The sequence below is a fragment of the Polypterus senegalus genome, chromosome 2 (assembly GCF_016835505.1).
Source record: "Polypterus senegalus isolate Bchr_013 chromosome 2, ASM1683550v1, whole genome shotgun sequence".
NCBI classification, from domain to species: Eukaryota; Metazoa; Chordata; class Cladistia; order Polypteriformes; family Polypteridae; genus Polypterus; species Polypterus senegalus.
Genome location: NC_053155.1, coordinates 211,562,468 through 211,689,742, shown reverse-complemented (window position 1 = coordinate 211,689,742; position 127,275 = coordinate 211,562,468). Strand labels below are relative to the sequence as shown.

The window sequence follows — 127,275 nt, the reverse complement described above, 5'->3', positions numbered from 1 at the left end:
ATCTCAGAGCTTATAAAACATGTCCACCCATTACACTGAAACTGTAAAGAGAGAGGACAATGGTAATTCAGCAAAGCAAGAAGTCTTCGATTGAGAAAGCACGGAAAAACGGAAGGCACTGTGAGCCCCCACCCTGTACGACGGACACAAAAGACATGCAGATGCAGTTCGCTTCATGCAGAGCTTTGGCGCCAGCCAGGCACTGTGGCCTGCAATGGCAGACATGCCTCTTAACGGCCTCCTTATCACCAGCCGGTGTGCTTTACGTGATTACATTCGCCTGGTAAGTAAACAAAGAAAGTGTGTCTAACAAGGCAGGAAGCTGCATTATCTATTAACGTTAGGCCGTTGATGGCCACAATTTAGGGACTGGAAACTGCTAGGTGCTTATTTGTAATGGCCCACTTAGCGCTTCCGCCAAATTTACTTTTAGATTTGCATCAACCTGCTAATTGAGGCAAAACTGTGACACCGACATGTGGAAACAATAGCCAGCAAAGCCATACGAGGACGACATTTCTATCTCTCATGGGCCAGATGTCTAAAAGCAGTGGTGCATGCCATACATTTTCAGAGTCGTCTGCCCCCTGTAATGCAGCACAGGATGGAGTGTCAAACTTGAACTCCTTCTTGCACAGCTTTGAAAGACAGGTAAATTGGAATCACAAGCAGCGGACCCAGCCACTGAACTAAATGGAAATGTCTATTATGTGAGGAAGACTGCTGGTAACCCCCAAGGTCCTAGTTTCACTCCCTACTGGCACCATTTCAGGCTTGTCAGGTTGGTCAGAGTGAACAACTTCCTGACTGTATCATCACACAGGTACACAGTCCCCAACAAGCAGTAAGGGTAACCATTCATCACAGACAATGGTGGGCCTAAGCTGGATATCTGGTGTCCTGGTACGAAGTCGTACAAGAGCTTCAATACCAACACTCTCTGATGGCTCCATTCACGAACAAACCTGATGCTCACAATGGCTGCTAGAGGGCCTTTCATCCAACTCACCCTTATAAGAACACAACCAGAGAGAAATTAATCAGGGTGACCCCCAGGGTGCTTGTGCTGTCACTATGATGGGTCAAAATTGCCTCAAAGCTACTTGTGCACATAAACCTAATTAGGTATCTTTCTGATTAAAATGACCTGTCATTGAAAGTTGCAATGGCCTGTGCCCACACCCATGGGCACCAGCCCTGTTGTACCATCATGAACTGTGTGAGAACCAGCAGCAAGTGATGAAGCAGACTCCAGTTAAAAGTGCCAGAAGACATGCTAAAAGTTCACACAGTGCTGTATAATTTGTGTTGATTAAATTCATAAATATCCACTTCATCATTCAACAAAATCCAGCCATGGAGAAACCTAAGACAAACACACAAGTTCAAGATATTGTAACCAGCAATAAATGGGGCAGATTGTCTCCACATATCTGGTAAACTCAAATATTTCTTCCTTACCACACAACCTCTGATCTTCTGTCCTTCTCCTGGAATAATTTGGGCAATGACCCCAGTAGCTTCAGTAACCCAGTGGCTCAGCTATCTTTGGACTCTTCCAGCTCTCAGGATTTCCTCTCTCTCTCTTGCAGCCTTCCCTGCTCTCTCTAAAACCCTCACTAGATCCATACAACCCATTACACTAACCCCTGAACACAGACATGGTCACCTCTCTCTTAACAGTCCACCACCCCAGCTTGCTTGGTCACCATTTCTCCAGGTCTGAAAGCAGGACATGTCCTCTCTTCTCTCAAACCCAGTGCTATTGCTCCCATGTTAAAACCCTTCTAATTATGCTCACACTGCACGAATATATACTGTGGGTATTTTAACCCCGTCCATCACTGGTACTCTTTTCTTGCCACAATCGAGCTCCATGCAAGTGTCCACCTCCCCAAAAGTCAGCAATTCCCCTTAGCTACGTGTTACCTGAGCTACGTGAACACTCAAGTTCTCACTCCATTGCCACAACCAGGAGGCTACAAGTACTGTCCCAACCCCACCAAAACACACTTTTCACTTCCCAGCCGAGCTCACGTATGCTAAACCACCACCAAAATAAGGAGTCCTGTCGTTTCCCATTAGTCTCGAGAGCTGGCCTGCCACAAAAGTGGAGAACCTCAAAATTATAATTTACAGGGAAGCAGTGTCCGGTGTACTGCGAGTTTCATCTTCTGACCTGCTTCTTTGTTATGACAATAAAAGGATAGTCAGAGGTGTGCTCAAGTGCAAACGGATACCTGCTGACAAAATCCAAACGAACGTCTAGGCAAATACTATCCAAGCCTCACTGTTCTGCTGGTGGACAAATTATCCTCATCCCTAGCAGAGCAGACACATGGAATTAGAACCTTGTTTCTTAAAAGGAGCCTTTTGAGGAAGTGCCATCATGGTGACTTTACCTCTGAATTGGCAACCACGAATACCCACAAAAACTTTCAAGAACGGTAGGCCAATGATGTCCAGATTTAATGGATGATGAAGACAAAGAGATTCACGCTACAGAGTGGGGGCTCACTAGGTGAAAATGCCTGTAGGGTCTTTCTTGTTACATGTACAGAGGACTTGCACCTGCTAGTCAAACTGCTGCACGTCGCCACTCTGATTGCCATGGTTAGCAAGTAGAAGAGCCTCACCTCGAAATCCCTGCTGTGTGGTCAGAATGGAGAGAGGAGGCCACACAAACAGTGGCAGTAAAACATCTCAGTGAGGTGCATTTGGGCCAAATCACCACAGTTTGTTTTCTGTGCATGGGCACCCATACTGATTTGTGCATCTCTTGTAGTCTTATGGCAAAGAGTGAATACACGTAGTGCAGGCAGTATGGCAGTGTCACCTCAGAATTGATTTCACCGCCACTGTTATATATATATATATATATATATATATATATATATATATATATATATATATATATATATATAAAAGCCAAATACCAATGATGCACTCATCATGAAATATCCCAAATCATGAGGACTTGAAAATTGGAATGTAGGTTACCCTTGGCCCGTAGGTTTCGGTTTTATGAATTTCGTGGTCCAAGCATGTTCTGTCTGTATGTCTGTCCGCTTTTCACGAGAGAATCACTTAACAGATTTAGATCTGGTTGTTTTCTATAATTTGCTTGTACTTTCCGTTTGATTTTACAACTTCTCTCACCACGTACCATAGTTCACTTCTGATACTGATGTGTTTATGCAAATCCATTAGAGTGGCTGTGGGTCGAGAGCAAAGGGGCAGGGCCTTCCTCATTCGATCGCCAGCCTCTGTGCGAGTTGGTCTACGTCTTGCCACGTGTTGGAGTGCACCTTGCCTCCGCTTAACTAGCAATATCTGTTTGTTCAACAGACATTATCATCTACAGATTGTTACCAACATTTACTTATATAGCACATTATCATACAAATAATGTAGCTCAAAGTGCTTTACATGATGAAGAAAGAAAAAAAAGACAAAGCAAGAATTAGAATAAGACAACACTGATTAACATAGAATAAGAGTAAGGTCCGATGGCCAGGGAGGACAGAAAAAACAAAAAAAAATTAAAAATTAAATCTGCAGGGGTTTCTCTAGGCATTCTACCTAATATAAATGGTCAGTTTTTATTGTATTCAGGGTTCTCATGGAAGGACTTGATGATGACGGTCACGTGGACTTCTGGCCTTTAATCCATCAATATAGGGACATCACGGTGCTTTGATCAGGTGGTGGTGGCGCAGGTCACCACCACAGAAAACCGGAAAAAGAACAGAAGAGAGAGTAGGGGTTAGTATGGATTTTGGAGCCACCATGAATAATCATGATAATTAATTGAATATACAGAGCATCAGGATTAAACTAAAATGAAGGTATGGGAAAGCCATGTTAAAGTGTTGTGTTTTCAGCAGTTTTTTTTAAAGTGATCCAATGTATTAGCCTGGTGAATTCCTATTAGCAGGCTATTCCAGATTTTAGGTGCATAACAGCAGAAGGCCGCCTCACCACTTATTTTAAGTTTAGCTCTTAGAATTCTAAGCAGACACTCATTTGAAGATCTAAGGTTACGATTTGGAGTAAAAGGTGTCAGACATTCTGATATATAAGATGGGGCGAGATTATTTAAGGCTTTGTAAACCATAAGCAGCATTTTAACTCTTTCAGAACGGATGTCGACTTTTGTCGAAATCCAGGGGTAGAGGACGGTAATCAGCCGTCGTTTTAGTTCGACTCTCTTTGCTAGAAGGAAAGTTAGCTTCGTTGTTTTACCTGCATATGCGTGAGTAGTGAAGAGCAAACAACCTCTAAAATGGCATCAACATCTGGTAAGAGACCAAAGCGAATGCGCAAAGCAAAATAAGTCAGAATCAGACTCTGACTTGTCGGACTCCAATTTTGACGCAAGTGATCTGAAGATGGAGAATGAAATGAACGCGAGGTACCGACTTCACCTGATCGGTCCCCAGCTGTCCGTGGTGCTGAGCACGCTTGTGTAGCAGATGTACCTACAGCAACGTTCGCCTGGGAGGACAGACACTTACGATGACGAGGTACAAACCAGATTATGTCACACTGCCACAAGACGACAAACCAGGCAGCCTACCCGCCATGCATTCCTACCGGCCATAGAGCTGCCCCTACACAGCCACCAGAGACCCTGAACAGGCATTGACTGCGGTCACAGCAACAAACGTTTTACATTGATTTACATGTGAAACGTTTGCTTTGTATGTTTTTCAGAAAAGTGAGTTGCCTGCAAAAAGTATTCAGCCCTCAAACAGTTAAAAGTCAATTCTAAATGACACAGGTAACCAGTATAGTGACATCAAAACTGGAGAGAGGAGTTCAGATTTTCTTTTCCTAGTTAGGATTCTAGCAGCTGCATTCTGCACTTTGTGCAGTCGATTGATGTCTTTTTGAGTAGTCCTGAGAGGAGTGCGTTACAGTAATCTAGTCGACTGAAAACAAACTAATTTCTCAGCATCTTTCAGTGATATAAGAGGTCTAACTTTTGAAATATTTCTTAAGTGAAAAAATTATGTCTTAGTGATGTGATTAATATGCGATTAAGGAGTAACGTTTGACATTTTTGAGAGAGAGATCAGAACTCCATATGCTTTAGAGGGTAGCTGCCGATTGCCAGAGGTATCACGGCCAACGTTCTCTCGTCAGAGCTGAACACGACCAGATATAGTGCCGTCGTCTATTGATGTTTAAAGTTTGTCCTGTTTTATCACTATGTGGGCGCAGCCACGGGATACAGCTAGTCATGAATAAATGTAAGCTCTTCTGGGTTCCATGTGCCTTGTTCTGCATGTTCGGGGGGGGGAGTATGTCAGTATCCTCCTAGGATTTATATACGCAAGCAGACCCTGGATTATGCCCACAGCCATCAGAAGTCCCAAGGACGTCACATTAGGTAAATGGAGGAATGCAAACAATAAAAATGAGGATACCCGGCATTTTATCAAACCGGTCAGGCATAGCCACTTTGTGAAGAGAAGAGGCCAATACACTTCCAATATCATAAATATTATATATATATATATATATATATATATATATATATATATATATATATATATATATATACATATATATATATATATATATATATATATATATATATATATATATATATATATATATATATATATATACATATACATATATATATATATATACATATATATATATATATACACATATACATATATATATACACATATACATATATACACATATATATACACACATATATATACACACATATACATATATATATATACACACACACACACACACACACACGGTGAGTGGAAAAAAAACACACCAAAATGTTTTTCATCACATCTTCAACAATAGTCGGCCGATTTTGATAAAATTTGGAACATTGTATAAACTTGTGTCAAAGCCTGGTCAAAGCAGTATAAGATCTTACTTATTTATAAATGTGGTTGCCATGGATACGTGCGAATGCAGACAATAAAGTTTGTAAACAAGTTTGACCCTTGCTAAATTTGCAGATAAAAATGGGTTTCAGTACAGAAGACCGAATTTTTATTAAGAATTTGGTTCTGCTAAAAGGTTACAGCAGTCGTCAACTGATAAAAGAGTTCCCACAGAAAGGTTGGAACAAAAACGGCCTCGATGTGCTGCTACGAAACATTCGGTCGACCGGCACTGTGGACCGGCAACCAGGCAGTGGTCGACCACGCTCAGTTAAAATTACTGTTCCACATCTTGTTGATAACTTTGAATGAAAAGGTTATCTCATTTTATTTATGTCAAAACACAAAGACTTAAGTTCAATAAGCAAGTGCAGCGATGTTGTTTGTTTGATGTGAGTAATTAATACAACTGTTGTTGGAAAACATAATACATACACTTTGTATCAAACATTAAGTAAATCAGCCGACTATTGTTGAAGATGTGATGAAAAACATTTTGGTGCGTTTTTTTTTCCCCACACACAGTGGCTCAAATCCACACACACTCACACACACAGACATGGGGGACAGCATAGAATCAAATTTATATATATATAATATATATATATATATTTTTTTTTAAAAAACAGTGTAAAACATGGATGAACTTTCCGGCACCAATAAACACTCTTTGACAAAATCTTTCCTTTTCTATCTGCCACAGGCAGAGTGGGCCTTATCTCTGTGCAGTGGGGGCCATGACTCGACCTTAAACCTCAGTTAAGCGGTGTGGCCATGTCCTGAGATGACCTGCCGCGGAGTACATCGACGTCCTAATGAGCGAGAAAACACTTTCATGGCCATACTGTTCTGTACAGCTGTTATCAGTCCTACACAGACCCTCGACTTTCTCCGCTTGTCTCGGCCCTGCCTTCTCAGATAGGACAGCGTGTGCTGAGGCCTGAGCACTCAAAGGTGGGGTGTAAGGAAAAAGAAAAAGCCCTGGGAAGCGACTCTAATCACGGGAAGCACACACTTGATTGCAGACGCCACTCAGGGACCTGTGTTTCTAGTGCTCAGTGCGTGTCCCACATAAATGAAGACAGAAAGCACTTTAGTTTCTCTCCCTGCTTTAAGCAGCACCTACATGTCAAGACTCCCACGTGGCATTAACAGCTCTTATTAGGCCAGACAGCCTCCATGCCACTTCACACTACTAAAAGATGGATGGAAACCAGCAGTAAGCAACGGGCTGCTCGAAAAGCTGTCAGAGGTGTTCACTGGGCACGGGTTTGTGTCGCCAATATGTTCTGCTTTAATTATTCTTTATTTCAGCACAAACAAAATAAAATAAATTCAACAAAAGCATCCTAAACAGGGCCTATTCTCTGTTGGAAATGCCATCAATGCTATTCAGGAGGATATACTACAAGTAAAAACTGTGGCAAAAAGAAAGTGCAACGGAGCAATAAATTCATAAAATGATAAGAAACTGCAGAAATCTGCTGCAAAAGCAATTTAAAACTGAAGGCACGGTGAAAAAATGGCGGCGTACAACAAGCTTTTAAAAGGTGGATAAAGAAGGAATAAACAGGAATGCTTACAATACAATACAATTTATTGTTGTATAGCCCAAAATCCCACAAGAAGTGCTGTAATGGGCTTTAACAGGCCCTGCCTTGTGACAGCCCCCCAGCCTTGACTCTCTAAGACAACAAAAGAAAAACTCTCCAAAGAAACCCTAATAGGGAAACAAAAATGGAAGAAAGGTTCAGTTCAAAGAGAGACCCCTAAACAGGTAGGTTGGGTGTGCAGTGGGTGTCAAAGAGAAGGGGGTCAATACAATATAATACACAGAACACAAGTAATCCATCCATCCATTTTCCAACCTGCTGAATCCAAACACAGGGTCACAGGGGTCTGCTTGAGCCAATCCCAGCCAACACAGGGCACAAGGCAGGAACCAATCCCGGGCAGGGTGCCAACCCACCGCAGGACACACACAAACACACCCACACACCAAGCACACACTAGGGCCAATTTAGAATTGCCAGTCCACCTAACCTGCATGTCTCTGGAGGAAACCCACGCAGACACGGGGAGAACATGCAAACTCCATGCAGGGAGGACCCGGGAAGCGAACCCGGGTCTTCTAACTGTGAGGCAGCAGCACTACCCACTGCGCCACCGTGCCGCCCCAAGTAATCCTCAATACAATATAATAGAATAAAAATATTACAAGTACAGAGCAGAATTTAACAGTAGATGATACTGCATAATATGATTTGAATGCTTGGTACAGAATAATTAAATAAATAAAAAGACAGCGAGAAAACATGCAGATTCCACACTGATGACAACCAGACTGGAATATCCATCCAGGATTCCCAGTTAGATTGATTTTAAAAAATTGCTTCTGTTCATTTTCATACAATTGTGGGGGCTCTAATGTCAGAATAAAGAAGTCTGAATTAGTGCATGGACTGATTTACTTTATGAGGTAGAAGTACCGTACATAATAAATCAGAAGAGTTGGGTAAAGTATTTGAAATCTGAAAATGTGCGCTTCTAATTAAGTGTTTAAAGTCTAAATATGTGCAACAGTAATAGAAATTTGTCATTAATCACCCTCCCTAGAGGGCTACATTTGAAGTCCGCAGTTTCCATACACTTAGGGTGAATTCTTTAAAACTCTCTATAGCCCTTCCACAGATTTTACACGGACAAACTCTACATTTGGCATACCGTTTAAGAGACCTGCTTTGTGCAGGGCAAAAGTCGGTCAATAAAAAGTGAACATTGTTGGAAAGAATACATCACAATCCCAGCAGGTCACAGGTTTACATATACTTTGTTAATATTTGCTAGCATCGCCTTTAAATTGTTTAATGTGAGCCAAACATTTTGGTTCGCCTTCCACAAGCTTTTTACGGTAAGTTGCTGGAGTTTTGGTCCCGGTCCTCCAGACAGAACGTGTGTAACTTCTAGAGGCTCATAGGCCTCCTTGCCCACACACACTTTTTCAGTTCTACCCGGCAACTTTCAACCAACACCTTCACCTTATTGTCCTTAAGCATGTCCTCCAAACATGATGGTCATTACGGCCAAACAGTTTGATCTTGGATTCATCAGACCAGGGGACATTGCAAAATGCAGTCTGACTTTTTTATGGTGGCTTTGGAGCAGTAGCATCTTCCTTGCTGAGCATCCCTTCAGGTTATGTCAATGAGAGAGAAGAGCAATGCGACTCATTCCAGGGCTACAGGGGATGAATTACGAAAAACGACTAAAGGAGTTAGTTTAAGGAATTAGAGATTAGGAGGTGACATGACTGAAGCGTTTCAAATTATATAGAGAATTAGTAGTTGATCAAGACTGTTACTTTAAAATGAGTTCATAAAGAACACAGGGATATAGTCGGAAACTTGTTAATGGTAAATTTCGCACAAACATTAGGAAGTTTATGCAGAGAACCACAGACACTTGGAATAAGCTACCAAGTAGTGTGGTAGACAGTAAGACTTTAGGGACTTTTAAAACTCAACCGGACGCTAATTTCAAGGAATTAAGTGGACCGGCGAGCTTTGTCGGGCCAAATGGCCTGTTCTCGTCTACGTTATTCTAATGATACAGGCCTCTCTGTACAGTGGATACAGATTCTTGTCTACCTGTTTCCTCCAGTATCTTCACAAGGTCCTTTGCTTCTATTCTGATTTGCGCTTTTCTCGCCCAAGCACGTTCTTCACTAGGAGATGGGATGCGCCTCCTTCCCTAGCAGTAAGATGGCCATGTCATCCCATGGCGCTTATACTTGCATATTATTGTTTGTACAGATGAACGTGGAACTTTCAGCCGTTTGGAATTTGTTCCCAAGGAAGAACCACGTTTGTGGAGGTCCACGATTTTTTTCCTGAGGACTTGGTTGATTTCTTTTGATTTTTGCATCATGTCAAGCAAAGAGGCAGTGAGTTTGATGGTAGGCCTTAACATACAAGTTGACTCCAGTTAGGATATCAGAAGCTAACTGTCTGAATGCTTGACATTATTTTCAGGAATCTTCCAAGCCGTTTAGAAACACAGCTAACAAAGTGTGAGTAAACTTGTGACCCACTGGAATTGTGATATATTCAATAAAAAGTGAAATGGTCAGCAGATTTATTAAACAATATGCCAAATTTAAAGATTGTTTGAATAAAATGCGTGGAGGGGTCATAGAGCAGATCTTAAAGAACCTAAGTGTACGTAAAACGTCTGACTTCAACTTGATATCCCTAGGAAAGGATAAAAAAATTCATAGTTATTTCCTTTGAAATACTCTATCCCACACGCTTATGTTTGAAATGTGCCATTTTTAGCCTCCTGGTTCTGTTAGAGGGCAAGGACCACCTATAAAGAATAAATAACAATATGATATTTGTGATCAGTAACCTTGAAACAGAAATCCCCATTTGTTTTGTTTTTTTTCCCCAACGTTTTCTCAAAAGGAGCAACTTTGACCCCTCATACCAATTAGGGGGTGAACCTCCAGGGTTCTCACACAACTTCAAGTCCTTCTGATCATTTTTTGCTGAAGAGACTGATTTATTCCTTTTCTTAACAGTGTAATTTCCTGCACATAACAGGGTCCAGAAATTGCCTAAAAGCACAAAATAGAAATAATAACTAGGACACCACCTGAAGCTCAACACCTTGCATAACCAGACATCAAGATCCATGAAATGGTGTAATAGTGGCGAGTCAGGAGGCACAAGACAACAGCATTCATACTGTAAGTAAATCTTGTTTTAATAAGCCACAAGGCCTTGCGACTTGAAAAATTGTTTTTCTTCATTATTCCTCTTTCCATTGCTCTAATCACCTTTAAGGTATCTTCTCTTTTGAATTCCACCTACACAAGTGGCACCATCCCTGGCTACTCTGCCAAGCTATTTGGCCCGGTCATGGGATAGCCCAGCGGACAGTGAAAGCCTTGGGTTCGACACTGAAATTATTTAATCTTCATTTTGCCCTGTGTGGGACATGATGCAGACAAAGGTATTGGTACCCTTCCACTATCTAAAAAAGAAGCACAATTTTCTGTGAAGTTGAAACTGAAAGTAATTAACATCCACCATTCTTGATTTAGGACTTAACATATTATTTAAACATATGAAAAAAACAAAATGAAAAATGCACAGACAAAATTACTGTGACCCCTTAGAAGTAAAAACACATAATTGGACTGCAGTGATTCTCAAGCGCACTAATTATGCTAATTAGTGTAACATGTGCCTTCAATCATATAATCAGCCAATTAGAGTGGAGCAAAGTCCGCCCTTAGCTGGGTTCTGTCACTGTGTGCATCAAACTGAACATGAGCAAGAGAAGGCAAAGCAGAGAGTTGTCTGAGGAGGAAAAAAGAAGCATAGTGAAGGTAAAGTATACAAGACAACCACCACCAAAGAGCTTCACACACCAGTGACCACACTAGCTAATATTACCAAGATGTTTAAGGGCACTGGGACTGTAGCCAACCTCCGTACATGTGGCCACAAGAAGAAAGCTGACCCAAGATTGAACAAAAACTGACCCAAGATAGAAGGAAAACGCCAGACAGATTCAGGCTGACCTCCAAGATCAGGTACAACAGTTTCAAGTCGTGCCATCTGCTGCTATCCCAATAAAAGTGCACTCTCACTAATGGTATGGGGCTGCGGTGCTGCCTCTGGCACCGCTTTACCTTGAATCCGTGTGGCTCACAATGAAATCAGAAGACTATCACGCCATTCTGGAGTGAAACAGGCTGCCTGGTAAGAAAGCTTCTGTCTTGAGTCAAAATGTCATGGGTTCTCTATCAGGATGATGACCCAAAACATACATCTACAAGCACCTAGAAAACGCTGGAATCGTCTGATGTGGCATGCTCCAAGTTCTGATCTGAACCTCATTGAACATGGATGGACAAATCTGAAACTTGTAGCTGGGAGAAGAAACCCATCACACCTATGACAGAACTGGAGCAGTTTGCTCAGAAACACTGGTGTACAAGTTAAGTTCAGAGCTACAGAGAAGTGTTTGATTGCAAGTAACTGCCACAAAAAGGGTGTGTTGCAAAATATTAGGCAAGGGTTCCAATTACATCACATTTTCATTTGCTTTATCTCTCTATTAAAAAAAAAAAAACTTGGAAGGAAACGAGACATGATTTTCTCAGAGACACTTTCATGTCCTGCGAGACAAGTCTTTGTGCCAAGAGATTCAACCACGCCCGGGTCCGGAAATAAAAGACAGAGTAGATGATAAAGTAGAACATTGTAAAGAAATAAAAAACGTCGGCACGATACACATGCAGAGCAGGTTAGAGATAATGGAAGTATCTTCGAAAGACTCAAACAAAAAGGATAGTAAAGATTGCATTAGCGCAAACAAACAGAAATTATTACTCGGTGAAATAACGGAACAGCAAAAACAGATCGAATATATTGTTTGGATTTAAACTTTAAGTCAGAGGCTTGTAGATCGTCTAATTCGTGTTACCATCAGGGAAAAAAAAGGTAGTGTTTCTTCCCAGTGAAGATGCGTATCTGTGAGACTTAAAAGATTTGTTGTTTGGTGAAAGTGAAATCCCACGAGAGAAATCATTTTTCATTTGTGAATGCTATTGTCAGACATTTCTTCTAGAGAGAAAGAAACAATAGTCACTCACGGGCAGTTATACCTTGCATTGTCACAATGTAATTCCAAACACAGAATCAAAATTCAACGAGATATTGATGAACAGGTAAAAATCGAAAAGAGATTGAATGTATGGACATACTGTAGGTGATATGACAGAAGTTTGCCACGCATGATGCAGATCATGCAGCACGACAGCAGCAGCAAACCCACAGCTGAGCGAGTAAAGAGGAGGTTTAAAAAAAAAAAACTAAAAAAAAAACTGTGCGTTTCCCATTGTATCACCGTTTAAGAGGGGGTGTCGGAGGTGCGACAGTGTCTCTTTGGGGTGTGTTCAAGCCCCCCAGTGGCAGAGATGCAAAATGGTTGGGGTTGGAGAGCGAAGTGAGCAGGGGGGCAAAACCCCCTAGTTTTCTAAAATAACAAAAGCAAAATGTCTACTCTAGGGAGTCAAGAATGGTGGGCACCGATTTCTTTTATCAGTTTCAGTTTATTTCAGAGAAAACTGTGGATCTTTTTTTTTTTAAATAGTGGAAGGGTACCAATATTTTTGGGCATGTCTGTACTTACTATATTGTAGAATGACCAGGAGGAGGTCATAAAGATAAGGCCTTTGTCCATTATCACTGCCCATGAAACCACAGCAATTTATTTTCTCCAGTAATGTTTTCTTAGTTTTATTACTCTCCTTCACTGACTACTCATCATTTGGAAGTATAAGTTAAGCTCAAACAGTTACTCTGCGGTTCTGACAGGTTGTGTGTCCAATGTATGCATGTGTTGTATGGATTACTAATTCACCACAAACGTGTTGCTTTTGTGGATGTGTACTTGCGCTCTGAGTCCACAGAAAAATCAAATGGAGTCTGTGTGGGTCGATTCCAGTGGAGTCCTTGATGGCCTTCTCTACACAAAGAAAACCATACATGTTTTGTTTGATTTTTAGCTTGCACTCAATAATCCTGTTCACTTATATGACTGGATTGGCTTATTTGGTTCTAATCATCCTTGCTTCTTCTAAGATGGCTCTGATGACCCTCCAGGCTGGCCATGCTGATGTATTGCTGTTCCTATGTGATGTGAATTTGCTGAAAAATAAGGTCTTTCAAATTAAGCCATCCTTTCAGGGCACACACACCAACTGTCATAAAGTAACATGCTCAATCTACTTAATCAAGTTCTAGAATTCTGAACCTAACCTGGCAACATCAGGGGCATGGACAGGGCACCAATCCACCACTGAGCCCGCTCACTGGCACATCACTTTAGATGTGGAAGAAAATCCTTGGAAAAAGACCCACACAAACACATACTGAGAAAGCATGGAAACTCCACAAGGGCAAGGAGTGACCCAGCATTAAAATCTGGACACTGGACCAATCAATAAGTGCCACTAACAGAATCATGAAGTGCTCGCTGAAACTCCTGATTCCAAGTTTTAGTGGTGCAAGGACCACCCTGCCTCCTCACGGTGTTTACACCCTGGCTAAAGTGGCTTCCATTGGGGGGGGCTTGTAGGTTCTGTCCATGTACAGGGCTTGTAAACCTTGCACTGTGACCCTAATTAGGGGAAACTTGATATCTGAGCTTTAATGTACAGAATTAGTAATAGAATGAAAAGTCTATTCAAGTTCTTTTCATGAACTTTATATATACAAAGATAATAAAAACTGGCTTCAATTTCTGGCAATACCATCAGTCCATTTTTTCCCACTAGGCAGAGGGCTAAATTTACACAGACTGGTCACAAAATACACGCCTGTACACAGAAAATCACCACCCCCTGTCAAAATCCTTACCTTTAGTCACATCAAACCCTGGAAAAGGAAACAAATTAGAAAGATAACTAGTTGCAGCTGTATGTAAACATTATGACCTTCAACATCAAAGTGAAATTAACATTTTTTTTTTAAATCCAGAACAATTATTAAAATGTAATTAGTAATCCTGGCTTGGATAACAGATCAGGCCCTTCCAGTTCAATCAAATCACCTTCCAGATCACACCAACAGGCCCCCATCTGACATCACTGGAAGCTTCAGAATAAATCCAACTGTTCCTTGAGGATTCCAGTGCAATGCAAAGAATCCACCATGGCTGGAAAGGTGCTTTCAGAAGGGCATTGGGGTAAAGCTGTGAAAAGGCACAAGGTAGGAGGGAGAAGGAATTAAAATGAACTCTCTTTCTCTGCATACCATGCAGAGCATTGTTTAGAAGTGAAAGGTGAATGGCCCCACCACCACCTTCCAAAGTCTGGATGAGCAAGCCAAGAGGATGTCGATCAGTGAAGCTATCAAGAGGTCAGTGGCAACTTTGAACAACTTAATAATGTTCATGGCTACGAATTGGGCTGTTTGTGCATGTGACAAAAATCCAGAAAGCTTTACACAAAGCTGCATGTGGCAAGAAAGGCGGCTCTTCTGAGCAACTAGCTCACTGTGTCATCCAATCTTTGTCCAAAAAAAAAAAAAAACACTTGGAAGTTTCTGATGCCTTGTGGCAAAAGGTTTTATGATCAGAAGAAACCAAGATGGAACTTCTTGGACTGAACTGCAAGGGCTACATTAGGTGGATACCAAAACACAGTTCACCACCCAAAACACACCATACGTACTCTGTAGCGTGGCAAGATGTTACTATTCAGAAGGCACTGAGTGATTGGTCAGGAAATGATGGTAAAATGGCGGCTGCCAATTGCATCCAAATCCTTGCGGCCGTCTTGTGGTTCAACTACCAGCACGACAGCAAACCCAGACAAGGATAAAAAGGGTTAATGTCCTTGAGTGGCCACATCATAGTCCTGACTTAAATGAGGATGGACTTATAGAGAGAAGTTCCCCACAAAAATGGACTGAACTCGACAGATTCTGCTAGGAGGAATGGGTCAGTGAAGGCGTGCGAAGCTGGTCGAGACTTGGCCGAGGGCGGCCATTAAAGCACAATTGTGAAGTATGACATCAGCGGACTGATCACTTTTCCATCCCAGTTCTACAACAAGGAGAATTAAGTGGCTGATCACTTATCTAATCTACAGGATTTTAATAATTGTTCAGGATTTATTTATAATTTCACTTTGATGTTGTGGTTTATAATGTTTGTAGTTATTTATTTATTTTAATAATTTTTAGAACTGATGCCTTTTTTGTTACTTGAATTTTGTAAGGCAAAGTGTAAATAAAGCAGGAAAAAGCTATTTTTAAAGAGTTTTGATTTCACGCTGTAAGACAAAAGAAGCGACCATTTCAAAAGGGTATGTTGATTTTCTATTGGTAGTGCTCTCATAAAGTGTGTCTAAAAATTGGCATAACTCATGATACAAAAAGATATGAAATGTACAGATAATGGCCAGTTATAGGCATTTACCATAAGCACTACTCGGTGTGGCCGAGACTGCTCTTTATATACAGTATATGTAGCCAAGTCAGACGCTTTGTTTCTTTTTACTAATTCTGGTGAGCACTAGTCTGTTATAATATTTACTGAGCTTCTGTTTAAAAAGAAACAAACTGGTCTACACCCAGATGGACTTAAAGTGGAGAAGGACAAACTTCACTATTGGCGCGAAGACTTATCTTGTACAAACGGAAGAATCTCCTCTTAAGTCAGTGGGTAACTGATGTTACATATTATTTGAACTTGGAAAAAAATCTAATTCTCACTTAGAGGATCTGTGCAGAACTTTAAAACCTAATCAATAACATTTATATTGGGGAAAAGACTCCTTTCTCTCTTTACTGCTCTTAACAGTTTTGCTCCAGTTGTTGGCTTTCTACTCTTTCTCACGGGTGGGGGGTGATTTGATTTTAATTTTGTTAAGTTTGACTTGATTGTATGGAATGTTTTATGCTTTTAATAAATTCAATAAAAAAAATTGAGACAAATAAAGCCCTATCTAAAGATTTTAGAACCATCCCTCCATCTTCTGAACCTTTAATTAGGGTGCAATGGAGGAACGCGCATCAGACAGGGCGTTCATACTGGTCAGTGACTGGTCTGACTTGCATACAACTGGTTGCATCTCTTACGTTTGCTTTTGAAGTAAACCAAATGAACAGTTATGCTTTTTTAATTAAATATAATTATGGCTAAGAAAACCTTTTTATATTAAAATTGTCATCAATCACAAGGCAAAACTGACCTGACAAAACAGACCAACAGTAAATCATTTTGAATTATAAAACAAGTTAAATTTAACAAGATGGACTGTCAGGGTGAAAACAGTGTCATTAACTTACCAGGAAGATGACGCAAGTCCATCTCGTCCCTGCATAAGTACCATGGCAAAGGAGGATCCTCCCGGCAGGTCCAACTGCGACGTTCTGCACATCTGACTCTTGAGGTCACCAAGTCTCTTAATCAATGACCAGACTGTACATCCATGCCAGCAGGCTCTTTGAAAGGAACGTTTTAAGAAAGTCTTCATGAAAGGGTTTGAAGTAGTTTGCTATGCTGGGCCCTCCCTGGACGTGGGTGCCATGGCCAAACAAGACCGAAATTGAACTCTTTGGTCACAAACTAATTTTTCTTTCACCGGAAGAGGAAATCATGGAGCCAATGACATATAGTGGTGGACATGAGCCTGTTAAGCAGGCACTCTTAAGATCACTGGCAGCATGAACTCCACTACCTATGAGGATACTGTGCCCAAAAGTCATGTTGCCAATGCTACAAAAATCTGATTTGATCCAAAGTGGACCAAATCAGATTTGGAAAGCTCCACAGCATGAAAGGTCCTAAGCATGTTTCTCAAAAACGCACAACTAATTCTGCTGGACTAAAAGTACAATCATTATATTCTAATGACCAGCCAGCCATGGCTCAGGCACATAACTAAACCTGCAATCTGAAACAAACCGCGTGGTCCAGAAGAGTCAACCTAACTACATGAGGGACCTGAAAAATTTCATCCAGTGAGTTATGAAAAATTCTTTGCCCTGTTATTTGTGCCAAAAACTGACATCTGTAATTGGGGGGGTTTGGGTAAGAACCATTTCTTTGAACAAATGCTTTCCCATGTTTTGGCTATAAAATAAAGGTGTATGTTATTTATGCTGCTTTTTTTTATTCATAGTACCAATATCCTCAACATTACCTTCCTTGGGGATTTTATTTTTTTACTATATACGATTATACTGTATTTAATTGAGACAATCAGCCATCCAGCAGACATTTTGGTTTTTTTTTAAGAAATAAAAATTAACCCAAAAAATATGCTGGCTTCAAAGAACTGAAGAAAACTGTATAAAGCAAATCTACACAACGTTCTGTTCTCTGGGGTGGCTCACAGAAAATTCAGAAGTGATGTTGTTGAATGTTTGCTGCATGAAGCATTGTGAACACCTGAAGGAGTCCACGCTGAACACATTCATGTAAAAAAAAATTACTTGCCTTGAAAAGCACTGAACTGTAAGGCCAGTTGTGTCTTTCATTCATTTGCCGCTCCACATTTCCTGATGAGGGACACACTGGCAACATACTGGAGCTGTGCAGTGCAGGCCAGGCCAGGCTAATCAGGAGACAGAATCACTTCCGCGTCTCGAGAGCCTGTCCTTTGGCCTTTCTCCCAGTGGGTCTTGCCTGGCAGATTCCAGTACAGGAGGAGGCACCAAGTGGTCTTCCAACAGACACGTCCAAATTGCCTTTGCTGGCTCCTCTCAATCCAAAAAAAAAACCAAAAAGCAGCATTCCTCTTAAAAGATCCTCCTGCACTACAGAGCTCCTTATCTTGTGATAAAATGTGAGCTCAGCACTCTCATTACAGCCACTTCCAATAAGTATCTCATTCTTTTCATTGCCACAAAAGAGGACAAGGGTGATGATCCCACCAGCAAATTCACAGCCAAACCACTCTGAACTTCAACCACTGCACATTATGTGGCATAAATCCTGGCCCAGCCTCTGCCTGCATGAATTTGCACAATCTCCCAGTGTACGTGTGAGTATCTCTCTGGATTGAGTGGCGACTCCAAATCGGCCCTGTGTGAGCAAGCGTGTGTGGGAGTGAGGACGCATCTTGCCCAGAGTTGGTTCCTGCCTTTCACCTGTTTTGTATTAGTGGCTCAGAGATTTCAAACCAACAGAAATTCCAGAAAGAGGACATATTTTCTGATTAGACAATAAACTCTAAGATGTAGCTTCTCTTTAATTAGTCCAGTGATTCTACTATGACATTTTCCAAAGTCATACTGGCAGTATCTGCTGACTGTCGTTTCAAGAATTTTCAAAAGATCACTCAATACCAAAGGCTCTCCCGTCACTAAACAACATGCTGCAAAGCCCCTTTCATACTAGTAACTTTTAGAAGCCAACTGACTATGCATATATGCATTTTGTTTCACATTTCTTGAAAAGAGGAACGGTTTTGGGAACAAAAGCGTCATATCAAAAGGATGCATACGCTGAGTGTGTGTCTGCAGTGAATGGTGGGATGATTCCAAAATGAACTTCAGGAACTGCTGTCCAAGCATTTAACAGAACTGTTACCAATACTTGTCTGATTCACTGGACACTGAACCAGTGTTTTGACTGCACACATCACTAAAAATGCTCCACTCCCTCCCATACTCCTGCTCACGTCACAGCACACCAACTCCTAGGTGTTACTGTCAAGGAGAGTGAAGACAGTCCTCTGACCTGTAAGAGCTCAGAGTAAGCAGGAGAGAAAGGGCTTTTATGTTATATTAATATTTACAAACCTGGTTACATACATACATACATTTAGATATATACATATACACACATATACATATACACATACACACACATACATATAAAAGCTAGGGCTATAAATGCAGATCTGTTAAAGGATAAGCCATCAACAAGTGATAGCAGTGAAACATTTCATGCCAGTAAGGGGTGGTTTCACAATTTTAAAGCGAGAACTGGGATTCATAGCGTAGTTAGGCATAGTAAAGCAGCCAGTGCTGATAAAAAGGCTGCCGAAAATTACATAAAGGACATCCTGAAAAAATGGACAGAGCTACAAACATTTGTAGAGAATACCTACCCAGACAGAAAAAAAAAAAAAAAGCTAATCGTTGTATTAACATGCTTAATGACAATGTCATGTCATACTACAGAACTGTGTTGAAGAAAAGACAGAAAGACAACCTTAGACCAGTTTTTATTTCTGAAAAGGTTGAGACCTAGTGAGCCAGAAACAGGTCCTAGTGGGCTACATCCTCTCTCAAGGAGAGAACAGACACCAGAGAGCCAGAGTCCTGATGTTTTTATGGAAGGGGGCTCTCCGTCAAGACAATAACCACCTTCCATTTCATTCTCCTCCTCCTTCCTTCCTGCAAGCCAAAGATGTCAACTTAAATGGTGAGTACAGTATGAAATTGTTCTTTCTGGTAGGCTAGGCACTTTTTGGTTAGTACATTAGAAAAATGATTGGTGTTTTTGATAAATTATGCACAATATACAGCCCTTTTTTTATTATGAAAAGGTTAAGTAAGTGGGAGGTTCGGAATGCATTATGGGTACTTCCATTATCTCTTACGGGAAAAATAGTCCTGACTTACTCGAGTTACATCCAACTTTTGCGAACAAATTGAGTTCATAAGGCAAGGGTCCACTACATAAACACACACATATATACATACATATATATATATATATATATATATATATACATACATACGTACATACATACATACATATATATATATATACACATACATACATACATACATACACATATCTATATCAGGTGGGCAAATTATACATATTTGCCCACCTGATTCATCAACAAGCTGCCCTCACCAAACCCCATGTTAATCATTTTCAGCTCTCTTCTGATAATCACTGCTTGATGATCCCCTTTTTGCATACAAATATACTTTAAGAAAACCAAAGGAGGATAAAATACCTGTTTTCACATTTGTGGTCACTCTTGATTTCATTCTAAACTATTAAGCCTTCTATGTTAACATTAAAAAGAGATTCCATCACCTAACCTATAACAAAACTATCAAAGTACACCTCAGTTTCAACATATGGACATGCCATACTGTACAGTTTTTATTATTAATCTTCTTTCACTGAATACAAGTTTGCTGTCTAAGTGTTTAAAAAGTCATAGTGCCCAACAGAAACCACTTTATTGCATAATGTACCCTTTGACAGAGCACTATGCTGGTTTCAGGAACAAAGCCCTGAATCCATAAAAACTGCTTACTCTCAATTAGCATTCAAAGAACCCGACAATGCCATGTAATGCAACTAGACTACCAAAACGTCTGCCTGGACCCACTGGTTATTGGAAGCTCTCCAGTCTGAGAAGTTCTTTTAATTCTAGTACTCCAAGACAGACTTCGCTCAACACACTTTGTTTCAATCTGTTGAAAATAAATCTGTGAGCCTTTATTTCCTATCTTCCTGAACAGTTTAATGCATAATATATGGCATTTAATACATCTGTTTTCATACGGCTATGTAACTTGTTTTGTAAAATGCTCTGTCACTATTTGATATTAAAAGAACCACATAGCAAGCCAAACAAATAGAAAAAATCAATTATTAGGGTTCAAATAAAAGCCTTAACACAAACAAAAAAAAACCCTGTAGTCCAGCTATGGAGCAGTCCCAAAAAAAGTTAATGGAATGTCCACCAAAGACTTAACACAATTGACTGGTCATGACTCTTGATAAATTGCAGAAGGTTCTACATAATATTTGGAAAGAAAATGGACATTTCAACTCAAAAAGAATAATTTTATTTTAATCTTTACAAATGCTCTGCGCCACTGATCACTTTTGTTGCTTGCCAGTACCACATAATGACATTTAACCTCACATCGATAATGCAACTGAAAAGCTGTGGGAGCAGCTCAAAAAGTACAAAACTGGGCAAGAACATTCCCCTCTGCTTCAAGTCACAAAAAGCACTGCCCTTTCTTCAAAACAGAGTCCAAGACAGGCATGTGCAGCAGCTTCCTGTTTGGAACTTGTAGAAGGGGGCAGGGTGAAGAAGGGAACCCCCAGTGTGATGTCAGCAGAGGGGCGGGAAGCTGACTGGCCTGTCAAAGTTCACAGCCAGGCCTCAGCGTGAGAGAGTTCACATGAAGCACAGGCAAGCTGGCGCGCATGCCTGTGTGCTCATCTCACATTATATAATATGTGCCTGTATCCCACAAGTAGCAAAGAACAGATGGCAAACACGACAATCCTCTCCGTTTCATTCTCAAGATTAAAATTACAGAAGTCCACGCAAGCAGTTTATTTAACAACATGGAAGTTTTTTATTTTATTGAAAGTTGAGAAGTGCAACAGTCAAGTGCAACTGATTTGTTACAACTTTTCCATGAACATGCACAAGACATAAGCATACAACTATACGTATATGCAAAACCCTACCTCAGAAGTGTGGTTTAATGTCATTAAGAATTATTTCCAATAGCCGGAGTGCTCACAATGGTGTGGTTAATTCTCTTTTGCCTCAAATAGTTTAAAGTGAACAACGGTTTACTGTAGTATATTATGCAGCCAAGAAAACAGAAACACACAGTCACTGCAGTAGTTTTAAGATACTAAACAGTTGCAAAGCTGCATTCCTGATTTTACAGCATAAAAAAAAGACCGTCTAAAACTGGTTTAGAACAGCCAATGAAACAGCTAGATTTCAATCTGTACAACCTAATAGTTACAAGTTTACTATATTACAGAGTACTTACACTACATACACAAATATACATAATGACAATCACCGCCACTGGAATTGAACTAAAATCCCAATGCATTTGGTTCTGCCAATGCGGTTTTTCATTTTACTCCTAACAACTGCTTGAAAAAAAAGCAGGGTAAACATTACAAATTTTTTTTTAATTGTTACTATGAGGATAGTTTATTCAAATTAAACACTGAAAAGGTCTTTACACCACCTGTATTGAGAGGTTTCTCCATATGGGTCCAAATAAAATGTTGTGTTTTCTAAAGTAAGGGAGACAATGGAAACATGTTTGATTGTAAGATGGTGAATCCCTCCTCCTTTCAGAATCGGGATTAGGGTCCCAGTCCCCCACTTCCGATATTCTATGGAAGTTTCTTCACATTGACCATTGAAAAGAAAGTGCTTGCACAACTCACACTGAGGCTTGGGAGCATAATGAGAAGATTTGTGAATCAATGTTCTCCGCTTTATTGCATTCCTCTAAACATCTCACCCATCAGAGTGAAATCTTAGCTTCTTCAGTATGTTTTGATAGATTTGCACTATTGGTGCTTCAAATGAATCCCACGGTCTGAAAAGCGTTCACCTGCTTCACAAAATTCTGGTATTATTCCTCCCCCTCAAATTAAAAAAAAAAAAAAAAAAGATTGTCTAGACAGTGAAAAATGTCAGTAAGGTCAGAAAAATCTATGGTGTTTGATTTTCTCAAGGTTTTCAGAAATAGAAACATGTGCAAATTGAAAGGGGTCTTTAACTCCTAGTGCCCCTACCCCATGCTTGCAAGTCCAAGTCCCAGGCAGGGGTCTGCCGGCCCTATTCACTGCAGTCCTACGCGGAGGGCCCTGAACTCTGTGTAGCTGGCTGGACTGGCTGACTTGCTGTTCCTGGAGGCTGTGAGGAAGAGGGTGGTGAGCCAGTCTGGAGCTGAGCCTGAAACTGTGCCAGTTGCTCTGGACTGGCCAAGTTTTTCAGCAAGTTGTTCTCCTGCTCCAGCTGCGAGTTCCTTTCGATCAGTTCTTTAATTTGCTCCTTTAATACCTCCACCTCCTCCCTCACCGCATACATCAAATGACTCTTCACCAGATCCTAAAAAAGGAGAAAAAATTAGTTAGAAGGCGTGAAACATGAAATGAAAGGAAACATGACATTAAAGTCTTTTTGACTGTAGCTCCTCGGTTTCTTTCCATTCCTCCCTAGCGGGACCAGTTCGCATCGATCTCTCGCATCCACAGCCCCACACGCACGCGCCACACATTCTGCAGAATTCCACTCCCATTTTCCTAACGCGATCAGAGCATTTCGTCACACCACTATGTCCTTCCCACTTACAATCAAGAGCCAATGACAGAATGGTCTATTTATAGATGGGTGTAAGCGCCCAAGAGTTCGCCTAGCAACAAGGAAAACACGGGGGGTGGGTGGGCTTGAGGACGGGACAGCGTCACGTGTTCGACTTAAGGCGCAGGTCCAATAACCACGAACAACTAAATAGGAAATAAAAAAAAAAATCGTCAGAACCCAGCCACCATGACCGAGCCAAGATTAAATGCGTGTTGCATAACGAAAGCTAGTCACACGCAATCCTTTATTTCCCATCTCGGGGAAAACAATCATGCACGGTAGGAATTGCCAACAAGCGCTGCAGGGCTTCGGATTACACAGCATCCACAGCTTGTGCCCATTTCAGTACCTGTGTGCATCAGACGAAGCGCACCGGGGCTTTAGGCTGTGAACCTGCAGCAAACTGGTCTCATATCACAAGACCGCACTGGTTAAAGGAGATTTTTCAACGTGGCACTTCAATCTGCACGGTTACGTTGAAAGTAGCCGCTTTTTAAAGTCGTATTTAGGGGGCACAAATTCAAGCATTTTAACTCAACGTGTTGGATGCAAGACAGGCTGCGATGCACTAATTACGACGGCCCAAAATGCAAAATAAGCGATTTTCCCATTAGAAAGCCTTTGATTTCGCTTTAGTAGGATCGTGGTACGAACTACTTACCATTGCCTGTTCAATCTTGTTGTCTATGGCTACCACACTTGCACCCGAAGAGCTGGGGGGGGGAGAGAAAAAGAGAATGGGTTACACATCAAACAAAAACCGCAAACAAGACAGCAACGCTTTACTCGATTCAGCTGCCAGGTATCTCGAGTCAAAGACCTATTTTCCCTTCCTCTCGGATGGGAAATATACCACAATTGCTCTGCTAACTACCAACTACCCCCGCCCCCCTACATGCGATTTCGACCACTTCAGCATTTTTTTTCTTTTAAGTTGATATAATCACATTGGATTTCCTTATAATAAATAGCATTTCAACTTCATGTTATTATGTCACAGGTGACAGAATTCAACCTGCTTTCAATGCCAATGAATCCTTAAACATCCCTCGACCAAACTATTCAAACACGGGAACCGCTTCAGCAGGTTTTTGTCATTTACCTATTATCAAGTCTCACGGACGAGGTTTCTGTGCCCAGCAAAGATGACAGGAAGGATATTGAAAAATTTCTCAGCTGGCAAACCCCAAGATCCATTGCCGCTGAGTAGTACTGGTCATTCATGCTATTTCGTCCATAAAACGCAAACCTGAAGCTTATCTTGGAAAACGGCAGTGATGGACAATTACATCTTTTTAAAGCAGCAGCGTCCAGCGAATACACCTTAAGTAGAGCTCGAAGAGACAGAGCAAGCACGAGTCTCCTTCTTGTTCGCAGCACAAAGGAATCTCCAAGGTCAGCTCCTCTCCGCTACGCTCAAAATCTGCAGACTCCCTGCATTTGCATAAAATATGCAACTCAGACGTACACGGATGCCACCCATTGGCTTGCTGCATTGCTTGCCCGCCCCTACCTGACGTTAACACCGCCTCAATCGGAGCATCTCAAACTGGGAAAAACCGGCTACAGCCAAGGCCTCTTTCCTCCCTCTGCAAGGAGAATCGGTTTATTTTTATTTACTTTATTTTCTGATTTTAGTTGTAGATGGGTAGAGAACACGACATGAGTATGATCAAACAACGCACAAAAATGTAAATACAACAAATCGACTTAAAATATATTTGTTTGGGGGGGACCTTAAACGAGGCCATAGTATTCTCTTTCTTCTTACCTGAAAGTACTGTTAAGTGTGCGCAGGCTAAACAAGCGGTTTCCCTACCGTTTTCAGGCTTGTTAATAAATAAAAATAGGCTGGCACACATCCTTGTAGTCTTATGAATACAATAAATTACTAACAGCGACAGCATGTATAAAAGTCTTTGTCGCCCTCTAGCGAAACGTATGAAACGCCACAAATGAAATGGTGTTTTGTAGTAAGTAAGCTATGTGAACATCTTCTGATTCAACTAAAGAGTTGAATGAGGACCGGGGTATTGCCACGCATTACATTTAATCAACAAAATGTGAAACAGCAGACCAACTATTAGGTAACTTTGATAACACATACTACAAAATGTGTGACATAAACCATGAGTAGAACCTATCTTTCTAAAATTTGCCAAAATCATTTTAATGTAACACAGACGACAATGGCATATTGCTGACTCAAGGTACTTACACACTAGGTTTTGAAGTTATATGTGTAAAGCTAAACACCTTTCATGGAAAGTGCCATGCTAATCAGAGACCAAAAGATTCTACTGAAATAATCTGAGATATTCAGATTTGTTCTATAGTTGTGTAACATGTTAAAAGATCATACTTGGTATGATATATAGCTGCATTTCCTGAAAATCAATAATAGGTAAACAAATAAAAGTATTATGAAGAATAACCAATCTACAAAAGGCAGAACAGCAAATGTCAAAATAAGCCAGGGTTGTTCAACATTGCTCAGAGGATTGGTGAATTTTTCTTAATGGCACAAGCCATCTAGTTTGATACATTACACTGCAATATTCCATGAGTTTAATTTAGCAGTGCACTGATACAATTTGACACCATTTACCAAAAATGAAAAGAATCAAGAAAGGAACACAAAGTCTTCTTGTTCATCCATGCACACATACAGCTGAACAACAACTGCCACCTATTAACTAACATTTATTATGATTAATTGACAGCAACACATCAAGGTCAAAAATTACATATAGACATAAATAGTGCATTTATTAATCAGCCTTTTCTTTTCTATAAATTAAATATAAATAATATAAAACTAATAAATTCAATCTAAATTAGAATGTGCAATAGAACAGTGTAATTTTATAACAACTCTTCAAAGCAGTATCTATATGAAAATTTTTTAAAATCAAGATTGTGAACAAGTCATTGGTTATCTGATATTAGCTTTTCAGTATTTAGGAACCCTTTAACTAATTGCTCTTAATGGAAAAACAATATTTAACAAAAATGGCCTTGGACTTCCAATCAGCTACTTCACAAGGTATCTCACAGTAATGATCAGACATTTCTCTTGGAACTCTGCTGCAGAAGGTGTCAAACATCAACTTATAAAATTTATTTTAGAATGAGCAAGGCATAATAAGAAGGTCGTTTCGTTACCTGTGTAAATGAAGTACAGGCTGAGAAAGAAGCTACTTGCTATGACGTATGTATTCATTATAGCTTTCCCCAAGGAAAAATCTTACAATATGGTTAGGCTTCTAGGCCTGTGTCTTGAAAGAGCAGTGGGATTTTAATTGTTACATTAAGTTAAACTGTGTTGGATGTTTAGACATGAAATGCATGATGATCCTGCACTGAAATTCAAGTTCTTTAAATGTATCAACATTTTGCCTACATTAGATACAAGTTCATTATATATATATATATATATATATATATATATATATATATATATATATATATATATATATATATATATATATATATATATATATATATATATATATATATATATATATACACACACATACACATACTTTTTTAAAATATAAATATAACTTCTTAGTGAAAAACTACTTATATGTAGTCTGGCTTTTGAAATGTACATTTATTTTACAGCTGCAGGGGGGGAGCTTTGATAAACAAATTAGCATAAAACTTTGGTGTGGATGTCTGCACCCAATCTTTTTATATTTTTTTATGTATTTGCTGTAGCTAAATGAATATGTACAGTTCAAGCAGAGACTGGCCGTGCCACATGCATTTCTTTTATCATTTTTATTTTCTCTGAAAAGAACACTTCAATGAATAAATATAAATTTAAAAAATGAAAAAGAAAAACACACTGTCACACACATTAGGTTTATATAAGGTTGTCATCTGTGCTCATATCAAGTGGAATAAACAACACTAGCACTTAAGCAGTATTAGTGCACACCTGCTTTAAACAGCATTATAATAATGTTTGATTATGATTTATGATATGACTAAATGCCTCAATAGATGGCAAAAGGTTTTTTTTTTTACATATTTAATTGCCATCTCTTGCACAGACATCCTAAAAAGACACAAACTAAATTCAGTTTTAACACTGTTTGATTGAATTACATTCTGTATTTCTCATGCATCAGTCTAATAATAATTTTATAATGTTCTAGTACTTTTGATAACTGTTGTTGCTACTCTTTTACATTAAAGGACTACTAAAGTATTTCACCCAAGTGAAATCTGCAAATATTTGTATACACTGTAATGTTTTGCCTTAAATATCTTACAATGCAATGTGATGAACAGCTGTTAACTTGTCAATAAGCAACTCAAGCCAAGTTTTGTAATGAAAATATCTTTCACAAGATGATATGTCCATTCTTTAGGTAACTGCAGTAAGCAGATAGGTATTAACAATGACCTTTAAGTCAGTGTGGTAAAACGCGCAATCATCAGAATATTAACGACCATGGCACAAAATGAATTACATAAAATGGGCAATTTTTAGGGAAAAAAAAAATCTAAATTTACTTTTCTTCTCAGGGTATGTCATTTTAGTTCATCAAAAGTATTATATTACATAAATGCTAACATTAGTGTCAAATGAAAAAAAAAATTACAAAGATACATGTTAACAAGAACATTTACTAATTGCACAGACTCAGTCTTAATTTTAGCAAGAACAAACTCACAAGTAAAAACATCACCATGGTAAGTTAAGGAATGGGAGATTGTCAAAGAGCTTCAAATTATTACCAGAGGATTTATCTACGCTAGATTTAAATAGTGTATACAAAAGCCTTGTATTAAAACAAAACAGTAAGATCAGCTTACGTTATTAATTCCACCATTTCTCAACTTTGCAATAAACTACAGAATGATCTTTTATATACAGTTAAATATATAAAATGCTTTACTTAGACTGGTAAGATGAACACTCAGAGAACTAAAAGAAAACTAGAACCTGAACAAGAAGTTCACTTTTACAAGGTTAGGGCAGAGAAAACAACAAAGAGGATGAACTATAAGGTGACCATGGCTCAGCTTGCTATATTTATCAACTGGCGTCAATGCCGGATATAAACAGCTTATACTGGTGTATTGATCCACTGTCCTTGAAATACAACTAGCAAAATAATGTGGAAGAGCAGACAAGTCTACTTAAAATGTCCAGCTATCCCAATCTATACTTTCTTCACTACTGTCACATCAGAGATAATATTCTAATTAGCACTTAGCTACATAAAATCATAAATGTACATCTCGACATGCAGACTAATAAATGTAAAACTTCAAGTGTGTATGCACACTCACAAGCAATAACAGAGGACAAGCAAAGACAGCAGGCACAAGATGTCCACTATACCTTCTTTGGATACATTTCAATGATGGATCTTAGCTTTGTTTCCTGTAGTCCATTCTCTGACAAATTTACCAAGACATTTTTAATTTGCAAAGAAATCCAGAATGACTAGTCCAAGCATTAACACAGTGAGTGGAAATTTCCAATCTGGGTTGGAATGCAAGAGCAGAGGAGCTACAGATAAATGCACACGTAATTCTGTATAACACGTACTGTGTAATAGTACAAGTAAACCAATTAGTTTTGAAACAACAAAGAAAGCCTGCATGTCCATCCCTTTTGTTGTTTGTCTGGTAATGCTGATTTATGCCTTTTTAATTAGATGGTCATCTTTCCCACTATCACCGCAAAATACATTATTCTTATCTTCAAGCCCTTTTTAAAAACAGTATTTTGGACTGTAAGGTTATATAAGAGGTAGATCAAACAACTTAAATAGGTACAAGATAAAAAGTTTACACAAAAACACATCAAGTATATTCCTTTGCCTATATCTAAATAGCACTATACTTTTCTATAAAGCATTTTAAAAAATAAGAAAATAAGCATGTCTGAAAAAAGATAGAGTGATTGCATGATGAACCACTTCACTAACTTTGCAGAACCACCAAGCCCCTTAATTTTTTTTAGACATAAAAGGTAACAGGAGTCAGGTGGAGAACTTTGGCTGTTGGTGCAAAGAGCATTATCTGTAACTCCGCATCAGCAAAATCGAGGAAACTGGTTGCTGACTTGCGCCACACCAAAGGGTCTATACAACCGATCACCATTCAAGGAGAGGAGTGTACTGCTGTTGCTAATTGGGGTTGATAATATGAAGGCCATACTTTTTTATAGTATGGTGATATCTTTTATACAGTCCCTGACAAAAGTCTTGTCGCTTGTGTACAAATTGACCTGAAGTGCCGCTAAAATATATTTCTAATCAAAATTTTGTTACAAGAAATGGGTCATTTTAATCCCATCAGCTTTTGTAATAATGTTTCAGTGCAAAACGAAACTGACAAAAAGTATTCTAATATTCACAGCTTGGTAAAGCCCATTGAGTCAATTTTTGGCAAGACATAAGTGTTGTCGCCTTGTCATATGAGCTTCACCTGTGACTAATAATGGATCAATTAGGTCTCAGGTGTGTATAAAAAGAACCCCAGTACACTAAACCTTCACATCAACTGCAACTAGACCTCTGCAAACATGCCTAAGATTCACCCTGAGACTAAAGTGTTGATTATCAAGAGGCTGAAGACCAAATCCACTGCTGATGTGGCAAACACCTTCAATGTGTCTCAGCGTCCAGTTCAGAGGATAAAAAAAAGATTTGAAGAGACTGGAGACGTTTTTGACAAGCCCAGGTCAGGAAGACCCCGCAAGACAACTGCTCGAGAGGACCGTTTGTTGGCTCGAAAATCCAAGGCCAGCCCATTTTCCACTGCAGCAGAGCTCCATGAGACCTGGTCACCTGAAGTCCCTGTGTCAACCATAACAGTTTGTCAGATTCTGTCTCGAAATGGCCTCCATGGTCAAATCAGTGCCCATAAGCCAGCACTAAACAAAAGACAATTGAAAAACCGTGTGGCATTTGCCAAGGCCCACAACCTGCTAAAAGGATGGACGCTGGAAAAGTGGCAGAAGGTGGATTTTTCAGATGAATCTTCTGTTGAATTACACCACAGTCAGCGCAAATATTGCAGGAGACCTACTGGAACCCGCATGGTGCCGAGATTTACCTAGAAAACAGTGAAGTTTGGTGGAGGCAAAATCAATGTCTGGGTTACATCCAGTATGGGGGTATGCGAGGGATCTGCAGGGTGGAAGGCAACATCAATAGTCTAAAATACCAAGAAATCTTAGCTACCTCTTATATTCCCAACCATAAAAAAGGCCAAATTCTGCAGCAGGATTGTGCTCCATTGCATACTTCCATCTCCACATCAAAGTTCCTTAAAGCGAACAAGATCAAGATGTTCCAGGATTGGCCAGTCCAGTCACCAGACATGAACATCATTGAGCATATGTGGGGTAGGATGAAAGAGGAAGCATGGAAGACGAAACCAAAGAATATTGATGAACTCTGGGAGGCATGCAAGACTGTTTTCTTTGCTATTCCTGATGACTTCATCAATAAATTGTATGAATCCTTGCCAAACCGCATGGATGCTGTCCTTCAAGCTCATGGAAGTCATACAAGATATTAAATTTGGATCTCACAGCACCACTACTTAATTTGCTGACATATTTTTGGATTTGCAGTAAAGTTGTTCATTTTCTGTATAGGCGACAAAACTTTTGTCTTGCCCAAATTTGACCTTTCTGTCTTGATTAAATGATAAATCTTTTTTCAGTGAAACTAATTTATTTCAGTGCATTAAACATCATTTGGGAGGGCTTTAGCTTTTCATATGAGCTATTTCTAACACCAGTTGATTAATTAAAAGTCAGGTTAATAGCAAGAGTTTCTACAAAATAGAGAAGCGACAAGACTTTTGTCAGGGACTGTATATTTTATAACTCTCTAATAATAGTATGATCCTCTATGCTGTAGTGTGCATGTAGGCCACATCACTGCAAGTTAGGCCCACCAAATCAACAAGCTAATAAAGGAAGGCAGGCTCAGTTATAGAACACACAGGAAACTGTTTCACTTCCATCCTTCACTTGTTAAGTCTAAGCAAATCCTCTTAAAGATGAATGACTTACCTCTAATGCTCAATCTAAACAACTCTTTTCTTAAGTCAGCTTCATTTCTGACTAAAGGCTACCGTATTGTTTGGCTCATTACTACCAACAACCTTATGCTTTCTCTCGCTGTTTCACTTCTGTTAGCCAATCCGATGTACTCACAATCTAAGCATTTTACATTCTCTTTGTCAGTTACTGTTCCCAGTCTGTGAGATGACCATTCTCTAATCATCAGAACTGTTGCAAATCTAACTGTATTGAAATACCGCTTGAACCCAATTATTAACACAACACCACTTTACACTGCTTAAGCTTCTACCACTCCAATCTAATCTAACAGCTTTTCAAACCATCTGGTCTCCTTAAATTACTGTGCTCTTGTGGACAGTTTGCTTGTCAGCTATCTAAACTGCTCACACTTTAGCATATATAATAATCTTTACATGACTACTAATTTAGTACAGTCTCACAAAGAATCTACTCTCTGGTTACCAATACTATCACTGTATCAAACTCATTCAGAGTGAAATCCAGATTTTATTGGGTAACTAACAATAGTTTATCACCATTTTCTATGTCAGATGTTGACAGTAGGCTACGTAACAAAATTGTAATGCAGCATCAATTTACCTCAGAATTTGGTGCAGGGAATAGCACCATACTTGAGCTAACCACACTGCAGTAAAACATTTGGAAAACCCAAATGCAAACCTCCTGTAAATCCTTTGTTGTGCTTGCTTTTTTGGAATAAATACCAGTTGATTACCACACATTCTGTATTAATGCATTAATTTTGCACATCCACATAACAGAGCAACAAGTTCAGAGGAAGAAGTTAAACAGTACTATGTGTGCAATTAAGAGAGACACGAATAGACAAAAGTGCTAATAAATAGTACAACACTACAGCTCTCACTAACGTCCACAATGTACGTTGCCATTTTGAATTAACGTCATAATCTGATGTCAGAGGAACTCAATTGATCAGGTCAGAGTTTCTGAGCAAGAATTCCAACTAGGAACTCTAAAATTCACAGTACAAATGAAATGCAGCACAAGACTGCATACAAAAAACTAGTCAGAACAAAACGTTCTATTTGCTGCTGTACTGTAAATCTTGATCAACCATTTAGTTATTAATGCAAGTAGTTATCAGCTGTAGGAAATCTGTTTTAATGGAGATACTTTACATTTGTGAAAATATCCCTTTGTGTCTCAGAGAGACAGCATGTGGATAAAGAAGCAAAAGGCGAATTATAAATACTAACAAAGAAGCATGGGCCTTACTGTGAATGATGTGTAAATAGCCCATCAGATAAAGACTGGCCAAAATGTTCTACCGTCTGTCAACAAAATGCTGCTAACAGCTTCTTGTTATTTAAATTCAAAAGCATGAATGAGGTAGAATGTTGATCTTCAGCAGCTGCTCTCTGTAAGAAAATTTTCAGGGTGCCACCCTAGGCAGTGCAAATAACTATATGAAACATACTAAAAAAACTGTCATTTTAAATGATTAATATCAGGTTTCTGCAAGTACAATTATAGACTGTAAGATGCATCTGTAGCTGGAAAACAAAGGGAGAAAATTAATGACTATCTTTAAAATAAGTTTTTTATTCCTAAGCTTTTCATTCCTACCAGGAACCATCATCAGAGGAACATGATTAGACTTACAAGAATCAAAGACAAAATATAGCAAATAAGGAGGGGAGAGAAGGTTGATGGGTGGTAGGGTTGATTAATGAGGTGGGGTTCAGAGGGTGTTGGTCATAAAGTTTTATTAATTATTAGCATGTTGTTCTTTTTAATCCTGCATATGCTAGATTCATTTCCAAATGTATGTTAATGGCATTTTCATTCAACAGCGATGTTTCAGCCAGTTCTCTGACACTTTTAGTATTAGCCTTGAATTTAACTTGCACCTAGTCCCATTTAAACGTGTGTCCGGTCGAACTTGTACGTATGTAAATCAGAGACCATGGATCCTTTCTTCTGACTGCATTGCCATGTTCCTGTATAGGTCTGGCAAGTGTTTCTGTTGTCATATACTGTATCTTCTAACTAATAGGTACGGGGGTCTTTTCTGTTCAATTTTTAATAATTTTTCTGCAAGATATATAACAATTTCTCTATATGATGTTTAAATTAAGTCGGTTGGGTAAACAGAGTCTGGAGAAAGTAAAGGAGTATGGGTACACAAAATATTAGGGCTGAATGCTATCAGTTACTGTCAATGGCCACGGGTGGCAGCCAGGGTTATTTCATGGTTTATGTTCAGACTTAAATATCTTTTATAGTCCCACAGGGCAGGGTAATCTGAATGATTAACAATACTAAAAGAAGATATGCTTTCACAATCAAATAGGGTCTGGCAGCTGCAAATTACAAGTGTAGAAGATTCTCAGAGGAAAGGATGCAAATATTCTCAAACTTTCTATTCTAAATCTCACTCATTTTGGTGTATTCTGTGATCCACTGGCACCCTGCTCAATATTTTCCTGCATCATCATGAACTAAAACCACTAACATTTTCAAATAAAGCCTAATATGCCTAATATGGTATATTTTTGCATCCATGGTGACTTGGTTCTAAAAACAAGTAACATATACTTCAAACCATAAATGTTAGGTTTAATTTACATACATTATTACAAAAGAGATATATAAATATTATTTACCTTATACAAAAGCAGCACTATAGAATACCACTTTCACATTCCACCTCAAAACTCTTAGACCACTGCTTCATGTACATATTTGAGTGTCAATTCCAAATAAAAATGCGTTATTCGAAGCAAAAAATGTAAATAGCCTTACAGTCATTGTATTTAACATACACAAGTGTATAAGATGTAGCAAGGTGAGAGGTAGGAAATAAACAGCAAATCTTGAGTACTTAAAGACAGAAGTATTCAAATATTAGAAAGAGTGACTAACAAAAAGTTTAAACCATTTTTGTGAACATAAACATCTATTCATTTTTTAAAATACAACAGTAATTTAAATCTTAGGTGGTCAAAAATGACCAAAGGATTCATTAAGAGGACATTTTTAGTATTACCTGGGGTTGAGAGAGGAATTGTCAGATGTATCAAAGCAACCATTCACATGTTAAAAATACAAATCTTGTTTGTTTCAGATTTAGATATTCTTATAGAAAGATTTTCAGATATTTAGAAGTTTTTTTAATGTAAACATATAGAACATGAATATTCACAAGTATTACTTATGTGGTAAAGTTTCTTTTAACATTTGATGTGGCCTAACCGACTTCTTTTCACTGCTTGTAAATTCCATTTAACTAAAATTTTTTCACAACGTGTTCTCAAGTTAACAGGCATTATTACTATAAATTTTAATTGACTGCTTCAAAACTACTGAACATTCACAATTTTGGATAAGGGTGTTGACTGCAAAGTCAAAACCCTCAAAAATTCCCATGCATGTCAGGATATTGTGTTGATATATAGGTCCCTACGATTTCCGTGATGTGGAAAACACGGATGGAATCACAGAATTAACACATAAAAACAGATTTTAGATTTAAAAACAAAAAATGTGTGGTATTTAGAGACAGAAGCATGACTGTTACAAAACCCAATATATTAAATGATTAAATAATCCATAGTTCTATCACTCAGATACTATTTTCTAGTTTGTTGTTTTTGAAGTGAATGCAATTCTTCATAGAAATCTAGTCGCATAGCTATCTGTTTGTACGGGTGTTTCTTTATGTTTTCTTGTTAAGGGCACATGAATTAGCTACCTTCACGAGTCAAAGCGAGCAGTACCAGATACCCCAAGTATTTCAAGTAAACTAGGAACAACAAGCTTAACTTCAAATTTCAGGACACAACAATATCCCAGCGATTTTTACGAATCTGGACAACAACTTTTCTGCAATTTTCCAGCATACCATAGACTGGACACAAAAAGGTACTTGTAATGACCACATGAAATCTAAAACCCATCTCAAGAACAAGGAGAAATTAAGATCAATGAGTGTTCCCCTTCAGGTAACAATAGAGGAGGAAACAAAATTGTCAGATGCAAGATGCCAATTTGTGGAGGACTTTGTGGCCATGTGTGTGGAATCAGACATTCCGCTTGAAAAAAATGACAAAGATGCATCCTTTCTTTATTAAGCTTTGAAAATATGCAGGGGCGCTGCCAGAAAATGAGCAATCTTTGTTAAACTTATTTGCCCCGTGTCTTTGATCAACACATGGACGTTATTCTTCGAAAGATTTGTGGCAAGAAACTTTATGTTGTAGTTGATGAAACCACTGATAGCCGAGACCACAGCATTCTCAACATAATAATTTGACAGTATGGTAATTCTTTTATGTAGGCAGTTCTAATTGCACACGATGTATTTACTGTAAATCACTTAACCGATTAAATTATAATTAACCAGTATTAACAGTCATTCCCATTGAAAAATGATATTAGTGGACAGCACTGGTTGTTAAAGGGTTCCCTTTTTAAAAATGAACAACAGTGTTATAAGATTTAATAAATATTTTGCCTCTTCCATTATAAACTCAGCACCTACAAACCAGGGAATAAGAGCAGGATTCTCCTCGGATGCAACGAGCGCTTAAAAGCGGGTCAGGCTGTAATAAATGTCCTTGAGCCGATTGAAACTGAGGAAAAACTGGAGACCCTAAAAGTAAAGTTAACCTTCATCTCAGAAGCATGCATCAAACTAGTCATAGTTCTTACAGTTCTGGAGGAGACTCACTGTGGCACGGATGCAACATTATTCATATTCATTCGTGTACCTTCTTGCGGTTGTAATCAGTAACTGCGTTTTTGTTTTCCCCCCAATCTTGCCCAGTCTACACAGGATTCCAGGACATGCAGAGGAAAGAATGTTCCTCTGCAAGGTGAGCCATGAACGCTCTTCTTTTCTCAGTGGACTCTATACATGTCTTGCACAGTACATGCTCTTTGATCGCCACCAGGTCAAGCTTGTTATAGCACAAGCAACCAGTCACCTGCATGCTCCTGCTAGCACTGAATAAGCTCACGCCTTCTGGTGTCAGCGCGCAGCACCCGGAGAGAAGAAAGACAAATATATGTGACATTTTGAAGAAATTATTGTATGACCTGAATAGTACCAATCAGAAAACATCAGCGCACTAATGCAATATTATTTGAAAACGAACAGATCGGGTGTAAATTTATTACTTGTAAAAGTTAGCTTTTTTATTTTCTCAGCATAAATTTTCAAGAGACGGTGGCATCACAGCTCCAGGATGCCTGCGTTTCAGATGCTCATGCATCGCGGTAGTGCTGCCGTGAAAAGAAAGCTCCGCTTTGCATAATCTGCATTCAACTTTTTTTTTTCTTTTTCGGTGAAATACTCCCACACTTTATAAAGTTTCTGTCTCAATTTTTTTCCATCTCCTTCCCCCTCCTCTATCCGACTCACCATTGCAACCATATTTTCCTCTGCATTGTTCTCCTCAGACGTTTTTCTTCGTTGGTAGGACTGTGTGCAGTCTTGACAAACAACAAACGATACTGCCCCCAGACGTTCATGCAGTGCATTGCAGTTACAAAAAGCAATGTTGTTCTTTGTGACTGGAGCTTCTATTGAAGGTTCGGTTTATGACGCGTCGACAAAAAATAAAAAAAAATCCACGTCGACGATTTTTTGTAGTCAACGTCGTTGATTAATCATTGAAGCCCTACTAATGTTTAAAAATGAATAACTAAACAATTATAAAACTGTTGTTGAATTCTCATATGCAAAGTATATTCATGTAGATTTGGGTGAATGTCAACTATAATACCACTTTTTCCATGCATAACAAACTAGGAACTGGAACCTATGCTGCTATCTGGTTCCAGAGGTTTTAATTTTAAAAATTCTAAAAGGTATAGCATGTCTTTGTATGCTTACTGGTGCTAGTGGAAAAACTGCATACACTAGTCCTAAGAGCAAATATTCAATTATGCTTAGTGGTGGAATGACAGCCCATTCTGGATGCCAGGATTGGCTGTATTACCCTGTACAACAGAACCACGGCCAGTAACTGTATAGACATACACAATATTATTTACTTAAAGAAACCTTCATGATTTAATAGGGATGACAACAGTAAGCAATGAAAATTCAGTGTGCAAATTACGGGTGGGAGTGTGTAAGAGCTTAAATTGATAATGGAAACTGGCAGCTGTTTTTCAAACCAATACAACATTGTTTTAAAAACCCGTTTGTCAATGAAGGTTTACCTTTTTTTTAAATGCAGTTTATTTGACCAAACTAGTGGTACCTTTTCAGAGGCATATTACTGTTCAATTTGTAAATAATGCAAATGTATACCATTCTGAAATTCTGACCATATTAACTGCCCAATGATGAAACACTGTTCACAAAACCAACAGAAAAAGGAACCACCTAACTTATTTTGTGACACTTCTTAAAAGCCAAGCAGAGATTTAACTAAAAACTACACAGTCAACTAAATGTATGATCTCTCTCCCAACACAGTGCATGCCCTCACACCGCTATGTGCTAAAAACAAATAATTCGAATTTGTATGGTTCTCTCACAGAAGCCCCAGAATGAAAATGATAAATTACATTTTTTTCCAATTGCAATGGTAATATCTCACATTGGTGCAAGAAGGTCAAAAAACATGTACAACTTTTGAACATTTTTAAAAACAGAAATCAATTTAAAACACACTTAAGTCGTGCTCTGCACTGTCCAAAGTACAAGACAATGTTACTTACTTTATAAAGCACTTTAATAGTACTCACTTGAAAAGATTCAGTCATTTGGAGACAAACCTGACAGAATTCTTCTTAAATACAAAGTTAAAAATTGAATGCATAAATAAGTGTAAATGATATTGCTTCTGTTGTCATTTTAACTAATCAACCAAACACTATCTGCTAAATGCACCTAATAAAAGCAAACTCTGAATTGACACTTCAAAAAGTATGTGTTCTTTCACTGAAGATGTTGTACAAAATGAACATTAGGTGCAGGAATAACCAGTCTCTAAACTAATTGGTCAAGGATTGCTCCTATAAAAGTCCACCAGTGTAAAACCATAACATCCAAATCTTAATTGACAAAACATGGACTACAAAGTAGGAAGAATTTGCCTTTGTCCAGAGTAGTTCAGGGTTTAAAACATATACATCAACCTGCTGTAGCTACTGGAAGGATTTATTATATTTTGTAAAAGATAAACCATCTGTTTGCACGATTCTAATAACTATGAAATACTTACTATACTTGTTTCTCAATTCAAGTCTGGGGTCAAGTTTTTTTTTTTTACTTTCTAATATGAAGGGGCAGAGAAAGCAAATAATCAATTTGGCATAAACCGTTGGAAGGAGCTATCTATAAATGTAAGAATTAAGGATTAAGAATGAATTAAATTACAAGTTTATACCCAGATTTATTGACAGCTAGGAAAACACATCCCTGAATTAGAGTTTTCTTCAAAAACCTTACATTTTGTCTAACTACAATATATACAGTGGAAGAATGAGGAAAAAAGAGTTGCAATACATTTTACAACATTTTAAGTTGTTAGTTACACATCAGTCTTGTGGGTTTTTTTTTTGTTTTTTTTTTAAATATATTTCAGCCTAAATCCCTTTCACCTTTGCACACATTGTCTTATGTCGACAATATTTCTTAAAAAAGTGAGTGTAAGTAATGAAATGTGACACCTGGCATTAAGCGGATTATTAAACAAAAAGTACAGAAAGGGAGCAAAGACCTGAAAATGTTATTTTAATTATGTGATGCATGAACACATGCCTTAAGCTCAAGCAGAAAAAGGGACAACTAAAATTCTTTCTAGCTTGTCACAGACACAGAATAAGTACCAGACTCAGCTTTCCCCCACTTTGTCTAACTCTAATAGAGATTTTATATGAAATGACAGATGAATCTGTGGAATGATGTAAGATGCAACCTCTTCACTAAAGTGTCTCAAGACTGTCCGAAAGTTAAGCTACTTGATCTAAACAGTGGAAAGTTATTTAAACTTAATTTGTTCTTCTAAATAAGAAAACTCTGCTGAATATATCTCAAACTCAAAAAAGCAAAAAGCATGTTACTTTGCATAGCATTTTAATTCATGAGAAAAACACATAACTAAACAGACAAAGCAAAGCTTAGAAGGTGGGGATAATGATTAAGCCATCAAGTTAAACTTTCATTTAATACTAATACCTGGAGGGTTACAATGACCGTTGATCAGAATACCCGATTCTCCAAACAGTCAGCAGGTAATTTTACAGTAAAACTCTAGAACTTACTAAGCAACAATAAACTACCAAAATGAATATTCTCTTGAAGGATTTTGTGAGTGAAAAGAAACGCAGCAACTTTTAAAACTTTAGGTAGACTTAATCTTGTGATAAAATATATCACACTGACCACATTATATTGTTGATACAATACATTATATTGTTGCAGATTATGTCACACTGAAAACAGCAAAACTGTCCTTGCAATATACAAATGAAACTGCAAGTTATGACATTAACATTAAAAAATGTGAAACAAAAAAACAAGTCAAGGTGTCTTTACAAATGATGGGGTAATCATCATATGATGTTTAAATGTATGGCTGAACAAAATAATAAAAACCAGACACTTTTTTTAATCAAATGTCACTAAAGGACACTGAAGATGGATATTATTTTAAAGTCAAATGTAATTTTCTGCAGCTTCAGTTCATTTCAGTTTCAAACAAAGGAGAATAAAGAAAAGCAAGAAAGTTAAAAATAAAAAAAAAACCAAAATGAAGAGGTATTTGTTGATGCTGCTCCAAAAAGTAGTTAAATTCTCAAAAAGAAGCAATTTGCAGACATACTTAACACTAGAATTACTGGAGCCTATGAAAAAACTCGTAGATCTGTCCCAACTTAAAACGCTTTGCACCTCTCCGTCAGCGTCTTTTGTCCTTTAAATGTGTTGATAAGCAGCAAATAGCAGGCAGCCTGCTATCACATCCCCCACCGGCGCACAGTTTTCTCAGCTCAAGTCTGTTTACCTGTGTGTCAGTTGCTTGGAGTTGTATAGAGTGAGAAGTCAAGCAAAATCACACCTTTTATAAATACTATATCGTTATTTGGAACACTTGCATTTCATGTGTGTTCCGTGTCTACAACGATCTACGTAAACTCATCGTTAAAACAGAAACGTTTTCATGTTTTAGTAATAATTGACAAAATGTAGACATAAAGTGTACAATGTGTGAAGCCTGAATTTCAAATATCAAAGAAACACTTTCACAAAATGTAAAAATATAACAGAACAAATGCGCTTCCATTCAAAAATATAACTGCAGAAAAAGAACCCACGTTTGGGTGCGACATCGACACGCATTTGCTATGACTGTAGGAAGTAAATAAATAAATAAAGGTAAATAAGTAAATAACATTCGATCTGGCTTTTATATAACATACAAATGTTAATGTTTTGGGCACATGCACCGACCTTTATTTATTTACTTACTTCCTACAGTCACAAGTAGAGTGCAGAGCTTCCCATGTACATATACAAAAGTACAGCGATGGCAAAAGTGCATTTTTGATCCGATGTAGAACCGTCACCATGAGTTTACCTCTGTTATAGCATGTTTATGTGAAAAGAACAGTGTCAAATGGGGGTTGAGATTGTGAACGCGGCTGAGAGAATAAAACTGAATAAATAAAAAACAAAGCTAACCATTACAAGTATAAATTACACCGGCTGTTACAGACTGGAATCAAATGTATGTTTTTATTCTAAAATAGTAAGAATATGAGCAGCCCACTTCGCAAAAACGGACTCGTCCGGGATCCAACCCATTAAGCTTTGATTACCAGTCAACAGTTGATACCGTTGCACCACCGAAGCTGTCGTAGCAAATGCGTGTTAATGTCGCACCCAAACGCAGGTTCTTTTTCTGCATATTTTTTTGCATATATTTTTGAATGGAAGCGCATTTGTTCTATTTGTACCTTTGGTGAAAGTGTTTCTTTGATATTTGGAATTCAGGCTTCATACATTATACACTTCACGTCTACATTTTGTCAATTATTACTAAAACATGAAAGATGTTTCTGTTTCAACGATGTGTTTACATAGATCGTTGTAGACACGGAACACACATGAAATGCAAGTGTTCCAAATAACAATACAGTATTTATAAAAGGTGTGATTTTGCTTGACTTCTCACTCTATACAACTCCAAGCAACCGACATGCAGGTAAACCGACTTGGGCTGAGAAAACTGTGCGGTGTGGGGGGATGTGATAGCAGGCTGCATGCTGTTTGCTGCTTATCCACACATTTAAAGCACAAAAGACGCTGACGGAGAGGTGCGAAGCGTTTTAAAGGTGGGACAGATCTACGAGTTTTTGCATACGCTCTGGTAATTCTAGTGTTAAAACACAATCACCCCAATGCTAATGGTGAGTTTATACCCTCCACTATTCATCTGCCTCAATAACCACAAGTGGGGAGATGTTAGTTATTCATTTTTACAACTTGTAGCCTTACGAATTTATTTATAGGTTACCACTTGCAGTGAGGTGTTAATTTTAAACAAGAACAAAAAAAAAAAACGCCTTGTTTAAATGGGAAAAAAGTTAAGTGTGTCTTCACTTAAAAACTAGGGCTGTTTTATTAATAACTTGTAACTGATCTTTTAACCGTGAAACCAGCACATGCCACTCCTCTGTTCAAGTTGCTAAATTGTCTGTCTACTGTAACACACATCAACTTCAAATCCTTTATGCTTGTCTACAGTAAATGGGTCAGCACCTGTGTACACAAAGACACTGTTGAGGAGTTATGATGCTTTTACCCACTCAGGTCTGCTACTGAAATGCTTCTGGTGATGCCACCTCTGCATGGTATCAAATTTTAATCCAGAATCTTTTCATATGTCTTTCCTAGTTGGTGGAACAAGCTTCCCACCTCCATCTAAACATCTGCCTCTCTCACTATGTTTAAGAAGCAACTGAAAACCTACTGTTCTGTTAATATCTGTCAAACAAATGAATGTTTTTTTGGTCTGTGGGTATCTGTCATATTCGTAAACTGATTATTTCTTATTATGTTAGCTTTACAGTACTTCACTTATGGTGATTAACTAATCTGTCCTGCTACATCTGTTCACAACACTCCTTAGACAGATATTACTTGATTATGTTGACCTCCTTTGTAAGTTGCTGTGGATAAAAGTATCTGGTGTTAAGCAAATAAATGTAAGATACATCTATCCTAATCTTCAGCCAAAATGGATGGAAATATTAATTTGATCAATCTGAACTGTGTTTTGCCTAGTTATATTGTTTACAGTATAATATAGGCTACAGTAGGTGACATGCAATTAACCAAACAAACAACATACCATGTCTTCTTTGGGGAAAGCTTAAGTGAGGTTTAAAGAATCAAGTGATTCCACTCTGTCTCACCTGCTCCTTAGCTGCTCAGATATTGGCAGGACCTGTACCATGCTGTTTCAGGTCACATATCATCCATATGGGTGACCAAAAAAGTATAACAGCAAGAGGACAGGGCTGACACAATGACATCCTATATCCAACTCACACCTATACCTTAACAACTTCTTCGGTTTCATGGGCAGACTTGCACTAGCTGATATCTCAATGTGTAGCACTTTGTTCTAGACGGTATATTATACCATACGATGTGACGTTTAATTTATTTGTACCATCAAGGTGTGAACGCAGCATAACGGAAAGGGTGACACGTGCACAATCTCATTCATAGAGCTGTGCTCATATGTCTGCAATGTTAGCACATCACGAAAATGAAACTCGTACGCTTTGATTTTAATTGTTTTCAAGTTATTCACTGCTCTTTGCAATTAAAGTGTATATATGAAACAATACGTACAAAAATAAGGATTAAATATAGTGCGTCTTACTTATTAATTTAATACAGTATGCAGCATGTTCCAACATGGAATTATCCCGTATTATAGGGGACTGGTGGAAACTCTAAAGATGTGTGTGGAAATGAAGTTCATTACCAAGAAACACTACAGGACACTATTAACCGCCGGAAGCCCATTATTACTATTAATAGACTTGGATTCATTTGGTGCTGCTTAGTTAACTGTGAAGTGTGGTCCGATTGACCATATTAAATTAACACATTTAGGGGCTGCAAAATTTAATCAATGAAATTTTAAAATAATCAGCAGCTCTATTAAAATACATACATTTGTCTTCATGTTTCGTCCCCACTACCCCATTGTTTTTGACTCCTAAAAACAAAGACTTAAAAAATGATCTTCAAAGCCAGATACTTTGTATATGCAGCATCAGCACTCTTCAGAGAAAAAAAAATTAAAACAAAAGATAACAGAAGAGTTGCTTTCCATGGCACTTGCGGTGCTGCTTATCTGTACGTGTCTAAATTACATTTTCTAAAGTCTGAATGCTGTAAACATGTGTAAAAGGCTAATTGTTTTACCTGTCAAAGTTTTGTGATAAATTCCATGGTTGGTGGCACTATCATTGTACTGAAAAACTCAGAGCCCCGTGAAAATCAGATTGTAAATGACTCAGTTGACAGCCTCTAGTCAACATTAATTGCTTAAACTTAACCACTTCAGTAAGGAGGAGCACATTCCGCAGCAAAATTCAGGTGTTCTGTTCTCTTCGATCTAGGCATTTAATTTGTTGCAGCTGAGGTCTGTACAAAGGATATGTGGAGTCCCCCTCTCTTCCAATTCAACGCCTCTTCTCATAAGTCCAAACCAGTGACTGGTATGCATTGCCTCATCCACAAAGCTTCCCTGAAAACTCTCCCAATCATGCCCATTGGCTAGCAGAACTTTCCACATTGTCTGTGTAGTGATAACAAACCATCTTTCTAATATCAAACATTGCTATAAAAATCCTATTCATCAGTACACACAATTTAAATTTGCTCATAGGCTGTACCTTGCTCCCCACAGACATTATCTAACGCAACAAGAATTAGGTCCCTTGTATCAACTTTGTGCCCTTAAAGCCCCCTGGTCACTTTCCTACAAATATTGTGGGAATGTCCTCCACCTGTAGCTCTTTGAGTGTATGTGGCTGAATACTTCTTTATGATACTCTAACCCCATTTCACTTGTCCCTCATGTCCTTCCTCATAGAACTTTCTTCTTTTTCATCGCTTTCTCTTTCCCAGTGGAGGATTTTAAGGACTGCAACCACTGCACCAAATCTGCTTGTAGCCTTTCTCTAGAAATCTCCTCCACTGTGGAAGTCTTCATTTTTAAATGAAAATGCTGAAGTGCGGATATAACCTAGGGAAGGTCTGAAAGTCAGGGGTATTTTATAAACAAATAAGGTAATTTTTCAAAATATACATATTCATATTTTTACCTTAAAATAAATACCTAGCAGATAAACTGACAAATTAAGCATTACAGTATATAGAACCACTCAAAGCCCACTTATACTTGTGCCAACCATATGTATCTGAAACTGAAAGTTTTAATGTGAAAAATAGAAAAAATGCATTCAAATGTTGCTAGATTCTAGCCAGTGATAAATAACTCCTCAGTCATGAAGACAGTGCTGCAGTAGACGGTTTAATAGCACTACTGCAGCAATTCATCAACAATATGAAATTCAACGATTGCAAAGGCCTGAGGTGTGCTGTCCAGGCTGAAGTCAAAGTGAATTTAAAATGACAGACTTGCTTGCATACTAATAGGAAGGAATGAGTCTGATGAAATGTCATGCATAAGAAAGGTAGGAGGCAATCAACCAAAAAATGGGAGCAGAGCAGGAAGGAACTGCACTGAAGTTGCTACTGTAGTATGTGGTGTAGCACTTACATATGCCACAGATAACCTAGAAGTATAAACTTTGGTGAGAATTACAGTAACAAAATGGTGCTGGAAATGATTGCAGGTGGTTGTGCAAAGAAAGCAGTGTAGGAGACATGCATACTGTACTGTTAGTTTATTAATAACATTCTTGTTTACTAATCCAGTTGTCTCGTGAATCCTCGCAGCTTGCGTATACACAGCAAAGTTATTGAAATACCCAAAAGAATGTCTGATGGTGTGCTCCATCGTGGAGCATAATGTGGAAGTCAAAGTGCATTCTGGTTGCTATAAATACCTATGTATGTATACAAGTTTGTATATATCACAAAAGACATATTGGGGCAATTTAAATGCAACTTTGCTCTGATACGATGACTGACTAACATCTTGCAGACCACCTGCCTTTTGGCTGCAGACCACACATATTGTTTAATATGTTTGTACATCTGATTAATGGTTTAGTTAACATAAGCCAACCTGTCAGCTATCTAACTTAACCCATTCATAAATGTGCAAACATGCGACAGTTTTTAAGATTTGCACTGCCTCTCATGAAATCACCAGCACCACTGGAACTACCATGACAGAATGCTAGGCAAACCTTGCTGCACTGCATTTGTTTTTTTGTTTCTTCCATTTTGTTTTAATCAACACATCAAACGAATCTAACACTGTTAAATGTTGGTTGAGTGAATTATCTAATATGTTACGGGATGTAACATATTAGCTGGTCAAACAACAAGCCAAACACATTTATATAGCACCTTTCACATGCTCAAATGACTATTCTACACTCGAGTGTGTTTATACAGTCAGCTAGTCAAGACTGGAAATGGAGAGATGGGGGGTAAAAAAAATAGAACTAGAGTTTCAAAATCGAGTTTTAGTATGATAGTGATAGTCCTATTGTAACACTGTCACACACAGTGTCTTGGTCTGGTTGCAACTGTATTTTTATGTATATTGTATGTATATTGTCTCTGTGTTTGCATATGTGACGTTTGTGGAGGCAGAATCTAAAACATAAAGCAACCTTATCAATGTAATGTTCCGGGTACCAGTCAATGTTACTGGGGTTGCCTCAACATATCATCAAACGAGAAAAAAAAGAAACACGAGGGAAATGCAAAAAGGGAACAAAAAATGTTAACCAGAAAGCCAGAGCTGGGAGAAGTAAGCCGAGAGGGCACAGCTATTGGACACATGTGTAACTTGACAAGAATCATATCTCCACTGAATGATCGGACAGTCAGGGCAATTACCAGGAGCCAGAGAGGATGCACAGAAATGCTCAGATCTGACTGTACTGTATGCTCCAGACAGGCGAGAATAAACTGATTTTCCCTCCAATAGATGCTGGAAGAGAAAGTCTACATCACAGCCAGGACATAGGAGCTAGCTAGAGGCTGATCTCATTTTGCTGTAATGGATGCTATATATGAATCAGTGTTTACATGTAGTGTATTATTGTGATATTGATGATGTACTGTATGAATGCTTGTGTCACTGCAAAAATTTGATTTGCTAGCACTTAACTTTCAAATACACTAAGAATTACTTCCAAGTCTTCGCAACAGATTATTTCTGAAGCTATAAAGGGGTGGGGAGGGGCTTTGCTCAAATGCATAGGGTGATGAAAGTTATTTTTAATACTCATAGCACATAATTGCTGTAATTTTGTATCTATTAAAGGGCGAGTGTCACAATATTAAATTATTATTAAATACTGTACTGAAGTACTACAATTACATTTAGTGTGGTTGGCATTCATTTGCTCTTGCATTCCTGTGTTTTAAAGAAGCATGACTATTAAAGTCTGAGACATCTTTTGCCCCAAAGTAATTCCAACCCTGGACTACACACACGCTCAATGCTACAAAAGCTGAGTGTTAAGGGCTCCAACAACAATGTTACAAAAGTTGTAACATACAAAAAAAATAGTTTACATTAAAGTCAAAAAACAACTTTCAAATAATAACACAAAAAAATAAGTGGTGGCAGAAAGTATTTTTTCAGCTGAACTGCAAATTCATATCCACCCATTTTCACCTCATATTAGTCAAAGTCTAGGTTGTAAATAGAAGGCTGTCCAGACAGCTAAGGGTATCAGACATGAACTATGAAGAAGGAGGTGCCAGTCAATCACAGACATACTAATACAATCTTGCTTACATATATGAGGCCAATTTAAACCATATTGATAAACCTTACATCACATATAAACCTTATCATACATATTAATATAAGGATCGTCTCCGAGTCTTATAGCATGAAGTGCAGTCCACAGAGGAGTCTTGACAATTTGCCACCAAGTTTAAAAGGTGGTTAACCACACTTTCAAAGACAGATTCCAATGACAAACCTGTTCATCACCAACTGATGAACAGCTCAACATATCAAACTCTAAATTCCAGTAAGATCCAAGAATATGAACTTAAAAAACTCTTGTTTAAAACATCAATATGCAGCACACAATTATCTGTAGTTAATCTGCATAAGATAATGTTTTAAAAAAGTAATTAATACATTTCATTCCAATGTAACAAGACTTACACTTATAACAGTAATTAATGCATATACATAATGACTGGGACTTAAGTTTTGATGATTTGAATTTAAAAAAAATATTTCAGGTTATTCTGTCGAGCTTGAATTTCAGTACAGCATATTAAGAACAGCACAGTGTTTTTAAAAATCCAAATCACTATAACTTCCCATTGCTCTGTCAATATAAAAAATGTGGGGGATGCATATTTGAAAAAACAGCAACATGACCATGATAGGAAATAAAGAGGTTTTGCACTCATTCTCTGAATGTAAAGAACATGCTTCTGTTTCAAACTTCTTTATAAAGTGGCTATCTTTTACCCATATATGTACTACAATGGTGATTAAATATGCTATTCCATACACTTTGCAGCTTAAAACCTAAAATTTATAAGGCGATTTATAAAAGCTTCCATATTATCTAGACATTTAATTGGCTCAGTTCATCATGCAGTCTTGTATTCTGATTCCACATGCTAGTAAAGTGTACTCATTCCAGGCAAACAGCAAATAGTGACTATAAGAAATGCTCTCTTAAGACATGATGTTAAGAATTGCAAAGCCACCCACTTTAATCCAGTACTGTGGAATAACTATTCCTATTTACCTAATAAAGGTGAATATGGTGCATTTACAATGAATATTAAATGTCTGCACACCATTAATAACAAACTCATATAACAATCAAACATATGTTAATCTATTTTAAGAGAATGCCAAAATCTAGTTCTAAGATGTCAAGGTGCTCAAAAAGCTAAAAGATTTATTAATATAAAAACTACTTGCAGTACAATAGAAAAGGACTGCAGGCTAAAAACAAACTTGCTGTCTAAAATCACTCCACTGAGCTTCAAGCACAAAATAGACCTGAAGCTCTGTGTCCAAAATACGCTTTCTTCCCAAGACAACAGCAAAGACAGTCTAGTTTAACAGTCTAGTGTAAACAAGCCTTGCAGAACAAAGAAATGTGCTTTTAATAGTCATTCTGATATAGTACAGAAAAAAAATCAAGGCTATGCAGGATTTCTTTCAGAGAACTAAGATGATGAAAAATAAAGGGAAGTTACAGGATCAGTATCAATTTTGTTGTGTTCTATGTTAAAGTACCACATTTTTGCTTTCAACAAATCAATGTTATACTATAAAACTAAACCCAGAGTCATGTACACTGTGGATTACTGAGGCGTAAACGTCAGTGATAAACCAGTGATAATGACGTAAATGGTAATCTGTATTTATTCAAATGAAATTGTGTCCTAGATTTAGTGGTACCAAGCAGAATCTAAATTCTTCTCTTTGTTAAATTAATCACTGAATAACAGAATATTTACTTTTTTCCTTGTATTCTATATTATGGTTTCAACCAGTTTTTTTGTTTTTTTGGTTGTTTTTACAAATGAAAAACAAACGATTTTGAGATACAGTGTGAAAGTACTGCAATATATACTATGTTTTTTAAATTTTAAACTTAAATGTGTTTAGCATTAATAAATGTATAAATGTCTACCAGTCATAGAAACACTTCTTCCAAAAAGCAACCTGTCATTAAGTGGGCAGGGAACTCTTAAAAGTGCTTTTGAGATCAAGAAAGGTCAACAGCTTAAGTGCAGATAATTTAACAAGTACTTTCCATAGATCTTTTAAACACACAAAATATAAAAAACATGATCAATTATAGATGTAATATGAATAACAAAGGAAAAGTATTCAGATTAAGTGCACATTTATCATAGGCAGCACAGTGGTTTCGCTTGCCGGGTCCTCATTGCGTGGAGTTAGCATGTTCTCCCCGTGTCTGCATGGGTTTCCTCCGGTACTCCGGTTTCCTCCCCCAGTCCAAAGACATACAGGTTAGGTGCATTGGCGATTCTAAATTGTCCCTATTGTGTTGGTGTGTGTTGTGTGTGTGTGTGTGTGTGTGTGTGTGCGTGCCCTGCGGTGGGCTGAAGCCCTGCCTGGGGTTTGTTTCCTGCCTTACGTGCTATGTTGGCTGGGATTGGCGCCAGCAGACACCCATGACCCTGTAGTTAGGATATAGCGGGTTGGATAATGGATGGATGGATGGATGGATTTATCTATCACTTATCAAGACTTAGGATGAAAATCAGCTGTTTTTGATCAGTAGCTTGATTGGAGCCAAGCGCTTCCTGCAAGTTGCAAACCTGGACTGGAATTACTAACCATCACGACTGAGATAAAGTACATCTCCCTTTTGGGTATAAGACTGAATGGGAAGCATGCTACTAAATAAGTGGCTCTTGAATACATGTCACACACCAATTAGAAACACAACTCAACTTGTAATCACCTACACCCTCCATCCTCTTTGAGGTGCATACAGTGCACACATATTTAAATAGAATAAAAATCAAACTATAAGAAATTTTAGGGGGTGAAAGCCCCTGTACCGGTATTAGTTATAGCATTGTCAACAAAGTGAAACAAGCTACTAGTAATTTTGAGGAAATACAAAATTTTAGAATTGTCACTGTGACATGCTAAAGATAATTATTCAAAAATTAGTATGTCAATCACATCACATTACATTATATGCCATCTATGTTTTGTCACAATATAGTTTCAGAGATTAAGAACATGAAAGTACAATTGCTGCAAATGCAAACATATGGAAGAAAGAAAGAGCAATATTAGTTTTAAGTATTTATCTTAATTATATACTAAGACAAATTCACACACACTAACATTATTGATGCTGCAGTCAAAATTCTATGCATGTCTGTTTTTCACTCAATAAAAATCCATAAAACCATTTTGAACCATCAACAAACATTAAGCTTCCACACAAAATACATGTAAGCAAGAGTTCAGCATAGGCTGATGAAAACAAAAAAAAAACCAAGTGTGTATAATCTTAACTTAAAATAAAGCTAATATAATCTATACTGCATATGCTGGAACAATCCACAGGTTTCATTAAGAGAACTACAGTTAAAAACACTTATGGAATGTCTACTACCTTTACCAGAACAAACCTTTCAGTAACTAACTGGTCAACCCATCTCTTTTTTTCTTTTCCAAAATATTTGCAGCCGCATCAAAAAAAAAAAAAAAAGCTAAATTTTGAAATCAAAACATTTCTTGACATGCTAAAAAGATATCCCTTCAAATACATGTTAGAAGCAACATTTAGGTGTGTTCAAGGAATGTGCAAACCTTGCAGCCCTCAATATTTTGACTTCAATAGTTAGGTCCTAGAACCTTCTCAATGAATTTCCGTGTTTCAGATGCCAAAGAATATCTTACCAGCATTGAGCAAAATGGTAAACACAGGCCTGGATAGGACTATAGTCCATCACAGGGACTGCTCACACACTCAATCTGTAATTGCTAATTAATCTAACTTTAAAAAAAGTAATTTCTTCTTTGCTTGAGTATGTCTGGCTATTGTTGTTTCATAAAACGCAACCTGTAAAGCTATTCAGTTATGAAAATTTTTACTGAAGAAAGGAAGTGAAAGGCAAACTTTACTACAACCTGTTTCAGTACTTTTTATTGGGGGATCAGATTCCTGTCAGTAGCAGCTATTGGGGTGTAACTGTTGCCATGGTAAATTGAAACAGTAAACTAATTCACTGTTGAAATCTCAGAGAGCTTCTCACAGTAGTTTTAAAACTTGCAAATTCATCAATGCTTTTCAATGGGAGATTTTGAAATTTTACAACTGTACAGCACGATCTGTTCAAAATAACTCAATGAAATCCAAACTGTCTCTACAGATTTCCTTAAATTCAGGAGGCCAAGTTGTTTCATATGGACAGAGAAATGAAAAGGCAGACAGACAGACATGACTATCACAATAGGTGTTTTGTGCATTAAAGAAACACAGATAATGTCAGAAAAGGTGAAATTAAGTCAAATATAAGAAAACATCTTTACCTGTATTACAGCAGCAGTAATGGAATTGCATTCCAGAGAAACATAAAAATAAAAAAGAAGAAAACAATTAGAAACTGGCTTTCTTTAGTGTAAAATACATTTCTTAAAACTTGCATTCCTGATATCTAAACAATGTTCACCCAAATATATCAAATTTAAAAAGACTGCAGATTAATTTCAACAAAAGGATAAAAAAAAATATAACTTTAAAAACTAGTACCTGGAGTACTTTTTCAAAGTATAGGTAAAGTAACTTATCAAAAATACAGATTTCAATGTAAAAAAACATTAACCAAAGACAGGAATGCATTTTCCTTACAAAAGAAAGATCCTTAAATCATTTTTATGCTATTGACTGCATGACAGTGCCCTCTAGTGGGTGAGACAGTTTATTAAAAAAAAAAAGTACAGGTATTTGGGAGAATCGGTTCTGATTGTACAGTGAAACATCCATGCAAAACAATCTAACAAGCTCTGGACACAATGTTACTTTAGTAGTGAATAATACATTTCAAACTTCTCTAATATATGGGCATGTCCAAAGAGGGCCAATTAAATTCAAATTATAATTTTTATCTGGTAGCTTATATTTCAAATAAATATTTAAAAGCTTTAGCCACAAGTATTTATAAATAAAAATCTGCATTTAGAAGTATAAATAATACTACAGTAATAAAAAGCACCTTAAGACTTAGTATTAGAGTTAAGAATGGTTTGCAAGTTGCACACCTTACAAGCTGACATTTAAAATATATCTCCTATCATTGTTCTTAAATTATTCAAAACATACTTAACTGTCTAATCATATTTTCAATAATTCAGTCCAGATTCCTTTCCTACAGATATATTTGGGTGGTACAGTTAATAGTGCTGTGCTGGATTCCTCACACTAGGTTTATGTCATGCACCCAATCACTATATGGACGTGTACACTTAAGTGGTGCCTGCACCTGCAATACAATGAAGCCCTAGCCAGGGATGGGTTATGTTTTTCACCAAATACCAAGATTGGCACTGGTCCGTACAAACCTGAATTATATGGATTGAAACTTTTACACTACTTAAGTACTCCTTTTAAAGAAAAACAAACAAAATCACACTAAGAATTTTTATCTTGGCTTGTTGCTAGAGAATATTTATTCTCTTTTGATATATTAGTTCATCAGCGTTAACTATTATTTAATGTACGACAAATGTAATAATGAAAAATAGCACACAATGTAAACAATATATAAAGTTAAAAAGATGTCTAATACACTGTTTTTAGGACAATGGGTTTACACTAGGATAACAATGATTGTTACTAATTAGGTTGTTTCACACTGAAATTTATTTAGCTATTTACTTGAAATATGTCAAGTCATTTAATTTAAAATAATGATTAATGATTCATTTTGGTTATGCTGAGATATGGAAAGCAAAACAAATCTGAACAATTCTGAATTTGTTTTTTCAATCATAGGGTGGTGTAAGAAAACTTATTCCACTGCTGGGCACTTTCAAACTAACTCACTCATACTAGGCTAACTTACAGTCAATGAAACTAAAATGCAAGCATGTTGTATTTAAAAAAAAAAAAAAAAAAATTACGGATCTTGATGTTTCGAATTATAGTAGAAGACAGATTATCTGAATGTCACACAAACCACTACAACCACAACCCGACCAATAAAGTGTCTTGTTTTAGTGCAGTGTTTTTAATGCTAAGGAATTGTCCTTGACACTTAACACATTTGTTTCCACTTATTTTTTCAAAAATATATGCAATATATCTAATAACGTATCCTTCACAAAGTTGCAGCAAAAAAAAAAAAAATAATGTTCTGCGTATGATTTTACATGTTTTTGAAGTTGTTTGGGGTGAAAAGCAAAGAGTATTGCTCTCTAAGGATTATTTCGCAGCCGGTACTTTCAATGTCATCTGATCTTTAACAGGCAATCTTATCTGCTTCACACATTCACTCCTTAAATTTGGCCTTGTATTCCTCATTTTAGGTCAGAGGAAGCATTGCCCAACTCCATAAATTGATCCAAGACAGGATGCTTCTGAAGGTTCACAAGCAGTCAATCTCAGCTCAATGGATTTTAACAGAGAAGCAGCATCCCGAAAAATGCATGCAGGTAGATGATTTCTATCCAAGACAGCCATTCCATGCTCTGCAACAGAATTTCCCCAAGATTTTGAACACTGAGAAAAAGGCTGCAAATGACTTGAAAAATATATGTAGTAATGGACAAAAATTGCGATAGCATGGTGTGGGCAACTGTCTCAGTGCAGTTTTATAGAGATACTGCTATTAAAGAGAATGAGCAAACTCTCTGTGAAGAAAAAAAAAGTAATTCTTGTACCGGTTAAAAAGAACAACAAAATCAAGATTACATGCAGTACTTTGTAAAATGAACTCCCCAGAGTTAATTGGATTTACGAGTACACATTTTAAAATGGGCTTCAATAAACGCAAGATAACCACTGATAGCTTAAACTCTACTCATATTTGTCATATAATAAAATTGTTTCAAACAGTAATTCAGGTCTGAAAACTGAATTTTACCCTGTTATTTAGATGACCTAACAAATCTCTTTTAATGATTAAAAAAAGCATTCTTGAATGTTACCTCAGCAGATATTTTGGATTCACCTCCTAAAACAAATACCAAGTACAGCGCTAAGTGACATGCCTCTTTTATAGTAAGAACAGTATACTGCAAGATGAAATCTTGAGTCACAAATTAATGCAGGTGTTTAAAATATTGTTATATCCAAAAATCATCCAATGTTTCATAGATTCCTCATCCTGTCACAAATAGTGAGCCACACAAACCCTGCAAAAGAACCTCAATTTCTGTCAATTTACTTACAATCTCCTTCTTTCTGCCACTACCAAAGACTCATGACCATAGACTAAAACGGGGATATGTGGAAGGATATGCATATCAACAGTTTAATTTTGAGCTTCCGTCTCACTACCACCGTCTAGTACAATGTTTGCAAATTACTCTCTCTGCACAAATTTGTTGACCAATCCCCTCACTCATAAGCAAGACACCAAGGTAATGTAGCTTGAACAGATCCATCTGGTGTAAACACTCACGCCTTAGCTATAGTGAACATGACACACTTTACAAAGAGGGCATAACCACAGATTTGGGATATGCTAATTCACATCTCAACCACATCACATTGTTCCAGTGTGCCCTGGAAATTAGTCTGATATGGTCAAGAAGTTATTATCTGGAAATAGCAGAGATGGAATAAAGAGATACTGCTGCTAAAGAGAATGAGCAACCTCTCTTTGAAAAAAGACATTCATGCATGGGTTAAAAAAAATAATCCGGATTACATGCAGTATTAATAATAATAAAAAACACTCCCTTGAGTCATAAAACTGTTCAGTATGTGCAATTAGTTAAGTTTATTTCTATTTAGTTGAAACTTGGTAAAACTAAGGAAGTTCAAAATAAATATACTGTATATGTTTCTTCAAAATGTTTATTTAGAAGCCATTTCCTAAATCAACTGTTTTTAATAATACTTTGCTTAAAATAACTGAATGTCTAAGTACACTGTTTCATATAAACTGGGTACTTTCATGTATGTTTGACTATCCAAACTATTTGGTTAACCAACCAATATTGAACCCAATTAGTTAAGTTCTAAACAAATAAACAAAACATAACTGGAACAAATCTGGTATAATGCACATAGTATGTATATAAAAATACATAAATAAATCCAGCCATATTTTTTATTGAATAAAACATAGTATGTATATAAAAATACATAAAACATACCCATCCACCTCTTTTAATTAAATAAACAGATTTGTCTAAATAATTCTGGAATCATTCTCATACAATGTTTTAACAGAACCACCACCCCAGGGCTAAAAAACATAGCAATTAGTAAAACGGGTGGTGCCGATTCATCAACTCCACATTGTCTTCTTGTTAGTCAGCAGATGGCAGGCAAAGACCTTTGGTTTTCTGACTGACTATAGCACTATTTTTACCCAATCTAGTCTAGTGTCTCAGAGCTGGCAGGATCTGTCAATTCCATCTAACAAGGCCCTGGTGGTACAGTACTTTCCTCTGCAACTTCAAATTCGTCCATACAAATAATTTAAGTGTAGTGACTATGAACTATACAAGCAGGTTAGAAATTGACTAGATGACATGAACTAATATAGAAAATTAATTTTTTCATTTTTATTACTATTTAATTTAATATTGTTTCTTTGTATCAGTATACTGTTGCTGGAGTATGTGAATTTCCCCTTGGGATTAATAAAGTATCTATCTATCTATCTAGAAAACGCAGAGGTCATTCTTAAACTCACACCAGTAATATTTCAGTTCTGACATTAATTGTAGTTTTATTTTTTATTTTATAAAATTCATTTTAATTTTTATTTTGTTCAACGTTTCAGTGCAGTCAATTTTTATTTTTATTTAGTTCTGTGTTTAAAATTGTAGTTTTTATTTTGTTTAGTTCTGACCTTTTTACATAATATTAGTACAATTTTTTTTTTCTGTTGCAAGAGCACAAATGCATTGAAGTATGTGTAGGCCAGCAAGTTATGTTTTGGTCAACAAAATACATTCACAGTTCATAATGCCATTAAACACAGCTTGACTATCAATGATAAAACAGATTATGTGACCTAATGAGTACAGTCAGAGAGATCAAATGTTTCAACACAAGAAACCAGTCTGTGCAAGCATGTTGCTATTAAGCTTTAAACAAGCAAGCATTTTGGAATATTTGTTCATGTTGCAATGACGTCCGTTGCACAGATAGCCACACAGTGAAAATATTCTCTTGATGAACGCCTGTAATGCAGGTGCACAGACAAGGTCCTATCCACTGGCACCAGCAGATTGTATGTTGACGATTTCTGCTGCCAGTACTGAAGCAGTGAATTGTGGCGAGGTTCATGGCTGACGAGGAACTGACTCCTTCAGAGTCAGATTTACAAATACATGAACCCAAAAGAGAAGCTTATTCACTATTCAACTGGCAGCATTATACATTGACTACTGGTTATGTTTCCTATCTCATCAGCATTCTTTACACACAGACAGGCAAGGTACATATCTGGTTAAGAAAGAATGTTGCATGTATAGCGGCGAGAGAGAGTGGAGAGAGTGCATGTCCTATGTACCCTCCATGTGTTCTAAATTTGCTGTGGCAATTTCACAATTCATTCTCATTCAATACAAGTGAAAGTATAGAGTGGTGTACAAAAAAAAAACAACAAAAAAAAAACCTTAACGGAAATATTTAGTTGTCTTGAAAAGCTTTTAATTCTGATGCTTTAACCAATCTTAATACAGACTGTTCAACGAAATGATAACAAGAAAAACAAAAGAATATTTTATTTAAAGTCAAAATTTAGTTTTTACATTTTTTTTTTTTTCTTACTCTGGTCCCATTTTTTATAAAATTAAAAACTGTTAATGGTCATTTGTAAATGAAGTCTTCTCTACAAAAATCTCTGTCAGTTTCTTCCAAAAGCCCTCCTTGTTTCCTTTAGTTTTAAGTGTCCGAATCTTCCATTTTGGCAGTCAGTTGGAACAAAAAATAAAACTAAAGGGACTACTGCAATGAAGTTGACTTTGATATCACTAACTTAATTGTGCCTACAACCTCACTACCGCACACACACACGCATACAGTAGGAACCGAAGCAACTTCCCCCATAGGACTGTATGTAAATACAATTAATCCGTTCCAGACCATACAAACTGTATGTAAATATATATATTTTAAGTTTTTAAGCACAAATATAGTTAATTAAACCACAGAATGCACAGCATAATAGTAAACTAAATGTGAACAACATTGAATAACACTGAGAAAACCTTGAACAACAGAGAAAACTAACACTGCAATAGTTTGCGCTATAGTGCTACCAAACGCCAGCTAAAAGCACTTTTTAAATGAGTTTTAAGCACAGGGAAAAAAAAATGAACATTTGAAAAAAATCCATAATTTAATAAACCACCAAGTAAAATAACATTGCAACAATGCACACTACGAACAGATCGCTGGAAACAGAAGTGAAAACAAAATCAAGCCCAGTGCATTCTTTAACTGCCTTCCTACCTTAATGCGTCCAGCTCTCTCTCACGCTGCCTGTGTGTCTGCATCTCGGGCTGCCTCTGTGTCTGTGTGTGTGCCTCTCTGCGCTGCCTGTGTATGTGCGCCGCGTGCTCTTGCTCGCTGCACAGGAAATGCACAGGGAGAGACTGAACATGTACAAACCGAAAGGGAAACTGGCTTGTTTGAGTGGTCGTGAACCGAGGCAAAAGTTTGGCAAACTTTTTGGACGTAAACCGAGTTGTTAGTGTACCGGGACGTTCGTGAACCGAGGTTCCACTGTATGTGTGTGTATATATACAGTGGGATGCAAAAGTTTGGGCAACCTTGTTAATAGTCATTATTTTCCTGTATAAATCGTTGGTTGTTACGATAAAAAATGTCAGTTAAATATATCATATAGGAGACACACACAGTGATATTTGAGAAGTGAAATGAAGTTTATTGGATTTACAGAAAGTGTGCAATAATTGTTCAGACAAAATCAGACAGGTGCATAAATTTGGGCACCGTTGTCATTTTATTGATTCCAAAACTTTTAGAACTAATTATTGGAACTCAAATTGGCTTGGTAAGCTCAGTGACCCCTGACCTACATACACAGGTGAATTCTACAATGAGAAAGTATTTAAGGGGGTCAATGGTAAGTTTCCCTCCTCTAATTTTCTCTGAAGAGTAGCAACATGGGGGTCACAAAACAACTCTCAAATGACCTGAAGACAAAGATTGTTCACCATCATGGTTTAGGGGAAGGATACAGAAAGCTGTCCCAGAGATTTAAGCTGTCTGTTTCCACAGTTAGGAACATATTGAGGAAATGGAAGACCACAGGCTCAGTTCAAGTTGAGGCTCGAAGTGGCAGACCAAGAAAGATTTCGGATAGACAGAAGCGACGAATGGTGAGAACAGTCAACCCACAGACCAGCACCAAAGACCTACAACATCATCTTGCAGCAGATGGAGTCACTGTGCATCGTTCAACCATTCGGGGCACTTTACACAAGGAGATGCTGTATGTGAGAGTGATGCAGAGGAAGCCTTTTCTTCACCCACAGTACAAACAGAGCCGCTTGAGGTATGCTCAAGCACATTTGGACAAGCCAGCTTCATTTTGGAATAAGGTGCTGTGGACTGATGAAACTAAAATTGAGTTATTTGGGCATAACAAGGGACGTTATGCATGGAGGAAAAAGAACACAGCATTCCAAGCAAAACACCTGCTACCTACAGTAAAATATGGTGGTGGTTCCATCATGCTGTGGGCTGTGTGGCCAGTGTAGGGACTGGGAATCTTGTCAAAGTTGAGGGACGCATGGATTCCACTCAGTATCAGCAGATTCTGGAGACCAATGTCCAGGAATCAGTGACAAAGCTGAAGCTGCGCGGGCTGGATCTTTCAACAAGACAACGACCCGAAACACTGCTCAAAATCCACTAAGGCATTCATGCAGAGGAACAAGTACAACGTTCTAGAATGGCCATCTCAGTCCCCAGACCTGAATATAATTGAAAATCTGTGGTGTGAGTTAAAGAGAGCTGTCCATGCTCGGAAGCCATCAAACCTGAATGAACTAGAGATGTTTTGTAAAGAGGAATGGTCCAAAATACCTTCAACCACAATCCAGACTCTCATTGGAACCTACAGGAAGCGTTTAGAGGCTGTAATTTCTGCAAAAGGCGGATCTACTAAATATTGATTTCATTTCTTTTTTGTGGTGCCCAAATTTATGCACCTGCCTGATTTTGTTTGAACAATTATTGCACACTTTCTGTAAATCCAATAAACTTCATTTCACTTCTCAAATATCACTGTGTGTATCTCCTATATGATATATTTAACTGACATTTTTTATCGTAACAACCAACAATTTATACAGGAAAACAATGACTATTAACAAGGTTGCCCAAACTTTTGCATCCCACTGTGTGTGTGTATATATATATATTTATATATATATGCGCGTGTGCTTGTGCTGTGACGTGCTAGTTCTTGTCTTGCACCCGAAGTCAAAATTAAATGAGCTATTCCCAGTTTCTGTGTTTAGGGATCAATGTATAGATTACAAAAGCCAAGTTTGCTAATGTTTATTAAGGTGTACTAAGTAGATATTTTGGGAAAAGGTAGTCCCATTCAAACCCAACTATTTAATAATATTTTCATCACGATTTCATTGTACAGGGTACTTTTCCAGGTTTTCTGGTTATTTAATCCATTACTAACTAATTTAGTGAGTGACGCTGAAGTAGTTGCAGCCTTTCATTATTCAATTTTGTTTCCCAGGTGTCTGCTCTGCTCATTATTATTGTCATTATTGGCATACTACACAGAAAAAAAATGAACAAGAAAGTAACAAATGAGATTAAGCATTTAAAGGTATAAAAAAAATAAAAATATTTCCAGATGTAAACATCATTCTGATGGGCTTTTCAGAATACATAATAAGATAAGAGAAAAAAAGACTAGATAATTAAATTATACCAATTATTACCAATTATTGTCATTGACTGTGAATCTGGTCAGAAACCTGCAGCAATATGGGGTCTGCAAAACTGATTTTGTCTTTTTGCTAGTGACTTGCTTTTAAAGGCAAAATCAATTTGCATATAATTAAAAGTTTGTAGAATGATTGCTCTCTAATATAGAAACAAATAAAAATAAAAAGCTAACTTTTAAACTTAGTACACCTGTCCTTTTCAGGGTGGCATTTTTTTCTTCTTCAAGTGTAAACTGCACTAAAATTAAATCCTTTACTAACCGAAAACGTATATGCTTATGACACCAGATATAACAGTATATCTGTCAAAAAGTATTGTATAGTTTTACACTTGTTAGGATAAAAAAATGTTTGCAAACCTTTTTATCTGTAAGAGATTTTGTAAAAGAGACCTATTACAGCATTACTTATGTTTTACTATTGTTCCTGTTAAAGTACGTAATTTTGTGGTTGCACACTTAACCAAGATTATTTCCGTTTTTAGTTTCTAGTGAAATTTTGCTGATCTTCACATGAAAAAAGTGTGGCCTGTTTAGAGCAAGAACAATTCCCATTTTGACCACAAGATGGTGGTAAAACGTTTTGAAACTGCTGTTCTTAACATTGTTGTTAAGCAGCAGAGATAAATGCAAATAAAAAGAAAGGTCTTGAAGTTTTTTCTTGTACTAGTCCAGCAAAATCCCAACCAATTTAGAGCACTATAAATAACCTAATATTAATTCTTTGGTATTTAGACAGAACAAAGAGCATCTTGACCTTCGTGGACACCCTTGGGGATCTCATTCCTGAGAGTAAAGGGGCTTTGAAAAGGCCTGACACCAAAATATGTTGTTGTGTGGGATAATATTTGCTTCCACTTGTCAAATGTCACAAGAGAGATTTTATGTCCAACTAAGAATGCATATGGAGTACCTACCCTCATACTCTGCATACCTGATTCCGATAGAAGTATTCTTTACTGTAAAGAGCTGGAAAGTGTAGTGTACAACCAGCCTCATGGTCATGCTTGCTGCAATGGAGGCTGCATGAGAGGATGTCACAGCAGAGGTTTGTAGAGGATGGCCGTAGTATGATTTTTCCTACTATGCATCGCAAGGGAGAATATCAGGTGTGAGGCTGGGAGATGGGAGCAACAGAATATCCAGTAATGAGGAATAACTCCACAGTACAGCCTTTTTAGTTTCTGTTATGTGCTATATAGCACATCCTTTTCTTATAGGACTATTAATATATTCAGCAATACAGTGTACATTGCTGAGTAAGTTTTTATCTCGATTTGTTACCTGTATTGAAAGAAACTTAATGTTAAATAATAAAAATTCTATTTTATATAAAAGATGTTGTTCCAAAACCTTTTACAGTGCTGCCTTTTCTTACAGTATACAGCAATTGAACCTTGTAGAATTTATAGTACTAAGGTATCAATAACACAGATACCTATAGTTTTGACTTTGTACACAATAGCAATTAGTGATAGAACCGATAACATTACTGTGAAATGAGTAATCACTGATAATTTAATTACTCAAAACACATTTATGGTACATTTTCATATCGATACATTTAAACATTTCAACTGGCATGGCTCTGAATACTGATCCAGTGATGTTTCATTTTGGTGCCTCGGACTTATTAGCTGACTCAAACATTTTGGTAGAGGAATTAAAAGTTTTGAGTGAAGCACTTTTGCAGATGAACCAAAGTGTTATCCTGCAGCATATAAGCTATTTTAAGAAATGCATATACAAAAAAACAAGTGAGAAAAACTAACAAAAGGACAGACACGAGAGAAAATTCACACTTGCATATAGAGTGGGATTAAAAAGTTTGGGCACTCTTGCTTAAAATGTGCGTTACTGTGAATAGTGAATTGAGCAGAAGATTAACTGATCTACAAAAGGCAAAAAGTTAAAGATGACATTTATTTTCAGCATTTTATGCAAGATTAGTGTATTGTTTATGTTTTGTACAACTGTACAGTGAAAAAGGGAAAGGACCACCATGGAAAGGTTTGGGCACTCCAATATGTTTCAGGTCTCAAATAACTTTACCCAAGGTCTCAAAACTTAATTAGCACATTAGGGCTATGGATTGTTAACAGTCATCATAAGGAAACCCCAGGTGATGCAAATTGCAATGCTGTATAAATTCTGGCACCTCAAACTTGTCCTAACAATCAGCAGCCATGGCCTCCTTAAAGTAACTGCCTAGCACTCCACAAATAAAATAATTAATGCTAACAAAGCAGGAGAAGGCTACAAGAAGATAGCAAAGTGTTTTCAGGTAGATGTTTCCTTGGTTTGTAAGGTTATTAAGAGATTGCAGCGAACAGGAAAGGTAGAGGTCAAGTTGAGGTCTGGAAGACAAAAGAAACCTTTATGAAAGAGCTGCTCATTGGTTTGTTAAAAACGAGAATAAAAAACTACATTCACAAAAGACCTTCATGAAGTTTTAAGACACTGGAGTGGTGGTGCACTGTTCTACTGTGCAGCAACACCTGAACAAATAGAACCGTCATGGTAGAGTCCACTGAAGAAAATCTTTCCTGTGTCCTAGCCATATAATTCAGCACCTTAAGTTTGCAAATGAACATCTAAACAAGCTCTGTGGACCAACAAAGTCAAAATAGAACTTTTTGGTAAGTTTGGAGAAAAAAGGATGCCAAGTTCCAGGAAAAGAACATCTCTCTAACTATTAAGCATGAATGCGGATCCATCATGTTTTGGGGTTGTGTTGCAGCCAGTGGCACAGGAACATGTCATTGGTAAAGTGAAGAATGGATTCAAATAAATTTGTGATGCACCGAAATGGGAATTTTGGCCCGATGCCGATATCCGATAATGTCTATGTACTTATCTGCCGATGTCGATATACATATTTATAAGATACAGAGGAAAATGGGACTTGATCTGTATGGACAAGAATTACTGACAAAAATGCACTTTTATTTGTGTAACAATTTTGCACTCCACATTCAATCATTAATAACAAATGATATCTGCCGCATTTGGCTGGCTACCTGCTGGTTATATGGGAAACAGTTTTGCAGGATGTTGCTTTAAATAACACTTTTCTCTTTCTTTTTGATGGAAGAAATACAAATTCAACAATAATCAAAAAAATGAAAACTGAAAAAAATGGTAAAATGTACAGACAATGAAATTTACCATTGTCACTTACATTTTACCAACTTTTGCAGATTATTTACAATCATTAAAATGGGTTCTGCTCAACCACATTTGTCTGGCTATGTGATCCTTTGTTTTACAGTCTGCAATATAAAATATCACATAACTTTTTTTCTTTAATTTTGATGGAATAAATCTAACCAATTTATAATTTTAAAAAACAGAAAAGCGTACAACAGCAAAGAAATAAATAACTTTTTTTCTGGAGGTTTATCATTGTTTTCTATTTTTTTTTTTTTTTTTAAGCATGATGGGGAGGTTTTTCTTAATGAAAAAGAGCATCTCTGCCTTGTCACAGGAAATTCTGTTTCTCTTTTCATTGATCACATTAGAAGCCAAACTGAATAATCTCTTGCTGCCCATGCTAGTACATGGGGCTGACAGGAACTTGCATGCTACTTGGCAATGGTAGGAAACCGACTCCAGTTGTTCCAGTATTTCAGTGGATTTTCAATCCTCGGGATTGGTGCTTCAGAAAGAAAACCCTACACCTGCCGAGTAGCATGCATACATATACAGTATTATATTCTGCATCATCTTTCATATCTAAAAGATAGATCTGCATTATGGCTTTTACCAGGGCTGTCAGATTAAGATTAGAATCCTTACAATAAAAATAAGTATATGGCATATGAATTGAATGCATGTCTGTATTGTATTTGCTGGTTTTTGAAATATTTTATTATTAATATTTTTGCTTTTCACTGTAGATCATGATCTGCTTACAAGTTGCTATTGCTTAAGAGACTCAGGTGAAAACAGTGGCTTCCATGAATGTGATTGGCTCTCCCACAAAGAGCAACGCAAAGAGAAATAAGACGCGCACCACACTGGCACTTTCTAAAGACAATGTTCAAAAGAAAAACAAACAAAATTGTCAGTGATTGCTCAAACAAAGTAAATGCAGTCATTTTTTTTCTTTTTTTCCCTAGAGGCCAGAGGACCTTAAATCCCTGTGTTTATTTTTTACAGTAAAGAAACTGAAGCATTGTGACCCTTAGTGTTTTACAAATGAAACAAGTGTATTAAATGTTATTTTGTTGAGGTCTTTTAAGTATTTTGTGCATTATAATCAATTATTAGCAGACAGTATTTTTCAAAGTAACAACAAAATGTGAAACAAGTGTGTTTATTTATGAAACCATTTAGTTGACAGGCACCGAATAAAAATATAAAGCAAAGCAGCATAGGCTGTAGTTGGCTCAGTCGCTTGATGAAAACTAGCGATCTTTAAAATGGGTGTGTTTAACACAGAAGATGCCGACTGTTTAACTAATGACTAATAACAATACGGGTTAACAATTTAGAAACACGTATAGGCTGATCCTAAAAAGTTATGTGCAAAAACAGATCTGTAAAATCCCACAATAGTGTTCAGCATGTCTTAAGTAATGAAGCCAAAGTTAGTGCGAGGTAAAACCAACAACCGCTCTTTTACATTAGATTGCCGTTTTCTTTCTTGCCTTCCAAGATTTTTTGTACATTCGAATTATGTTAGAATAGTAATATTCAATACGACAGCCCTAGGTATTTACTTAAAACAATGTTGTAAAGATTTATCTTGGACATTTCTGTTGTGGACCATCTATCTGTGATTCACTCGTTTCCATGTCGTTCGATGCAAGTTCCATCTGAGCTTGCAACATTTTGAGTGCCAGTGATTTTACATCTGCATCGAAATAGCGGTCTTTCCATCTCGGGTCTACAATAGTGGCAACACAGTACATGGATTCTGTGTAAATCTCAATGAAAAGATTGTTTACAGCATCCTAGCTTTTACTAGTTTTGACTCCAAAGTCGGTATGAGCGCTTTTAGTCAACAGTCGTTTTAAAGCATTAACTGAGGGAGTATTGCTAGAAGCCAAGGCTTCAGACTGGCAAATTTCTTTTGTCAATTGTTCAAATGGAGCAAGGAGTGTGATTATGTTCTCAATCAAACCCCACTGATTATGCGTTCGAGTTGCAGGTAACTCAAAATCGGAGGCATAAACCCCAAGGGCTCTATTCTGCTTTAGCAAGCTTTGCAGGATATAGAATGTGCTGTTCCATCTAGTCGAAACATCTTGTTAAAGCATTTTCGGCTGCATACCAAGTTCAGTTTGTATAGTTTTGAGACGCAAGTTGGCTAATTGTGAATGCTTAAAGTGACCGACTATTTTTCTGCCAATCGCTATTGTATCCGAGACGCTGCACTGGGATAGTACGCCATCATTCATGGCAAGCTGTAAAGTATGAGCCATACATGGCAAACTTTGAATCCCGCATTCCTCCATAGCATTTGCAACGTTGCGTGGATTGTCTCGTAATACTACATGAACATTCTCTTTTGGTATTTTCCATGTTTCAAACATTCTTTTAAATGCCAAAGAGAGTGCAGCACCCGTGTGTGATCCAGAGTATTCTTGGGCATGCAAGATTGCTTTCTGCAATTCAAACGTGCGGTCAATCCACTGAGCAGTTAAAACTAAGCATACTAATAGCACTCATATCAAAAGCCCATATATCAGTAGTAAAGCTTATGGCTGTGACATCTTTAGCAAGGAGTTTGTGCACATGACTTTCCACAATCTTATGTAACTCTGGAAGCGCTATGTCAGAAAAATAACGGCGTGTGGGTATCTGGTAACGGGGCTCATGATGCTCAAGCAGCCTTCGAAATCCGGTATCTTCTACAACAGAAAATGGATGATCGTCCAGAGCAATACATTTCCATCACCTCTGTAGTAATTGTTTGAGCTTTAGGGTTATCTTTATCAAATTAAATAAAAAGTAACTGAACAACACGTTGAGCAACTGCAGTTTTGGATTTTGTGCGATGTGGTGCAGGATTCTCCTCTTTTGCTCTGAGGAATTCTGTATATTTGTCAGGATGGCGTGTCTTCAAGTGTGTAATTAAGTTGGTGGTATTGAAATTTCGTACTTTGGTCCCTCCGTGCAAAACATTAGGCGAGCAAGTGTTGCAAATGGCATATTTTATGTCGCTCTCACTCACTTTGAAAAACTTCCACACCGCAGACATTTTCGCACAGTAGCCCAGCGTCGCCTAAATGTCTGGGAAAACTGGAACACAGTGAATGTGTCATCAATATCGGTTCGAATTATCGGTCCAATGCCGATAAAATTATTTTAACCCATTATCTGCCGATACAGATATAAATCCGATATTATCGTGCATCCCTAAAATAATACAAGCAAATTCAAGAAGCAAATATCACAGCATGTGTATATATATATATATATATATAAAGTTAAAAAAAGGAGTTCTACAACAAGATAATGATCCAAAGCAAACCTTGAAATCTACAATGGTAAACCTCAAGAGGTGCAAGCTCACTGTTCTGCCATGGCGCTCATAGTCCCCCAACCTAAACATCATTGAAAATCTGTGAATATATCTCAAAAGATCACTACATGGAAGACAGACTAATAATCTTACAGAATTAGAAGCCTTCTGCAAGGACGAATGGCTGAAAATACCCCCAAGTAAGAACTGAAAGATTCTTCGCTGGATACAAAAAGCATTTATCAGCTGTGATACTTGCCAAAAGGGCTTGTTATTAAATACTGACCATGTTGGGTGCCCAAACTTTTGCTTCAGGCCCTTTTCGCTTTTCTTTGTATTTGGTAACTGTGAATGATGGAGATAAAAATGTAATCTTGCTTAAAATATTACATAAATGTGTCATCTTTATGTTATTCCTTTGGGTGATCAGTTCATCTTCTGCTCACTTAACTACTGACAGTAACAGACAATTTCAGAAAGAGTGCCCAAACCTTTGCATGCCACCATAAATCATTTAAAATGTTATTTAATGTGTTAATTTAATAGTACTCTGACAAATATAAAGTGTTAAAGGAGATAAATGTCAAGTCTTAATTTTTATCAAACTTGAAAAATGAATAATAAGAAAAACAACTTAAAACTTGCATTAATGACCTCAATGTGAAATAATAACTATTTAAGCCCAGATCTACTCTAACCTTAAACATACTGTTAAAAAGACTGCCATAACTTTAACAGTAACATTTATAGTTTATGTTAACACAGTTAAGACACACACAAAACATCCTTTGAAATTTAACATTTAATGCAAGGAACACGGACTACACACTTATACAATTTCTCTTTACTACAGTATAAAAGTGATCAAGCTCAAACAGGGGACACACAGGACAGTGACCATTCTCATAAAAATCAAGTAAAATCGAATTCACATTAAGATTATACATACAGTACAATATGTAGTGAAATAAAGTTTAATTGCTCAACTACAATGATGGTGCCTTTATGAAGAATACAAAAGTTTATCAGGTCAGATTCTTTATGAGGAAACCAAGTTATCTGAAACTGTCAACCCTCTCCACCTAAATACTGTGGGGATGTTTATGCCTATTTCCTTTTTAAACATTCAGTTCTTTTGTCTTGGTGACATTCAGGAGAAGACTACTGCCCAGTCACCAGTGTTACAGACTCAAAACTTCATCCAAGTAAGCCTGCCCACAGTCGTTACGTCTCAGGCCACCAAAGCTGTGTTGTCAGCAAATTTGACAATGGTGCTAGAATCATGTACATCCATGCAATCTTATTTGTACAGGAGTACAGTAGAGGACTTAGAACACGGCCCTGTGTAGACTCCCGTGTTGAGAGTGAGGAATAATAAAGTGCGGTCTCCCACTCAAAGCAACTGGGGTATGCCTGTCAGGCAGTAGAAAATCTAGCTGCACAATTAAGTGTTGGTGATGAGTTTTAGAGGGGTTTATTTCGTTAAATGCAAAACTATAGTATATAAATAGCATTCACACATAATTCTCTCGTTCTCCAGGTGGGCCAGTATAATATGAAGTACCAAAGTAAAATCATTCTCTGTGAATTTACTTGACATTTAATGATTAATTTCTATTTTATACAAACACTTTTTAAAAGAAAACTTGCAGCTTTTCCAAAGGTCCTTGACTCACTTTGGTCATAAAAACAGGTCAATATCCATAAATCTAACTACTCTTAAATTCATGCTTTGTAACTGTGAAATTACAAGTCAGTGATCACAACAGTGGGGTTTGCTGAAGCAACTTTCGCAGGTCCTCAATTCAATTGTCACATTTTGCTACATTTCCAAATACAAATAACATATCATACATGCACTATGAAGATAAGATTATCATATATGCTTTGTGCAACTCAAATTACAATTGTTAAATGAACTAAGTACCCTACCTATTCCACTACCATCAGACAATATAAGCTGTAATTAAACTTAACAGTCTAAAAGCCAATTTTTTCCAATTTAGCATCAAGCTCCAGACATGAACTAGCCCTACATAAGGCACCAGTCATTCACAAAGGCCACAAATTCACACACTCACCAGCGGCCAGTTCTCCTAACCTTGATGCCTGGAAATGTGTTAAAAAAAAAAAACACACACACACACACAAACACGCAAACCACAGAAGTGATGACTTAGCATAGGATTTAAACATCGAACGATGGAATTAGAGATACCAGCACCATGCTGCTCAAAACAGGTTTATGAAATTAGATTTGAAACATCTAACACAGTGGATTGTCAATTTAAAAATAACTGTTAGGCTCATCTTTGAATACTGTATTCTGTATCACAGTGAATTTAGCTTTGACCTTAACAACGTATAAACCTGCAAAGGATCAAGCAGAAAAGGGGAGAAAATACTCTCTCTCAGTGACAGTGAGTAATGTGGCAATAAATCAAATGAGCAGAAGCAAGGCAAAAATACTAATGATTATCAAAATGAAAAAAACACTACTCTGCAAGAAATGCATCATTTTGTGCACTGTATATATATATACACACACAACTTGCTGTTGAGACAGGATGTAGCAACTAGAAAATCTACACTGGGAAAATGTGTTTTGAAACTGAGAGACTGTCAGGCTTGTTCTTTATGATCTAATTGATATATCACCGATTACAATTTTCAATAAATATGAGTCAATTTGGAGGCAAAAGTTTAAATTCCTCCAGCAGTACATCCCAAAGACATGCAGCTAAATAAAAGAGCAGAAAGTAAAACTCCAAACAAAAAAGGCAGGCTAGGAATAAAAAAAAAAAAAAAAAAGACACACTGGTTTGACTTTATTGTAGTTGCATGAACCCCTTGGTACAACACAGCTACTTCACACACACACACACACACATATACATATATATTACATACACACATATACACACACACAATATTATATATATATATAATATATAATAATATAATATAATTATATATACATACACACACACATATATACTGTGCATCCAGAAATTATTCACAGCACATCACTTTTTCCACCTTTTTGTTATGTTACAGCCTAAAAAATATATGAGAGAGATGGATAACATGATTTTGTGAATAAGTCTTAGATAATTTACCTCACTTTCACCAGAGCAATTGATGAAACAGAGAGAAACCTGACCCAATGTCACAAATCAACAGTTAGTTGTCTCTGAACCATTAAGAGAACAATACGTATATTAAAAAAAAAAAAAACAAAGTCTCTCATATTACCTGTTATGTACCTGCCAAGCTGAGCTTGCTGTCGTGTGGTAAATGAAGGGAAAAGTACTGGCTAAAAGGAAAGTGCCCATGAATACTGTATGAACCCATTATTTAACTCCATCACTTCAAATCTGTTTAAAAGTAATGGGGGCTTCTTGACTTATAAATAACCCTTCCACATATGACAATGTGTGAGATGTAATGTGGAATGCGAAAATTACATACAAACTGAAAACAATCTCTGATCTATTAACTATAATGAAGATATGCCAAGAAAGATTTACCCCTGGAATTTCAGTGTTACATACACGTCTGTTTTACATTAAAAACTAGCAAAATACCCACGCTTCGCAGCGGAGAAGTAGTGTGTTAAAGAAGCAATGAAAAGAAAAGGAAACATTTTGAAAATAACGTAACCTGATTGTCAATGTAATTGTTTTGTCACTGTTGTGAGTGATGAGTGTTGTTGTCATATATATATATATTTGTCATATATATATATATTTACACACACACACACACACATAAACATATATACATATACATATCTATACATATATACATACATATATATCTACATATATACACACACATATATACACACATATACATACATACACACACATATATACACACAAATACATATATATATATATACATACATACACACACAGCTATTTCGTATCAGTGCAATACGCGGTTTGTTAAAACGGTTGACTCCCGCTCTTACGTGCAATAACAAATCAAATCATTCAGTTGTCTTTGCTCATATTTCATTTTAGAGCTGGACGCCTGCCATCTTTTTTTGGCCACAAGTTCGTTTCTGTTTGGTGTGAGGTTCTGTGTTGTGGAGATTCTCAGGATGGATTGCAGGTGCTCATCAGTGAGGCGACTCCTGTGTGCTGTTTTGTTAGTCTTTATCACTGAGAAGAGCTTCTCACACAGATATGTGCTACCAAACATGCACAAGGTTCGAGCCGCATGTAGACGGACTTTTTGTTCTTCAAAGTCACCAAAGCGCCGTGCAAACTCAGTGCTAATAACTCTAACTTCGCTAAGCGCTGCATTATGGGATCTGTAGTTTATTGTGTTACCAGCGCTTCATATACCCGGCTTTAATAACAATAATACAGTATATAAAATGATCTCGGGCGGATATAATTACGCCGGGCGGATGTGGCCCTGCCCTTGAGTTTGACACATATGGACTAAATAGAACTTGAAAAGATATATTTTTCAAATGTGATCGCGCAATTCAGATAGAGTTGACTCGCACTACAGCCTGCATGCCTCAATAAGTCATCCTCCCCTCGCCCTTACTTTTTTACCGTTCATCTAATGAATACACTGAGTATGGCTTTACCAAAACAATCATTGATGGCGAATAAAGTATCCATTATTCGAGTATGTAGATCGGGTATATATATATACATATATATATACCGCGTATCAGCGGAGAAGTAGTGTGTTAAAAAGCTAGAAAAGAAAAGGGAACATTTTAAAAATAACGTAACATGACTGTCAATATACAGTATTTGTTTTGTGAGTGTTACTGAGTGTTGCTGTCATCAAGGATTTGATTATCATTATTTCTTTCAATCAGGTTCGTATTTGTAGGATGTGTTGTGTTCAAGTTACATTCCGTGTTTGTCAATCGTTGTAAAGATGACAGGTTTCATTCATCGATTCGTTTCTTACTGCATCAATAAACAGCTCGTCTTCTTCTTTATCTGAGACCTGACACACTGCATGCACGGGTTTTTACACTGTCTTCCTTTAGCGGGACATTGACTTTTTCCACCGTGTGCTTTGTTTCCACAGTAGCTGCATTTATGAATATGCTTATCAGGCGCTTCATATTTTTGCTGCCTTTTCAATTGTGTAATTCGGTTTTGTTCAGCTCTTTGGAACTGTTGCTTTTATCTGTGCACTGCGTCAGTTCACGTGAGCCACTCGGTGTACTTGCATCGAAGGTTCCCAGCTGTGCTGGTGCCATCTCGTGCTATGTCCATAGCTTTATTTAATGTTACCTTAGTCCTGGCACTTAAAACTTTCTCTCGCAGTTTCGCTGAGTTTGTGTCAAACACCACCCTGACCATCTCATCTTCCTCTCCATAAGCACAGTCCTTCACCCGTGAATATTTACCCGTGGCAGTTTGCTATTGGATTGCCGCTGACGGACAGCCTTATATGGGCAGGCACTAAATTACAAACGCCAGCGGCAGCCTGTCTATGAACTTAATTTAAAGTGTAGGTTTACATCGTGCTTTGTTTCAGTAGCAGAACTCATGAATATGGTTGTATATGTCACTCGCTCGCTTCTTATTGTTTCGCTGCCTTCTCAATTATATAATGCATGTTTTCTTGAGCGCTTTTTTGAGGTCTTCCTGGTTTTCTATGTACTGCGTGATTACGTGGGAGGCGTGATGATGTCACGAAACTCCCCACGGCGTTGAAGCTCATCTCCATTACAGTAAATGGAGAAAAACTGCTTCCAGTTATGACCATTACGCATAGAATTTCGATATAAAACCTGCCCAACTTTTGTAAGGAAGCTGTAAGGAATGAACCTGCCAAATTTCAGCCTTCCACCCACACGGGAAGTTGGAGAATTAGTGATGAGTCAGTGAGTGAGTGAGTGAGTGAGGGCTTTGCCTTTTATTAGTATAGATTAAGTGATGTTTAATGTTTAAATTTTAGCAGCTTACAATTTTAGTGCTTGAGGTGGAAAAAGAGAACTCATCAAATAACACCTATTTACAGTAAAACAATTAGTCAGACAGTTACATTCAATGCTGTTTTTGCATCTTTTTCCATATTACACAGTAGTAGTTAGTGTGCCTGTTTATATATTAAAGTAAGCCTGCCTAATACCCATTTTAAATGTCAGATATTACCAGTTTAATTTACTTATTCATTAATGTAGCCGCCTTTGTATAAGGCGAAGTCAGGCACGGGTAAGACGCGTGTCAAAGAAATCTCTCGGTCCAAAAGTTCGTTTTAAAAATATTTAGTGAACGTTAAAGGCAAATAATCCATACAAAAATAAAAAGAAAAATAGTTACACACATAAAATAAAGGCAAAAAAAGGAAAAATGTATCTTCTATAAACTTAGTTTTTCTTAAGAAGCTTTGGTTATTTCTATACTTAAAGGTTATTTGTTTCTTCTTCTGTATGCTTTAAACATACGGCTCAAAACTCTTATTTTACGAGTTACTTCACAGACAAAGGGCCCATAGGCCGTTGGTACATAGACGTGTAGCCAGGCTCGGTAGCGTGTGTAAGCACGAACGCGAGCACTAACAAGAACACGTACAAGGACACGGTTAAAAAACCGTATGCCTCTGTACCTTACACAAGGCGAGGCTAAACACTTACTAAAGAACATTGTTTACTCAAAAACTGTTAAGAAATGACAGGAAAATATCAACTCAATTCTATTCACGGGGGTTATAGGAACCTCCCATATTTTATGCATTATCATCTAGTAAATATTCATACATTTTATAGAACTAGGCAAATGGCTCTTACAATTAATGATTTGAAAGCTCAAAGTATATGATGTTGTTGAATCAGTAAAAGCAAGTAGTAATTAGTTTATTCATTTTTGATTTTTAAATGTCAACTAGAATAACACTCAGTCTAGAAGAGACAAATTCCTGGGAGTATAAAAGTTCATTTCTTTCCAATGTGTTTGAGCAAGCCCATGAAATAAAGCTGAAAATTATCAACAGAACTGAGCAACCCCACATGGATTCTCACTTAACATAAGCTAAAACTCTGTCTTGTGAATACCATAAATTTATAGGATTTTACAGACATTAAAATCTTGCAATAAACCACACAGGTAATCTGAACAAACAAGATTAGAACACACCTTCAGTGGGATGGGAAGTCATTTTCTTTTCCAATTTCAGATGGTTAAGCAATAAAATTCTCTAATTTTTTTTTATTTTAAACAATAATTATGCACAGATAATTTCAGCATTTTATACTGTACATTAATGGGCCTCAGTATGCTTCTATTGTGGCTTTGCCATAGTAGTTTTGCTATTCAAGAATAGAAAGCAAATAAAGAGAAATGCTTCCAGTTTTAATTAAACTTTAGCTAGGAAACCATTAGAAGAGAAAGACACTTCAATGACTATGCAATGTAATAAAAACAATATCCAGCCCTTTTAAGGTGGCAGATGTCCCAAAAACAAAATTCCTACCATGCATTTTTAACAGACAAAAAACACATCACGATGCACTTGTACCCTGACATCTACCTAACTCTTTTCTCCAATATCTCTGCAGTCTTAAGGATAAAGATCTTAATTTTAGAACATACTAATTTGCTTCCAAGGAATTAGTCATTAATAAACCTGGATGGAGAGATAGATTTTTGACTAATATATCCTGCCATTTTTTATTCTGTTTTTTTTATGAAGATGGAAAGCAAAGTTTTCCTCAAAAAGCAATTGGATTCTTTGTGAATAATGACCATGACCATTATACTTCTCCATGTAGCAATTTTTCTATTTCAAAAACTTTGAAGCATCAAGGTTTACAACAGCAGATAGACAGAAATCCTTAAATATATAAATCATAACTTAGGATTTGTTCAAGTGGTGACTTTGACAACTCCTGGAAAAAACATTTTCAATTTGCAGGCAGTGAATGGAAATTTTTGGATACTTCACAAGATGCACAATATTTTAAACATTACTGCCTAATTCTCTTGTATAACTAAAATAAATTGCAAATATTAAACTGCAAGATTTTGTTCTTCTAATTTAAAATACATAAAACTTTAAAAAAAAAACAAAAAAACAACATTAACAATTTAAAGCAATTAGTGCAGTTACAATAAAAATATAAAATGAGTAATATGAAATTTCTCCTTATAAAAGGAACAGTACATGGTGCTGAAATGCACGGAATCTAAAGAATGGTGGGTGACTTAAAGAATAAGTCTTCATGGTTTAATTACAGTTCACCAGGTGCTTCTCATTAGAATGAATCTTCTTTGCAGATTGTCTTTTTTCCATTGCACCTTTGACTTGTGCAATATTAAATTACAAAGAAGGGTAACAGCCTATATTTATATATAAATATATATATATATAAATATATAAATATATAAATATATATATATATATATATATATATATATATATATATATATATATATATATATATATATATATATATATAAATATATATATATATATAGATAGATATAGATATATATATATATATATATATATAGATAGATATATATAGAGATATATAGATATAGAGATATATAGATATAGATATATATATCTATATCTATATCTATATCTATATCTATATCTATATCTATATCTATATATATATATATATATATATATAGAGAGAGAGAGAGAGAGAGAGAGAGAGAGATATATCTATCTATATATCTAGATAGATAGATATAGATAGATAATATATATATGCTTTGCATCACATAAATAAATTATATTGAAAAGTAGGCTACATTAAAATAGAAAACCATTTTTTAAATTGTAATTTTTTTTCCTGTATTTTTTATCAAGTAAATGCAGGCTTGATGCGCATAAGGGACTTATTGAGCCTAAAATAAATGTGCATGCAAATTTGACCAAATGGAATAATATAGTACATTAATGGACTTATTTATTTATTCATTCATTCATTCATTCATTCATTTATGCCTATTTATTCATTCATTCGTTTATTAACGAATGACTGAATGAATTGGCCTAAATAAAACAAATTTAGTTTATTTAGGCCTATTCATTCATTCGTTTATTTATGACTATTTATTCATTCATTTGTTTATTTAGGCCTATTCATTCATTTAATCGTGTATTCATCATTCATTAATTAATTCATCCATCCATTCGTCGGCAGGACTGCGCAACTCGCTGGGGCTCCAAACTGGCAATGGTGGAGCGAATCCTCGAGCAGGCCCAAGCGATCAGACACGTCCTGTCTGATGACAGTAGGAACAGCCTGTCCCTGACCTGGCAGGACATGGACGTCTTGAAAGCTGAAACCAGTCGGTGACTTCACTGATATTTTGTCAGGAGAAAATTGTGACCAGTTCCTGTATCCTCACCATACTACAGCTCTGCAGGGACAATGTGTTGGCTGCATCAGAAAATGACCTCCAATCAACACATCCTTGTACCCTCTAGTTAATTTTACAGATGCACTGTCTGGCGAGAAGTACGTCAGCGTGTCATTTGTTAAGCCAGTTCTTCATCTTTTCAAAGCATCAGTCTTGAAAGTTAAGGATGATGATACTGACCTGTCAAGAGCAATCAAGTCTAAAATTTTGGAGTACCTAAACGAAAAATACAGTGACCCAGACATCCAAGCTCTATTGGACATGGCATCTATGGTGGATCCACGATTTAAGATGAGATACACGGCTGAGGACAACAAAACAACAATTCAATCCAGACTCAAAGCTGAGATGCAGACTTGGGCAAGGATGGTAATAAAAATGAGCTGCACTGAGATCTATATTAGTGTTTTGAGTCTCAATTAGTTAAATTTGTTCTAAATGCCCTTTTCTGTGTTTAGGTGCCACCCCAAGAAACAGCACAAGAGACCAGCAAGGAGGATACTGAAGCTGGATGTGCCCCAAAGAAAAAGATGACTTTAGGAAGCTACTTTAAAACTGCTGAACAAGTCTTGCCACCTAACAACCAGAAATCCAGTGTAGCATGTGAGCTGGAATCTTACTTGCAGTCAAGCTACCTGGATAATAAGGGGGACCCATTAAAATGGTGGAAAGAACATGAAAAGATCTACCCAAGGCTTTCAAAAGTGGCAAAAAAATACTTGTGCATACCAGCCACAAGCTCTCCTTCAGAGAGGGCTTTTAGTTCCGGTGGAAATGTAGTTACTTGCTTGCGGTCTTCCCTAAAGCCCGATCAAGTTGACAGGCTTGTGTTCTTAGCCAAAAATCTGTAACATGTTGTAAAAAAATTTTATTCTTATTTGATTTTATTACAAGTTGATTTAAAAGAGGCAGTTTAATTTTATTTACCACAGCTAAGAAAAACTCTCCATTCTAAACATGTTTGGTTTGTTTATTTTTCTTTATTTGTGGCTGTAAAGTGCAATAAGAATACACAAGTGAATAAAAGTTCATTACCAAAGGAATAATCGCCATTATTAATCGTGATAAAAATTTTGAGCAAAATAATCGTGATAATCATTTTTTCTGTTATCGAGCAGCCCTATGCAGAGGCAAAATAAAATTAAAGCATAAAAATAGCAGTGATATTTCTTCTAAATACAAATTTGAAACTTAATTAAATGTGAAAGCTAATATGACAAAAGCTCCCTTGATAAAACAGAAAGAGCAGAATTTAACAGAAAAAGCAAATGTGGGATTTTTTTTCTGGAAATGTTAGTGTTCTAAGGGTTCAGTTTAAGTACATTAGTGAAGTGATTACCTGCTTAACTTGTATTAAACAAATAACCAAATCTTTATTGAAAACTTAAAATTTTGTGTTATCTTTATTATGTTTGTATGTTCATTTTTTGTGACCTGGATCCTCCCTTCATGAAGACTGCATGTTGTCCCTGTGGCTGCGTAAGTTTCCTCCCACAGTCCAAAGACATGCAGGTTAGGTGAACTGGCAAAACTATACTGGTCATACTGTGTGTTTGGTGTATTCGCCCTGCAATGGATGGGGCACACTGTCCAGCATTTGCTCCTACCTCCTGCCCTGTGGCAGCTGGGATAGGCTCTAGAACCCTCCCATAGCCCTGATCTGGAGTAAGCAGGTTAGAAAATGACAAGTTAATTATATTAACATATATTTTGTAGTAAGTTGTTATGGTGACCTTTATACTGTGTCATGATATGAATTAATTAGGCAAAAAAAACCTAATGTGAAGTTAAGAGTAATGTAACAAATACAGACTGACCCATTAACATTAGCCATTCTAAAACACTATCATCATTTCAAAACAAATTCCTACTCTTTTGAAAAAAACACTTTCAAAAACTGTGGTATCGCCCGTCCCTAATCTGTGACTTTAAATGTAAAACTGATGGGATTAACTGCATATTATGGGATGGTTTGTATATTGTGGGATATAGATGGACGACGTAAACGGTATATGTAACAAGTCATCATGTGGTTTCCAAGTCCTTTTAATAGAATAAAAGCGGCAAAACAAACTTGTCAGTGAACAATAAGGATTACTCAGTTAAAATTCTAACAAATACCAAAAAGCAAACATGAAAAACTTATTAGGATTTCAACAATATTGTGTAATAAAGTGCATAAAGGGATGCAAACTCAAAATCTTTCCAAATCAAAATAATTTTAATTCACAAATAAACGTTTGATAACAAAAGTAGTACAGCTTAAATCATATTACAAATCAAATCTGCTTACCTGTACAATACAAGTGAAATAACGCAAGATCAAGTAACAATGAAGTTTGTTTAAATCAGACTTCAAATACATACAAACATAATCTGCTTAGCAGTGTAACATTAGTGCAAAGATCAGTTTAACTAACACTTGAACACAATTTATCAATTCCAGTAACAATTCAGATTATATAACAAAAACTTAGGCAAAAAAAAACTAGTATAAAGTTAGAATAATGTTACATATAAACTTTATGATAATCACTATCTGAGAATATTATGTCCTGCTTTTATATGCCATTTCTGTCATGTTCCGTACATTGCTTTTAGATCTCATATTTTAGAGAGAGAGAGAGAACAGAACAAGAATATTTTTTTGTTATTATAAGCTTTCCCAAATAAGGGGGGGAAAAAAGTCTTGAGTACTTTGTGCTAGCCTAATACCGTATTATTGCCAGGGTGATGGGTTCTTTATGAAGTTCAGCACACGGGGTAAATAAATGACTGTAGAATGCTGAGAATTACCAATCAGAATTAACAAAAGTAATAACATACGGTGCAGTCTTGGAAGTGCCTTCATAAAAAACCCCGGAATGCTTCCATCTCAGGTGAGTCCTGCATAGCTGCTGTGCTGCTATGATATGCCATTTTAAATTTACAGCGTGTACAGAACACGGCATTATTTGCCTTTAACATAATTAAAGTACTCCCATACTTGCAGATAAACTAGGTGCTGCCATGTTGATCTCTTGATAGATGGTAAAAATGCGATGTGTTGACGTATGCCACACCAACCAACGAATTTAAAGAATTGACTATGCTGATGCGCCATAACAGCACTAATTACATTTAATCATTTCGTCCAGCAAAATACACGTTTAAACCTCATTTCAGCTACTAATAAGCAGAATCCCCACCAGCTTCAGTTAACTGTTAAAAAACTATTTTAAGTAATGAAAATACTGTTATTTACCACAATGGTCTCTTAAAAATTGCACACAGCAGAATATCAGATGAACAGGATACACTGTACTCATAAAAAGAGTTTATTGCAACGGATTAATTGATGAACAGCAGTTCTCAACACCCTCAAAGGCCAAGTATAAAACAAACAAAAATGCAAAATGAAATTAAATAAAAACCTGTATTACAAAGCCAATTGCTAATGAAAACACCTGCATCAATATTGTTAAAATATGAGCTATTACTAATTAATAAAAAGTGTAATCAATTTCAAGAAATTTTGTTTATGAATTCTGACCACTTTAAACCATGAAATGCTGAAGGAGACCTGTTCATACATTTTAACTGGGGCATTTTTATTCCATAAAGAGTTTAAATTAAAGCATGAAATGATTTTTCTTGCCAAGAATGAATGCTCTCCAAGTTATATCACATGAAACACTGCACTGAAATATACACACAGAACAAATGAAGAGAATATGAAAAAAAAAATACATACATACTAAACCTCCAAACACTGAATTACTCAGATAAACACAGAGTAATTACAATGTATTCAAATGCAGCCAATTACATTAACATTTGTGATCAAAAGAGCCTCATGAAAACAATGAAATTGTATTATTTTCTGCAGCCCCTTGGTCTTTTCAGGGGATTAATTTGATGCTTCTTTCATTACAATAAAAACAAAAATGATAAAACATTTTCATTGCTAATAATATTAAATAGGCTCTAAATGACTCAGGGCTATAATTGTGAAAAAGCACAGATGGAAAGCTTAGAATAATATGCATTGTTTATATTTAAGCTCTCCATTAACACAAAAAACGGAGAGCACGTCAAAACTTATGAAACAATTGCATAAGTGGGTCAATATATTTGCAGAAGGCACAGGTGCAATAACTATACCAAAAGGTGTGTTTTGGAATTTTAAGTCTTTAATGTAATGTACTTAATCAGAAAGCAACACATATATGCTACAGCTTCATTCCACAACACAATATGGCTCTCTTATTAAAACTTATCACTTTCTTTTATCTGCTGTTACAATAAACACCCACTTTGAGTCAAAGTATTATAAAGGAAGCCGTATACCGTACATAAGAATGCACGGTCTTAGAAATGCATTTTAAAATTGGGAAAACATTATTTAGAATAAAAAGTGACACTGAATCCAACAAAGTTTATTACCAATTTGCTGAATAGATATGGTGGATTAATTGTTTACAAAAAAAGACAGCCATGTAACAGACTTATCAGTACACCTAACGCTTGAATTATTTAAGATATTCAGTTGAGACCATGTAAAACCTAAATCCATTACTTGGGAAGAGTGTGCAGAAGAGCATCTCTGAATGCACAACACATTGAACCTTGAAGCAGATGGGCTACAGCAGGAGACCACACTTCTGTTAGCTAAGAACAGGCAACTGAGACTACAATTCACATGGACTCACCAAAACTGGATAACAGAAAATTGGAAAAACATTAGCTGGTCTGATGTGTCTTGATTTTTGCTGCAGTATTCAGATGGGAGGGTCAGAATTTGGAATCAACAACAAGAAAGCATGGATCCTGCCTGGTGGTATAATGGTGAGGGGGAAAATTTCTTAGCACACCAATTGAGCATCAATTAAATACCACAACCTACCCAAGCATTCTTGCTGACCACACCCATCCCTTCTATGAATGCAGTGTGCCCATTTGACATCTACTTCCAGCAGGATAAAGCACCATGTCACAAAGGTCATGCTGGTTTCTTGACAATGACAAGGAGTTCACTGTACTTGAATGGCCTCCACAGTCATCAGATCTCAATCTAATAGAGAATCTTTTGGATGTGCAGCTCACAAATCTGCAACAACTTCATGATGCTATCATGTCATTATGGACCATATTCCCTGAGAAATGTTTCCACCACCTTGTTGAATCTATGCAACTATGCAGTTCTAAACGCAAAAGTGGGTCCAACCGAGTACTGGCAAGGTGTACCAGATAAAGTGGCTGGTAAATGTATATGTACTATATGTTGTTGATTTTAGCCTAATGCTAAAAAGGCTTTATTTGGCTAAACTTTTTCTTACTGATATTTGGATTCAAATTGGTTTTCATACTTCAGGTAATAACAAATGAAATATTATCGACCTCCGTTAAACAGAAACACTAAATTGGAGTATGGGATTACAAAAGCAAAGAGCATGCTCTTAGAGTCTGTAAATAAGCATCTCGGCAACTTTCAGTACGATACTAGAAACAACTCAGATGCAAAACAACATAATCTGATAAAGTACAAATGCATCTGAGTAATAAAAGAAAATGCAGAAATAAAGACAAAAAAATGGGAGGCACCAGCCAAGAAGGAAATAGCACAAAGGTAGAATGATGAAGCAATTTCTCTATTGGACACATTTTTAAAGAAACTCCTGGAAGACAACACATCATTGGATCAACAGATGAGCAGCCACATAGCACTACTGGTTAGTACAGAAACTTCTATCACAGTGTAATTAAAATCTCATAGTAAATAAATCAAAAATAAAACTATTCAAAGTTTTCAAATATTTTTTCCTTAATTTTACACACAGCATTAATATTGTGATAACTGCATATAGAGAAAATAAGATTAAAGATAAAAACTTTTAATATTTCATATACTGTACAGCAGATTGAGAAATCATTCATATTCTTTTACTTTTTCACATTTTACTCTGTTGCAGGTTTGTGCTAAAGTCAATTAAAGGTACACCCCCCCAACACACACACACACACACTTCATTCAAGCAGCATTCAATATCCCAGAAAAGCAAAGCAATAACCACATTTTAAGAATTGCATTGACACATGTAAGTGAATCCTAATCTATTCATCATCATTGTGCGGTTTCTACTGTGAATGAAACTGACTGGACAGGATTAAGAAAGGCACACTATGATGGTGCAGGTCAGCTCCATTCTCCCTGCTGCTCTAGGGAGCCTCTTGAACCCACCATTGTCTTACATAACCAAGGGATGAGCCTAGCAAATGGGGACACTTACACAGTACGGCAGTGAGGGGTAGGTGCAAAATGATGAGGGCTTTTATTAAAACTAAATCAAAACAGTGTTCCTTATAAATAGTTTCATTAAAAAGTCTCCATAAATAATCCATAAAACAGGAGCAAACACCACAAGATTACAAAAGCTGTAAAATAAAAACTAAGTTAAAATCCATGGCAGGTGAAAACTCTAAAATGATCAGTTAAAAGATGTGTGCGCCCTGGTGCTTCTTCTGGACACAGACTTGTATCACTCTCAGTGGATCAATCAGCACGATGAGAAGTCCCTCTGACAGGCACAGCCACCCCTCAAGGCTCTCAACACAACTGCCTCCTTCAATGCATATGTCGTGTCGCAACAAACCTTGCCTCGCTCCCTTCATCTCCCATTGTGAGAAATCCAGTTACTCTGGCTACCCATAATGCTCAGCAAAGTCTATCCTCTTCAGCCCCCCTGAGCGTCTGTCCTCTACTTTCCTTACGACTCTTCTTCCCAGCTGCCTGCCTCCAACCTCTTGCACTGCTTTAGCCACCTTTGTTTTTATTTCACACATTTCAACATCCGTCTTTCTTTATAATGCTCCTTCTCTCACTAACAATTATTCTTTTGCTCTCAATCTTTCTTCCTTTAGCCGTGCTGGCTCCCTTTTTAATCATATTCCACAGGCACAGCACTTCAATCACGAACTGCGGAAAGCCAATGAAGCAATTAAGATAGAACTTCATGTGCAGATGTGCTGCATCTCAATCACAACACCAACCTCCAGCATCCTTGCGAGCTTACACACTCACAGAGATCAAGCCAATCCTTTTAAGTATTTACTCATCTAAAGTGGACCCCGCAACGTTAAGCCATTGACTTGGTGTACCACCCATACACACACCCGTCTATATAAAGGTCACAGTTAATGCGTATCAGAGCAAAAATTAAGCTATTTAAATCTGAACTTACAATTTTCGCACAAGGCTGAAACATAAAATGTGACAAAAGTAAAGGAATACAAATACTTCCCGAATTCACCATATCATTCTACAATCCAGAAACAGAGGATTCACACAATAGATGGATATCTGTTTATGGAGTGTCAAAAAGCAACTTGCAAAGAATTTTTATTTCTGGAGTTCAGTTAAAAACTCCAGTCTTGAATACTATACGATTAAAAGTATGTAAACAATCCATCAAATTATTGAGTTCATGTGTTTCAGTTGCCACAATTGTTAATAGGTGTATAAAATCAAAATCAAGCACAAAGACATGCAATCTCCAATGACAAACGCTGGCAGTTGAATGGGTTTTACTAAACAGTTCAGCAACTTTAAATACAGTACTGCCATTAGATGCCACCTTTTCCACAAGTCAATATATGACATTGCTGCTATACTAGATCTGCAATAATTGAACTGTAAGTACTATTATTATGAAGTGGAAACTTTTAGCAGCAACAAGAGTTCAGGCACAAAAGAGGTAAACCATGCACATTCACAGAGTTAGGCCATGGAGTGCTGAAATGCATACAACATAAAAATCGCATATCCTCTACTGTATCACTTGCAGAGTTCCAAACTGCCCTGGAAGCAACATCAGAACAAGATTTGTGCATCAGGAGTTTAATGAGAAGTGATTCCATGGACGTTGAGCTGCAGACAAGCCTAAAGATCACTATGTGCAATGCCATAGAGTTGGCTTGAGTGGTGTAATGCACACTGCCATTGGGACTGTGGGGCAGTGTAAACGAGTTCCCTGGAGTGATGAACCATGATTCAATTCTGGCAGCTTGATGGACAAATGTGGATTTGGTGAAGGCCTGGAGAACGCTACCTTCCAGTCTGCATCATGCCTATTATAAAGTTTAGTGGTGGAGGGTTATGATCAGGATCCATTTATTCAACGTTTGGATTAGGACCCATGGTCACAGTGAAGAGCTTTGTTAATGACATCAAGGACACTTTAGATGACCATATGCTTCCAACACTGTGGTAATCATTTGGGGAAGACCATTTTCTGTTCCAATGCAATATTGCCCCTGTGCACAAAACAAGTTTCATAAAAACATGGTTTGGCAAGTTTGATGTGGGGGAACTCAAGTGGTCCACACAGAGTGCTGATGTCTACCCTAATTAACACCTGTCAAATGAATTGGAACATCAGTTGTGAGTTAGGTCTTCTCATCCCAAAAGGAGTACTTGACATCATAAATACTCTTCTGGCTGAAGGGTCACAAATGCACAAAAAGGCTTTTTTAATTAAAAAAAGGCAGATTTATTGACTTTAATTTCCTTTACAGATAATTCACATTGCCATTCTGCAGTGCAGTATATAGTGGATTGAGAATAGTGTATTCAGACCTTTTCACTTTTTCCCCCATTTTATGTGCAGCATTCTGTTAAAATCACTTTGATTCATTTTTTCTCTATGTAAAGTCAAGTATGAGTTTGAAGAAACAGGCTGCAGGATTTTATCAAGGCTTAGATCTGGGGAAGGCTACAAAGATTTGATTGTAGAATTAAAAAAAGGTAAACATCATGTAACTGGCTTTCAAAATGTATGTTTGACTCAGAAGCTTAATAATATTTTCCAAAAAATCAATTTTAAAGACACACATACAACACTAAAACCCTCATTGTGTAACCTATTATGCTTTGAAATTGAAGGAGTTAACTTGCAGAGCACAACTGAGAATGATCTGAAGAACATTTGGTTAATAGGTGTGTACTGCTGATTTGGGTTACATGAATCATACCTTAGCCTGCAGGTAGAAGTCAGTGCTTTTATTGGTTTCTATGAAATGAAATATAAATCAGCTTGTAGTGCAAATGAGCTCAACAGTTTTATTACCTAACCTTCAGTTCTGGTCAGTTTATCACAAGAAATGTATACACCTGATGCATACAAATAGTAGCGCATCAAGTAAAAATATTTATTTTCATCACGCATACGAATTATTAAAGGATAGTACAAAAGCTCGGTATAAAAGTTATTTTTGACTTATATTACAAATATCATCTATTAATATACCAAAAACTAAAACTAGGTAAAGTACAATAAAAAAGCACTTTGGGAAAGGTATTAAACCTTTCTAAAAATTCTACTATTAACACTGATATAAAACTTCTCTTCAGTTTCTATTCCTGGTTTATCCTAGTCTTCCAGCTGAAAGTGTATTTTGATTCAGCAATCAAACCAAAATGTCTGAACTTTGGAATAGAAACTGAAGTAAATACTTAAATGCCAGTACAATTCAGAATACTTAAATGTCTGTTAAAACAAAGAAATATCCAATATTAAAATGAAACATTATCAGCAATTCATAATGGATGCTATACGGCTTCAGGACAAAGTAATTGCCTTATAAAAATACATTCCATATGCAAAAACATCCCATTTGAGAAAATGGCATTTTTTTTTATCAAATTTAACTATATAAATATGCAAAGATTAATTTTAAATTTTGGCAAAATGTAAACGTTTCCAGAAATATTCAACCAGATGCCTTTGATCAGTATCTAAGCATTATTTCATCAGTCTCACATGAGTTATTAAAAGGCAATGTTATTCAGAATTTTTTCCAACAACATCTGCACATGCTTTAATATCACCTTTATGATATGGGTTGATCTGAGATTTATGAATGCATCAGTAACAATAACTTAAGGCAAAATAAAATTTGAGAAGTCAAAAATACTGATGCTTGGATTCTAAATTCCCTCCCTGCCCTTTAAATACTGTGTCCACTTTAAGGCAGTCTTTATGCAATCAACTTCTCAAACATAGATAAAATCCAAAATTTCAAACACTCTGTAAAAACAGAAACTATTGAATTGTTTTCTACATGTCTCACATAAGTGAGAGACTTATGATAATGCTTTTGCATAATGGGCTCATTAAGACCCAGTCTGCAAACAAGACTGGCCATAACTGCAGTAATATATTCCTTATAAAGGATGCATCCTAGTCAGTCCCATACCATTTAAGTGCATATTACATGCGCTTTCACCACTTTAATTACATTTCCGTTGATATACAAATGGACTTTGGCTTCAAAAACCCAGTTAGAATCACAACTTTAGTGTTAGCAATGAGTGTGCGATTTTGTGGGCCCCACACAATTCAAAAAGCTATTATTGATTATATTGGTAATTGAATAATTCACTTATTTTGATGATAAATCAATTAATTGGAGCTGTGTTTTTAAAATTGAATTGAAGTCTGCTTTAAAAATATGCTTACTCAAACAGACCATTAACTGAAATTTCATATCTTTTTACATCATTCGCCTTTTTTGTGTCCGGAAATCTTTGATAACTGCAGATTTTTTGGCACAATTACTTGCAGCCAACTGCATGTCATTTGCTGTTAGTGTGCTGTTAAGATATTAATGTTTAAAACTATGTGATCTCATTGCAAACTCTGTTTTACCAGCTAAACTAGGTTTGCTACAGCAGTACTTGCACATCATTGCATCTTCTCCAAATTGTATAAAAGCCAGTTGAAGTCCGTTACCCAACTAGTCTGGAACTTACGCTTTGCCACCCCAATCCTACATTTTGACTCAGGATGAGCGATACTCCTTTTAATCATGGTTGATATGTTGTGGGATTCACTGCTGAGACTCAGCTTTATTCTACCTGTATGGTGCTGGAGTCTTTGACTCTCTTTGCAGAAGAGACTGGAAAAGAAACAACTGTTTTCTACTCGGATAGGGCCTTGCATTTCTTTGCATCCATTAATTTTGTATACACACACGCCAACATTTCATATTTTTGTAATGTATAATGCAGCACCATAATTTAGCAAAGTGACAGTGTCCCACCCCAAAAAAACACAAATATGTCAAGTAAAAATGTAATAATTTACTAAAAAGTACCTAATGACACATTTTTTGGATGCCTATTATGAAATTCTCACACATATGCAAGTATTTTAATGTTTGCTAGGCTAGGCATAATGACATGACTTTCAGTTTGAAGCGAGTCATGTTTCAGTCCTCTACAATGAGATTCAGTTCACAAATCTGTATCACACAATACTGAATATTTAACTTACTGCGATAACAGCGAGTCTTCCCTCTCCACAGAGCCTTTAACAGTACAGGTGCTGGTCAAAAAATTAGAATATCATGACAAAGTTGATTTATTTCAGTAATTCCATTCAAAAAGTGAAACTTGTATATTAGATTCATTCATTACACACAGACTGATGTATTTCAAATGTTTATTTCTTTTAATTTTGATGATTATAACTGACAACTAATGAAAGTCCCAAATTCAGTATCTCTGAAAATTAAAATATCAATTAAGATCAATGCAAAAAAAGGATTTTTAGAAATGTTGGCCAACTGAAAGGTATGAGCATGTACAGCACTCAATATTTAGTTGGGGCTCCTTTGGCCTGGATTACTGCAGCAATGCGGCGTGGCATGGAGTCGATCAGTCTGTGGCACTGCTCAGGTGTTATGAGAGCCCATGTTGCTCTGATAGTGGCCTTCAGCTCTTCTGAATTGTTGGGTCTGGCGTATTGCATCTTCCTCTTCACAATACCCCATAGATTTTCTGTGGGGTTAAGGTCAGGCAAGTTTGCTGGCCAATCAAGAACAGGGATACCATGGTCCTTAAAGCAGGTACTGGTAGCTTTGGCACTGTGTGCAGGTGCCAGGTCCTGTTGGAAAATGAAATCTGCATCTCCATAAAGTTCGTCAGTAGCAGGAAGCTTGAAGTGCTCTAAAACTTCCTGGTAGGCGGCTGCGTTGACCTTGGACCTCAGAAAACACAATGGACCAACACCAGCAGATGACATGGCACCCCAAACCATCACTGACTGTGGAAACTTTACACTGGACCTCAAGCAATGTGGATTCTGTGCCTCTCCTCTCTTCCTCCAGACTCTGGGACCTTGATTTCCAAAGGAAATGCAAAATTTACTTTCATCAGAGAACATAACTCAGCAGCAGTCCAGTCCTTTTTGTCTTTAACATAGGCGAGACGCTTCTGACGTTGTCTCTTGTTCAGGAGTGGCTTGACACAAGGAATCGACAGCTGAAACCCATGTCTTGCATATATCTGTGCGTGGTGGTTCTTGAAGCACTGACTGGAGCTGCAGTCCACTCTTTGTGAATCTCCCCCAGTTTTGAATGGGTTTTGTTTCACAATTCTCTCCAGGGTGTGGTTATCCCTATTGCTTGTACACTTTTTTCTACCACATCTTGTCCTTCCTTTCGCCTCTCTATTAATGTGCTTGGACACAGAGCTCTGTGAACAGCCAGCCTCTTTAGCAATGACCTTTTGTGTCTTGCCCTCCTTGTGCAAGGTGTCAATGGTCGTCTTTTGGACAACTGTCAAGTCAGCAGTCTTCCCCATGATTGTGTAGCCTACAGAACTAGACTGAGAGACCATTTAAAGGCTTCTGCAGGTGTTTTGAGTTAATTAGCTGATTAAGAGTGTGGCACTAGGTGTCTTCAATATTGAACCTTTTCACAATATTCTAATTTTCCGAGATACTGAATTTGGGTCTTTCGTTAGTTGTCAGTTATAATCATCAAAATTAAAAGAAATAAACATTTGAAACACATCAGTCTGTGTGTAATGAATGAATCTAATATACAAGTTTCACTTTTTGAATGGAATTACTGATATAAATCAACTTTGTCATGATATTCTAATTTTATGACCTGCACCTGTATATTTCCTTTTCAAATGTTTGTGCATGTTGTGTTCTCATGCCATAGGAGTTACGAGTTCTAAACTATACATGTTGCAACTCACCACATTTTTTTTTTGCATGCAGCTCTAGCAGTCCTTCTAAGCTCTTGCCTTTATCAAGCCAGTGGCTGCTCATTTTTCCTTTCCCCATTCTTACCTGCCTCCTCTCCTTTTCATCCATGCCACCAACTGCAGTTGATGTTGCTCACTCACCATGCTGCTAAATGGCAATCAACACATTAAGGTGAGTGCAGACGCTTGCAGTGTGGGAAATGAAAAACTAAAGACAATTAATAAATGAAACTGAAAAACATCCTGATGTGACCCACTCCACCACAGTTAGGGGGACCAAGTGTTATTCACTGGAGTCTTCAGCCCCTAGGCCCTCACGAATGTGAAAGGATGACCTGTACTTATTAAAAACATGTACCTTTGAAAACAATTTTTAGGACTACTAATGGTTTCTACCCTTGCCTTTCTAATGGTCAGAAGAACTGACTGCATCAACCATCAACTTGATGAAGTACTGTTAGCTTACAACTTTTGATACAGTAATCCCGAAGAATGTATCATTAAGCCTCCCATTTCAAGTTTTAAAAAAATATTACTGTATTGCTCCTGAAAAAAACCAAAGATCAACCTAAATGGTCAACAACCTGAAGCTTGCAAGTTTTTGCAAGACACATATTTTGCATAAAGGTTACAGTTCCTGTTGTGACCCAAGGTGTACATCAAATTTCCTGCAGTGGGAAAACTATTGCTAGATTTTTGGCATGATGATCATTACAGGCCGCACAGCAATACCGACACTAAGAGTATTTTTGCTTTTTTGCTTACCCAACTACAAAATTGCACAAATTTGAAAATATCAAGGTATCAAGATGAATTCAGGGATGAATGGACATACTCTATTTAAAATCTACTCCAGGTGGCTTGCTAATACATTTAGTGTGCAAAGAGAAACAGTTAAATGGTGAGGGACGTTTTACAAAAAACATACAGCCTTGGTTGAGAAACATTCAGGCAGATAAAGAAAGAGCAATTGCCCCATCTACAATTATAGGCAACATTACATTAACCTTGTACTGAAACAGTAAATATATTCGAAGACAAAAAATTATTTCTTGAGGAAGGATTATTTTAATAAGTTCACACATGACAATTAGAGCCCTTAAAATTCTTATGAAAAGTATTTTGAATCATTTTTCCCCAAACATTTGTCTTTAAGTTGATCAGAATGTTAGAAACTTTCAAGCAGTAATTTATGACTTCCTGTTTCACTGGGGTATAAATATGAGGTGGCACGGAGACCAAATTCCCTTATTAATTCATCAACAAAGATAAGAGAACAAACAATTCTAATGAGAGAAAAGGTCAATTACCACCAATATACGTGGTTGGAGTTTGCTATATGCTACTGGACTTTGATTGGAACCATGTTCTATGATCAGAGGATACAGAAATTGAGGTTTTTGGCAGCCAACACTCAAGGTTGCTGCGTCATAAAAAGAACATGTATATTGTGCACATGACACTCACGCTGCTCTTAAGTACATTTTTTTCCTCACAGTTCAGCTGCGAAACTCTGCTCTGACCCATTTCCAGTAGAATGGAGCACTGCACAAGATCCATAAGCAAAAACAAGAGGCAATAAACTTTTTAGCTTGGAGACTGCACAACCCTGCTTAAACAGAAATCCAACACAAACAATCTAAACAATTGTCGAGTTAAGTTATTTAGACTAAAGATGAATACAATTAGCAAGGTGCCTCGGTAACAGCAAATCATTTTGCATACTGTCTAACAACAGCCCTACATGCCAAACATCTCAAAGACCGAATTACAAAAATGTCTTAGAAACAGCATTAAGTAGTCCAGTTAATATCATGCTGCTAGAATGGATTAATAATGAAAAAGTCTGGAAACTATAGCAAATGCAAACAGTGCAAAGGTAAACAATCACTAACGTGAAACATTTGTATCCTCGGGAATCTGTAGCACCTCGTTCCTTATTCTCAAGTCATGCATGATCCTGAACCAGAACCCACAAGCCAATGTTATTCCACTAATGAATCTAGATCAGATGCCCTGCCTGATCATCACCTTCTTACTGCCTCCATAACTTCTGCTTCATATCCCGCTCCTCATTCTCAATCTTACATCTCACATCTCACATCTCCCTCTTACCTTTAACCATGCTTCCTCTTTTTCTTTACATTAGGATAAGGCTAAAATACAAGAGCAGCTGAACAAATTTTATAAAAGCACTGAATTCAGTTATGGGTTTTTAAATTGATGGAATCATGTAATGTTAACTCATCATCAAAAACCAAATTAATATAAAGTTAACTGATTGAAATGCTTTTGCATCTATATAAACTTTTTTATGCACTTGCAGGTTACTGTGATTTAACTCTTGGTTGTTAGCCAGTTTAGAAGTCAGCTGTGAGTTTGCAATTGCAGTATTAACTCCAACTAGCTGCATTTGCAGGTTTTGAAAATGGGAAAAATAAACCGCAAAGCAGCAGACAACTGACCAATGGGGTACACCTGTGAAAAATGTAAAACTCCACCCAAAAATAGGCAATGCCGCTTTATCGAGGTGCTTCGGCATACTTAAAATCCCAAAAGCACGTATTGATTTTTTGATTGTTTGCTTTTCTCTCGGGCTCTCTCTCTGACATTCTCTGCTCCTGACACGCATTCTTTGAAAAGTAAGATATGTTTGCATTCTTTTAAATTGCGAGAAAGAACTGTCATCTCTGTCTTGTCATGGAGCACAGTTTAAACTTTTGACTAAAGGGTGTTATTTCATGTCTAGAGGACTCTAATAATGTTAACAGTGTGGGAGAGTTTATAAAGGCTTAAAATATACAGAAATAACCATACAAACATATGGTTTCTACTTCGCGGATTTTCATCTATCGCAGGGGTTTCTGGAACGCAACCCTGGCAATCTTAGAGGGATTACTGTAGTTATGAAGCTAAGATTTAGCTAGACTTTCTGGGTTTTCAAACTGTATAATGATATTACATACTGTAAATATTTGAATGTTTGAATTTGGTGAAAACCAACCCCTTTGACATATAAATACCTAACAAACTTTATATTTGCATTATTACCAACTCCACTTGGCAATGCAATCAATACACTCTTAAAAAAAGAATCAACAATAAAACTATGTCCCCATAGCTGAGAGAGGCACAGATGTATTCTATTTTTGAAGCACATTCCTATCATGCTTCTATTTCATTTTAATGTAAAATGTGTCATTATACATAAGCATATCCATGTCTTACAACAGCAGCATCATCACTCACCAGCTGCACACCATACATATATGACTAAAGGGCCATTAAACTGACAAAGGATGTTTCAGTGACTCACCAAGTAAGACTTTTTTTTGTAATAGTAAACCGTGGCTCGGGAAGCTAGTTACACACAACACTACAAATTAGTAGCTCTGCTCATCAGAGCCGATTTGAATCGGAGATGCTTTGAGAAAAGGAAAAACAGAAGGATAATACTTAAAGGTAAACTCCCAAATATAATGTTGCCTTAAGATATTAAATGTTTAAGATACTTAATATTTTCTTCTTTAAATAGACACGAGAGTGTGCTTGCTGCCTTTGACACTATTGACCATGAGATATTGCTTTTGCGGCTTGAACATCTTATCTTGTTCGGCTTAAAGGGGCTGCTCTTAACTTGTTCAGGTCACATCTAACTGGTAGACACTTTCAGTGACTTTAAATTCCTCTTTTTCGTCTACTGCTCCTCTTAAATATGGTGTTACTCAGGGATCCATTTTGGGTCAGATCTTATTCTCTATATACCTTCACCTTATTGGAGCGATTTTTAGGAAATTTAATATTTCTTTTCACTGCTATGCTGATGAACAACAGGTTTATATTCCCGTCTGAAACTCTGCAATAAAATCAACTGCACAACTGTCTTTCTGAACTAAGATCCAGGATGGATAATAATTTTCTTGATCTGAATCAAAATAAAATGGAGGTGTTTATAGTGGGTCCATCAGCTAAAGCCCAAATTGGTCTTGGACTTCTCGGCTCTCTCTGTCTTTTGCAAACCTCAAGTCCGAAATCTAGGTGTTATCTTTGACAGTAACCTCTCTTTTGAGAAACAAGTTAATTCTGTAGTCAAGAGTTGCTTTTTCCAGCTTCATCTATTAGGTAATTTGCTTTTTTTAATCTTCTAGGGATCTTGAAAAAGCTATTCATGCTTTTATCTTTTCTTGCTTTGATTACTGCAATTTGCTGTATTCTGGGATTAGCAAATCCCTAAAACACAGGTTACAGTTGGTCCAGAATACTGCCGCTCACTTTCTTGCCCCAATCGGACAGCATCACCCTGTTTCTCCAATATTAGCTTCTTTACACCAGCTGCCTGTCAGCTTTCAAATTGATTTTAAAATCTTGTTGACAGTTTTTAAATCTTTACATGGACTTTCTAATGCCTATTTATCCAAATTGTGTGTTTTACACCAGCCATCCAGAGTGCTTAGGTCTTCTGGTCAGTTGTCTCTTGTTGTCCCTCGTACCAAGTGTAAAGGGGGGCAGGGCTTTTGCAGCTGCTGCTCCTCGCCTGTGGAACTGTTTACCTCATCACATAAAAGAGTCGTCTACAATTGAACTGTTCAAAACAAGATTAAACACTCATTTCTATTCACTTGCATTCCGTGACCTTCAGTAATGCTGATGGTTTCCATTTACTTTATTTCTATTTATGTTATTCATGTTAAATTGTATGTTTTTCTTTAATTCTATTATTGTAAAGCACTTTGGCCACAGCATTCCTATGTTGCTTTAAATGTGCTATATAAATAAAATTGACATTGAAATAGCCAAATGTCTACAAATTCATGGAGAGAATTTCCCCAGACCCTGTGGAAACAAAGTTTGTGAAGGCAGAAAAGGAAATATCTATGAGACCGATTTGTAAAGGCAAAAAAAAAAAAACTTTGGAAGAAAACTCAGAGGATTCTACTAACACACAAACTAGGGCATCCTCTGAATGCAACATGCATCAGCAGCTACACTGATTTTTTTTCTCCACAATAACTGAAAAATACAGCTTAAAATCAATACTAAAAATAATTCAAATATTATATCATTCTCTAAAAAACTACTGAATGAAAAGATTGAGAGATATTTACTTATACTCTTTAAAGCTGCTTTTACAACAAGACAAATTTTCAAATCAAGTTTGTTACAAAACCATTTTTTCAGCTTTGTGACATTTGTCTTTGTGAGATTGCATTAGAGTATGGAGAAGACTTTAGCTAGGTATTAACACTTCTGGAAAAGTAAAATGAAGTCAGATTAACTTAAGTTTAAAAAGTATACAAATACAGTGGTGCTTTATACTTTGAATGAGTCTAACTTTGAACATTCTGAATTCAAAAGATGAATTCGAGATAAATGCCATGAAATAAATGCGGCAACAGATGCCGCTTACACTGTTGTGTACAGTTTTGTAGTGTTGGTACACCAGCCCTTGGCGGCATAACTCGATAGTTGTAACTGGAATGAGTGAATGAAGCCTGTTCTTAATCTTATTCACTGCAACATGTAGCTTCAATTCGTTCATCTCATTTGTGCCTCCGTAGCCTCCCCAGCATGCCAGCCCTGTAGACATGACCTGTAGCCTCCTGTCTCTTCGCCATCTCCATCTCCTACCTGTGGGGATGGTTAATCCATGGGGAGCCCAGACGCCTGACTATATCCACCAGGGTGTTGTGGATGTGGAGAAACTCGGCTGTAACAGTGTGCTCACTGCATTGTTCTATTTTTAGGAGACTGTGCCTGCTGTAGACATTACTCGCCCAGCAGAATGACATTATGACGAACAGCAACACATAAGGAAAAGGACAACCTAAGCACCAAAAGGAAGAGCACCGAGGTGCTGCATCTATACGCATCTCCATATATTTCATTTTATTATTTTATGTATTGTTTTGATGTTTTCATTTATTATTTAGGGCAATTAATTGTGTTTTGTACCTTAAATTATGTGTATTTGCTGTTTAGGTTTATCAGAATAGGTATTGTTTAGTGTCTGAGAATAGATTTTAATTCACTTTCCATTATTTCTAAGGGGACAAATTGATTCAGACTTCTAACTGAATTCGTTGGCAGGTGGCTATTTGAAGTACAAGGCACCACTGCATCTAATGCTTACATTTTCCAATTCTCTTCCTTTTAGGTGCATTTGCAAATAATGTGCAAACCACCTATTGCAACAGCCCACATGCCTGTTTGTCCATGTATCCTCTATTGGCAAGTCGAGTTGGGCATGCATGGGGAAACTTATAAATCAGCAAACTGCTTCTGCTTTTTGAAGTCTTCCCATCGGCTTGAACCTAAACAGAATAGAAATAGTGCTTTAAGTTGTAACAGATAAATGATTTTTCTACCCGAAAAAGTACAAAATGTAAGCAGTAAAGACTAAAACGTATCTAGATGTGAATGCAGTATGTGGTGTGTACAGAGCAAATAAACAATTGTGTAGTATTGACATTACACTACAACAGTCACAGCATTTTAATGGTTTACTATTTTACTAAAAATACAATTTCCTAGACATCAAGAGGACATTCCTTATTCCATGCTATGTGTCCCAATAAGTAACTGAAGAAAATCAAAATATCCCAGTTTTAACAGGCTGACCATCTAATAAAACATTGCCCTGCATCCTCACAATATACTTAAAATGAATTTACAAAACTCCAAGGGACACACAACCCCACAACGCAATATACAAATAATGTGATCAAAACTCAGAGGTAGAAAGCTTAATTAACAACTTATGTTAATTTGAACAGTGTCACAAGGTCAACTAAGAAGCAGACAGAAAACACACAGCACTACCACTTATTTGTTTATACTTCCGGCACATTTATAGCTCCTATGTATACATCTGTGAAAGACCCCACAAACACCCCGACTCCTTTCTGATCATAGTGAGATAAAGCAGCCACTAAACAAAAGGTTTGGGACTTTCTATAATTGACTAGAGTGCCACATTCACAGGATATCCATAATGGTCAAAGGCTGTAATAAAGTTTGCCTTTCACTTTTGTTATTCCATAGCATTTGTCATTAACTGAACAGCTTTGCAAGTACAATTTCATGAAAATTACTACAACCAAATAGGGCTGGATGATAAACTTCAAATTTTAATTCAAGATATTTTTTTGGACCAAATATCAATACACAATATGCATCGATATTTTTCCTATCCAATTTCACTCAAAAAGAAGTCATGCATCGTTCTTATATATAATTATTTGGATCTAACTGCACAGTAATAACTTCATATGATTTACTTCACAATAGTACAGGCATAAACAAACTATACACATTTTCGAAAGAAACACATACAAAACATTTAATACAAAAGAGAAAATTCTCTGACTCTATTTAGGTAATGTAGGAGAAAGTGCTTTAACTACTTTAGTACAAATGGCCCAATCAATGCAGAATTCTCTCTAAAACCAAAACAACTTATAGTTCTATTCATTATTTACATTATCTAATTTAAAAATTTCTCATACACGCACAAACTGCTTACCAATTACTAGATGCAGCTAGTGACGAAAGCACTGTAGTCTCTACCATTTGTTCTAATTAATCGCTTCATTCACATTAACAGCATTGTCTATGGTAATGTAAACTTGTTGTGCATAGTCTAATTTCTATTCTTTAAGCAATCAGAGTCCCAGCGCAATAGTTTCTCCAGTATTGTCATCTGGCACATAGATGCTCTTCATCACCTGTTCTCAATAAAAGGGACCATTATTCTCATGTACAGTTGCATGGTACAACTTAGGGATGCACCGATATGGGAATTTTGCCGATATCTGATAATGTCTATGTACAGTACTTATCTGCCAATGCTGATCTACATATTTATAAGATACAGAGAAAAATTAGACTATCTGTCTGGACAAGAATTACAGAAAAAATTGAACATTTATTTGTATAACAATTTTGCACACCACATTCATTCATTAAAAACAAACGTCTAAACGTCTGGCACATCCGGAACACAGTGAATGCATCATCAATATTGGTTTGAATTATCTGTCCACTTTATACAGCAATTTAACCCATTATCTGCCAATACAGATATTAATCCGATATTATCGTGCATCCCTAGTAGAACTACTCCACAGATCAGACATGGTGGAAAAATGGCTTACGTTTTAAAGCGGACTTAAAATTTTCTCCTTCACCTCATCATATAGGTTGGGCAGCACTTCTTCGGCAAAGTACTTCCGACTGGAAAGGACATATTTGGGATCATTCTCAGTAGTTTCTGAAATCCATAATTTTTCAACGGCAGCAATAGAATTGTATCTTTTGCAATGCAATATGTTATGACAGCTGTTATTTCCTTCCCATCTGTCTTTTCATAGGGTATGCAACGAAAGAATGTTGCTGTCAGTGTGGTTTGTTTTACAACACTGTGCTTTGCTGCATTTTCAGCAGAAACCTCGCAAAATCTAATTCTTCATACTTTGTAGCATGTTTTGCATCCAAATAATTGAATAGGTCTCACATATTGCCAGTCTTTGCTCCTACTCCTTCTTGCAAACTTTACATGTACAGTCTTTGGTTGTTATTATTCTCTCTGAAGCCAAACCATTTCCAAACAATGGATGTCACATATGCACTTTCTTTTGGCACTAAAATCATCATGGACAGCACTACCTACTTCTACCTCCATTTTACCCATTGTTGCAAAGCAGGAGACGGGCTTTAGACACAATGAATGCATGCATTTCCACTGAGCCCAGAGAAATTCCAGTTATGTAATTTTGACCATGTCACAGACCACACCTGCTACACAAAGAAATTATGACTGAACAACAGAGTGCTAGTCCAATATACAAAAGCAACTTATTCTGCAATGTAACAAAAAAAAAACACACACACACACACACAGAGAACCAAAAATGACCTGGGGCCTCAGACAAAACAGCGTGCGTTGAATTCACACTAAAACATGGCGTATGGACAAAAGCTGAAATGTGCGCCAACTTCTATGTTCTTCCACTCCATAAATCCTGGTCATCGTGAAAAGTAATGCACATGCATTCATCTGCCGTCCCAACCCATCTCCTTCCAGAATTATGCCTCTTCGAATATGCAAATCAATATAAATAGCCCTTAAGTTCAGCATTCTGTGAAAAGACAATGGTAAAAGTACAGGGGAAATAAAAGAATTTCAGTAAAAACCAGGTAAAAGCAAGGAAAAATGTACTATTTGTTGGTTTAAACAGTGGTATAAGGAACAAAAGGAAGCTGATCGAGTAACAGAATGTCAGAGAAACTCGCAAGTTCAAGTTCAAAGTCGCACAGTGCCCAAAATAAAAAAGTTGCCATGAAAAGGCGAGTTGTAGCCCACCGTCTGAGTATTATATGAAAGCTTATTAGGGTACAGAGAAAAAAAGGCACACAGTGGGGGAAAAAGCACGAAAAGTCAACTTTAATCTCGAAATTTCCACTTTAATCACGTAGTTTGTCATTAAAGTAGAACATCATAAACTTCATCTTAAAATCGTTTAATTTTCTAGTTTCTGAAATCCCATCATAACTAAAGTAGCACGTTAAATGCTTTGTTTTGTATTTGATCTTCTATGTGTGTGAATCACTACGTGCTTTCTCTCCGACAGGACACAGAATCCATTACATTCGTATTATAGCTCTCTGAATAATTAAAATACTGAGAAGTATACGTGATATCATTTTCATGATGATAGGAGTTAAAGCATGTTATTAAACATAGGAACACAGTGGCACAGTGATTGTTCATGTCTCACGCAAGATGCTTGCTGCGCCATGCGTGACCTTCGATGAAATGCTTATTACAAAAGTACTGTCTCTTTCAATAGTACTAACCCCCAACTCTTGTCCTTACTTTTCTTTCTCCAAATACCCAATCGCCACACAATCAGCTCTGTAATAGATGTTAAGCTATCTGTAAGCTTAGAACGCTGATTCTTCAAAACCTTTAAGGAAAACTATATCATCTTCATAATGTTCAATTATTCTATCCATCTATCCTTCTAGTGTTGTGCCGGCCACAGCAAGAATACAGCGCGAGGCAGGAACAATCCGTGAACGAAGTTCCAGCTCCTGGCTAGCGCTGTGGCGCCGTGTAATTAAAGTTATCTCTGTATAACAACATATTTTGTTGCATTTCATCTTAAAAATTATATCATCATCATATGTAAATACGTGCTTTATAAGTGGCTCAGGTTGTGCAATATTATAACTATCGCAAGTTTACAGTGAGTTGATTGTACTTATAAGTACAGACAGTTCTTCAAGGAGCACTTGATTGGCTGATGGAGTGCGTTTGTAATTCTTGGGATGAAACTGTTTCTGAACTGTGAGGTCAGTACAGGAAAGACTCTGAAGCGTTTATCGGATAAGAGCAGTTCAAATAGTGAATGGATGAGGCAGCGTGTGCTTGATGCGGAGTACTGATAATTCTCTTTCTGATCAGCTGCTGTACAGCTGTGATTCACACTCCGATACAGTAATATAAATACTCTGAGTGGTGCAGTGAGAGTGATATGGAAAAAGATGATCAGATGTGGCAACCCCTAAATCGAGCAGCTGAAAAAGAAGGTGCAGTGAGAGTAACAACGCTAAAGCAGTTATAGTATTTGGAATAGTTTGACCATTCTGTGGACCATTATATTGTTACAGGTTAATTACAATCAGATGCATTAAACTAATAAGCAATATGCGGTTACTTTCAGTGTATTTCTAAAGCCGTGTCAGGGATGTGGATCTGAAAAATAAAGATAAACCACACAGGAACAGGAGCTGCTTTGACCCTGGGTGTGGCCAGTCTACAAAACCGGGCGGAGAACTTGCGTACAACAGGGTATGAGCTACCATGGAAATCTGTGTGGCTTTATGCCAAGCTTCGGTGTTAAACATCACGATTTGAACGTGATAACATTCTTGTGCAACATTTCTGTGCGTATGCACTGTTTATACATGAGGCCCATGGTGTTTTTCAGTGGAACTGGTTCCAGATTGGGAACTAGCACCAGTACAGTGGAAAAGGAGGAAATGAAGACAGTGTTTATGATGCACCCCAATCTGCAAAATTTACGCAAACTATGCATTAAAAAATATAGCTCATATCATGGGATTCCACATATAGCCCAGGCCTATGACCAACCATGCTCAAGCACAGATGAAATTAACAAAAAGGTTTCACTTATTTTGGTTATGTTAACTGGCACTTGTAAATTATCACTATGTGTTGATATATGGTGTGGTTGTGTCAGTTAGAGAGAATGGTCCCTATGATTTACTAGATTCCTGCCAGGAACTGTGTTCAACCTTTTGTCTAGTCCTTGTGGTATAGCCTCTGGCCTCAAAAATCTTGAGAAAGTTCTAAAAACATTAATAGGAATGTTTTGAACGAGTATCACTGAACCACATAAAAATGGCTTTTTCGGCATCTTCACATGCAGCAATTCGCATACATTAGCAACCCGAGATTTGTCTTCGTTTTTTGCTCAGTCTTTCAAGAAAGTTGACAGTGTCGATGGTGAAATTCCAAATTCACTGGCAACGTCTGTTTTTCTTTTTGCCACAATCAAGAGCTGTAAAAATTTAAAGTATTGTTTTCTAATATGAACTGTTGTTTTTTTGTGTCTGCAGTTTCTATAGGAGAGTGACAATGAGTTAAATTCCAATGGATGTCTTTCAAATGTTGACGAGCAATACGCAAAGAGTATCACTGAAAGCCACAAAAACAGCAATAAATAAATTAAAAAAAAAAAACAGGACAAGGAAAGTCCGAAGGAAAAAAAAAATTACAATGTTTCTGTTTGGGGATTGTAGTACACAACTGAGCTGCAACCACAAAACTAACTGCTCTGTGGATGATTCATTCAAGCATTTCAAGGTCACTTCATTGTAATGAAACTATCTGCTAAATGTACTTCGTAGTAATGAGATTTCTATAGACTCGTATCATATGGAGAAACTTCGTTGTAATGAAAATTTCATTGTAATGGAAATTTAACTGTATTTGCCGATTTGTTTTTAGCAATTAAGAAATCTGTTTTAGCAGATCAGTCTCTCCACAATTATAGACTTTTGCAAACACATTACAGTTTATCATTAGAAGTTTCTCTCATGTTTCAGTTAGTACTGGATGGTATGCCCAAAATTCTTTATCACGGTATTTTTTTAAAATTATACCGGTTTCATTGTATTCAATGGTATTTTTTCCCCATACAGGAGTGGATGTTAACCATCATGAAAATGATATCAAGAATTTATCTTAGCATTCTGAATGTTCGGGGAACAGAAATACCATGAAATGAATGTATTATGTGTGGCGATAGCTGCCTGCGCCTCCTCTTACTACAGAGGAGGTCAGTTTAAGAAGCACGTAGCGATTAAAATGGCTCGAGGAACATTTAACACAAAGCATTTAATGTGCTACATAACTTATGACGGGGTTTGAGAAAATCTAGTAAATTAAATATTCGTTTTAAGATGAAGTTTAGTTTACGATGTTCTACGTTAATGACAAATTACGAGAATAAAGTCAACATGTCAACTTTAATCTCAACAAACGGCGAGAAGAATGTAGAAATGTCGAGAATAAAGTCAACATTTCGACTTTAGACTCGTCATAAGCATCGAGATTAAAGTGGAAATGTCACACTATTTCACAGTACCCAGGTATATTACACAGTACTGAGAAAAAAAAAACAACAAAACAAGTACAACTTGGCTTGCACTATTATCTAGTAGTATAGAAACAGTATTCACACATTTGAAAATAATGGTCCACATCCAAACCTTTTAAAACCAAAGTATCTCCAGACAACAGACATGGCTCCTTTTTTTAGCAAAAGTTCTTCTGTGTCATCATGTTCAACTTTATCATCTGCTACAGCTTCAGTTTCAGAATGTTCTCTGTCCATTTTCAAAGTTCAATACCTCCACTAACACATGTACTTAGCTGTATGCATGTTTAGCGGTGCAGCAATGAAAAAGGTCACATCTTAAACAGTTTTCCGCTACGCCAATGTTGTTTGGGCTATTTAAACTGGTATTGCAGTAGAAGAAAAATCCACATCATAAAAAATGTTTTTTGGTATGAACCAGTATACCACCCAGCACTAGTTTCAGTGCATTACAAGCTGAGCTACAAAAATGTCACTACAATGCAGACATTTTGAAAAACCTATTAAATAATCTTAATTTTGAAATGAACATATCAAGAAGCTCATTTTTCACCATTGCAGACAGATCCATGTGCAGCCTGGATGGTCTCCTGCTCACTGGGGCCCTGAACTAGAAAAACTGGCAAAAAAAAAATGGATGGATGATTGGTTGCAAAACTGTGACCATATTGAATATAACCAGATAATGAATGCAAAGTTTCTGTTCATTCATAAAGCTATTGTATGGTACTTCACTAAAGTTAATCTTGCCATCTCTTCAACTTCTTTTAATGAGTGACACAAGTTAAAAACAACCTCAAGTAACTGCTTACTGATTTGCACTCTCAAAGCAAGCATATATTATATATATATATATATATATATATATATATATATATATATATATATATATATATATATATATATATATATATATATATATATATATATATATATATATATATATATATATATACACACACACACACACACACACACACACATACATATATATGTTCATACAAATATTTACACATTAAGTTTACTGAAAGTAAAAACAGTTGAAAGTCAGAGGACGTTTCTTTTTCTGCTGAGTGAGTATATATATATATACAGTATATATATATATATATAAACTGCTCAAAAAAATTAAAGGAATACTTTGAAAACACATCAGATCTCAATGGGAAAAAGAAATCCTCCTGGATAGCTACACTGATATAGACTAGGTAATGTGTTAGGAACAAAAGGATGCCACATCGTTTGATGGAAATGAAAATGATCAACCTACAGAGCCCTGTATTCAAAGACGCCCCAAAAATCAGAGTGAAAAAATTATGTGGCAGGCTAGTCCATTTTGCCAAAATTTAATTGTAGCAACTCAAAATTGTAGCAGCACTTTGTATGGCCCCTGTGTTCTTGTATACATGCCTGACAACATCGGTGCATGCTTCTAATGAGATGACAGATGGTGTTGTGGGGGATCTCCTCCCAGATCTGGACCAGGGCATCACTGAGCTCCTGGACAGTCTGAGGTGCAACCTGATGGCATTGGATGGACCAAAACAATGTCCCAGAGGTGTTCTATTGGATTTAGGTCAGGAAAGTGTGGTGGCCAGTCAATGGTATCAATTCCTTCATCCTCCAGGAACTGCCTGCATACTCTCACCACATGAGGCCAGGAATTGTCGTGCACCAGGAGCCACTGTACCAGCATAGGGTCTGACAATGGGTCCAAGGATTTCATCCTGATACCTAATGGCAGCCAAGGTGCCTTTGTCAAGCCTGTAGCGGTCTGTGTGACCCTCCATGGATATGCCTCCCCAGACAATCATTAACCCACCACCAAACTGCTCATGCTGAATGATGTTACAGGCAGCATAATGTTCTCCATGGCTTCTCCAGACCCTTTCACTTCTGTAACGTGCTCAGGGTGAACCTGCTCTCATCTGTAAAAAGCACAGGGCACCAGTGGTGCATCTGCCAATTCTGGTATTCTACGGCGAATGCCAATCGAGCTGCATGCTGCTGGGCAGTGAGCTCAGGGCCCATTAGAGGACATGGGGCCCTTGGGTCACCCTCATGAAGTCTTTCTGGTTGTTTGGTCAGAGACATTCACACCAGTGGCCTGCTGGAGGTCATTTTTTAGGGCTCTGGCAGTGCTCATCCTGTTCCTCCTTGCCCAAAGGAGCAGATACTGGTCCTGCTGATGGGTTATGGACCTTCTATGGCCCTCTCCAGCTCTCCTAGAGTAACTGCTTGTCTCCTAGAATCTCCTCCATGCCCTTGAGACTGTGCAGGGAGACACAGCAAACCTTCTGGCAATGACACGTATAGATGTGCCATCCTGGAGAAGTTGGACTACCTGTGCAACCTCTGTAGGGTCCAGGTATCGCCTCATGCTACCAGTAGTGACACTGACTGTAGCCAAATGCAAAACTAGTGAAGAAACAGTCAGAAAAGATGAGGAGGGAAAAATGTCAGTGGCCTCCACCTGTTAAACCATTCCTGTTTTGGGGTCATCTCATTGTTGCCCCTCTAGTGCATCTGTTGTTAATTTCATTAACACCACAGCAGCTGAAACTGATTAACAACCCCTCTGCTACTTAACTGACCAGATTAATATCCCATAAGTTTCATTGACTTTATGCTATACTCTGATTAAAAAGTGTTCCTTTGATTCTTTTGAGCAGTGTATATATATATATATATATATATATATATATATATATATATATATATATATATATATATATATATATATATATAAATAATACAAACCCACACACAATTAGGGGGCTCTGCACTTCACTCGCCAACCCCCCGTAGGTGCTACGCGCTAGCCACTTTACGGATCAGCCACTCACGTATGGGGAAGCGGATGTGCAATTTAAACAGATTGATATTTTCATGGGAATTGTTACATATGCATAATAGAACTGTGTTACATTACAGTGAGTAATTAACCATAGTAAAAAAATATAGTAAAACGTAATAAATTGAAAGAAAACTGTTTCATGTTGCGTTAGAGGTATTCGTTATGTTATACGTTTTCATTCTGTTTGGCATTGAAATTAACATGCAAATATTTTTTAATCTTACACTTTTACTGTAAAACTTCTGTAAAGGCAATTTTTTTACTTAACTTTTTGTCAATATTGCATTGAATTTTGATTCAGTGTTTGGACTTAAATTGTGACAATGCCCGTGCGTGACTGAATATCGTTTCTTTCTCTCTAATAAATAAACCAACTTTTTCGAATGTTTATCCATGTGATTTGTTAATTGTCATAGCAAAAGCTATTCTAACAGGAAACTGTAAATGTTTTAATATGAATGGCATATCAAGATCTCCTTTGGTGTCTAATGTTATCCACAGAAGATGTACTACATTACTTTTCTTATCGCCTGTTAAAATTTTACATGTCAGAATTGTTCGACCAATTTTGAATACAACTAATCTTATCCTATTGCATAGCCCATCACTCAGACATAAATTACGCAATAACATTACGATACATCCTTCTTTTAAGACCAGACAGTGTTAATCGCTGTAGATATTCTACGGGATATTGTAAGTTGATGTTTTAATCTTCCGCAACATCACCACCATTTTAGCATAGTCTATTGATATGCATTTAACCAATCTGCCGTGTACCAGATCAGCAATTTTCACGTTAATTCGTTTAATGGTATTAGGATTGCCCGTGTACTCATTTCTTCTGTTGATAACCCTTCAGAATGAAATTCTTCAATAAGATTTGGACATAATGTCTTCCTTAATTGGGTACTTAAATGTTAGGAAAACATAAAAATTTATAAGAGCTGAGAGCGCAGGAACGGTGTCTGACAAAAGCATTCACACGAATGAGAGGTGAGAGGACTGGGTGTGGTTGAAAATGGTTGAGAGGAGGGCGGGACTTGAAATAATCTTGTTTGAGAGAGAGAGAAAACACAACCAAAAATCCAGAAAAAACACACTGCATAAAAGTTATAAACTGATTTACAAGTCATTGAATGAAGTATTTGATTCCCTACAACCCAGCCAGAATTCTACTGAATTGCTAAAGTAAAGAATATGACCTATTTCAGAGCATATAAGTGAAAGAGGAGATAGCTTACATTTTCCAAACATTTCCAATTGCTAAAATTTGTGACGACTGCCATCTTTGAAGCTGACTAAAAGGGAGAAGGGGAAGGGAAAACTTTTATAAAAATTATTGCGATCATTATTCAAGCATACATACAAATGAACGAACAAAGTTTGAAATATTTTGAAAGTGGGCAGCAAAACTTTTTTTGAAATTGGTTGACTCATAATAGAATGAAAAAGGGGGAGGAACAATCAAGTCAATCTACCTCTTCAGCACTAGTTACAAGTGGAATGATCTAAAATTACAACCACTATGGTAAAAACAAAAACATCATTTCAAATTTGGTAGAAGAACTTGGAAGGAGGTGGGTAAACAATGAGTATATTCCATAATCCAGAAATGACGGTAAAGGAGGGATCATTATCAGAAATAGCTAATATAACAATCAAAAAAAATTTGAAAATACATTTGACAGTAGACTACACAAAGCTTGCGAGTTAAGTGAAACACACTACCATGATGAAACAAACAACGACTGGCAGAAGAATCCTTGCAATATCAGAAATATTTGAATTGTCCCTCTTCACAACATTGCTTAAGAAAGTTTCTGCCATACAAAAGACAACTGCACATGACTTAGAAACAAATTTTATTAGAGGCCTGGAAAGCATTTTTTGTTCAACATATTACTACAAAAAATACATACAACAGATTTTACAAAGGATGTACAGCCTACTAGGTATGTTTGTGTTTTGGCCAACTTCTTTACTAATGAGGCAATAACTGAATAGGAAAGAGTCTACCTTAAGTATATCAATTGGCATTGTGAAACTGCTGCTAAAAAAAAGAAATTGAAATATAACCACTATATTCTCCATGTTATCTAAGCAAGTCTCCTTTGGAAAGAGGTTTAAAGTAACTTTTAATGTCTGTAATGCTCATTTCAGTTATTTCAGCAAACCGGCAATTTAGTTTTCTACTAACATGACACACAATGCTTGAAACAACAAAAATATTCAAGTCATCTGTAATACTAATTTGCTTCAAAGGGTAAATGGATTGGATTAGGGTGGAGGCAGTTTAACTTAGTCCCATATGTTACAGCACTGAACTGCCATCCTACACTGCAAAGTATCAAGATTCATCCTGAACACAATCTGCCATCACGTGCTACATTTTGAAATCTGGCCATAGAACTAACTACTAACTTAAAATTATTGCATTTTACTTCAATATACTGCATTGTGTGTTACTAAATCCAATTTTACAGATATTTTGTAAGCTGCTTTGAATAAGGGCACCTGCTAAATAAATAGTGGAAAAAAAAAGTATAAAAATATGGTTATTAAGTACCGATTAAAAAAAACTGTTCAGCAATCACAAAGGATCTGTCCCAATTTCTTATGTGCATTATAAATAGAAAGCATCAGTTTGCCTTCTTTACCTTTGCTCTCACTATTCGTACATCAGTTCATACATGCTGTGAACCCTGTTTTTATGACTGACTTTTTAGGTGTCAAAATCATTTGAAAGCTGCAATTTCCACATACATCTTTTAAGGAACAGTTCACACATCAGAAGCACTTTAAGCTTTACAAACATACCACAAGCAAAAAAAGTTAAATTAATAATATAAAAAAATAGCATATATGCAATACAAAAGGAAAACATAGCACACAGTAATTTAAAACTTATGGTATGTATATGAATATATTCAAAAAATCTTTTTTTAAAGAATATTTTAACTTGAATTTTTGGCTAATTTGGTAAGCATTCCAAACATTAATGCTGGCAACTTTGTGAGCTAAAACATCAAGTGGAAGGCAAGGTCTAGAAGGTGTGTTATCATGTTTACTAAATATAGCAAAATTCTACGAGCCCACAACAGCTTGAGAGGCTTGCACTCCCCTAGGTTTCTTAGCATTGGCCCCCTACCATATGGATGACTGAAAACCAGAGCACTCCACCACTTCATTGGCTACAAAAAATAGAAGCTAAAAAAAATAAATAAATAAACACACACCTTGGTAACATCAGTCAACATACAATGATTTCCTCAGGACACAGCAGCCATGCCAACAATATACCATCTTGTGGGAGACACCCAAATACAAATGCAACTGTCATAATTGACAAGATCATAATGTCTGTTTTACATGAAATCTGAATAGTTTTTATATACAGAACACCCCCAAAATTCGCAGGGGTTACATTGCTAAAGCACCCGCGAATTGTGAAAAACAGTGACTTTTGGATGCGTTTAAAAAATGCCTGTTTTTATAGTTTAAACCCTAATTACAGTATGCCCCCAAAGCACTTTAATTTCATTGCAAACTCAGCTTAATACATTACCTAAAAACAGAATGTAAAGGTAAACCCATCTACAGTACAGTACTATACTGCTATGTCTCCTGCAGTGCTAGAATGTAAAATACTGATGTTACTGCTATACGCACTGTAATTGACGCAAGCGCATTTTCTTTGGTATGCACGGTCATTTTCCTTATTATAAGTAGAGTAAATACATAATAATTTAAATATAGTAAAATGTACGCGTACTTACCAATGATGAATGATATTGACAATGATGATGAAGTAGCTGTGCAGTATGATGCAGAGGATTTAGAACTCCTTGGGTGGCACCTCTTCTTCAGGCACTTCAGGAGTCATTTCTTTGTAGCTTTTCTTTATAGGCTTCAGGAACATTGTGATGGGAAGTTGCTACATTGACTCCTGTAGTGAACTGCTGGTACAATTTCAATGCTTTCTTGGATGTTACCATCCCAGGGGATAATGTTCTTCCTGCAGCCGGTGATCCACAATACCAAGGCAGATTCCATCCAGACAATATTTTTATTCCTTACGGTCGTTACCTTTTTGTCACTATCACAGAAACTTACAGATATGGTACTCCAGATCGTTGCTTCGTTCTTCTTCTTTATGTAGCATGCAGTGCTTTCATTAATGCCATAGTGCACTACTGCAGCATAACTTTTTAGTTCCCGGAACAAATCCAGTAGCTCACCCTTCTCCTGGAGTGTTTTAAACTTCTTCTGGTGCTTAGGCTCAGTGCCAGAAGCCTTAGAAGGTGCAAGGTGATTCAGCGACATCTTGTACGTTTAGGAATAACAAAATGAATACAATAACAAAATAGAAAACATGAGGACACTCAGCTGGAGTCGCGTCACAGGGCAGCAAATCAATCAGCACCAAGAAGAAATGAAGAATGCTCTCAGATTGGCTACTTTCACCATCCCAAACCACGTTTCCCTCAGCGGTGGCAAACCCACTCACCTGGAGACGCATCACAGGGCAGCAATAAATCAGCAGCAAGGTGAAATGAATAACGCTCTCAGATTGGCTACTTTTACCATCCCAAACCGTGTTTCCCTCAGCGGTTGCTTCCTGTTCTCTCTACAGCACTGTGTTGCCACGAAAAAAAGCTATAAAAAAATGTGGAGGATATTTGCACTTTCCGCTAACAATTATTAGTTAGGTTCTAAGGAAAAATCCACGAACCCTGAGCCGTGACTCCACGGTGATCTACTGTACCAAGCTGGTCTCAAATAAATAGAGCAGATAAGTGTACTGCCAATCAAACAGGAACAGTCAGTGACATCAACAGAGATGCACCCTCATCACTAACAAAGCACAGTGAAAACTGGAACATCTAATTTTCACAACCAGTCTGCAGTAATGAAATTCAGAATAAATGCATGGATCTATAAAGCAATCCACTGCCAGGGAGATATGGCTGTACTTTATGACAGCACTAGTGATACTCTGATCAATCAGCTGCCTATCTTATATCTGCCAATATTCATTACACAAGACTTTCTTTCTGTGATCAGTAAATTGGCCAATCTCATAAAATTATTTTTTTAGCATCTGCTTTTCTGAGCTTTACAGTGATTTAGTTGTAGTGCTGTTGCACAAGGTATTGTGGTAGTTCCAAAAGAGCATATTTCCTTTTGTTTTGCTGAGAATTTCCTAGAAAGAGAGTACCAATGCAGACTTTTCCAGAAACAGCGAGAAAACACCAACATATTAGCTTTTACTTTAAAGACAGTGACGTAATAAACTGGGCTGTCCAGTGCAATTAAACAAACAGTATGAACAGTTATTTTAATGTATTCATGCCTTTTTTTTTAATGTCCTTTAAACTAAAATGGACACTGCTTGTCTGGGTTTGGACAATGAGCAAGCTTGCGTTTAGTACAGCAACTCAAGTTCTCAATTAGACAAAGAATTTGAAATTGCTGCTTTAGTAAATAAAAGGCTTGTTAGATTACTTGTAAATTTGTTAGGCATGTTAACCTTGAATCTTCTTGATAAAGTTCTTATGAACATCTGAAAGATTTGCAGCCGATGTGCAGCCGATTTAAGTGTTTGTATTGTGTACTGCTTGTGAGTGACACACTGCAAGTTTTTAAGAAATAAGTACTGCATAATTAAAATGGTCATCCATATTTATAATTATGTCTCAAGTATTAGGAATTCCTAGCTTGTACACTGTAAAGTAAAAAAAAAAACTTAAAATATAGTAAATGAATATTTTTACACCAAAAAAGCCACAGTGTAATTAATGATTAAAAATGATTATTGAAATATTTTGTTAAAAATAATTGTGAAAACTATTTTTTTTGTATTAAGCTTTGGTTCAGATAAGTACATTACAGAAAACATTATACAATGACAGCCTGTAATTATGAGAAGTGTTTTATGCAATACGTATTATGAATATTTGATACACACTTTTTAAACTGATAAAATGTATTTTAAGGTAATTTTATTTTACTATTTTCATGGCCACTGAAAAAGAACCCTACAGAATTAAATTTTGTTAATACAAAAATGAATACCAACACTGGTGGTCTATACTTTTAATAAAAAAAAGACCACAGCAAACACTTAACATACAACTAATATAAAACAGAAGGCTTCTATGCATCTGGTTATGTAGGAGCTTTGTCTAAAAAGCTTAACAGGATAAACAAAAAAAACACAACCACCACCACCACCAGAATCCGTCAATTCAGTAACACGAAAGTGACGAATGGAATCAGCCAAAAAAAACCTGATTGGAGCACTCCTATGTAGCACATCGACTAAGGTAACATGCCACTGCACTCAGAAGATTCTCCTTTGTGGGGATCAAAGTGTCTATATACAGAAACTCAAACTATAACAACAACAACAAAAAAAAAAATATCATCATGACTGAAAATTGCATAGCTTGACATACCCAGCAACTCAGTCCACCCAGTCTGTGACTTGTCCCATCTTATAAATGTAAACCTGTTTCATTTTGTCCTATCGCAGGGACAAGCTCTGAATGTACTACAGCTGAGCACCAATCAGTGCTCAGCCAAAAGTATAATGCAACTAAAAGGAAAAAGGAACACAGATAAGCCTCAAAAACACCTATCTGATATCTTGACGTTTAAGTACCACAACAGACTGGAAAAAAGGGCAGAGATTCTGGATGAACTTGCCATACAGCACTGGCTTTTGCAGTCAACATGTTATTGGTAGTCAGAACAAAGGGCAAGCTGTGCTGAGTCACTTAGTTTGTCATCCTCTGTGATCTCTACTCATGTAATCTGACATCCTCAATGCAAAGAGATGAGCAACCACAGTAATCAAGTTTGACATCCTCTCTGACTAAAAGTGGTGTAGTGTGTCACCAGCTTCAGTTGTATACTAAGGGTACAACTAAGTACATAACCATGCTCTCCTCTACCTCACTCAGCTACTAGCTCCTTACACTCCTTGTCACTCTCTCAGGTCCTCAAGCAGAACCTCCTTACTGTCCCAAGCATCAGACTCTCCACCTTGGGAGGCAGGTCCTTCGGCACTGTAGCCCCTCAACTCTGGAACCCTCTTCCTTAGTCTATCCAAGATTGCTCCACTTTCTGCACTTTTAAATCTCAACTGAAAACTTTCCTCTTCTACCAACTTTTATCATCTGTGTAAATTTAATTTTTATTACTCTATGTAAAAATCGACCTTGGGTTTGTGAAAGGCGCTCAATAAATGCAACTTATTATTATTCACCTTTTTGCCTCCTCTGTAATTTCCATAACTCAACCACACAGAGTAATATTATGTTCACATTAGAATCACATTTGTTCAGATATGCCAATTACAACAATGCTGGAACAAGTAAAACATTAATAAAAGGGTAGACCTGAATATGGTCTATGAATTATAAGATTCTCTTATATCATTTTCTTTGATTAGAAATGACATGGATCACTGGGTCTCAAAAATAGGATTTAAAAATACTCAGCCACACACCAAAAAAAAAAACTCCAATGAACTAACCAACTTTGACTTCTAAAAGAACTAACAGCAGACAAAATAGCAAAAGAGAACGAAAGACCACAATGTACCTTAAAATGGAATATTCAAGAAAGTTTTTAATTGCTAAGAAAAAGCCAACTAGAGCTCACCCTGCCTCCACATTTTGGGATGGGAGTTTTCACGTTCAGTCTTGGGCCACACCCAGTGACTAAGTTTTCATTCTAACCAGTTTACTCTTTAAACTGGAGTTCTCCATTAATTAAGTAAGCCGTCATTTTTCAGTTTCTATCTTAAGTTACTTCAGAAATGGCAAAATAGTTACGGTAAATGAGTACTGAATTAAATAAGTATTGTGTGTTTTTGTCAACATTCAGGTTATTTACTAACACACTACTGAAAAATACTGAATTTGCTGCTGACCAGATTGTATACATGCAACTGTGTCTACTCCTCTGACCATTTAATTGTATCTGTATAACTACAACTCTGTACAACTATAACAGTTAAGAATTTTAAAGTATGGCCAAAAAAATTATTTCTTATAAGACTTCTCATGCTATAGCACTTTCCTAAAAGCAAAATAAGAGAAGGAAAATTTCAATTTAAACAATGAGATTACAGATAAAAATAATTCACTGACTAAGAAATTGGTTGGAATAAAAATCTGCAGCAACAACATGGCATCAGAACTGAATCTGAAAACCCCAGTTTTAGACAGACGATGCAGACGTTTTGAAACATTGTCAATTTTATTTTAGAATGAACATATGGAACACCTCATTTTATCACTGCGGAATACTGATGTGTGCAAGGGTGGCATCCTTTCCAACAGGGTCTGCTTCAAGTGGATAAGTTGGAGGCACAGGTTTAGCCATCTTCGTTAAAATCAGAGGATAAACAAAGGCACCACCCACTAATCTATAACTCTATAAGGTGTTATATTAAAGGCTGATTAATTTGGCCATCAACTCAACATCGTCATTCAAACAAGCAAACTTACAAGTTAAACTGACCACAACTAACAGCAGATTGCTCACATCATTGCACTCTCATAGCAAGAACAAATCAGGTATATTTTTTATTCCTGAAACAATTCTATAAATGGCAAAAAGCAGGATTTTTAGGATTTTAATAGTAACTGCAACAGCCTCTATCTCAGCTGACATGTACTGTTCCCGTTTCTATTTTGTCTACCCTCATATGCCACCCCATAACTTTTTGCATACCAGGTTCAGAACCACTGGTCTACAGAAACAATAACCAACTGCAAAGCTTTTTAAACTTTTTCACACCTACTTTTCCGTCGTTTCAGTTCTTGTTTAATTGGTTACAAAAACTGATATATGAATTGGTATTAATTTGAAACAATATTCACTAAAAATACAGTATCTCAATTTACTGCCAGTGTAATGACATTATCGATAAAAGACCCATATTTCACTACTAAAATTCATGTAATAAATACTTTTTCATCTGGATGTCATAACAAAAAGATGTCAATTAGAGAGAACTGAAAAGCTTAAGTTGAAATACTGCGTAATCTGGTTGTTCATATATTACCTCAGAGTGATGTTTAATATGAAATTCTCTTTACAGATTACATTTTTCTTCACATTAGATATGCTACAATAAGAAACCAAAGTAAAAACAGCTGTTGATGCACAAAACAATTTCAAAAACACGGCAGAATGAAGAGCTGTCTCAATACAAGGCAAAAAAAGTGTTGTTTAGTAGGGGAAAAAAAATTAACATGCACTTTTTTCAGTTGATTACCTTGAGCTAACAAGGACTAAACACCAATATCACTAGCAAAAGTAGGTATTAAAAGGAGGAGCACTGGAAAACTATTTCTGGAAATATGGCACAAGTGCTTTAGCAGCTCAAACAAAGGTTCTAAAACAGGCTCCATATGACTTGACAGTTATATTATTCAATGCAAGGTTCCTCCAATCAGAACACACAACACTGTCCATGAACTATTCTTCTCAATTGTTAAAATCTGTGAGGGCAGCACATACAACTTTTTTAATACTGGGTCTAACTTACCAGCAAGTTAAGGAAACACAAAATGTCTTGGCAAAGTACTATTTCAAAGGGAGGTACAAATTTAAATAAAAAAAAAAAAAACAGCATCTAATAACTAATGCAGAACAAATAGGTGAATAAAACCTCTTACCTGTCTTCATCACCATCCACCACATGTGCAGTCAGTGGCAAGTTCTTAAGTGGGAAGAGGACGGCAGTTGCTGCCAAGGCTGAGATCCCAGTGGCTGCATCATGAGCCACTGTGGCACCAACTCCAGAGGAAGAAGCACATTCTCCTGCTGCCACCTTGGGCAGAGCAAGTAGAGACTGGTCTTGTAGAATACGACGGGCATCATCCAGCTGGGGGGCAGACACAGGTGGTATACTGGAATATTGAGCTGTGCTTTGAGCCACTGCTGTCTGTCCAACTGGGACACTTACTGGCATCAATGGAGATGGGCCAACATTAGGAACAATACTACCATTCTGCACAGGTTGAGCAGTTTGGGGTAAACTAGACTGGGCAACAGCTGAAAGGTTTGCAGGCACATTAGGAGCAACTTGGCCCAAGGCAACAGTGGCTGGTTGCTGGATGGCAATTCCTTGTGCCACTTGTTGTTGCTGCTCTCCTGGCAGCTGGGCCTGGGGTTGAGTCAAAGCTTGAGATGGCGGAGCCTTTGTGGGCTGCGGTACCATTCCTGTGACACTTCCAGGCATTATCTGTTGTAGGATTCCACCCTGGGTGGGCTGTGCAATCTGCGGAGGAGATGATATAGAAGTCTGCTGCTGCAAGATGCCCTGGGTTGAAGTCTGACTGACTCCAGTGGGTACACTAACAGTTTGCTGGCTTACACTCAGTATCTGGCCATTTCCAGATGCTGGAAGAGTTGTTAAGGATCCAGGGATGTGGGGTACAGTCTGTTGAGGCTGCCCTGCTGCTCCCATTGCAGTGGGGCCAGACTGCATTGGTGTCTGAAGGATCTGTTGATGCTGAACATATTCCGCCGGAATGTTGCCAACTACTCCACCTCCTTGACCCACGGGTATTACATGAGCTGCTGTCAAGTGTGCAGGGGCACTTGGCTGCTGTGGAGGAGGATATCCCATTTGCTGTTGTGGTACAGACCCCAAGCTTGGTGTAGGGCCAGGTGGTTGAGAAAAGGGTAAAGGCTGCTGGGGAATTGAAGTTGTTGGGTGACCAATGGAAGTCTGCATACTTGACAGGTTCACTGAAGGAGGCTGTATGGCACCCACGCTGGCTGGTACAGTGGGGGCACCAGTGGACTTCATCAGAGGATGGACCATATCCTGTGAATGCATCTGTGCTTGTGCAAGCTGTGGCTGAGATATACTCTGAGGCAGGCTTGGGAGTGGGGCCTGCATACTTGGTGGGCCACAGTACTCCACTTGTTGCTGAAACGTCTGTATCACAGTGCCAGTTCCCATTTCCCCACTGCCTACACTTTCTGTATAGTGGCTGAAAGTGCTGAGGGTGCTACTGACAGAACTTCCACTAGTGCTCTCTCGCTCTGAACCCACAACAGCTTCAGTCAAGGCTTGTCTAATACTCTCCACAGCCCGGTGACTCAGCACGGATTCAGATGGAGCCCCTGAAGTGGATGCTGCTACTGGGGCCTCTTTGTCATAGTATTCTGTGCATGTCCAGCGGCCTTTCCGGAAAGGTTCAGAGCTGGAATCCAATTTCACCACCCTGAAACGAGAACTTGCAGTTGTGGTTGTGGCAGAAGGCAAATGTTGACCTGACGGGACAGTTCCTACCATTGCTGGTGCATTAACAGGCACTGCAGATGCAGAACCTAGGTTGCTGGTGGTGCCGCTTATAAGAACAGGCGTGGCTGACCCAGCAACGACTCCCATTACAACATTTGTATTCAGAGCAGTGCCAGGCCCTTGCTGCTGTATCACATTTACATTTTGGCTACTAGTTCCTGACAGTGCACTACCAGTATTTAAGTTCATCAGGCCTGATTGAATGCCAGTGGGGCAACTGCTGCTGCTGCTATTACACCCACCAGGGGTGGCAACTAAACCAGGCACATTGGCACCCAACACTGCTATGTTCACATTGCTAGGCACTGGGTTAATAACATTTACAGGAGTGCCAGCTACAGCACTTATACTGCTAGCAATGCCAGTAACAGCTGTCCCAGGAAGACCAGGCACCGTTGGCGCACCCACCACACTAGAAAGTGATGTACCAACCACTGTAGCATTCTCAGAGATGGCACCTGAACTAGGCAATTTGTGGTGTGCCGAGGTGGCAGCAGCAGCAGCAGTAGTAGCAGCACTGGGCGAAGAAGTCGTAACTGCAGGTACATTTGAGACCACAGGGTGTATAGCAGAAGGCAAAATCCCAGGAGGCGCAGGCGGCTGGTGGTGGTGGTGATGTCCGTGGTGATGATGATGGCCATGGTGGTGAGGGTGTAGACTGCCATTTACCATTACATTTTGGGGCAACTGCTGTTGCGAGAGATGGTGTGGGAGAAGCGGCTGGTTGGGGGACACAGCACCCGGCGTCTCGGCCTCATGGAAGTTGTTCAGAGTCTCTTCGGAGGAGCTCCGCTCTGGCCCCCCCATATCGGTAGCGCGTGACGACACGTCCAAAATCTCCGAGGACGACAGGTCCTCTGTGTGGGACTCGTCTAGATCATCGTAGCTCTCCGTGTCCTCGGCAATGCTGTTGTTTGTGCTCGCCGAGATCTGGGCCGGCGTGACACTGGTGATCTGGAAGCCGCTCTTCTTTTTGATCTGCGCGCCTCCGGGTGGCAGAGACGGAGGCTGCAGTTGCGACTGTGAGGAGAGGAGATTCAGGCTCTGGGGAGGATGCTGGGGCCCCGGGGACGAGCAGCCGGCTGGAGGGGGAGGCTGGATGAGTAAAGGTGACGGGTAATCATCGGCGGGAAGGGCACTGCTGTTCACGCTGGGTCCCGCCGCCGTAGCCAACGCAGAGATGCTGCCGCCGGTACTGCTGCCGCGCCGGGGAAACACGACCGGGGGCGCCATCTTCCTCGCGGCGGACTCTCCTGCTGACTCCGGGTGATGCATGGCGCACAATATCGGGTGTTTTCTGCTGGAAATGGACAAAGCCCGAGTGACAGCCGCCTCTCTTCCGCGGGGCACAACAATCGCAGTGATGGTCGCTGACGTAAAGTCAAGCTGCCGCCGCCGCCATTCAACTTTTCACCCTTCTCCTCAGTAATTGAGCTTTTTGCACTCCTCTCGCAGGTCCCTGCTCCTGCTGGGCCGCGCTAGTTATTCTTCTTGATATTTGTGGTTTATATTCCGCCAGACGCTAGCTCTTCTACGCAGGCAACGCACTTAAACACTTCCTTCGTTCGCGCTCTCTTCCTCCCTTTCACTGGGTACTTACAGATGTTCAGCAAAAAATCCTTATTACATTAAACAGAAAACCACATATATCCACCGATAAAACAACAGTAAATGACCCATCTCCATCACTGCCAGGCGTTCAACTGCATTATTTAAAAAATAAATGAAATGAAACAGGTCCGCTCACAATGGAAACCGCAGCCGGTCAAGGGTCGTCCACACGCCAAACAGTTGTTCGTAAATAACAATTTAATCCAAAGCTTTATATCATCCGCTGTGATCCTTTTCTTTTTCTCGCTTTCTTATTTGCTATAGCCTTTTCTTTTTTCTTTTTCTTTTTTTTTTTGTCTACTGTTTGCTGTATCACCCTCTCTGAATCAGCCAACCTCCCGCACGGTATTTCTCTTACTGACGAGGCCGAGGGGGAGGGGTTACCAACATGGCGACGGAGCCTGCGCACTGCCTCTGCGGCTCAACGAGACATAAAGCCAGTCTGAGAGGCCGAGGAGGGAAAGGAGGAGGCAGGGCGGAGCTTAGAGAAAACCGACACGGGAGGGGCGTTGATTCAGCGGAAAATGACGAACGACTTCGGCCTGCGAAGCGTCTGTATTTGAAAACGAACTGTTTACAGTTAAGGGTTCAAAGCTCGTTTTTAACGACTACGACTGTAATTCCTTTTTAAAAATTTGACCATGTGCAAAATAGTTTGAATAATCATAATAACATTGGCATATCATTTAAAGCAAGTAAGACTAAAATGATGTTTGCCATTTGACACAACGTCATTGTCTCGATTAAAGAAACTTTTTCGATTAAGGGCTGTCCCAGAAGTAAACCACGGACAGGGTACATTCACAAATAACATCCGATTTTTATGTTACCAGTTAGCCTAACCCACATATGTTTAGGATTTTAAGTTGGAGGGTGGTTATGGCGTAATCTACACGGAGAAAAGCCTACACACAGTCGATCGCGGCATGCATGCGCCAGATTTTGGCCAGACCGGTCTTACATCTAATTCAGTCCGATTTTGAGGTTAGATGTACATTTTTTCAGGGGACTGAATTGGATACAGTACCTGGAACGCAAACCGGTCTCTTGGAGCGACAGGCGAGTTGTTCAATCATGTCTCTAAATGAGTGCCAGGTGTACATTAATGTGTACAGAGATAAACTGGCGTCCAGTCCGGGATTGGTTCTTGCCACCTGTTTCATGCTACTGGGATCGGGTGGGGCTTTTGATGACTCTGTATAAGACTAAGAAGATCAAAAAGTGGATGGATAAATGTATGGTCCTTAAATGCAGTAATTTCCCTCAGTTGAATGACGCAAATAACAAATTCAAGGTTTCATTTACCCCTGGAACTTTTTTTTGGTGTTAATTCTCTCAATAGCTGAATAGTTGAACAAACTGATAGCTAAAAGTATCTTTAAAGGAAAGAGGGGACTGTGTGGCCATACAGTCTATATTGTAGGAAACAATGTGAAAGATACAGCATGCAAAAAGTCTGAATTAGCATAAGTCATAAGAAATGTACTGATTTACTTTAGGAAGTAGAAGTACATAATAAACAAGAATAATTGTTATATGTTTAAACTATTAAAATGTGTGTTTCAGTTTACATGTCTAAAGTCTAAATATTCTCAATTTTTGAAGAAATTTGTCATTTTTCCAGCCTCTGATGGAGATCCATAGAGGGCTACATCCTTAGTAAAAGATCAAGAATAACATTATATCCATAATCACTGACCTTGAAATAGTCTAAAACGATACCCCACATGCTCATGTTTGAAATCTGTCATTTTTAACCTTGGCTGTATTAGGTGTAGAACCACCAGTAAATAATTCAAATATCAAAAATATTATCATATTCATGATCAGCAACCATGAAATAGCATATAATGAGACTCCATGTACCTATTTTTTTATCCCTGTTTTTAGGTTTTGTGAAAAGGAGTAACTTTGACCCTTTGTATCCCATTACTTACTCTTTATCTTACAGGTGTAATTTCCTGAACAAAATATGGGACAAAAACAGGCCTAGAATTGAGGGCTTTTCATGTCTTAGGGGGCCATAAATAGATGGGAACACCAAAAATGTCAACTTCTTGCATAACCAGAAATCAGGATGCAACAAAGAGTATATAATATGTGAGGATTTTCTTGTGCCAGTGAGTCAGGAGGCACTGAACAAAAGAGAAAACTGAAGTGATTTCAAAGTGTTCATGAGTAATTCTTATGAACACAATATGCAATATTTAAAATGTGACTTTTATCAGTCAGACATGTACTTCTTGGGAGTGAAAATCACTTCAGAATTTGATAAGCTGGGTTATAAAGGTATGATACCATTTCCCAGATCAGATTAGTGATTACTGATTCTGACCACTGTGATTTAAATGTGAAAAAGGCATTATGATTTAGTTACTACATTCATGTAACAGTATTGCAAGAATTTTTTTCTAATAGCTGACACCTAGCTATATCAATATAATCTAATATATAATAAGTGAATGCATATTTTCTTGGCATACATATCAACACAGTTGAACCTATCTCTATCTGTTATTGCCCATTTGTACAAGGGAATCCTGCAAGCTATGTTTCATTTCAAAATTCTCTCCCTTGGGTAACTTTAAATGTGACTGCACTTGCACATTTGTTAGAAAGGTGCCCCAGGAGACATTTTTGCCACTAAGCACAGATATGCAAAGTTACTCCCCACAATGAGTTTAGTCAAGGAAAGTATAGTTTGGGGGAAAATGATTTCCCCAGAGTTTATTTAGTGACTGTGCATGCGCTTAATTCCACTTCCGGTTACATTTGGTACCCCTGCTTGTAGAGCAATAAAGAAAGTCAGTAAAATACACAGCATTATATGCCACAGCAAAATAATGATACATATTTCACAACAACAACAACAACATTTATTTATATAGCACATTTTCATACAAAAAAAATGTAGCTCAAAGTGCTTTACAAAATGAAGAATAGAAAAATAGAAGACACAATAAAAATAAAAAATAAGTCAACATTAATTAACATAGAATAAGTAAGGTCCGATGGCCAGGGTGGACAGAAAAAAAAAAAAAACTCCAGAGGCTGGAGAAAAAAAAAATCTGTAGGGATTCCAGACCAAGAGACCCAGTCCCTCTGGGCAATCTACCTAACATAAATCAAACAGTCCTCTTCGTATTTAGGGTTTTCATGGAAGGGCTCGATGATGATGGTCACGTAGACTTCTGGCTTTCAGTCCATCATTGTTGGAGCATCATGATGCTTTGAGTAGGTGGTGGTGGCGCAGGCCGCCACCACAAAGAAACCGGAAAAAGAAACAGAAGAGAGAGTTGGGGTCAGTACGGATTTTTGAGCCACTATGAATAGTTATTATGATGAATTGAACATACAGAGTATCAGTATTAAGTTAAAGTGAAGTTAGGAGAAAGCCATGTTAAAGTAATGTGTTTTCAGCAGTTTTTTAAAGTGCTCCACTGTATTAGCCTGGCGAATTCCAATTGGCAGGCTATTCCAGATTTTAGGTGCATAACAGTAGAAGGCCGCCTCACCACTTCTTTTAAGTTTAGCTTTTGGAATTCTAAGGAGACACTCATTTGAGGATCTAAGGTTACGATTTGGAATATAGGATGTCAGACATTATATATATATATATATATATATATACATATATAAGATGGAGCCAGATTATTTAAGGATTTATAAACCATAAGCAGTATTTTAAAGTCAATCCTGAATGACACAGGCAACCAGTGTAGTGACACCAAAACTGGAGAAATGTGTTCGGATTTTCTTCTAGTTAGGATTCTAGCAGCTGCATTCTGCTCGTTGCAAGTGATTTATGTCTTTTTTGGGTAGTCCTGAGAGGAGTGCGTTACAGTAATCTAGTCGACTGAAAACAAAAGCGTGAATTAATTTCTCAGCATCTTTCAATGATATAAGAGGTTTAACTTTTGCTATGTTTCTTAAGTGAAAAAATGCTGTCCTAGTGGTCTGATGAATATGCGATTTAAAATTCAGATTACAGTCAACAGTTACCCCTAAGTTTTTTACTTCCGTCTTAACTTTTAATCCTAATGCATCAAGTTTATTTCTGATAACCTCATTGAATCCATTATTGCCAATTACTAAAATTTCAGTTTTCTCTTTATTTAGTTTGAGAAAATTACTATTCATCCATTCAGAAATACCAGTAAGACATTGTGTTAGTGAATCAAGAGAGTCGGAGTCATCAGGTGCTATTGATAAGTACAGCTGTGTGTCATCAGCATAGCTGTGGTAACTCACGTTGTAACCTGAGATAATCTGACCTAACGGAAGCATGTAGATTGAGAACAGCAGCGGACCCAGGATAGAGCCTTGTGGAACACCATATAGAATATCATGTGTCTTTGAGATGTGATTACCACAACTAACAAAGAATTTTCTACCTGCCAGGTAGGATTCAAACCAATTTAAGACTGTGCCAGAGAGGCCCACCCATTAACTAAGGCGATTTCTAAGAATATTGTGATCAATGGTGTCAAATGCAGAACTCAGATCGAGGAGGATGAGAACAGATAAATGGCCTCTGTCTGCATTTACCCGCAAGTCATTTACTACTTTAATGAGTGCAGTTTCTGTGCTGTGATTTGTTCTAAAACCTGACTAAAATTTATCAGGAATAGCATGTTTATTGAGGTGGTCATTTAACTGCATAATGACTGCCTTCTCTAGAATTTTACTTAAGAAGGGCAGGTTAGAGATGGGTCTAAAATTTTCAAAAGCAGAGGGTCAAGATTATTTTTCTTGAGCAGGGGTTTAACTACACACAATAAATACATAACACATAAACCAATAATACGGCCTAATATATGTAACCCAATACTGCATACTTTTATCAGTCACTATAAGGCTAAATTTAAGAAGGTTCAGTCAGGCTTGGTGGTTGTGTCAATTCTATTCATTAACAAGAATAACTGGTATAGAGAAGCAACTGTTGAGGTAACAAGTTGAGGTTGTTTTTAACAATTAATCATTGGATTTAGTTTTACCAATGGTAATAAATGAGATGTTTATTTCTTTAAATGTACATAGGTTAATGGAGTACAAAATCAGACATGCAGTCCTCTCTTGTGATGAAAAATGTTTGCTATTGAGCTTCTTTTTGCAAAAGAAGTGATGTTCTCATCCCCAATGCAAGTTGTTAAAAGTAATATTGCCCTGCAATATAAGTGATTCCACACTAATACAAGGAACATCATCCATAAAGGAGTTCAGAAGAATCAGAATCTTGTCGTGGCGAAAAATTCATCATCAGAAGGCTTTTTACCTAAAAATAAAGGCTATTAGAACTCAAGATAGACAGACAGAATTTTAAGGATTTATTGCAATAAATCAACACAAAAAATAACAAGGACTCAACCCAATACGGCCAAATTAGATTGAGCAAAGAACATTACAGCCATCGGGGTTTTTATAACAATTTCTTATCATTTTAGCTCATTTATTTAATTAATTCTACACCTGGTCTTACTGTCTATTGTTCCTCTTGGTGTCTGGTTGGCTTATTCTGATTGGTCTTAGACTGGGTGGATGGCTTCCTCTTTCCATCTTTGGACTTTCCTGATGTAATTTCCTATCTTTTCTGACCTTGCTCTAATGAGCTGGTTTGCTTACCTTCACTGACTCCCTTTTTACTCCCATCCGACCAAATCTCAAGTTTCTATGGGAACCTCTTATGGAATGTGTTATCTTTCTATTCTGTTCCCATTTTCTCTAACTGGCCAAGGCTTCAAATCCATATATGGGTTTTCCTCTCTTAGACTTTACAAACTTTTTACTGTAGTAACCTGAAGCTTAAGCTTTAATTAAAAAGAAGTATAGTATGTGCTTTCATTTGATCATTGCTTGCTATGCTTAATTTGTCTTAATTTCTACACTAAAGTTAATTGCTAATATATTCTTATAATATTTTTACTAATGCCTGCATTTGCTAAGATGCATTATAGTGTGACCTTGTTTGTAGTAAAAAGGCCTTTTGTTGATTCATCAATCCAGCTGCTCTTAGAGGCCTTCTTTCCATGTTATCTCTTCCTAGCCTTGACTCACAGATGTCTTCCACTCTTATCCTGTCCAAAACTGATTTCACTGCATCTTTTAGCTATTCTTTTCATTACTTTGGAAAATTTGCTGTAAGCCTATAAAACAATGCAATATAACTGATTTTTTAGTTAACCATTTGCTAGACCTATCGTATTTTGCTTTTATATTCTAATTTATGCCTAATCTAATGTTTTAGAAGCTTTTAATTACTTTCTATGGCTCTATATGCTAATTTGCTATTCTCTTATGCTAATAAAAAAATTTCCTTCTACAATCTCTATTTATTCTCCACTATTTAATTTACACAAATTTAATTTGGTAGCTTTGGAGCTGCCTATAGTCTTAACACAATATCACACACAGTACACATAACGTATAACATACAGTAAGTTAAACATGCCGTCATGTCTCAGTCTGGGGTTTAAAGGTATGTTTTATGCCTCTTTTGACACTATCCCTCTTTGATTAATGTTGATTATGTTAATGTTACCTTTGCCTATATTATGTTCCATGTGTTTTGTGGGTGGTGCCCTAAAAGGTGGGTTCACCTACCATTCATCACCAGGAACTGCCTTCTGCCCTATATATTCAAAGGATCTCTCACAGTTCCTGGCAGGTCATTTGAAACATGTTTGGGAGTGGTGAGTTTAATCTTGTTTTGTGCTGTGCATGTATATTTGGAATTTTGATATTCATGCTCTCTGTTTGACTATATCTCTGTATTACAGTATTGGGACTTATCTGCATTGGATTGTCTAAGTGTTTTTGGGCAATTCCTTTGCTTCTTGTGTTTTTATTTAATAAAGATTTAGTGTTTGCCCTTATTACTAGCTGAGTTTTGATAGTGATATTCCTTTCTAGTGGGCATTTTTTGGAAGTGCTTTTGGAACTTATTGGGATTTGTGTGCTTTGGGACTCCTAGTTAATGGATCACATTATAAACAGTTATATAACAGTGCATTTATGAAGGAGATCTGTAAATTATGTGCAGATGAAGGCATGTGTATGTTTATAGTGTGAATGCACACACACAAACATACTTGTATATGTACTGTACATACATACACATACACACACTAACACCTTTATACAGTAAATGAAACAACACTAGGGATTAGCAAGCAAGACCAACTAAATTGTAGGCTTGCAAGGGCTATCGCTCTGGGAAAGAAACTGTTTAAGTGTCTATTAATTTTAGTTTTAATTGACCTAGTAGAGGGAAGTTCTTGGATCAAGTTGATTACTTAGACAAGATGAGTGTGTGATAATCCTTTTGTCTTGGTTTATGAATACACAAACATTTTCATAGTTTTCATGGCATATGCCTTATATGATTTTTTGTACATCAAACCAACACCATCCAATCAGTGCTTTATTGCTTTCTGGGAACAGGCCAGTTTGAGTGTTGTCATCAATAAAGTCAAGTATCTTTATAGTCATACCATCCATACATACTATTGCAGCTTAAAGTGGAATAATATAATAATGTTCCTAAGGACAGTGGTGAAACATATGCATAAACACCAGACAAGGCAAGACAGGTAAAGAACTATAGTATACAATAAACAGATAAATAAATAATATGTAAGTGACTAGACAGTAATAATTTGAAATATATAGCAATAAATAAAAAATAGTACCATCAACTAATAATAAAAACTACAGTAGTAATAAGTGTAACAAATATACTGCATGTAAATAAGCTACTTGGAGCAAACCTGAGGGCAGGAGGGCACCACAGAGTTCAGAATCTGGACAGTCAAGAGTTACAGAAGTGGTTTGGATGCTATAGAACCTTTTGCAAGATGGAAGTGGGACAGTTCTACAAATGAATCAGTTGAGGAATTTGTGTTAGTGTAGAGGTACAAGAGTGAGAGCAGAAGACATCAGCACAACTCAGAGATCAGGTTCAAAGAACTTGAATGATACCGATCATATCCCATGAACTCTCTTTAAATGTACTTTTGTTGTTGTTCTGCCATGCCAAACACTGATATTTCCAGTCAGGGAGTGTTTTCTTACAGTTTCCACCTTTCCACAGGCCCCTATAAAGAATCTATTTTTCCTTTTTGTCAACATAGGCTAAGTGTTGTGGGTGAAGTCAGGTTGTTGAAGAATTAGAACACAAGCCAAATAAAGAAGCCAAGAACTTCCATTCATGTTACATTAAAGTTGAACCCTGGGGAGCCTTTTGTTTTCCCCAAGACCACTTTCAGTTCTTTTTAGTAACAGTCAATGTCACAAAATCACCTTGTCAGATGTGCTGCCTCATTCTTCTCGTTGAGGAACTGCAGTGTTCAAAATTAACAAGTAAGAGATTTCATTCTTTATCTGTTCCAGCCTCTAGGACCTCTGATGTCCAACTGCAGATAGAATTTTATAAGGGCAATCTCTAGGCTTCAAAATGAGTTTATAGAGAGTAATTATTTTTAAGATTAGTGGTGTATTTAGTAAATACAGTAGCACACACATGTAGATATCTTAGAAGTAAAAATCAAAATACAAATAATTTTCCATGTATTTTCTGAACTTACTTTCTCCATTATGGTGATAAGGCTAGTTGGAGCGTATGCTAGCAGCATCAGATCAAAGGAAGGAACTAACCCCAGATAGGATACCAGTTTATCTCAGAGTACATTTACACCCATACAGCCCATTCAGGACTCTTTTAGAAGCGCTGCTCAACCAAACAAATGTTTTAGAACAAGGGTAGAAAAATCTCACACACAGACAAGGCTGGAATTTTAACCCATTCACCTGGATCTAGGAGTCAACAGTGCTCACCACTGCTCAAGCACAATAACATCTCCATCCATCCATCCATTGTCCACTGCTTATCCGATGTTGGGTCGCGGGGGCAGCAGCCACCTCTTCAGCTCCTCTGGGGGGACGGGAGATGTAATCCCTCCAGCGTGTCCTGGGTCTGTCCCATGGCCGTGCCTGGAACACCCCTCCAGGGAGGCATCCAGGGGGCATCCTGACCAGATGCCCAAACCACCTCGAGAGCAGCAACTCTACTCTGAGTCTCTCCTGGATAACTGAACTCCTCACCCTATCTCTAAAGGAAAGTCCAGCCACCCTGCTGTCGCTTGTATCTGCAATCTTGCTCTTTCAGTCACTACCCAAAGCTCGTGGCCATAGGTGAGGGTAGGAACGTAGATTGACTGGTAAATTGACAGCCTCACCTTTTGGCTCAGCTCTCTCTTCACCACAACAGATCGTTGCAGAGCCAGCATTACTGTGGATGCCGCACCGATCCATCTGTAAACCTCCCGCTCCATTCTTCCCTCATTCATGAACAAGACCCTGAGATACTTTAACTCCTCCACTTAAAGCAGTAATGTGTTCTCAACTCAGAGAGAGCATTCCACCCTTTTCCGGCA

At 37.3% G+C, this 127,275-nt stretch overlaps 1 protein-coding gene across 2 annotated transcripts; it reads right to left on the bottom strand.

Moving 5' to 3' along the window:
• Nucleotides 1-21,778: 21,778 nt before the first annotated feature.
• tsc22d1 (TSC22 domain family, member 1) lies at nt 21,779-118,253 on the bottom strand. Of its 2 annotated transcripts, none has more exons than XM_039745276.1 (3): nt 114,594-118,253; nt 24,233-24,284; nt 21,779-23,316 (listed from the first exon to the last, which is right to left on the bottom strand). In XM_039745276.1, exons 1-3 carry the CDS (start codon nt 117,506-117,508, stop codon nt 23,059-23,061), a joined length of 3,225 nt encoding a protein of 1,074 aa, XP_039601210.1. In that variant the 5' UTR covers nt 117,509-118,253; the 3' UTR covers nt 21,779-23,058. The 2 variants fall into 2 exon arrangements, with proteins under 2 accessions (XP_039601210.1, XP_039601211.1); XM_039745277.1 differs by lacking the exon at nt 114,594-118,253 and adding an exon at nt 24,674-24,991.
• Between the last annotated feature and the right edge of the window lie 9,022 nt (nt 118,254-127,275).

Coding starts and splice junctions, on each gene's coding strand:
- tsc22d1 (XM_039745276.1), bottom strand. CDS start 117,508: ATGCATCACCCGGAGTCAGCAGGAGAGTCCGCCGCGAGGAAGATGGCG. Junction 24,285..114,593: donor GTGGATGGTGATGAAGACAG/GTAAGAGGTTTT, acceptor TCCCCCCCCCAG/CTCTTCGGGTGCAAGTGTGG. Junction 23,317..24,232: donor ACAAGATTGAACAGGCAATG/GTAAGTAGTTCG, acceptor CTCCTTTTTTAG/GATCTGGTGAAGAGTCATTT.